The sequence below is a fragment of the Balaenoptera acutorostrata genome, chromosome 13 (genome assembly GCF_949987535.1).
Source record: "Balaenoptera acutorostrata chromosome 13, mBalAcu1.1, whole genome shotgun sequence".
NCBI lineage: Eukaryota > Metazoa > Chordata > Mammalia > Artiodactyla > Balaenopteridae > Balaenoptera > Balaenoptera acutorostrata.
Window position 1 is genome coordinate 45,572,828 of NC_080076.1, and position 144,179 is coordinate 45,717,006.

The following is a 144,179-nucleotide window of genomic DNA, read 5'->3' on the forward strand; positions in this document are numbered from 1 at the left end:
CATATCTTGGGTCACAAATCAAGCCTTGGTAAATTTAAGAAAATTGAAATCGTATCAAGTATCTTTTCCTACCACAACGCTACAAGACTAGATATCAATTACAGGAAAAATTCTGTAAAAAATACATACACATGGAGGCTAAACAATACTCTACTTAATAACCAAGAGATCACTGAAGAAATCAAAGAGGAAATCAAAAAATACCTACACACAAATGACAATGAAAACACGACGACCCAAAACCTATGGGATGCAGCAAAAGCAGTTCTAAGAGGGAAGTTTATAGCAATACAATCCTACCTCAAGAAACAAGAAACATCTCAAATAAACAACCTAACCTTACACCTAAAGCAATTAGAGAAAGAAGAACAAAAAATCCCCAAAGTTAGCAGAAGGAAAGAAATCATTAAGATCAGATCAGAAATAAATGAAAAAGAAATGAAGGAAACAATAGCAAAGATCAATAAAACTAAAAGCTGGTTCTTTGAGAAGATAAACAAAATTGATAAGCCATTAGCCAGATTCATCAAGAAAAAAAGTGAGAAGACTCAAATCAATAGAATCAGAAATGAAAAAAGAGGAGTAACAACTGACACTGCAGAAATACAAAGGATCATGAGAGATTACTACAAGCAACTATATGCCAATAAAATGGACAACTCGGAAGAAATGGACAAATTCTTAGAAATGCACAACCTTCTGAGACTGAACCAGGAAGAAATAGAAAATATGAACAGACCAATCACAAGCACTGAAATTGAAACTGTGATAAAAAAATCTTCCAACAAACAAAAGCCCAGGACCAGATGGCTTCACAGGCGAATTCTAGCAAACATTTAGAGAAGAGCTAACACCTATCCTTCTCAAACTCTTCCAAAATATAGCAGAGGGAGGAACACTCCCAAACTCATTCTATGAGGCCACCATCACCCTGATACCAAAACCAGACAAAGATGTCACAAAGAAAGAAAACTACAAGCCAATATCACTGATGAACATAGATGCAAAAATCCTCAACAAAATACTAGCAAACAGAATCCAACAGCACATTAAAAGGATCATACAGCATGATCAAGTGGGGTTTATCCCAGCAATGCAACGATTCTTCAATATACGCAAATCAATCAACGTGATACATCATATTAACAAACTGAAGGAGAAAAACCATATGATCATCTCAATAGATGCAGAGAAAGCTTTGGACAAAATTCAACACCCATTTATGATAAAAAACCCTCCAGAAAGTAGGCATAGAGGAAACTTACCTCAACATAACAAAGACCATATATGACAAACCCACAGCCAACATAGTCCTCAATGGTGAAAAATTGAAACCATTTCCACTAAGATCAGGAACAAGACAAGGTTGCCCACTCTCACCACTATTATTCAACATAGTTTTGGAAGTTTTAGCCACAGCAATCAGTGAAGAAAAAGAAATAAAACGAATCCAAATCAGAAAAGAAGAAGTAAAGCTGTCACTGTTTGCAGATGACATGATACTATACATAGAGAATCCTAAAGATGCTACCAGAAAACTACTAGAGCTAATGAATGAATCTGGTAGAGCAGCGGGATACAAAATTAATGCACAGAAATCTCTTGCATTCCTATACAGTAATGATGAAAAATCTGAAAGTGAAATTAAGAAAATACTCCCATTTACCATTGCAACAAAAAGAATAAAATATCTAGGAATAAACCTACCTAAGGAGACAAAAGACCGGTATGCAAAAAATTATAAGATACTGATGAAAGAAATTAAAGATGGTACAAACAGATGGAGAGATATACCATGTTCTTGGATTGGAAGAATCAACATTGTGAAAATGATTATACTACCCAAAGCAATCTAAAGATGCAGTGCAATCCCTATCAAACTACCAATGGCATTTTTCACAGAACTAGAACAAAAAATTTCACAATTTATATGGAAACACAAAAGACCCCGAATAGCCAAAGCAACGCTGAGAAAGAAAAACGGAGCTGGAGGAATCAGGCTCCCTGACTTCAGACTATACTACAAAGCTACAGTAATCAAGACAGCATGCTACTGGCACAAAAACAGAAATATAGATCAATGGAACAAGAAGAAAGTGCAGAGATAAACACACGCACATATGGTCACGTTATCTTTGATAAAGGAGGGAAGAATATACAATGGAGAAAAGACACCCTCTTCAATAAGTAGTGCTGGGAAAACTGCACAGCTACATGTAAAAGAATGAAATTAGAAAACTTCCTAACACCATACACAAAAATAAACTCAAAATGGATTAAAGAGCTAAATGTAAGGCCAGACACTATAAAAGTCTTAGAGGGAAACATAGGCAGAACACTCTATGACATAAATCACAGCAAGATCCTTTTTGACCCACCTCCTAAAGAAATGGAAATAAAAACAAAAATAAACAAATGGGACCTAATGAAACTTAAAAGCTTTTGCACAGCAAACAAAATCATAAAGAATATGAAAAGACAACCCTCAGAATGGGAGAAAACACTTGCAAATGAAGCAACTGACAAAGGATTAATCTCCAAAATTTACAAGCAGCTCATGCAGCTCAATATCAAAAAAACAAACAACCCAATCCAAAAATGGGCAGAAGACTTAAATAGACATTTCTCCAAAGAAGATAAACAGATTGCCAACAAACACACGAAAGAATTCTCAACATCATTAGTCATTAGAGAAATGCAAATCAAAACTACAATGAGGTATCATCTCACACTGGTCAGAATGGCCTTCATCAAAAAATCTACAAACAGTAAATGCTGGAGAAGGTGTGGAGAAAAGGGAACCTTCTTGCACTGTTGGTGGGAATGTAAATTGATACAGCCACTATGGAGAACAGTATGGAGGTTCCTTAAAAAGCTAAAAATAGAACTACCATAGAACCTAGCAATCCCACTACTGGGCATATACCCTGAGAAAACCATAATTCAAAAACAGTCATGTACCAAAATGTTCATTGCAGCTCTATTTACAATAGCCAGGACATGGAAGCAACCTAAGTGTCCATCAACAGATGAATGGATAAAGATGTGGCACATATATACAATGGAATATTACTCAGCCATAAAAAGAAACGAAATTGAGTTATTTGTAGTGAGGTGGATGGACCTAGAGTGTGTCATACAGTGAAGTAAGTCAGAAAGAGAAAAACAAATACCGTATGCTAACACATACATATGGCATCTAAAAAACAACAACAAAAAAATGGTCATGAAGAACCTAGGGGCAAGACGGGAATAAAGACGAGATCTACTAGAGAATGGACTTGAGGACATGGGGAGGGGGAAGAGTAAGCTGGCACAATGTGAGAGAGTGGCATGGACATATATACACTACCAAATGTAAAACAGATAGCTAGTGGGAAGTAGCCGCATAGCACAGGGAGATCAGCTCGGTGCTTTGTGACCACCTAGAGGGGTGGGATAGGGAGGGTGGGAGGGAGGGAGATGCAAGAGGGAAGAGACATGGAGCTATATGTATACGTATAACTGATTCACTTTGTTATAAAGCAGAAACTAACACACCGTTGTAAAGCAATTATACTCCAATGAAGATGTTTAAAAAAAAAAAATAGGCAGAGGATCTGAATATATATTTTTTCAAAGAAGACATCCAGACGGCCAAGGGGCACATTAAAAGATGCTCAACATCACTATCAGGGAAATGAGAATAAAAAGACATATGGGGCTTCCCTGGTGGCGCAGTGGTTGAGAATCTGCCTGCTAATGCAGGGGACACGGGTTCGGGCCCTGGCCTGGGAGGATCCCACATGCCGCAGAGCGGCTGGGCCCGTGAGCCACAGCTGCTGAGCCTGCGCGTCTGGAGCCTGTGCTCCGCAACGAGAGAGGCCCGCGCATCGCGATGAAGAGTGGCCCCCGCTTGCCGCAACTGGAGAAAGCCCTCGCACAGAAACGAAGACCCAACACAGCCAAAATCAATCAATCAATCAATCAATCAAACATACGCATCTGATTCAAGATCCTCATTAAAAAAAAAAAAAAAAAAAAAAGACATATGAATTATCACCTCAAAACTGTTAGAATGGCTTTGATCAAAAAGACAAGAAATAACAAGTGTTGGAGAGGATGTGGAGAAAAGGAAATACTTGTTCACTGTTGGTGGGAATGTTAAATTGGTGCAGCCAATCTGGAAGACATTATGGAGGTTCCTCAAAAAGTTAAGAATAGCACTGACAGACTTCCCTGGTGGCACAATGGTTAAGAATCTGCCTGCCAATGCAGGGGACATGGGTTCGAGCCCTGGTCCCGGAAGATTCCACATGCCGCGGAGCAACTAAGCCCGTGCACCACAACTACTGAACCTGTGCTTGTAGAGCCCGTGAGCCACAACTACTGAGCCCACGTGCCACAAGTACTGAAGCCCACGTGCCTGGAGCCCGTGCTCTGCAACAAGAGAACCCACCGCAATGAGAATCCCATGCACCGCAATGAAGAGTAGCCCCCAGTCGCTGCAACTAGAGAAAGCCCACATGCAGTAACGAAGACCCAATGCAGCCAAAAAGAAAGAGAGAGAGAGAGGGATGAGGGAGAGGGAGAGGGAGAGGGGGGGAGAGAGAGAGAGAGAGGAAAGAAAGAGAGAGAAGGAAAGAAAGAAAGAGGAAAGAAAGAAAGAAAGGAAGGAAGGAAGACAGACAGACACTGCCATATGATCCAGCTATTCAACTTCTGGGTATTTACCTGAAGAATATGAAAACAAATTAAAAAGATATATGCAATCCTAGCTGCAAATTCTCTTTCTCGGAATTATATTAGCAGTTTGTTTCACCATCATGATATTCATTTGTGTTATAGCTATTTAAATACATATTTTATTTTCCTTAAGAGGTTCTAGTTCCTTAAATAAAGTGACATGACTTATTCAAAAAAAAAAAGATATATGCACCTCTATGTTCATTTCAGTAAATAATATTCAGCATTATTTACTATAGCCAAGATATCGAAACAACCTAAGTGTCCATCAGTAAGTGAACGGATAAAGAAGATGTGTTACATATATGCAATGGAATACTGGCCATAAAAGACATGGCATCCTAAGACATGGATGGACCTTGAGGGTATTTTGTTAAGTGAAAGACAAATACCACATGTTTTCACTTATACGTGGAATCTAAAAAAAAACAAGCAAAACAAAACAAAAACTCATCGATACAGAGAACAGATTGGTGCTTACCAGAAGACAACGGGATTGGTGGGGGAGGGCAAAATGGGTGAAGGGGATCAACTGTATGGTGATGAATGGTAATTAGACTTATGGTGGTGATTAGTTTTGTAGCATATACAAATATCAGTTTACAACGTTGTACACCTGAGATTTATATGGTGTTATATACCAATCTTACCTCAATAAATAAAAAAGAAAAGTACCATACTTTTTGCAGAAGCTGATGAGTAGATCCTAAAATCTACATGGAAATGCAAAAGACCTATAACAACCAAAACAGTTTTGACAAAGAACAAAGTTGAAGGACTTTCTTATGGATTCCAATACTCACCATAAAGTTACAATTATCAAGACAGTGTAGTATTGGCATAAGGACAGATATAGATGAATAGAACAGAATTCAGAGTCCTAAAATAACTTTTACTATGGTCAACAGATTGTTATCAAAGGTGCCAATGCAATTCTTTGGGGAAAGGCAAGCCAGGTGCTGGATATCTACATGCAAGCGCTATACTTCATACCATACACAAATTAACCTTAAACAGATCATAGACTTAAATGGAAGAGAAAAAACAATAAAACTTAAAATATAGAAAATATGACACCTTAGGTTAGGCAAAGATTTCTTAGACAAGACACCAAAAGCACAGTCCCATGAAAGGAAAAAAAAAAAAAAGATAAAATGGACCTCATCAAAATTCAAAACTTTTGTACTTTACACGACACCATGAAGAAAATGCAAAGAATGTGCTAAAAAAAACATATTCTCTACCAAAAGGGTGGTATATGAACCCTGGGGAAGGGGAAATGGTTTCTGAACATGAACACCTCCAAGGGTCTGTGAGGTCAAAAATATTTTCATAAAAATACTAAGACATTTTTACTTACCTTACCATGTTATTTGCAGTGTTGGTGTCTTAGCATGAATCAAGGCAGTGGCACCAAACATACCAGTATTTATATCATGCACCCAAGTGCCAGAGGGGAGAAAACAGCTTTACCCGTTGATCAGTGAAATCTTTAATTGTATTAAAATTTATTCCTTAAGTACAAGTCTTTTTGATATTCTATATAATGATACGGAAATAACGCACAAAGCACTTACAAGGTGCAATGACTGTCTCAAGGAAATGTACTTGTGCAACTATAAGTTTTGAGCTCAATCGGCTGTTTGCTTTTTATCACACTGCCATTTTTGCTTGAAAGAACAACTGATGAACCATGTTTATTCAGACTTACTTCAAGGAAACAACCAACTATTTGTTGCAATGATAAAATCTGAGGTCTTAAGCAAAAATTAGAATTTTGAAAAAGCTGTGATCTTCTCAATCAATGGTCATATTAACAGATATGATTGATATATTTTTTAAATGTGTCAACATTTGGAACATCTACATAACTCATGCTACCATTTTCCAACTGACCATTAAACAATGTTACAAAATAATGCATGGGTAAAAGATCCATTCAAGGGCTTCCCTGGTGGTGCAGTGGTTGAGAATCTGCCTGCCAATGCAGGGGACACGGGTTCGAGCCCTGGTCTGGGAAGATCCCACATGCCGTGGAGCAACTAGGCCCGTGAGCCACAACTACTGAGCCTGCGCGTCTGGAGCCTGTGCTCCGCAACAAGAGAGGCCACGATAGTGAGAGGCCCGCGCACCGCGATGAAGAGTGGCCCCCGCTTGCCGCAACTAGAGAAAGCCCTCGCACAGAAAGAAAGACCCAACACAGCCAAAAATAAATATATAAAATATATATATATATATATATATATATATATATATATATATATATATATATATATATATATAAAAGATCCATTCAAAGTGGAAGATTGACAAATGGGATTTTACTGTGACAGTGCACAAAAAGTCTGACATGGTTTCAGATTGCAGATTACCATTTGCCGAGTTTGGTGTATTATGAAAGAATATCCACAAATATCTTTTTTTTCTTGAGGTTACTAATATTCCCTTTTCCAACTACACTATCTATGTGAAACTAGATTGCCTTCATATCCTTTAACCAAAACAACCTATCACAACAGATTGAATGCAGATGGTTTTAAGAACCCAGCTGTCATCCATTAAGCCAGATATTAAAGAGATCTGTAAAGATGCCAAACAGTGCCACTAACCTCGCTGAAACATTTATTTTCCACTAAAAATATTATTAATGTAATGAGTTTAATATTCTATCTGGAAACATAAAAAGTTGGTATAGAGTAATACTAAACAAACATTCATGAACTTTTCAAAAAGGTCAGAAAAACGATTTAAAACTTAAAGGTCTTAAAGACTACCAAATAACCTAGGTAATCATATACAAGTTATTCAAGTGATTTGCTAATATTACAAATATTGTAAGTTTTCTTCTAAACAGAAGGATGATCATCAGCTGATTATTCTTTATAAGGATTATTTTAAAAGGTATTTTTAATTTAGAATTTCTCATTGTCTGTAGTATTTGTACTTCTTGGAGACAATGTCTCAGATGTTCCTACAAAAATTGATGCTAGCGAAGACTTAATAACCCTTTAGGTTCTATATTCTAAAAGGAGGGGAAAAAATTATTACAGATTTTCCCGACAAAATTTTATAGAGACTGAAGAGACCTGCCAGATGTAAACATAATTGGTAAGTTTGTACTGAATACACAGTAATAGTAAAGGTAACAGGCTGTCCCAAGCACTTTGTGTATTAATGCTTAATCTTCACAATCCATAGATGAGAGGCTACATAATTTGTCTAAAACCATGTATCAACCTGCAGAATCATCAAAACTAGGCTATCTAGCCCAAGAAACTAGGCTTGGTTGTTTTAAATGCTTTTAGTATCCTAGGAAAGATGCATTTACCCCTTCTTCTGTATCTACTGCAGCAGCCCTTTAAGTTTCTACTGGTAGCATTACACAATATTGCCAGAAAAGATAGTCCTTACATACTTATTAAAATCTTGTTCCTACAAAATGCCCTGAAAACAGAACATCTTATACCTAGTTTATTAGAAAGGTCAGGTTCTTACCTGGTTTCAGTGGAAAACCATTTGGTTACACTCTTCACCTGTTTTTCCTCAGTTATTACGAGGGGAAGACCAGTCAGTTCTCAGGTTTCATCTAGACATGGAACCACTAGGTGTCAACACACATGGAGAAAGAACCACTTGCAATACACTTAACTTCCACACAAATATTTAAAAGTAGCTTTAGAAGCTACTTTTTAGCTTTTCTGTTCTGGACAGAAAAGACAATTTACTGTAGGTAGCTATAGACTAAAAACTGACCTAGATATTTCAAAACAATACTGAGCAAAAGTAGCCAGATATAATTTTTACTGAGTGCTTCCATTTTTTTTTAAAATTTATTTATTTATTTATTCATTCATTTATGGCTGTGTTGGGTCTTCGTTTCTGTGCGAGGGCTTTCTCTAGTTGCGGCAAGTGGGGGCCACTCCTCATCGCGGTGCGCGAGCCTCTCACCTTAGCGGCCTCTCATTGCGGAGCACAGGCTCCAGACGCGCAGGCTCAGCAATTGTGGCTCACGGGCTTAGTTGCTCCGCGGCATGTGGGATCCTCCCAGACCAGGGCTCGAACCCGTGTCCCCTGCATTGGCAGGCAGATTCTCAACCACTGCACCACCAGGGAAGCCCCCCATTTTTAAGAGTATAAAAACAGACAAAACAGTCTGTGGTATTAGAAGTTGGTGGTGGGACTTCCCTGGTGGTCCAGTGGTTAAGACTTTGCGCTTCCAATGCAGGGGGCACGGGTTCAATCCCTGGTAGGGGAACTAAGATCCCACATGCTGCGTGGCATGGCCAGGAAAAAAAAAAAAGTTGGTAATAGTGGCAAGTAGGAACAAGGGGACTTACGGGATTCTAGCAACTTTTCTTGATCTGTGCTCTGATTACTTAGGCTATTGTTCACAATTTCAGTGTCATATACCATTATTTTGCCCATTTAGACAGACATGCCATTTCCTCCCTCACATCTTGTGTATTTTCTTCTTCTCCATAACCTCCTTAGAATGGCTATAATTCATTAATGTCTCCTCCGTATTCACTCCCCTGCCCGTTCATCTTATATTCTGCAATGGTATATCCCTCACCAATCTATTAAGAATTCTTATTACACAGGAAATTGCATGGTATAGTGTAATGCAAGTTTGCCAGTCAAGTACCTAATAAAATACACACATCTATCTTCCTCATTTCGGGGTGAGCGACAGTGCAGTCACTCCCATTTCTCAGCCTCAGGATTGGACAATCGCTGTTGGGGTGATGCAGGCTGTAACACACATTTTCAGGTCTCTGTATCTTCTTTTAGTCTCTTGATATAACTCATTTCCATTCCCCATCTTTTTTCAGAACTGTACTGCCTAATTAGAAAATTATATTGCATATTAAGTGGTTATCGTGGAATGAGTACTTTATTCATATTTCTATTATGTTTTATAGTACATGTATTTACATGTATTCTGGGCCACACCTTTTCTACAAATATCACAACCTCCAGAGAGGGTTTATTCTTTGAGTAGCAGCCCTAAAGGGTTCCTATAAAGTTATAATTCACTGAAGATTGTAATTAATACTTGCTAAGCATGCAACAGGTATGTGACGTATTTGGCAATATATCCTTAAAGCCCTGATACCTTATTTAATTGAGGGTAACTTTTCCATTTAAAAATGTCTGTTAACCAGTTAACTAGCTTTGTGTCTGGTTGCTAGCATGGTGTGAAAATCCTGCTGTGTGAACACTTGATAAAATAGCTTTATAAGTTGATTAACATTTGAAATAAAGATAAAATAGGTTTGTAAAGTTAAACCCAACATATAGGATCACCATCTGGTATCTTTCTCCTATCCACTTTTTTAAGTGCAAAATAATGGGTTATCTCCTACATGTCTTCCAGGGTGTTATGAGAGTTAAATGTTATCATGTTTGCCTCTCGACAAATTTTAATTAGACACACAAGTAGGAGAAAACCACGTTTAATTGAAAAATAAAGCAATACATCTCAAATAAGACTGTTTAACAACATAAACTGTAATTTGTTGACGCCTGTAAGTGGTATTCTGAAATTTAGGTAGAGCATCAATACAGTTTCCTCCCTTATCCTGACTCAGCTATATGCATATTAAAAACAAGGACTGTCTCATGAATTTAAACTGTGTATCTGTAAAGCCAATCCCTATTCCTAATCCACTGACAAAAGGATGGGAGGTTTTAAACAAACATTTCCATACTGAGGAGCTCCCAGATAAAAGCAAATAAAGTCAATATTTTCCTTATGAAAAAAACTTATATGAAAGACACACCAGACTATAAATGATATATAACTAACCCACAAACTTCAAAACACAATTTCAAGATGATCTCTACAATTTTCCTTTAAAGAAGTTCTCAAATCTCAGAATGGTTTAACTTGACATACTGGAAGTACTAAATTTTGAAAGAAAGTACTAAAGTTATTGCTTAAACTGGAAAAACCTATGGTCAAAAGTCTTTTTAAAAAAGAGTTCGTTAAACAGCTATTCTTACAATTACACTCATGTAACCGCAGAGAAATGTTCAAGCACATAGTAAACATCACTCTTTCGAATGACACAACCAAGGCATATGTTAAGATGTATGGCTTTTTTGGTGATTGTTATTACTACCCATAAATTACTGCTTGACTGAAAAAGGTTTTTACAAAACTCCACTTCCAAAATTAACATTTTTAATAAATCAAGTTAAAAAAATGTTCACTGTAGAAAAGTCAACAAGGATTTTAACAAAACCAAAATATACCTTTTTATACAATATATGCATATATTAGCAGCAAACTACTTCTGAGATTTTCTTTTATGTTCTTTTAAGTTATTTATTTTAAAGAAAGCATCAACAATGTATTAGTATGGAATGTCAGCTAATCCACTCTTTATCTTTTATTCTGTGATTTGGGCCTTCTAGTACAAGTTACTTTATGATTCTCATTAATGAATACTAAGAACAAACCCAGTTTTTGACTAAAATGTAATGAAACAGAGTGGCTGGTAGAATCCATCTCACTATTATAGTCCCACATTACCTTTAAGATAACAAATGAGCACCATATAAACAGGTAATTGTGTAGGTGTGTAAACTCATTTTTAAGGTGTAATAGTAGCCAAGTAGATGACTTAGCATTTGACTGTTACTTTAAAAATTTGGTGACATACAAAATTTTAATCAAATCAGATAAATACTTCGATCCCATATTGCTTGTGCATTTTAAAAATCTTAATAGAAGTTCTGTATATAACCTGACAAACTGCATGCATGCATGTGTATATACACATACAAAAGTGTATGTATATATGCATATACATCTTCAGATTTGAACGAATTTCTAAACTGAGATGAAGTCAAACCTCTCATTTAAATATATATATAGAATGTAATATCACCAACTGAAAGTTTCTAATAAAAGTTTCATCTTAGCTAATCATCAATTCTGCTATTGAAAATTCTGAGGCCAAAGAGCTGTAATTCAGCTTACTGTACTTTAGGCTTACAAATTAGTCAGCCAAACAAACAAGATTTGAAATTATCAACTGCCCACCGAAGAAATAAATTTTTCTCTTGATATTTCCTTCTAACAGCAAAAAGGAAGTATCTATAAATGAGCTTTCACTTTTTAAAGAGTCAAAATTAGTAAAGAAATCTCACTAGTCTTCAAAAATACTAAACGTCATATAAATACAATTTTCTTATAATAGTTGAATTCTTCTGCTAGAATCTGTTATTTTAAAAAGTTTCCTTTGGATTGTTTCATTTAGCACTTCAAGTCTCCATTCTGCAACTCAAATAACTGGCTCAGATTTGTTAGGTTTATATCAATCACATCTTTCACAATTTGGTACTGTGTTAACCTGTGTACAATAATGTCAATGGGAGGAACTGCACCAAATTTCAAAAGCAAGGAAAAACTCAATATGTAATATAAAAAAGATAAGTACAACAGGGATTCCCTTTATCACCATTACATTAATGAAATATAATCCTTTTAATGCTTTTAAAGATAATGTCCTAACTTTTATCTTTTAACTTATCAAGAGAATGAAGTTTTTAGATGGCCCACCTTTATTTTTCAATTAAAAACTAAAACAATAGACTGAATTACTTTTATTAATATACACATCAAGTTACTGAAACGGCGAGTTCATGTAGTTTTCTCCTTAAAGATGGCACTTGCAGGTACAAAGATGCAGAGACGTCTACAGCCTTTAGATGTTTACCTGAAAAGATTCTTCAACAGCAGTTTGATATTGGGTTTCCTCATCTAGCTGAAGATTCTAAAAACAGTAACATTAACATGTCAATAGGAAAAACATACTCAATTACTCAATACTTAGTCCAATACATTACACATCTTGATACACATTACACATACTTGAAACAGTTTGTTACACCATATACTTCTTTAAAATATAAGCACTAAATACCTGAACTTTTAATTTTAAAAATTCAGTTATAATTATTTAGGAATAATTGACAAACAACAGAGGATCAGCAGAGAATGAAATTTGAGAGTTACAGTGCTTTATGATAAGTTATTAATTGAAAGTAGTATAGTTAAGGGTAACCCACAATCATAAATTTTCTGTCATCTCTAGAAAAGAATGCCAATGTCGGAAGGTATACTCATTTTAAAGAAAATAAGCACTTATTACATTAAGAGAGTTGAATTAACATCATCTTAATCATAACATAAAGGTAAAAACTACAGTTCACTCAATCTGATTATACTACTACTCCTTAACTTGAAAAATTCTATTTCCTTTCAATTATGGTCCATGGATTTGCTTTAAAATAGGCCTCCATTTGACAATCTCAAAAAATTCAAATTACATGTTCTTCTGTGCCAAGGTAAAACAATCTGACAATTAGATCAAAAGTGGTTCACAAAATAAATTTTTGTTTTTCCAAACACATAGTTCTCCAGATGCAGTAACCTTTCTTACATTGAGAATTTAAGAATAACCTATAATTACTCCATAAAACTGCTAAAATTATCAGAGTACACTTGAATTTTACATATATTTGAAATATTATTACATACATTTTTATACAGTATGACTAAAAAATGCAAATTACACAAAATAAAAAAATATATATATCAAGAATGACATAATTTCAGCACTGGAGGGCAGAAGAAATGGAAATTCTGTTCATGCCATGCTCAGAATTGCACATGTCTGTGCTTATTACATAAACTGGAAAACAAGTATGAACCATTCTTTGTCAGGCTGAATCTTGAATTAGATAAGGTTTTAATTCACTGAAGATGAATAAAATGCAATTTCACAATTAATAAAACAAAAGTCATATGATTTTTTTTTTGTAACTATCAAGACACATTTGGGAAGTAGAAATTAACCTCATGCTTTGCTCTGGGGATCCATTTTTATATTATATAACTTCCCTCATGCACTCTGTTAAAGCAGTGAACTAAGGCCAGAATCTACCATTCAACCTGGCTTTACATAAATAAGCTCCCTCATTTTTAAAAAGAATGTGTCTCACGTGCAGATATAAGAAATCTATTATGAGTTTAACAAGCTACTTACACTACACGAGAAATACATCCTCCACCTGTCATACCAATTTTACTTTTCTAGCAGGTATAATTTTCCTTAAATCTAGACAGTTTACATATATATCATCCTTTTGTTAATCTGGGGTTTGCTCTTCCTCTATTAATTATCTCTCTAATATAGAAGGTGGACAGTAAATTCAACTTTCACCACTTCTACAAACCAAAGTTCACCTATATTATCATAAAAACAACAGAACTTGCTCTATAACTGTCCAGTATGATACATCTTGCCTCAAAACTCAAGTCTAGATTGAAAAAGTTAATTTAACTTCAATATTTAAATGGTATTTTCTTAATCTTGAAAAACTCACTTACCACAAATTCTCCATAATCAAACTGATGTCTTTGATTTAGATGACTAACGAAATTTCTAGTAATCTGGCTAGGATCTCCCCAAGGAAGAGATACACAAATAGGACATGTCTATAAGAAACACAGTATTTCAAATAAAAAATAATGAAAATAACCAAACATCATCATTGAAAGTATTAAAACATGTTACAAAAAAAGCTACATGAAAAGCATTTCTAAGAGCCAAATTTCATGAATAGATTATTTATAGACCAAATTACCTTAGATAAATTACACTAATCTAACACAACACAATAAAAAGAGAGATCTTACATATTCTATTACTTAAATCTCATTATTCTACTGTTTTAACAGAAACACCATATCCAGCCTTAACCAACTGTAATAATAATTACCAATAACCAGTATGTAATCTCATTAGAGCCACACAATAACTGTGATATAATTATTATTATTAGCTTAATTTCATTTATAAGTAAGATGAAAGTAAAGGAAGCTTTAAATTGTATCCTTAAGGTTTCAAATGAAGTAAGTACATCTTAAAAAGTGAATGGATTACAGACTGAAATGAAACAAAGCAGAACTTTAGTTAACTGGACTATAGCCAAAGTTTGTGCTATATTGAATATAATGCAGAAACAAAAATTCACTATTGCAATATAAAACAAATGAAATCTCTTAAATATGAGATTCTTCCTTAGAGACGTCTTTGGCACTGTATCTGTTGACTTAACAGTAACAGACCCTCTCCTAATGAGCAAAGTAGGTGGGGTATCTCCCTTGGCGCTACACGAGACTTTAAGGGCATACTGGGGCATACTCTTCCACAACTTTTTGTAAAATTGCTAAGATGTACCCACAATCCTTATTTTATCTATTGATACATTTTCCTTCTAATTTCTGAAGAAAATATTTACATATCAAAATGGGAGGTATCTCTTCCAGCTCAGTTTCTCCTGTTCGATATACAGTTGAAATTGAAACTCATGTTCCAAATGTGGAGTTGTAGAACCATTAACACTATGTTGGAATCCTGCACTCTGCTCTATCTCCTTCAGTCATCAAAAAAGGTCTCACCACTTTCATACACACCCTCAAAATGGCATCAAAAAGATATGTATGCATCAAAAAGAAAGTATGATTCTTTTCCTTCCTTGCTCTACGCACTCATATACTACATTCTGCAAGGATACAATTTACAATGCTACTCCTTGGTAATGAGTCCTCAGTTCACCTTTCCTTACTCCGCTCTTTTCCAGGCTATTCTCGTACTTTATGCTCACAATTAAGCATACGCCTTTTTATAAGTTAGTTACTGGGATTTTAAATATCTCATTTCGATTCACAGTCATCAATCCTTTGTTGACAAAATATACCTTACTGATAATGCCCCACCAAATTTCAAGTAACCACTTTCCCTTGTACACATGAAGTAAAATAAATGGGACAGCATACCTTAAACAGAAGACTGTCTTAAACATACATACTTACCACAGGAACTATCTGAAATAGGTGATTACTATTACAGTGATCCAGTAAACGCTGTCTGGTAAAATTTGATTCTTGACACAAGGGACACTTAAAGGTGGGATGCCCAGAAGAACTATAAAACAATTTTAAATGCAGCATACTGAATTTGAAATCATAACGTAAAAATGATGAGCTATTTTTTGACCAATAATTATTTCTTTCTTTAAAAGTTATAATTATAGACTAATCAAAGGTTCTCTCATTTTTAAAGAACTATGTTTTCAATAAATAATCTACAATAGATATTCCTAAACAATCTCAGTTTACAGTACCCTTAGTGTCTAGGAAATTTTTTCATGGTGCCTCTACAAGAGGCCTAAACAAAAATAATAACAAACCTAGCTGTCCCATTTATTAAGTAGTTAGATTCAAACAACTTAATTTAGTCATTCCTGTAACCAGTAGATGTCACTGTATGTCCCCCGTAAATTCTAAATATCCCATGGTGTCCCAGTATGGAAACACCATATCTAGGAAATTAAAACTTTTAAAAGACTTACATCCATATGGTTTATCTTTAATTTATCCTAGTTCTAAGACTCTAACATACAAAATTCATAGGAAAAGTGAAAAACAAAAGCATCAGCCATCAGAATGATCAACATTTCAAAATATTTTGAGGATCATGCATCACTGGGTTTTAATATCTCAGTTTCAGCAAGGGACAGTTCAATATTGACAACTCTGCCTAAATTATGCATGGAAGAAACCTGACCACAGTGAAAGAGGAGAGCTACACGCTTCTAATTTAACGTGACCTGTAAAAGCAACTGCATCATTTATTTCTAAACTGCTAACTTATGCATTATGTCTGATGATTTAACTGAATTTAAATTTTTTAATTTAAAAATCCACTATTACAAAGTGATAGGTATTATTTACTAAAATAATAGAAATTCAAAAGCTTACCTTGTATTCTCTTGATAAGTTTCTGTGTTATCAGATGTGGATGTTTCACTCCTATTACTTAAGAGGCATGGGGGGGAGGGGGAAAAGTTAATACTTCAAGTAATAAAGCACAACACAGATTCATTAACTGCTAATGAAGACAACCAGTCTGAATTTGTTTGAGAAGCCTGAACTTCAAACAGTTCTGAACTATGATATAATTATGGCATTAATTACTTTTCAAATAAATTCTGATAAGAAGACTGCTTATGAGGTCCTTTAAAAATTAATTTAGGCATAGTTACAAAAGTATAGAGAATATAGTATTTTGCAGAATTGCCTTAAATCCATAGCATGAACATTTCCCCAGGTCCTTTAGACTTTCAAATTAAGAGACTCCTCTACCTCTACCTGGACTAGTAAGTTTCTGAATGCTGGGGTAGAATCAAGAATTTGTGAACTTCTTGACTTGTAACTAGGATATAGTTTAAGGTTGTAGCATCCAAAATGGAGTAGGTTAAGAAAAAATATTTGAATGTTCATTATGTTTATATTTTCCAAAAAGGAACTAGGCTTTCCAACATTTAATATACAGAATAACTTGATGTCCTCACTGGGACCCCATGCCAGAGTCATGTGTCATACGCAGTATCAGAGAAATCCTGAGAGAAAAGTGGGCATTCCATATGAGGATTGTCAGTCATGCATTATTAGAATTTCATCAATGTAGTCAATTTTATAAAAACAAGGCCTTTCAAGAGCAGAAACATTAGAATAAAAATGAGATAGGCAGTGGACAAAAAAACTGTTGTGAAACTTAGAAAACTGACTTTTCATTTTTCTTTTACAAAAGGACAAGCAATACTATATCATCTACCTAACAGATGTTCTCCAAAGACAGTCATTTCCCTTCTGTGAAAATACTGTTTTGTCTCCACACATATTCTCTGCAAGAAAGCTTCCCTGCCCAAATAGAAGACTATTAAACCACTATTTTGCATCTTCTTAGCAGTTACTAATCTGTCTCTGCAGGTAAAGGTGGTATTTTAACAGTGTGGAGACTAAAAACTGCTTTTCAAAATAAATTCAAACTACGGAGAGTGCATTTGTTAAAGGGATGTTATGACTTTACCAAAAACAGTATGTCACCTATTTTTTAAAAAATCTCATATCTATACATTTAAAGTTGGTAACAGCTTTTTCTAAACTGTTTTTAAATCTTCCAAATAAATATAATCATTGGGTTTTGAACATGCCCTAATAAAATATAAAACTTCCGATTAGGGGGCTTCCCTGGTGGCGCAGTGGTTGAGAATCTGCCTGCTAATGCAGGGGACACGGGTTCGAGCCCTGGCCTGGGAAGATCCCACATGCCGCAGAGCGGCTGGGCCCGTGAGCCACAACTGCTGAGCCTGCGCGTCTGGAGCCTGTGCTCCGCAACGAGAGAGGCCCGCGCATCGCGATGAAGAGTGGCCCCCGCTTGCCACAACTGGAGAAAGCCCTCGCACAGAAACGAAGACCCAACACAGCCAAAATCAATCAATCAATCAATCAATCAAACATACGCATCTGATTCAAGATCCTCATTAAAAAAAAAAAAAAAACAAAAACAAAAAAAAAAACTTCCGATTAGTTTGTAAGACCAACTATAACATCATCAGAGACTATGGAAAATTTCAACAAAAGCCCTTTTAATATTTACCAAATGCGACTGAAAAATATAGGAATCTCAACCTATGACATACTCTTCCATTTGGATCTGTATTGCATGTTGTAGGTATCTTTTCAGCCATGATAGTCATCAAGACCAAGTATCAAAGTAAAGTGAATTTAGATTCAAATCTTTAAATTACTGTCACTGTATTAAACCAAGATTTTAAGAAATTTTAGAAATCATAGTCAACCATATTGTTTTCAATAAAAACAGTAATAAAACTTGAAGAATGAAAATATTTTATACCATTAAATAAAGCAAACTTATTTTTAAAGTAACTTTTTCATCTTTATCTCACTTAAATTTTGCATGTGTTATGCGTAAAGTATTAGTACTATAAAACACATGCATAGTTTTAAAATAAACACACATACTGGGAGTACATGCTCAATTATTTTCACTGGTCGGGTATGCAATCACAAAACTCCTGATTTAAAGCATTTTAATATCAAAGTTAATGCCCTTTTTAAATGTTTTCTCCCTTCCACCTATATTTACAATTCTCTATTTTCCATTATTATTGTTATCATCATTCTAGTCCTTCCTGATCATCCTGTATCATACCCTGAGCTATTACTGGGAGCCTACTCATTTATTCTAGAAATGCATGAATGAGTTCAACAATAGAATATCTATTACTGACAACCATACTATCAATTTAAAAAACATATGATCATTTATTTCATCTGATGTAGAAACCATTCACTAAAATTCAACCTCCATGATGGAAACAAAAACAAAAAAGCCTCTGATCACCCACAATGCTTTCAAAAGTACAAATCCCTAAACTCTAGATAGCAGCGTATCTGGGAATGAAGCCAGATGTATACTTTTTTTTAATTGCATACAAGATTCTGATCTGAGTAAGAACCATTCAATGGAGAAATCTTAACTTCAGGATGATAATAGCATCATAGAACAGATAAAGAATATGTTAAAAAACTGTAGTGAACACCATCCATAACAATAAAATTTTAGATGCATTCCCACTAAAATCAAGAAAAAAAAGGTGCCTTCTATTTAATACTGGATAGAGGCCCTAGTTAATGCAATAAATCAAGTACGAAATGAAGCAGTAAGAGACAAAATTGCACTGACAAACCAAATGATTTTCTACGTAATAAATCCAAAAGAATCTACAGGTAAATTATTTAGAACTATTAGAACTAATAAATCAGCAAAATTGCTAAATGAAAGATTAACATAAAAATCCTTAATATTCCTACTCACTAGTAATAACCACTCAGATTATAAAACAGGAAAAAAGATCCATTTGTACAGCAACAAAAACTATAAGGTTTTACTGGGAAAAGATATACTAGAACATATTTATGTGTGCTCTAAATGGACTTCTTTTACTGCATTTTTTTTTTAATGGAAGAGATAAACAGGTGGGAAACTGGGTGGGAAAAATGAGTATCATATGATGTCAATTCTCTCCAAATTAATCTATGATTTCAATAAATTCAACCTTTATAATGCTTCCGATCAAAATCTCTACAGGAATTTTTGGGAAACTCAAAAGTCTGATCCTAAAAGTCATATGGAATAGCAAAGGGCCAAGAATAACAGAAACAATTTTCTAGGTAAAACAAGAGGGAGTACTTTCCCTACATGATATTAAGACATATTGTTAAAGCCACAGTAATTAAGATAACATGGTATTAGAGGAATAAACGAAGCAACAGAACAGAAGAGATGTGTAGGACCAAAATGGCGTTATAAATCAGTGGGGAAAGAATGGACTCCTCAATGAATGGTACTGGGACAAATGGTTATCACTTGGGGAAAATTTTTCCTACCTCACATTATACATCCAAAATAAATGTGAAAAGCACAGCTTTAAAATGTTAAAGAAGAAAATATCTATAATTTTATGATGTGGGAAAGGATTTCTCAAGCATGACACAAAAAGCAAAAAACATAAAGAAAATAAATATATATAAAAATATAAATATAATACTTATGTATGTCAAAAGACACGATAAGACTAGCCAAAGACTGATCAAAAATATTTGCAATCAGGCAACGAAAGCCAAAACAGACAAGTGGGACTGCATTAAACTGAAAAGCTTCTGCATAGCAAAGGAAACAAAAGAGTGAAAGGCAACATATGTAATGGGAGAAAGTATCTGGAAACCATGTTTCTGACAAAGGGTTAATCTCCAAAATACATAAGGAACTCCTACAACTCAACAGCAAAGAAACTAATGACCCAGTTACAGAATGGGCTAAAAATATGAATAGACGTTTCTCCAAAGATGACATACAAATGGCCAACATGTATATGAAAAGATTCTCAACGTCACTAATCATCAGGGAAATACAAATCAAAACCACAATGAAATATCACCTCATAGCTGTTATGATACCTATTATCAAAAAACAAAAGACAACAAGTGTTGGTGAGGATGTGGAGAAACTGGAACCTTTTGTACACTGTTGGTGAGAATGCAAAATGGTGCAGCTGCTATGGAAAACAGTTATAGTGAAGTTCCTCAAACAAATAAAAAGTAGAACTACCATATGATCCAGCAATCCCACTTCTGGGTATTTATCAAAAAGAAGTGAAATCAGAATCTTGAAGAAACAGCACTCCCAAGTTCACTGCAGCGCTATTCACAATAGCCAAGATATAGAAACAATCTTGTGAATGGATAAAGAAAAAAAGATATGAATGGATAAAGAAAATGTGGCATATACATGCAATGGAATATTATTCAATTTTAAAAGAAAAGAAAGTCCTGCAACTGTGACAACATAAATACACCTTGAGGCCATTATGCTAAGTTAAACAAGCCAGTCACAGGACAAATACTGCATGATTCCACTTATATGAGGTATCTAAAATAGTCAAACTCAAAGAAGCCAAGAATAGAATGGTGGCTAACAGGAGCTACAGGACGGGGAAATGAGTTTCTAATCAACATGTACAAATTTCAGTTATGCAAGGTAAGTTCTAGAGATCTGCTGTACAACACTGTGCCTATACTGTATATAACAATACTATACTGTACACTTAAAAATCTGTTAAGAGAGTAGACATCATGTTAAATATTCTTACCACAATAAAAAAAGGGGTGAGAAAAAAACCCAAAAAACTTATGCATGACTATGCCATTTATGCCATTTTAAATTATGGTATTACCTAAGGCAGTTTTCAAAATACTAGAGTACCTCATTTCCAGTCTTTAAAATGCGAAGAAAAATCTCAAGTTCTATGTTTACACGTTTCAGAAAACAGCAAAAAAAAATTTTTTACTTCTTTGGAAAAAATGTAAATATATTTGTATTGCATGTAATAAAGAATTATTAACCAGAATATATCATGAATGCCTATAAATAAGGAAAAGGACATTTTATCTAATACTTGTACCAGATTCCTTAATAGTTACTTAGCCACTGAAAATGTTCAACACCTTGGAGAGAAATCTGTTAGAAACATAAGATTGTTTGCAAATTTCATTCTTTCAGTCTTTGTGAAGAGTTGTATTTGGACTAAACTGTTATAGGTTTACTGACATCCCGTTATTAATGTTTACAAAGAGTTAAGATGAGTTGGAAAAGCCTGCAAGCAGACCAAATAATTTCCAAGGAAAATAAAACAGAAATGTGTGCTGGTATCTAATGATTACATGCATCCTCCCTCTCTCCTTTCTAGTAGCTAAAGAAAACAGAAAGATACAGTCCTACATGTTAAAATCAGAATTTCATGTTATGAACTAGAAATGGCGTTAGTAAAATAACTAGCACTGCTACATAATTGTTATAAGAAACTACCCCATACGAATGCAATAATTTTGTTAAACATTCACCAACATTTATTAGTTTATGGTAAATAGTTTTACCCTGACTGATCTGATTGAAACTAGTGTTGGTTTATTTTGGATGACTCGACTGGAAGTTATACTGCTTACACAGATGGAAAGGGGGATTATGTCTGTTTTACCCATCCCTGCATATTCAATAACATGTAGTGTGCCCAGTAGTTCAGAAGGTACAATAAATGTATGCTGAATTGATTAAATGATCTAAGGGTTTATTTTGAAAAATTTTTTTAACTATGTTAGTTTCTTCTTTTGAGGACCTATGGGCAAAGCACTTCAGTATAATCTCTTTTATTATCAGGAAAAGCTGTCTTTCTCATTAAGAACTATTTGGTTTACAATATCATAGACTCTTTTTTTAATAAAATCTTCATTTTTTAATTTATTTTTTATACAGCAGGTTCTTATTAGTCATCCATTTTATACACACCAGTGTATACATGTCAATCCCAATCTCCCAATTCATCACACCACCACCACCATCACCCCCGGCTTGCCCCCCTTGGTGTCCATACTTTTGTTCTCTACATCTCTGTCTCAATTTCTGTGATATCAGTGATGTTGGTCTGTAATTTTCTTTTTTTGTAGTATCTTTGTCTGGTTTTGGTATCAGGGTGATGGTGGCCTCATAGAATGAGTTTGGGAGTGTTCCTTCCTCTGCAATTTCTTAGAAGAGTTTGAGAAGGATGGGTGTCAGCTCTTCTCTAAATGTTTGATAGAATTCAGCTGTGAAACCATCTGGTCCTGGACTTTTGTTTGTTGGAAGATTTTTAATCACAGTTTCAATTTCATTACTTGTGATTGGTCTGTTCATATTTTCTGTTTCTTCCTGGTTCAGTCTTGGAAGGTTATACCTTTCTAAGAATTTATCCAATTCTTCCAGGTTGTCCATTTTATTGGCATAGAGTTGCTTGTTGTAGTCTCTCAGGATGCTTTGTATTTCTGTGGTGTCTGTTGTAACTTCTCCTTTCTCATTTCTAATTTTATTGATTTGAGTCCTCTACCTCTTTTTCTTGATGAGTCTGGCTAATGGTTTATCACTTTTGTTCATCTTCTCAAAGAACCAGCTTTTAGTTTTATTGATATTTGCTATTGTTTTGTTTCTATTTCATTTATTTCTGCTCTGATCTTTATGATTTCTTTCCTTCTGCTAACTTTGGGTTCTGTTTGTTCTTCTTTCTCTAGTTCCTTTAGGTGTAAGGTTAGATTGTTTACTTGAGATTTTTCTTGTTTCTTGAGGTAGACTTGTATAGCTATAAACTTCCCTCTTAGAACTGCTTTTGCTGTATCCCATAGGTTTTGGATCGTCATTTCTAAGTATTTTTTGATTTCCTCTTTGATTTCTTCAGGGATCTCTTGGTTATTTAGTAACGTATTGTTTAACCTCCAAATGTTTGTGTTTTTTACGTTTTTTTCCCTGTAACTGATTTCTAATCTCATAGCGCTGTTGTCGGAAAAGATGCTTCATATGATTTCAATTTTCTTAAATTTACTAAGGCTTGATTTGTGACCCAAGATGTGATCTATCCTGGAGAATGTTCCGTGCGCACTTGAGAAGAAAGCGTAATCTTGCTGTTTTTGGATGGAATGTCCTATCAATATCAATTAAATCTATCTGGTCTATTGTATCCTTTAAAGCTTATGTTTCCTTATTAATTTTCTGTTTGGAAGATCTGTCCATTGGTGTAAGTGAGGTGTTAAAGTCCCCCACTATTATTGTCTTACTGTCAATTTCCTCTTTTAGAGCTGTTACCAGTTGCCTTATGTATTGAGGTGCTCCTATGTTGGGTGCATATATAATTGTTATACCTTCTTCTTGGATTGATCCCTTGATCATTATGTAGTGTCCTTCCTTGTCTCTTATAACATTCTTTATTTTAAAGTCTATTTTATCTGATATGAGTATTGCTACTCCAGCTTTCTTTTGATTTCCATTTGCATGGAATATCTTTTTCCATCCCCTCACTCTCAGTCTGTATGTGTCCCTAGGTCTGAAGTGGGTCTCTTGTAGACAGCATATATATATATGCGTCTTGTTCTTGTATCCATTCAGCAAGGCTGTGTCTTTTGGTTGGAACATTTAATCCATTCACGTTTAAGGTAATTATCGATATGTATGTTCCTATGACCATTTTCTTAATTGTTTTGGGTTTGTTTTTGTAAGTCCTTTTCTTCTCCTGTGTTTCCCACTTAGAGAAGTTCCTTTAGCATTTGTTGTAGAGCTGGTTTGGTGGTGCTGAATTCTCTTAGCTTCTGCTTGTCTGTAAAGCTTTTGATTTCTCCATCGAATCTGAATGAGATCCTTGCCAGGTAATCTTGGTTGTAGGTTCTTCCCTTTCACCACTTTAAGTATATCCTGCCACTCCCTTCTGGCTTGTAGAATTTCTGCTGAGAAATCAGCTGTTAACCTTATGGGAGTTCCCTTGTATGTTATTTGTCGTTTTTCCCTTGCTGCTTTCAATAATTTTTCTTTGTCTTTAATTTTTGGCAATTTGATTACTATGTGTCTCGGCGTGTTTCTCCTTGGGTTTATCCTGTATGGGACTCTCTGCGCTTCCTGGACTTGGGTGGCTATTTCCTTTCCCATGTTAGGGAAGTTTTCGACTATAATCTCTTCAAATATTTTCTCGGGTCCTTTCTCTCTCTCTTCTCCTTCTGGGACCCCTACAATGTGAATGTTGTCCCAGAGGTCTCTTAGGCTATCTTCACTTCTTTTCATTCCTTTTTCTTTATTCTGTTCTGCAGAAGTGAATTCCACCATTCTGTCTTCCAGGTCACTTATCTGTTCTTCTGCCTTAGTTATTCTGCTATTGATTCCTTCTAGTGTATTTTTCATTTCAGTTATTGTACTGTTCATCTCTGCTTGTTCTTTAATTCTTCTAGATCTTTGTTAAACATTTCTTGCATCTTCTCGATATTTGCCTCCATTCTTTTTCCGAGGTCCTGTATCATCTTTACTATCATTATTCTGAATTCTTTTTCTGGAAGGTTGCCTATCTCCACTTCATTTAGTTGTTTTTCTGGGGTTTTATCTTGTTCCTTCATCTGGTACATAGCCCTCTGCCTTTTCATCTTGTCTATCTTTCTGTGAATGTCTACAATATCAAAGATACTGTTAATAACATAGTGGATGTTTTCTTCTTTGTACTACTTGGAAGCTGTGAAGCACAGTGTACAGAGTATTACAATATATTCGGCTACTAACTGAAATCCTATGTGCTGGGTATATTTTTTGCCCCTCTAGATCTTCTCTTCTCTATTTTTCACCATGCTCTTTGTACTGAGAAACTAACCTGCATTAGCAGGTTCCCTTCTCTGCTTCCCAAATGGGTTCAGCCCAGCAGGAGATTTGGAGGAAGAAACAAGAGGAAGGTTAGGATACCTATTTCTCAGACTCCTTCCCAGCAAAACTGCCTTGACTGGTTGCATCCCTCTCCAACTGCCCTCTCCACATAGCCTTCTTTCTCCAATTCTGTCTACTTTCTCCCCTCCCCTGCTTTCAATAGACCCAGAGTACATGACCCAGAGTTCCTTGTGACTTCCTATACCCTGCTTACATAGTGCACCCAATACTCTACTCCTTAAAAATAGTCACGTCACACAAAAAAATTTAAAAATAAAAAAATAGTCCTTCACTAAATTCTCCTCAAATTATCTGATTTGAGTATAATTATCTGTTTCCTCCCAGGACCCTGACTATACACTCTGGCTTCTTATATTTCCTATCATTTTTTAAAAAATCTTTTCCTTCCTTCAACAATTTCCTTACTAGAAATTCACATACAAACTGAATTTTTCCATTGCAACTAGAATTTTGCATAGGATATAAACATGAATAAGACTAGGAAGCCCATTCTACTAGATAAAAAAAAAACAGACAAGTAAATAGGAAATACTTCAGAGTATCTAACACTTGGTCTAAGTCTTCAAAGAGAAGAAAAAGTCCACTGGCTGGCAAAGTGTGGGTTAGAATGGTGGGGAAAGTATGGAGGTGAGGGAGTGATGGTGATGATGATGATAATTAAAAACATTTAGGAAATTCCCTGGCGGTCCAGCGGTTAGGACTCCGTGCTTTCACTGCCGAGGGCACGGGCTCAGTCCCTGGTCAGGCAACTAAGATTCCATTCCGCAAGCTGCGCTGCACAGCCGAAAAAATAAAAACCAAAAAAACAAACAAAAAACCCCCGAACATTCACCAAGTAAGGTACTATTCAATATGTTTTACTTGTATTAACCTACTTATTGACTCCCACCAATGAGGTGTTCAATAGTATCACCACTACCTTTTTAAACAGATGAGAAAACTGAGGTACAGTTTCTTGCCAAAGTCATACAAATAGTAAATGACAGAGCCTGGTACCCAGGCAGTCTGGCTCCAAGCCTTCCTGTTTAATGACTAAGTTATATCGCTTCTCAAGGATGGCAAGGATACAGTGGGAATAATTCAACATGGCTAAGGCATATTATGCAATATGGGTAGCCAAGAAAGACAAAGGCTAAATGGAAAGGTAAGTGCCAGATCAGAAAGGGCTTTAGAATAAAGGATTTTGTCTTATTAAGCTAGTTGTTGAATTAGATCATGGAACCCCTTGAGAATCTTGACATTCTCTCTCCAGAAAAATGCACACATAGTACACAAAAAAAAATTGGAAGTTTAAGCAGTTCACAGAGCCCTGACTGGCCTGTGGAACCCAGGAGGAGAAACACAGCTATGGGGCCACAGAAAGTCACTGACAAGGGACAGAAGAGAAGGTGCGAGGACAAGGAGAAAGAGGTCAGAGTTGCACTTCTGAAATATCACTTTGGCAATCGTATACAGGACAGATTAAAGGAGGATCACCAACTAAAAGAATACTGCAACAGTTCAAGTGAGAGATGATGGGGACTTGAGCTAGGGAAGTGACAACAGGGGCAGAAGAAAAGAACAGATGAGGAATACTGCTATTAGAAATCAATAGTACCTATGACCAATTAGATATGGGGGGTAAGAGGGAAGAAGGCATGTCTCATGAGAAGAAAACTGAGTCATTTAACAAGCAGTGACTGCCCAAATCATATATACTAGGAACTTTGCTAAAAACTAGAGACATTGTTGAATGAGATAAACACCATCCCTGCACTTAAGAATAATCTACTGGGTTAATAACAAATTGTTGAGTAATTTCAAAACAGCAGAAGTACAGAAATAAAAAACCGAAAGGGATGAACCTAAGGGGATTTTTAAAAAATCACAAAATAAGAGTGACCAATTTCATCCAATGACACTGAGTCAAGTAAAATGAGAACCTAAAAAAGCAGGCAATCAGAAAATCACTGAAGACCTTTACCACAACAGTTTCAACTAAGGAGTTGAGAAGAAGCCTTACTACAGTATGAGTGCTTTTAAGAGTGGTTAAATTACTGCAAATTAGCAACCTGTGAAATGAAATGCTACTAAAATAAAATCTTAAAGACTCTGCTTAACATATCGCCTCCTGGGAGTCTTTCTATAATGTCAATACTGCCTTTCTTTACACAATTGTGTGTGTTTGCTACTGAGTTTTTAAAAATTAAGCACTTCATTGTTTAGAGATACATGCGTGGGTGGTAATACTATAAAGAAAAGCAAAAGAATGAACAACCCAAAAAAGAGGATAGTGGTTACCTCTGGGAGTACAGGGTTCAAATGGGCATGGGCTCACAAGGAGATCTAAGGTCCTGAAAGGGGCTTCCCTGGTGGTACAGTGGTTGAGAATCCGCCTGACAATGCAGGGGACATGGGTTTGATCCCTGGTCTGGGAAGATCCCACAGGCTGCAGAGCAACTAAGCCTGTGTGCCACAACTACTGAGCCTGTGCTCTAGAGCCTATGAACCACAACTACTGAGCCCGTGTGCCACAACTACTGAAGCCCACGCACCTAGAGCCCATGCTCCACAACGAGAGAAGCCACCGCAATGAGAACCCTGCGCACTGCAACGAAGAGTAGCCCCCGCTCGCCGCAACTAGAGAAAGCCTGCATGCAGCAACGAAGACCCAACACAGCCAAAAATAATTAAATAAATAAAATTAATTTATTTAAAAAAAATAAGGTCCTGAAAAATGTTATAATTTTTGACCCGATTTAGTGGGCAACTGGGTATTTGTTTTGTCACTATTTTTTAAGCCACACATGTGCATTCTGGCCATTCTTATGCATAAAATACATTTCATAAAAATGTTTAATGTACATAAACCTGAGCCAATAAGATACAAATCAAGCCAAAACCTAGCTTTAAAAGAATTGAGACTAAAATAGAACTACAAATTTAATCGTACCAAATCTCACTTTTACATGACATTTTATCAAAATAAAAATTTCAAACAATTCTATTCTTAGAGAGTAAAAGGATCCTAGTTTGCAAATACATTACTGAAAGGGATTTTCTCTAGCTTTCAAGTAATTTCAGTTGCAAAAGAAAATACGTTCAATTCACAGATCTACTTTTTATTCAGACATGTGAAGTTTCTTAGAATGATTTTCAAATAAGCTTAAGTCTAGCATAAAGTCAATCTCCCAGATGTCATTTTACATGCGTCAAACAAACTTATGAGGACAAAGGCAATTTACTTTAAAAACACAAACACCCACACACACACAAAAACAAACACAAACAAAACAGAAAACACTTTATATAGTCTCTGAAAAATTTCCATTTTAACTATAAAAATAAAAACTATAAGAATAAATATTGCTTACCTGTTCCCTACTGAATCTTGAGAGATCTGAAAGTTTGGAATGATAGAAGAAACACCATATTCATCTTGGTACTTCTTACAAGATTTGTAATGATGTCTCATGCGATAGAATTTAATCTGTAAATTATTGATTAAATGTAATGTGACTTTCTAAAGAACAAATATAACATGATTCCATTTACATGAGGTAGAACAGAATTCAGAGATAAAGTAGAATACAGGTCACTAGAGGGGTCGGGCTGGTGCGGGGTGGGAACAGCAAGTTACAATTTAACAGGTACAGGGTTTCTGTTTGGGATGATGAAAAAATTCTGGAAATAGATAGTGGTGATTGTTATACAATGTTATGAATGTACTTAATACCACTGTATTATACACTTAAAAATGGTACGTTTTCTACCTTACCATTCATAATACTGCACTCTAATTGTTCATTTGATGCCTCGTACAGATTGTGTGTGTGTATATATATTATATATATGATATATATATCATATACATATGTTTTCTTACCAAATGGACATTTATTGTATAAAAAAAGTTTACCACAATCTTTCACTTATAAAAAAATAAAACTAAAAAAAAAGGTACGTTTTACATTATATTTTACCATAATAAAAAATAAATTTAAAAAAATTTTTAATGTAATGTGACTTTTAATATAAAAATGAACTCATAAGACTTGAGATATTGCCAACAAGAAGGGAAAAAACGAGGCAGAAATAGATAACTAAATATTCCATTTAAACTAGAGGCCTTTTTTTTTTTTTAAGTAAATGATTTAATTCTTAAGTAGGAGCTGAAAATAAGCAGTAAGTTTCTGTCCATTAGATGCAGGGACAATGGAGATGAGTCCAACTGTCCGTAAACTCACCATAAAAATTAACAAATAATTTTACACCTGAAAAAAAAATACCACTAATAGACAAAAAATAATTTTAAAAGTATTAAGAGGTTGCCTCATAGCACTGGGCATCTTTTTATTTCTTTAACTACTGCAACTTGGCAGAGTTAGAAAGTGCTTTAAAAAACTAAGTTCCCAAGTTAACACTTGGAACATTTTTCAGTTTCTCTCTGGGGAGCAGAGCCAGAAATCTCTCAAGTGTATTTTCCAGCTTCACTTCATTGCCCTGTCAGTTAACACCTCCCTCAAAAAGATGGAAAAGCAGATATGTCTTGTGTGAATGCATGAAACAGCAACAGGTTTTTTTGCTCACTGACTTTATTAGCTGTTTGAAAAAGTGGCTGTGATAAATCCATAATAAACGAATATACTCAAAGCCTAACCACCTCTCACCATTTCATTCCCTCTCCAAACGGTAGAATAAAATCCAGATTGGAGAATTAATGCCAGTTATTTGCCAATACCTGATTTTTCCCACCTGTTCCTTAAAAAGCAAAGTCTTCTGCCAAGTATTTTGTGATTTCTTAAGATAAATACATAAACATACAAGTACAGCGGGCAGCTAGAGAGCTCCCCCTTGACTACATAAATCCATTTGGCCCATTTCTACCTGCAAAGTTGCAATAATGATACTACCACCAGAAAAACTATTCAAGGGCTGAGTCTGTACCAGAATGGGGCTTCAATGAGTTAAATGCCAGTTTGTTCATTCAGTTCATTTAGCAGGTAATTGATGAGTGATTATTTTGAAAAAAATGCCACGCTAAAAATTATGGCAAATTCAGAGACTGTATCTATCTTTTGGTCTCTGTTCTCAGTAAGTTTATAATCTAGTAAGATCTATAGCCACAGCTTTTCTGGCCTTTTCTACCCAATTCCCAACCTAAATAATTTCTCTTCAAAACAGTACCCACCAAGACAAGTCAAACAGAAATTTCAGAGTAGAAACTTAACTTCCAAAGAACTATGTCACATTTACTCTACCTGTTTTGCACAGCATCTGCAGCTACCAGAAAACCTCCTCATGATATTTTCAAGGTCTAAGGCCCGTTCAGGACATGCTCTCTCTCTTCTAGTCACATTTCCACGACACAGGGGACAATGTATTCCGCTTTCTCTCATTGCAGTCAGGAAACATTTTCTACAGAAACTAAACCAAACATTTGTGACACATTAACTACAGAAAAAAGTACTCTTTTCATTTCAATGATTAAACACAGCAGTTATGGGTATATAATCATGCTAGGCTATTTGTATGTACATACATCTAGAATTTAAAAAAACTGTACATGAATTTCTCAGTGTAAGATTAATGTCTGGACTAGATGGGAATACAAAAGAAACTACTTTTAACATAATACAGGAAAAATAAATATTATATAACATTATCAAGGGAAGCATGGTACAAAAGGAATGACTGGATCCTATCCTGTGTTGTTTAGCAGCTGTGTGATTTTCAGGCAACACACTTAACCACAATGGATCTCCATTTCCTCCCCTTACAAAATGAGAGAATGGACCACACATCAGCTTTGTCTCAAACTGATGTACTTCAAGATGTTGTTCTACAAGATATGAATAGGCCTCCTACAGAAACTGATTTCGGAAATTCAAGAATTATTCAAAGTTATTAAGGTTTCTCTGCTAAGGAAACCAAGTGTTGCCCAAACTTCTGTGGTCGGGATATATGAAAATTCCCACAACAGTGTGCAATGGAACATAATTTGAGAAATACTTAACAATCCTTCCAGCTCTAAATATCTATCATCGACATTCTTATTGCAACCAAACTCACCAAAATCTTCTCCCCTAACCCAAACAAATATGAAACTTGATCATCTTGCTTTTAGAAAAACCAGATTAAAAATCACAGCCATCTGTACCTGGGCTCTAGAATAATTATACATTTAATTCAACCCCCTATAAATACAAATATACTAATCTTCCACATCTATACTAACAAAAAAGTTGCGAGGTAATAGTGTGATAACAGATCACACTGAATTTACTAACCATGTAGCACTGAACAAGTCACTCTTCTTTAAAATCAGTTTCCTCACACATACAATAAGCATCTACACTTGATAGGGTTGTTCAGAGGATTAAGATAGGTAATGTAATAAAATGTTCATTACAGTTATTTTTGAGTCAGGAAAGTGTTTGATAAATAGTAGCTAATATCACTAAGGTAGCATTAGAAGTGCTCACCAATACTTTAAAACATGGAGAATATTCATCATAACCAGGAGTCAAAGAAATGCAAAGTAAACAAGACAGAAACTTTTTTTCAGTTGTCAAAAAACTAGTTTTAAAAAATAATAATAATATCCAGTGTTAAAGGAGATATAAAGAAATGAGTGCTCTACATTTCTGAATAACAATTTGTCAATACTTAACAAAATCCTTAGCGAGGGTGTCCCAAAACTCTGAATGTCATTTTGAGCTTTAATAACTTCACAAGTATAAATACCACAAAGTTACAAAAACCATCATTTTTAAGTTTAATTGTTTAAATTAAAAACTGAAATTCTGTTTATATGTTTTCTAAATTTTGAGTAATACATTTTTAATTTAACTTCTTTGTTTCACTCAGTGTTTGCATTCTTTACTCAGAGGGACTGTGAAAAGGAAAATAAAATGAAAGGGAGAGTCAGACAAAAAACCCCACAAGACTAACTGGAACAATAGTCTAGATCATGATACGGTCTACATTAAGGCAGGAGTAGGAAGGAGGGACAGAGGATCTCTATTTCAGAGACATAGTTCTCAATGTCTATGATTGTGTATGAAGGGGCATCCTAGGTTAAAAAATAGAATATAATTTTTTGACAATTACTTGTGAGAGAATGAGAAAGAAAAGCATTTCTAATTTAGAAGACTGAGTAGAAGGTGACTGTATTAACCAAACTGAGAAATATTGGAAGAGTTGGTTTGACAGAAAAACGCAAGTTTAAAGTTTAAGAATCCGCCTGCCAATGCAGGGGACACAGGTTCGAGCCCTGGTCCGGGAGGATCCCACATGCCGAGGAGCAGCTAGGCCCATGTGCCACAACTACTGAAGCCCGCGCGCCTAGAGCCTGTGCTCCGCAACGGGGCCACAATGAGAAGCCCGCGCACCGCAACAAGGAGTGGCCCCCACTCGCCGCAACTAGGGAAAGCCCAAGCGCAGCAACGAAGACCCAACACAGCCATCAATCAATCAATCAATCAATAAATGTATTTAAAAAATAAAGTACCTACAAACAGCTCAATGCGTGTTATCCAGTAAACAAGTGGAAAAATGGATCTGAAAATTGGGCGGAAGAATATGGGGAGCAGATAAGGTAAGAAGAACACTAAAGGGCTTCCCTGGTGGCACAGTGGTTAAGAATCCGCCTGCCAGTGCAGGGGACACGGGTTTGTGCCCTGGTCCGGTAAGATCCCACAGGCCGCGGAGCAACTAAGCCCACGTGCCACAACTACTGAGCCTGTGCTCTAGAGCCCTCGAGCCACAACTACTAAGCCCACGTGCCACAAATACTGAAGTCCGCACGCCTAGAGCCCGTGCTCCACAAGAGAAGCCACTGCAATGAGAAGCCTGTGCACTGCAACGAAGAGTAGCCCCTGCTCACCACAACTCAAGGAAAGCCCACGCGCAGCAATGAAGACCCAACACAGCCAAAAATAAATAAAATAAATTTTTAAAAAATTAAAAAAAAAAAGAACACTAAAGAAACAATCTAGAGAGATATAAACATTAAAGGAAGGTTCAAAGAAACAGAAGAACCAAGAGTAAGTAATGTTATAGAAGCCAGGTCTGATAAACTACCAAAGAGAAAACAGTAATTAAAGAGATAAAGGGGGCTTCCCTGGTGGCGCAGTGGTTGAGAGTCTGCCTGCCAATGCAGGGGACACGGGTTCGTGCCCTGGGCTGGGAAGATCCCACATGCCGCAGAGCGGCTGTGCCCGTGAGCCGCAATTACTGAGCCTGCGCGTCTGGAGCCTGTGCTCCGCAACAGGAGGGGCCGCGATAGTGAGGGGCCCGCGCACCGCGATGAGGGGTGGCCGCCGCTTGCCACAACTGGGGAAAGCCCTCGCGCAGAAACGAAGACCCAACACAGTCATAAATTAAAAAAAAAAAAAAAAAAGAGATAAAGGTAAAACTATCACCAAACCATTAAGCTAAACCTTCCTCTTTAAATAAAAATTGAAACTGTCAACAAAGTTCACACCAACAAAATTCATTATACAGAGATAACCATGCATAAAATTGATGGAGCTTGAGTGAACGAAATGAAGCAGGTTAGTAACTATTAGCAGGTAAATTAGTCAAAATGCTGGCTAATTTAACAATTACAAGTAAAATATAAACAGAGAATGTTAAAAGATTTTTTGAAACCTGGGTGTACAAACATAAGCTGTATTTAGGGGGAGTGGATAAACCAAAATTTCAAAGCCCACTTATTCAATACCTAAAATAGTATATGATAACACTACATACCTATCAGAATGACCAAAATGAAAAAGGTGGAAAATACCAAGTGTTGAGGAGGATGTGAAACCAACCTAAACTTGCATTCAATGCTGTAAAAGTGTAAACTGATACAACCATTTTGAAAATTAATACAACCATTTGGCAGTAGCTAATATAGCCCAGTAATTCCACTCCAAAGTATACCCAACTGACTTGCATACCTCATCATAAGAAATTTCCCAGAAAGTTCATTGCCACACTATTTGTAATAGCCAAAAGCTGAAAACCATACAAATGTCCATCAACAGAAAAATGCATAAACAATTACAGCATATCCACAAAATTAAAACTATAGTATACCGTAATAAGAATGGATTTGGATGTATAATGTTGAGCTTTGGAAGCCAAATGCAAAAGACTACAAGCTGCATGATTCTATTTTTATAAAGATCAAAGAGTAGGTAAAACTATACTGTTAAAAGTCAAAATAGTGATGTCCTGGAAGAAGTGGGATACACTCCTCGGAGAAGTGAGGAGTTTCTGAAATGCTGGTAATGGAGTTCTGGAGTTCTGTTGCTTGATATGGGTGTTGAACACACAGGTGTGCTCAGTTTGAAAAAAATTCACTGAGCTGACTTTTGTGATGGGGCACTTTTCTGTTATGAATACTACACTTAAATTTTTTCAATTAGGAGTAAAAACAAGGGTAAATATGTTTAAACTGTTATAAAAATAGCTAAATTAATCTTCTAACTGGGCTTAAAAACAAACCAAAAAAAAAAATTGCTAGAAAATTTCCAGAGCTAAAAAAATACATCTGCAAAATAAGAGACAACCAAATGACCAGTACAATGAATTTCTGAAAGATCTTCATCCAGATCACTAGAAAATCTTAATTATTTTTTTCAACTTCTAACAGCTTCCAGAGAGGGAATAAAAAACAGATCGCGTACTAAGGAAAGAGAATCAGATTAGCATCAAACTCATCAGCAATAACAAACAGATGACAAAACAACAGAATGATGTGTTCAAAGTTCTGAGGGAAAGTGACTTATAACCTAGAATTTCATCTTCTGGATACTAAACTATTTGCTTTTTGAACCCTAGGCATTTCTGATAATGCAATAAATACAATACTGAGAAACGACACATTCTGCAAAACCGCACACTAAAACTTACAGGGCTTGTGGGGAAAAAATGGTTGGGGTAGACTAACTACCCGTAGAACACTGTGACCAGAGGACTAACAAAAACCCAAACAATCCTAATAAAAATACTAACACATTTTAAAAGACATTTAAGTTCTTAATAAACACTTTACTCTAAAGCTTAAAAAAAAGAGGTGAGGGGTTAGAAAGGAGTGATTAAAGCTGATAAATTCCAGAGAGCTCTCATGGCCAAACCGAACCAAGGAAAAAATGTAGGTTGTGCATTTCATACAGTAGTGTACAATTCTGTGGCTTGTTATATTCAACTGAGTTTTAGTGTACTTCTCTTCAGCTAATGTAACCATTTGCTAATGGCTCAAAACATCAATGTGCAGGGGAAACAAACACGTATAAACCAATCCGTTCTGATATAATCTTGTATAACAACAGAATGTTATCACTGTTGAGTCTGTTACCACTTGTCTCTAACCTTGTTTGTGGTCTTTTGATATGGAAAATTTTTAATTTTTAATACAGTCTAAATTCATCACCTTTTCCTAAAATTACGGTTTGTGCACAGTCTTAAGCCTTCCCCTTCTCAAGATCAGGGATATTTCCCTACATTGCCTTCTAAGAAGTTTAAGTTTTGCTCATCACATTTAAGTTTTTAATTCACCTAAAAAATACCTTTATGTATAGTAAACAATAGAGATTTCATATGCAAAGCCATTATCCAAATACCATTCTACTGGATAAGCCATCTTCTCCCCATTGATTTGCCATGTCATATCTATCAAAGTTCTAATACATGTATGGAACTATTTCTGGGCTCTCTAGTATATGTCCTACTGATCATTTATCTACTGCTGAATTAATACCATACCATTTTAATTACTATAACTTCATAATACTACGTCATGGTAACTAGCAGGGTTGGTTCTATCTCTATGTTCTACTTTTTCCAAATTTTCTCAGTTATTCATGGTCATTAACACATCATTACGACTTTTTAATCAGTTTTTCAAGTTCTACCAAAACAATAATGTTGAGACTTTATTGGAATTGCATTAGTTTTAGAATCATCTGAGGGAGAACTGGCATCTTAATTTTATTGAATGGTGGTGCTACCCATAAACATGTCATGTCTCTCCACCTATTCAGATTTCTTATGCTTTTCAGTAGTTTTTCAACTTTCCCTACAGAAGTCTTGACATTTTTACTAGATTATAATAAATAGTCTAATTATTTATAAACTATTTATAGTTTTTGTTGCATTATAAATAGGATTTTTTCTATTAATTTTTTATCTGATGACTGTTGGTATAAAAAATGTTATTGATTTTTGTCTGTTGTTCTTATGTCCAGAAACCTCTCTGTACATTCTTATTAGTTCTAATCATTTGCTAGTTGTTTCTCTTAGGTTTTAGATGTAGTTTTATCACCTACAAATTATGACAATTTTATCTCTTCTTTTTCCATCTTTGTATATCTTATTTCTTCTTTTCTCATTGAATTGCCTAAAGTCTGAAATACAATGTTAAATGGTAGGGGGAATACAAATATCCTTGTCTATTTCTTGACTAGAAAAGCACATAGGGTCTACTATTCAGTACATTTACTATAGATTTTAGGGACGCTACCCTTAATTAGAATAAAAGTAATCCATCCTATTCCTAATTTCGTTTTATAATGAAATGCTCAACTCTATTAAATGCTTTTAGCATCTATTGAAATGATCATATGCTTTCAACATCCAAATTCTCTTCCTATTTTGAAGGTGTTCTTCATTATGTGATTTTCAGTGAAAATTAGTTCCTTCTGAAAGGATAAAAACTGTGGGTCAATTCCTCCCAACAATTCTGTCAGTTTTCATCTAAAGTTATGCTGGTAGCTGCAAAAAAGTTCATGATTATTCCTTTTATCCATATGAAATGACTTTCTTTCTTGTAATGCTATCTGAATTAAATGGTCTGATATTAATATTTCTATACCAGCTTTCTTTTAGCTGACATAGAAATATAAGGACTCAGAAAAGCTCTCTGAAAGACTCAGTTCTGCTGTAAAGTGTCACACACATTCCTAGAAGTCACTGCACTATGCAAAATCATCCAATAAAAACCACAGAGCTCATGGGAAAAACAGGGTTGGGCACAACACTCAAATGTACACATCCAAAAGAATACTCTCTGTAGGTTACAGATGCATTCACGTTTAAAAGTTTTAACTTAGCCTGAAAAAAATACACACTACTCATTACAATAACTGTTAAAGAATATTTTAGCTTTATTTATGTTTTATATTCCCTAAGCAATACTGTAAGCAGTATCATATCTGCGTATGTATACATAAAATGTCTGAAAGGATACCAAATAAATCAATAGCGATATATATACCGGGGAATTATGGGGCAGAGGACGATGCAAGGAGTGACAACAGGTATAAGGAAATTTGAGGGAGTTCCCTGGTGGCCTAGTGGTTAGGATTCCAGGCTTTGACTACTGTGGCCTGCGTTAAATCCCCGGTCAGGGAACTGAGATCCCGCAAACCATGTGGCGCAGTCAAAAAAAGAAAAAAAAAAAATCCTAAGTCAAATCTTAGCAACTAAGCACAGCTATCCTTTAAATAGATACTAAAACTACTTCTTGAAGACTGGCAAAAATATATCTTAGAAAGCAAAAATGATTTACAAAGGTGCAAAAGCAATTTAATGGAGGAAGGATAGACTTTTTAATAAATGATGCTGGAGCAACTGGAAATTCATAGGCAAAAAAAATGAACCCCATTGAAGTCTGCCCCTTTATATAAAAATTAACTCAAAACAGATCATAGACTATAGTAAACTGGGCAATGGCCATCCAAAGATACATTCACTTCCTAATTCCCAGAACAAGTTAATATCACCTTATACTGTAACAGATCTGATTATTGTTAAAGATTTGGGGATGAGGAAATTAGCTGGGATTGTCCAGGTGGGTCCTAAATGTCACCACAAGTGTCTTTATAAGAGAGGCAAAGGGAGATCTGACACAAACACACAGGAGAAGCCATATTGAGATGGAGGCAAAGACTGGAGTGACGAGCCCCCAGCTCCTCGAGGCCCTGCCAACACCCTGATTTTGGCCCACTGAAACGGATTTCAAACTTCTAGCCTCTATAACTGTGAAAAAATTAATTTATGTTGTTTTAAGCCACCAAGTTTGTGGTAATGTTACAGTGGCCCTAGGAAACCAATACGCAGAGTTAAATGTGAAACATTAAACTATAAAACTTTGAGAAAAAAATAGAAAATATTCACAATACAGAGCTACACAGAGTTCTTAGACTTAATGTTAAAAACACATTCCATAAAAGGAAAAACTGACAAAGTGGACTTCATAAAAATTTAAAATGTATGCTGGGTAAAAGATTGTTAAGTAGATAAAAAGACAATCCAAAGACTGGAAAAAAATATTTGTAAATCATATATCTAACAAAGGAGTAGTATCTGGAATACATAAAGAAGTCTCAAAGCTCAAAAGTTAGAAAGCAAATGACCCAATTAAAACATAGGCAAAAGACACTGAAGAGACATGATTTTAACCTAAGATATACAGGTAGTAAACATGCACATGAAAAGATGTTCAACATCATTAGCCATTAGTAAAATACAAATTAAAATCAGGAGGTATCACTACACAGATTGAAATGGCTTAAAATTTAAAACAATGACAGGGACTTCCCTGGTGGCGCAGTGGTTAAGAATCTGCCTGCCAAAAAAAAAAAAAAAAAAAAAGAATCTGCCTGCCAATGCAGGAGACATGGGTTGGAGTCCTCGTCTGGGAAGATCCCACACGCTGTGGAGCAACTAAGCCCGTGTGCCACAACTACTGAGCCCACACGTCACAATTACTGAAGCCCATGTGCCTAGAGCCCATGCTCCGCAACAAGAGAAGCCACAGCAATGAGAACCCCATGCACCCCAACGAAAAGTAGCTCCCACTCGCCGCAACTAGGGAAAGCCCACGCACAGCAATGAAAACCCAAAGCAGCCAAAAATAAATAAATAAATTTATAAAAAAATAATAAAAAATAAAACAATGACAACATGAAACACTGGCGAGGATGCAAAGAAACTGGATCACTCATACACTGCTGGTGGGAATACAAAATGGTATAGATACTGTGGAAAATAGCTTGGCATTTTCTTAAAAGACAAAACATGCAACCACCATATGACCCAATAATTGCATCCTTGGGCATTTATCCTAGAGGAATGAAGGCTTACGTTCACACAAAAACCTGTACATGAATATTTATAGCAGCTCTATCTGTAATAGTCAAAAACTGGCTATTCCAGATTTCCTTCAGTGAATGAATGTTTAACCAAAATGTGGTACATCCATACCACGTATGGATGCATATTCACCAATAAAAGGAACTAATGATAACACACAACAATCTGAATCTCCAGAGAATTATGCTGTGTGAAAAAAGAAATTCCAAAAAGTTACATATTGTTTCATTCCATTTATATAACATTACTTAACATTCTTTTTTTCCTAACAGCTCTACTGAGATATAAGTCACATACCATACCCCATTCACCCGTTTAAAGTGTACATTTCAGCGGGTTTTTTACTGTTATTTACACAATTGTGCAATATTTAAGATTCTTGAAATGTCAAAATTATGGAAATAGAGAACATGGGACTTCTTCGGCAATCCAGTGGTAACAAATCCGCCTTTCAATGCAGGGGACACAGGTTTGATCCCTGGTCGGGGAACTAAGATCCCACTTGCTGTGGGGCAACTAAGCCGGTGCGACTCAACTACTGAGCCCACGCACCTCAACTAGAGAGCCTTCGTGTCGCAAACTACAGAGCCCAAGCCCCACAAGAGAGAAAACCCACATGCCGCAATGAGATCCTGCGTGCCGCAACGAAGATCCTGCGTGCCGCAACGAAGACCCAATGCAGCCAAAAATAAATAAAACTAAATTAAAAAGAAATACAGAACATGTGAACATTAGTGCTTGCCAAGGGTTAAGGAGGCACAGGGTGGGATCAAGAGGAAAGTGGGTGTGCCTATAAATGAGCTCTGTGAAAGATCTTTGTGGTGATGGAAACGTTCTTTATCTTTACTCTATTAAGAAGGAAGATATCCTGGTTTTATTTACAAAACATTACCATTAGAGGAAATTGGGCCAGGGTACACAATTTCTGTATTATTTTACAACTACATGTGAATCTACAATGGTCTCAAAATAAATAGTTTAACTTATCCATATAGTCATATGGATATTCATGCATATTCATAGTTTAACTTATCCATATATTCATATGGATATTCATGCATATTCACTTAATAAATACGTATTAAATACTTACTACATAACTCGGGACATATCAGGGAACAAAAGTGATGAAAATCCCTACCCTGATGGGACTTACAGCATTGTGTGCATGCAGGTACTTGTGGCAAGTTTGAGTATATATACTATATCCAAAAACATTTAACAAGTCATATTATACTGTGCTAAAAATAGTAAAAGTAATTAATGAAAGTGAAGAATTCCAAAGAATCAAATTATTTTAAGAATTCAAATATACTAAAAAGATTTTTAAAAGAATGGAAAAGGAATGCCCTCTAAGAAATACTGAGGTCAACTAAATAAGACAGGCAAATTAATAAAGATTCAAAAGCACACATGATATATCTTAGTAGATTCCAGGTAAGTCCAAAAATGGACAATTTTTTTAAAAGATTCAAGAAACAGAAAAAATGGAATAGCATTATAACTTTAAAGAGAATCAAGTATCTTAAATGTGAATGTATAAGAAAATGTAATAATATACCAAAAACAAAGCAACTGACAGGAAAATAATGTAAAATAAGTAATAAATTATAATAGATTATTATTAAATCATAGTTATAGAAATGATCACAAATGTACCTACACACTCTGAACAGTAAAATTATAAATTAGTATATAAAAATTTAATATGGAAAAATGCACACAGCCATATGTTGCTAGCAACTAAAGAAACATTTTAAAGCGACTTCTAGACACCATTATGAACTGTATTAAACTAACAAAATACTGCTTAAAAAAAATGCTCAACGTAGCGAATATCCTGCTCGGGCTGCGCGCTGGGCCACTGCGCGAGCACCGGAAGGTGGGGCCGCCGGCCCGTCCGCCCGGCGCCCGGCGCCCCAGGTCCCCGCCCGCCGGCCGCCCCGGGTGTCCCCGCGAGGCCCCGGAGCCGGAGCCGAGGGCCAAGCGGCCGCGGACGGCGTAGAAGGCGCGAGGTAGAGATGATCTTCAAAATGAAGTCTCTGGAAAATGTTCGGTTCTCTTCAGGAACTACAAAAATGGAAGGAAAGTACATTTTCAAAACGAAATTGTTGCCACCGCAAGAGGAGCCCCCGCTCGCCGCAATTAGAGAAAGCCCGTGCGCAGCAACGAAGACCCAACAAAGCCAAAATAAATAAATAAAATAAAATAAATTTATTTTTTAAAAAAAGCTCTTTCTAAAAAAAAAACGAAATTGTTGTGAAAGTGTGTTTACAACTAACTGATACTATTGACAGTTTTTTTTTTCTTTTTAGCTAATAAAAGTTTAAGAAGATTGTATTTATAGTCAAAGGAAACTGGGCTAACCATGCGGCAGAAGACTTTTCCCGCCACGATCTACTCTGGGAACAGCCCGCGGCGACTGCAGGATCGGCTGCAGGAGATCCGGCTGCAGGAGATCCGCGAGGGCCTGAAGCAGCCGCCCAAGACCCCCGCCCCGGGCCGCCCGTGGGGCCGAGCAGTGCCGCCGCCCTGGACGCCAAGGCCCTCGGGGGCCAGGCAGCAGCAGCAGCAGCAGACGAGGACAGCCCCGAAGTTCGGGCCTTACCAGAAAGCCCTGAGAGAAATCAGATACTCCTTGCTGCCCTTTGCTAATGAATTGGGCCCTTCAGCCGCCGCAGAAGTAAACCAACAAATGCTGCAGTAACTGGTGGACGTGGGCTGTGACCAGATGGGTGGACGCTCCCAGGAAGCTGCCCATCTGGGGTGCAAAGGAGACCAGCAGAGGTCCCTGGAGAGGGGTTTCTAGGCTACAAACCCAAGGCCCTTTCTCTGTCCCACTGCACTGTTTTCCACCTCCTCTCCAAAACCATCTTGTTAGCTGCTTTCCTTTTCAGGCAACATCCAGAGATTTCTCAACTCTCCTGAAATTGTGTCAGGTGCACTTTCTGTCCTGTCCCTGTGATGATGGGAAGGCTTTCCCACGTGGCCCTTTCCTTGGGGTTTATTTGTCTTATTCTGAGCTGTCTTGGGGAAGAGACTGGCTTCCTTGAACTTGTGTTTGGTTTGTGCATTTTTTAACTCAGCTAAGGGTAAGGTTGGTTAACATGAGTTGGCTCTTTGCCTCTGTTTTCTCCTGTTTTAAAAGACAGCATCTATGCTGTTAGAGGAGACATAACTATATTAAGGGAATGAGAAAAACTAGAAAATAAAAAGCTTGAGAAATTAAAAAAAAAATGCTGGCAAAGATGATGGAATACAGATATACTTTAATAGTCTTTTTTTTTTTTAAACATCTTTATTGGAGTATAACTGCTTTACAATGGTGTAATAGTATTAATGGCATTGTGTAAATTAGCCCAGTTTTGTGGAAAGCAACATGACATCTATACAAACAGCAGTAACTATTTATTGAGCACTTGGGCAGGGTTCCAGAAACTTTACATAATCTTGAATTCTTAAGAATAAATAAATGTTTCAAAAGTTCCTTTATTTTACAAACAAGGAAACTAAGACTTTCAAAATAAATAAACCTATATGAGACTGAAGGCAAGATGCTACTTCATTGAAAACAAGGCCCTGCACGTTCCTTCTACCTCAGGGTCTTTACCCAGAATGTTCCCTCACCCCAAAATACTCTATACACAAACACAGCCCTCCATAAATTAACACCTACACATAACAAATCTCAGCAACAATTTCACTTCCTCAAGAAAGGTCTTTGAGTACGTACCCATCCACCCACCAACCCACCTAGATCTGGTCCCCTTCTTATACTCTCTCTTTAAACCTATGAGTTTGTAACTGCACATTTATCTGAGTGTTTATTTGAATTAAAATGCGTCTCACCAATGCCAGTTCTGAAGGCAGGGATCATATCTAACCATATACCACTGTAGGTATAACACAGAGCTGGGCACCTAGTACGCATTCATTAATATTTGTTAAAGCAATGAATGCTAATTTACCTTAATCTAATCCAAAAATTTACTTAACCCAAGATATAATCCACAGTCCTCAAATCAAAACCGTAAGCACCTTCCATGTACAAAACACTTCAACAGAGCTATAATCATCCTGTGTGACACAGCTGACAAATTCCCTTGTATTTACCCTCTGACCCAGCAATTCCACTTGTGAAAATTTATCTTACAGGAAAAACTCTCACATGTGAAATGGTATTCATACAAGTTTAATCAATGTGCCATTATTTGTAACAGCAAAAGATTGGAAACAACCTAAGTGTCCATAGATAAGACATCAGATAAATAAATAAATAAATTTAATAATTTAAAAAAATAATCAAACAATGGAACACTAGAACACTAAATATGTTCCATGGGGTCAGGAATTTTTGTCTGGTTTGTTGAACCCCAGAATCTACATTAGTATTGTTGGCACATAATGGACACTCAGTGTTGGCTTACTGAATGAATGAAAACTCTACAACCTCCCCCCACCAAAAAAAAAAAAAAAGAATAAGAAGGCCCTTTATGTACTGATATAGAATGACCTCCAATACAGTAACATAAAAATAGCAAGGTACAAAAGAATGCACACAGTATGCTATTTTCTGGAAGAAGAGATAAGGTAACAGTGATTGTGAGAGACAATCATATTATTTCCTTTTGTACCTTTAAAGCTGTGAATTACAATATTCTCCATTCACAATAATACCTTCAATATTAAATATCTGGACCAAAAAACTTGAAACAGCCTCCTTTCTGTTTACAATAATACTCCAGCTTTTTGTGTTAGATGTTGTAGTTATTAAACTAAACATAATTTTATATTTTTATGGGTTTTGAAAACTATAAAACACACATACAAGATTATTATCATTCACAAACATTATCTCATTTGGCCCCCTTGCAACAACCCTGTGAAACAGGTTGTTTCTACCCGTTTTATGGAGAAGAACAGGCTGAAAGGAGTTAAATGTCTTGACCAAGTGATACAGCTAGTAAGCTGTGGTCTCCCAACACAAACCCATTCATACGCTTATTCAATACCAAATACATACAGTAGGCTCAGGTAAGTACAAGTAGACCTGGGTTGCTGCCTTTTAAGAGCTTACAGTCTAGGGGCTTCCCTGGTGGTCCAGTGGTTAGGAGTCTGCCTTCAATGCAGGGGACATGGGTTCGATCCCTGATCGGGGAACTAAGATCCCACATGCCGCAGGGCAACTAAGCCTGTGCGCCACAACTACTAAGCCCGCGCCACAACTAGAGAGAAGCCCACGTGCTGCAATGAAGAGCCCACGCACTGCAACGAAAGATCCCATGTGCCGCAGCTAAGACCCGATGCAGCCAAAAATAAATAGATAAATAAATATTTTTAAAAATTGTTAAAAAGAGCTTCTAGTCTAACTGGTGAGAATGGCATCAGTCAAATCATCTGATCCCAAAAATATTATGATTATGAACTGTGATAAGTAGTACAAAGAGGGATTTCCCTGGTGGCGCAGAGGTTAAGAATCCGCCTGCCAATGTAGGGGACATGGGTTCGAGCCCTGGTCCGGGAAGATCTCACATGCCTCGGAGCAATTAAGCCCATGTGCCACAACTACTGAGCCTGCACTCTAGAGCCCACGAGCCACAACTACTGAGCCTGTGTGCCACGACTACTGAAGCCCGCAAGCCTAGAGTCTGTGCTCCGCAACAAGAAAAGCCACCTCAATGAGAAGCCCGAGCACCTCAACGAAGAGTAGCCCCCGCTCGCCACAACTAGAGAAAGACCACGTGCAGCAACGAAGACCCAACACTGCCAAAAATAAATAAATAAATTTATTAAAAAAAAAAAAAAAAGATGGCCTAGAGCAGCAATTATTGTATCGGCAAGAAACCATATAAGCCTTGCTTTCAGATTTATAACAAGTACATAGGAAAGAAGATATTTTGAAAATATGTATTTAGAGCATGACTGCCCAAACAGGATACCAATAAAGTTGTTCAAATTGTAAGAAATATTAAGTGAAAATTCAGGAACTGGATAATCCAAAGCAGGTCAATAAAGAATCATACAAATCTGTGCTTAATGAGAAGTGGAGGCCGATTTATATTAGCTCATTTTAAAAGATGCTTCCTGGGACTTCCCTGGTGGTCCAGTGGTTAAGACCCTGCACTCCCAATGCAGGGAGCACAGGTTCCATCCCTGGTTGGGGAACTAAGATCCCGCACGCTACCCGGCGTGGCCAAAAAATAAAATAAAAATAAAAGATACTCCCTTACATATAGGCCCCGAAGCAAACAGATTAGATTTCCATTTTTAAGAATCTGGCAAGGCATCAACTTGTCATTATATGTAATTTTCATTGTGATACAGCTTACTTCTAATTGTACAGAGTTATTTCTTGAACCATTCAAAATAGAAAAGGGAGGTTTGGTTCAAAGAGTCTTTGAAGATTACAAAGGGAAAAAAAAACAAGAGATAAATACCTTACCACTATGCCAGTCTGTACCTTCTGAAACATACCTGCTCAACTTTTCAACTTTTAACATCCTTTTTTTTTTTTTTTTTTTTAAATTAATTTACTTCTTTTGGCTGTGTTGGGTCTTCGTTTCTGTGCGAGGGCTTTCTCTAGTTGCGGCAAGCGGGGGCCACTCTTCATCGCGGTGCGCGGGCCTCTCACTATCGCGGCCTCTCCTGCTGCGGAGCACAGGCTCCAGACGCGCAGGCTCAGTAGTTGTGGCTCACGGGCCCAGTTGCTCCGCGGCATGTGGGATCCTCCCAGACCAGGGCTCGAACCCGTGTCCCCTGCATTGGCAGGCAGATTCTCAACCACTGCGCCTCCAGGGAAGCCCTCAACTTTAATATTCTTAATTCATCTTTACATGTTTTTCAAAACATCTGACCACTCTAAGGCATCTGACACTGCTGACTACCTTTCCTTAAAATTCTTCTCGGTTTCCTGTCACACTCTATCCTGGTTTCCTTCCTATTCTTTTTTTTTTTTTTTTTTAAATTTATTTATTTTTCGGCTGTGTTGGGTCTTCGTTTCTGTGCGAGGGCTTTCTCTAGTTGTGACGAGCGGGGGCCACTCTTCATCGTGGTGCGCGGGCCTCTCACTGCTGCGGCCTCTCCTGTTGCGGAGCACAGGCTCCAGATGTGCAGGCTCAGTAGTTGTGGCTCACGGGCCCAGTTGTTCCGCGGCATATGGGATCCTCCCAGACCAGGGCTTGAACCCATGTCCCCTGCATTGGCAAGCAGACTCCCAACCACTGCGCCACCAGGGAAGCCCCTCTTCCTATTCTTGTCCATTCCTTCTCAGGCTGTTCTTTTCTCCACTCCACATTTAAATATATATTCTCCAGCACTTTGTTCTATCTAGATCTCTGTTATCTTTCAATTTATACACCTCCTCCAGGGGCTACATCCATACTCACAGCTTTAGTTCCAGGTATTCCAGACCTACATATATACACTTAACTATTGGACATACAATCATCAAATCTTACACAATCTCCTTAAAATGTCAGAAATCTCTTCTCTCCATTCCCTATATCATTACCTTGGTTCAGGTTCTAATCATTACTCTCTGACAGAGCAATGAATGACCTCTTCACTAGTCTCACCAGTACCAAGCTAGACAAGGCTAGTAATTAGCAAGCATTCTAAAATTTAAATGTGACCATGCTGCTCTCCTGCCAAAATTATTCAGTAGGTCTCCATGGCTTTCAGGAAGAAGTTCAAATTGGCTTACACAGTAAATTCCTGCCAACGTCGCTAAGCTCCATCTCTACCACACTCATCTTTTGGCTAAACTTTGTAATCCGGATACAGTCATCCTCTGTAACCCCTCCTCACCTCTGCATATGCTGTAAACCTCATCAGGGTATTCCCCAACAATCCCTGAATACCAATTCTGACCTAAAGTATGACTTCATCCAGGAAATCTCTCCTATACTCACAGGCTAATTTAGATACCTGCTCTCAAGGCTCACATAAATTTTCCTCCTCAATTCCTTCCACACCAATCACATTCATGTATAGGTCTTCTCCCATTAGACTATTAACATTCTCCAGAGAAAGAGCACTTTGTTTTGTTTTGGCCTCACGACATGTGAGACCTTAGTTCCCCAACCAGGCATTGAACCAGTGCCCCCTGCAGTAGGGGCACGGAGTCCTAACCACTGGACCGCCAGGGAAGTCCCAGAGAAAGAGCACTTTGTATTCCCTGTACCTGACACACAGAAGGCATCTAACAATTGCTGTTTGAAGGAATGAATGAGGATTAAATGGGAATTTATATTTTGGTAAAGTTATTCTAGTGATAATGAACTTGCTCCTTTTACTAGAATGGGTAAATCCTTCACTGCAGTTGAAATGGCACAGGGGCTGAAAGCTCTTATCACCTCATCTCTCACTACTCATGAACAAAAAATTAATTTTGTAGCTAAATATAAATTTGTTTAAAGGCACAGGTTTGTCCTCTGTGAAAAGGGAAAAGCAAATGACATTCTAAACTAGGTTATTTAAAACAGAATTCTATTTCCCCACCAAACTCCTCCCAATCAATACCCTGTTCCACCATTACCACCCTTTCCAAAGAAAACTTTTTCTCCCTCTACCTTAATTTACTGTTTAGCCAGAACCTTAGAACAATTGTGTGTACATTTGAGAGGGAACAATGCTGGTAAAGGAGGGGATGGAGAAGGGTGAGTAGTAAGTGTCCAGTTCTCTTAACAAAACCTACTCCATATTTTCTTTCCACATCCCAGCCCAGGGAGGTGATTTAAGAAAAGCCCTCAACAATCATCTTCACTCTCTTTTCCATAGCCTTGAGGTCAAGCCAAAATTACAGTTTGATTTAATAAAATGTCTCACAAGGGAAATGAACTAGAGCAAACTGCATGGAATTTTGAGGGGAACTAGAGATTACAATGAGTATGAGGTCAATCACCCAACAGGTAATTGAAATTATTCTGTCCAGAAAAGACCTACTTCCTCACTGCGCCCTCCTTCCCTTCCTTTCTTCCACCCACTGCCAGCCCAAGCACAGAAAAGGCATCAAGTTATAATAAACACTAACAGATTAAAGACTAGAAAGTATACATTGTGCCCTAAACATCTCAAGATATATTTCTAACAATCTGCATTTGCTGCACCAAATGATAAAGGAATAACAGATTGTCATTCATCTCCCATGAGCGGCAAAAATATAACTGGCGTACCTTCTATGGTGAAAAGTCACATACTCTTGGGCTCACACAACCACTAGGAATAAGGTAGACAACAGTTCAGGTAAGACTGGGGATCGGAGTGAGAAGAGTGGGTCTCAAGAAACAACTGTAAGGAAGTCTGTGATTAAGAACCCCAAATTCAACAACCCATTCTTTACAAAATTATAGAACCGCCCCCCCCCCAAAAAAAAAAAAAAGGTCGAAGGAGAAATTGATTTAGAAACTTGTTCGACTCTTTTCAGCTATTTGTAAGCACACAGAACTTTCAATCCTGGGTGTACTTTTTCAAATAGAGATTTCCAAGCCTCACCTGCCAGAAATTCTTTATAAGTCTGTAATGGAGCCTGGGAATTGGTATGTTTACTTAAAAAGCTCCCCAGCGACTCTGATTAGCAGCCAGGTGTGTCAGAAATGCTACACACCTTTACAAGAAGGGCTCCTTCTAGCCCTTACGGCCACCCTACGAGTCTGTATTAATTATCGAAGTTCTTCCTAACAGCACCACGCCACCTCACCGAATCCCTCTGTGTTCTCCATTACCCCTAGGATTACTGCCTTAATTTCAGTTCACTCCTCGCAACAGCGGTCTATCTTTCTCATCTCCACCCTTGCAGTAATCAAGTAATAAGCAGAAGGGTAAAACAAAGAGAAACTATCACTTCAATACCCGGAAATCCTGTCAGTTCTAACATATGAGGGAAGCAAACCCATTCTAGGTCATTCCAACCTGCACTGAATTTTGAACGCATCGAAACACTTTCAAGGGTGGTCTGTGAAGCGCGTCTGAAAGGTTAAGTTAGATGAGAGCTCCTCGATCTGGAAAGGATGGGCCAAGGTCCTGAAAGGAAAAGGGAGACTTAAAAGCGGGGCGGGGTCGCGGAGCCGGGCAAGCGGGCCGTGCGGGCACCTCCGGCCGGTTCTGACACTCGACACCCCAGCCTTCACTCAGGTTGCTAGGAAACAAAAAGGCTCCACGTTCCCTGCAATTCCTCCCGGGCCTGCAGGAGAAGACAGGGGCCTCGGGGCCCGAGAACGCCACGGGGACGGGCCTGGGCACTGCCCCGGGGGCGCGGCAACGAGGCAGCTCCGGGGCCGGGGAGCTCCGGCTGAGGGGCCAGGCGCAGGGAGCGGGCCGGGAGTTCGGGGGGAGGGCGGCCTGGCCTCCGACCGGCCGCGAACGGGCCCTCGGCGCCGAGCGGCGCCCGGGGAGGCCGTGGCGGGCTCGGCTCCCGCCAGGCCGCAGCCCAGGGTCCGGGGCGGGGTGCGGGGCCTAAACGACCACCCGGCTCCGCGCGGGGGAGGGGGCGTCTACTCACACGTGCTGACAAGCCGCGGTCCGTACGGGCGTTTTGAGCACCTCCTGACAGACGGGGCAGTAGAAATCATCTTCGGTGTAGGACGTGGCCGCGGAGAGCTCCTCAGCCATGGCGGGAGATGGGGGAATCGAGGTTATGGCGGCGGCAGCGGCCCAGGTGGCGGCGTCGGCCCGGGGCCCGACTCCCTGCGTGAACCAGGAGGGGGCGGGGAATCGCGTCAGGAAGCGGCTCGCGCCAGGAAGGAGGCGGGGCCCGGCCGTGCCCGGCGGGACGGGGCGGAGCGGGACAGAAGGCCGAGAAGCTACGGCCGCACGCGCCGGGCGAGGGTAGATCCCCGGGCTGCTGCTCTTGCCGGGGCAGGAGGGAGAGGCGGCGCTGGGCGGGAGGCGGCGGCCGAAAGCCCGGCGATTGGCCTCACTGACGTTTCCACGAGCGCCCGCGAAGGGCGACCCCGCCCGAGGCCACTCCCTTACCTGGCTGCGCGAGGCAGCTGCGACTCAGCCGTCTTCTGCGCCTCCGGCGTCCTTTTCCGTGGCCTTTCGGCTCCTTTCCCCCACCCCCTCCCCGAGCCCCCCACCCGCGCAGCCGGCTTTCGGCCGCAACCTACACTTTTCCGCTGCTCCCCGCCCCGCCCTTACACTCCGCTTGCGTAGACACTCACTTAGGTGAGCCAGCTTCCCGGGCTAGCGTTGGTCTCCATAGCAAACGGTGTGTGGCGTATGCAGCAGCTTGTGACGTCAACAGCTGGGTGCTCACTGTACCCCCCAGCTTCCCTACAGCAGGGGTCCCCTTTCGAGCCACTCCTATCAAATATATTGGGGTTTTAAGGAATTTTTGCTCAAAAAATAGCATTACCTGATATTAAATATTTGGTCCTTACTGTTGCCCTTGTCAGAATGTTTGGTTCATGTCAGGGTGTGTTACTTAATAATCCGTTATGGGATTTTAATCCTTCGGAGAGGAAAAATTAAAGATAAGCCCCCTTGAGGGGGTTTCACCTTTAGACCTTAACACAGTGTGAGTGACGAGTTACAGCCGCAGATGCGGTTTTCCACCAACACCTTTGTTTTGTTGATAGCTTTGAAGAAAAATGAGGTGGAAGCGTGAACCTAGGCATTTCACTGTTATTCAGTAATTTAAATGTTTTTTTGTTTGTTTGTTTTGTTTTGTTTTTGGCCATGGTGCATGTGGGAATCTTAGTTCCGGACCAGGGATTGAACCTGTGCCCCCTGCAGTGGAAGTGCGGAGTCTTAACCACTGGACTGCCAGGGAAGTCCCAAATGTTTCTTTTCTTTTCTTTTTTTTTTAAATGGGCCCTTAATTCCGAGATATAGCCACACAATTGATAGATCTATAAGGTGAGGTCACAACCACATGAATGGAGCTAAAGAAATCTAGAACATCATAAAGCATCCTCAGTTTGCTTCAGAAAAGAAAAAGATTTCATTACCATGCTTTGTTAAAGCTTTCCACTATGAACAAAATGAATCATAAATAGAAACCATTGAAAGGCCTAGTCATTTATTGTCTATGGTGTCCTTGGCACTGTGTTAGATGTTATGCAGGTGTCATGAGCTTTGCTCTCAATTCATTTACACTCTTGGATATCTATCAAAATGAAAGGACAAAAAATGGTATTTGCCAAAGTATTAAATTTTTCATTAACTGACTATAATGAGGATAGGAAGAAGAACGATTGGATTTGTATGGACTTAGAGAAAACCTCATGGAGGAAATGGGTCTTAATGTTCATCTTTAAATGACAATTCCTAGAGTAATACTCACTGAATTATTGGTCCAATGAACAGCGAATTCCCTCCACCACCAACCTACATTTTGTATTTTTTTTCTCCCTTTCCTCCATAACAAAGCGGAGCAAGAAGGCTAATTTTAGCTTCAGATTTCTTGGGAGGAAGAAGAGTGCTTGATGGGGGTGGGGTACTTAATAGCAGTAGTCCAGGTGCTTTTCAAATTCTCTTATAAAATGGTTCTTGGATCCCAAATTTCACATTTTCAATAATATATTCCCAATCATATTTTACTTATTTTGACCACTTTAGGAAGTGGTATTTTCTGCTTACTAGAATGTTTCCCTTTACTCATTAAAAATCCTTAACCAGAACATTAATTTTGTGACTTATAATTTTACTTGCTTCATTCTTTCTCTGTCACAGCAGCCTTACTCATGCCCTAATCCAAACATGTTTGTATTACTTCTCATATACTCTGAGACTCAAATAAGCAATTGCCATACATGTAAGCATATAGTTGGCCATATGTGGAAATACATCAAAAATGTGGGTATAAGGAAAATGTAGTTACCCACTGAGAGTTAAGCTTAGAAAAATAAACTATAAATGCCAAAAGACACAATCTTCTGTCTTGGCAGCATTTCATACAAAAAACTACTTGATATTTTTATGGCAGCATCACAGATTTACTCCAAATACGTTCAGCTGTGTAAATAAAACGTCCTCAGTTTTGGGGCGTAGGGGGAAAACCCTAAATGTTAGACCAGCTTTATAAACTTAGTCTGTTGAAATAATTTAAACATTTCCTTTAAGTTTAGGTTAAAACACTCTATCTGTTAATAGTCCATCTCTCTCAGTCGGCTCCCCTCAAAATGGCATCTGGAATAAGAGGAAGGACAAAGGGCAGCTGACATGAATTTGAGACACTACTGGGGAATCTTGGTCCTGCCGGTCTCCTTTGAATTCTCGCTGGACTTTTCTGCGGAGAGGATAATTTTGGCTGCTCTCTAAAATGCAATGAGTCCTGGGCATTCTACTGCTGGTACCTGCTGGTGAGGGCTACTCTGACCTGTCTTGCCTGGGTCAAGGCCTTGTCCCCAGCGCTCATCTCTCCTCTCAACCTAACATACCTTTCTTCAGCTCTCTGTTCCAACCATAATCCTGTTGATGAAAATCAGTCGATCTAAGAAAGAAATGGAAAATTTTATTCGAGCCAAATTTGACGATTATGACCTGGGAAGAGTATCTCAGAAAGCTCTGAGAACTGTTCTGCCTATTAGAAGTCAAGGCACAGTTTTATAAGTTTTTTGAGACAGAGGACAGTACATTAAATGACATATTACTGACAGTTTACATAATCCAGATCTAAGTGTCGTCATCATGGTGGGTCACGTGACCCCCTTACAAGCTCAAGGAGGAACGTTATCTTTTAAGGAGTGGTCTTGTTGATGCTAAGGAGAACGTTACTCTTTATGGTTCAGCAGGTATTCCTGCTGGTGGGGGAGGTTTGGTCGATGCATAATGCACATAGATGATGCACAGTGGTGGAAGAGAGGAAGCCAAAGGGCAGAGAAGAATTTTTTATGTTTACATTTTTGTCTTGCCATAAAATATGAATTTTATTTCACAATCCCTTGGACTGGAAAGAATGGACCTTTCCCCTTGCTGTTTATGGCTGATTGGGCTGATTGGGTGCTCCCATATGTAAAACTCTTCAGTCAGGTCTACTGAGCCAGGTAATTAACATACTAAAGGGGGAGATAAGTGAATTTAGAAAATTAATTACTTTCTTGACAAAGCCTGGCTTTGTCTTGTTACAAAACCTTCAAAGTTTTGCTGGTAAAAGTGACTGCCTTTGAAGAAGTGAACGGGGAAGCTGGGAGATGGAATAGAAGAGAGGCTCATCTTTCACTGTCTACCCTTATGTATCTTTTTAAATTAGTACCATGTGCGGTGCTGACCTTCAGCTGCTTGGCAGCCGTGCAGCTCTACTAGTCCTTTTCAGCCTGGCCCCTGATTGGTCAATAGTCTATTCTGAATGGCCAGTGCCCATTTGGTTCCTTTCCAGCTGTTAAATATTTTCTTTTTCTTTAAATTGTTTTTTTTTAATTTTATTTATTTATTTATTTTTGGCTGTGTTGGGTCTTCGTTGCTGTGCGCGGGCTTTCTCTAGTTGCAGCGAGTGGGGGCTACTCTTCGTTGCGGTGCGCGGGCTTCTCATTGTGGTGGCTTCTCTTGTGGAGTACAGGCTCTAGGCGCGTAGGAGTCAGTAGTTGTGGCACACGGACTTCAGTAGCTGTGGCTTGCAGGCTCTAGAGTGCAGGCTCAGTAGTTGTGGCTCGTGGACTCAGTAGTTGTGGCGCACAGGCTTAGTTGCTCCGTGGCATGTGGGATCTTCCTGGACCAGGGCTCAAACCCGTGTCCCCTGCACTGGCAGGCAGATTCTTAACCACTGCACCACCAGGGAAGTCCAAATATTTTCAATATTACTCCTGATCATGTACATAAATAACCTATTCACTGAAGGCATATAATTTAATTGTTTAAGCTTGTTTTGGAAATGTTCTTTTTTTTTTTTTTTCAAAGTGAAGGGGATGAGATTTTTTTTTATATGTATATATATTTTTTAATTTTATTTATTTATTTATTTATTTTTGGCTGTGTTGGGTCTTTGTTTCTGTGCGAGGACTTTCTCTAGTTGCGGCAAGCGGGGGCCACTCTTCATCGCGGTGCGCGGGCCTCTCACTATCGCGGCCTCTCTTGTTGTGGAGCACAGGCTCCAGACGCGCAGGCTCAGTAGTTGTGGCTCACGGGCCCACTTGCTCCGCGGCATGTGGGATCCTCCCAGACCAGGGCTTGAACCCGTGTCCCCTGCATTAGCAGGCAGATTCTCAACCCCTGCGCCACCAGGGAAGCCCGGAAATGTTCTTTTTTTCCAAAAAAAAAAAAAGCAAAGTTCTTTACATTCCTGTTAAATTAATACTAATTTCTTCCTTTCCCCTCTTCACCCCAGCACGCGCGCGCGCGCGCGCACACACACACAGACAGATGGATGCCTCAGGCTAAGTAAGAAGGAGTTCAAGTGAATAAAAATGTGAAAGGGAAACCGCAATAGGCACCATGTTCCTATCAACAAGCATTCTTTTTTTTTGGCCGCACTGCACAGCTTGCAGGATCTTAGTTCCCCGACCAGGGATTGAACCCACACCCTCAACAGTGAAAGCACGGAGTCCCAACCACTGGACCACCAGGGAATTCCCAACAAGCATTCATAAATCCTACTTCCATCCCCCACTCTAACAAATCATGATTTTTGTTTAGGTAGCTTCTATTTTTCTCCCAGCTCTATCTTTTAGGAGGTAACCCTTATTCTCAGCTCAAGGGGGAAACCCATGATTGAGATGAGCCCATCTGGATGGGTTATTTCTTCTTACACATTTAGGCCTGGGCCTGTGACTCAATTATGATCAAGGAGGTGTGACAGGAATTCTTCTGAGGGGCTTCAGCAAGTGCTTTTCTCTGCTGATGAAAAAACAAATAGGAATAAACAATTCCATGCTACTTCTGGATGTATTTCTGTCTATCTACGCTGCCTGAAACTCTGCAACCATCATGAAACCATGAAAAGAACAAGCCAGAGGATAAGCCAAAGGACTGAAGATGTCAGAGCTGAAAGATTGAAGAATGGAGGTCCTTGATGTAATTGAGCATTAATCTCATCAACCCTGAAACCGCCCTACAGTGAAGTCCTAACCACTGGACTGCCAGGGAATTCCCTACCCGACCTCCTGTTAAACCTTTCTAATAGTTTAAGCCATTCTCAGTTGGCTCTTTTGTTATTTGTAGCTCAGAGTATCTGAGCTAGGTATTTGCTTAATGACTACCAGATCTGTTCCTCCCGCCCTGCCCCACCATTCCTCTATTCTGCTCTGTATTGCTGGAGTTAACCCTTGCAAACTGTATCCCATTTTCCCTTACCAACTGACTTCTTGCTATATTCAGCCAGTGGGAGGCATTGAAGAGAAACTGGAAGGAAGAAGGAAGGAAGAAGTCAAGGTATTTCTCCCTCTGTGATATTGTGATTTATAATAAGAAATATATATTTGGTCTTTGTCCCTGTTTTGGGCACAGAGCTCTCCTAAAAACCTGTTGAGTTTCCTAATTGATAAGAACAGTAAAGGTATCTTTTTTTATGTTACTAAGGTGACTTTGGGAAAGCCCCAGAGGTTGGAGGCTGGTCTCCAGAGGAACCAACCAAGTGCTTAAAGGGTTGGAACTTTTAGTACCACACCCAGACCTCCAGCGAGGGAGGGGCTGGAGTTTGAGTTCCCTCACCAATGGTTAATGATTTACTCAACGATGCCTCTGTAATGAAGCCTACATAACAACCCCAAAGGACAGGGTTTAGAGAGCTTCTGACTTGGTGAACACATGGAAACTGAGGAAAGTGGCCTGGTTAGAGAGCATGGAAGCTCCGCATCCTTTCCCCCATCCTTTGCCCTACACATCGCTTCATCTGGTTGTTCCTGAGTTGTATATATCCTTTTATAATAAACCAGTAATCTAGTGAGTAAACTGCTTTCCTGAGTTCTGTAAGCCACTCTAGCAAATTAATCAAACCCAAGTAAGGAGTAGTGGGAACCTCTGATTTATAGTTAATGGGTCAGAAGCACAGGTGACAACCTGGACTTTTGATTTGGTGTCTGAAGTGGGCAGGGGGATGGGCAGTCTTGTAGGACTGAGCCCTTAACCTGTGGGATCTGGCACTATATTCAGGTAGGTATCAGAATTGAGTTGAATTGTAGGACTCTCAGCTGATATCTGAGAATTGTTTAGCATATGGGAAACATCCCCCTACACACACACACATTGCAATTGGGTGACAGAATTTTACCCTCTCTTTGCTTCTGGCAGTGGCCTCATTTCTTCCATGTTTCTGAAACTGTGGACCTCGGATTGGGACTTGAACCCACCATCTTTTAATTGAGATCACACACCTGGTCTCAGGACTTAATGAAGTTCAGGTTCTTTTTCGTTTTAAATTCATTAATTTATTATTTATTTATTTATTTGTTTAGGCTGCTCTGCGTCTTAGTTGCAGCGTGCAGGGTCTTCGTTGCAGCATGGGGACTTCTTAGTTGTGGCATGCAGGCTTCTTAGTTGCGGCATGCATGTGGGATCTAGTTCCCCGACCAGGGATGAATCTGGACCCCCTGCATTGGGAGTGAGCAGTCTTAACCACTGGACCTCTAGGGAGTCCAAAGCTCAGGTTCTTGATGTCTCATCACAGAAAGAATTCAGTGAGAGACAAAGTGATAGGTAAGAAGTAGATTTATTTAGAGAGAAACACGCTCCACAGTGTAGGCCATCTCAGAAGGCGAGAGGCACAGAAATCTGGCATGGTTAGTTTTTATGGGCTGGATAATTTCATAGGCTAATGAGGGGGAGGATTATTCCAACTATTTTGGGGGAAGGGGTGGAGATTTCCAGGAATTGGGCCACCTCCCACTTTTTTTTTTTTTAAGTTTTTTTAATTTATTTTATTTATTTATTTTTGGCTGTGTTGGGTCTTCGTTTCTGTGCGAGGGCTTTCTCTAGTTGTGGCAAGCGGGGGCCACTCTTCATCGCGATGCGCAGGCCTCTCACTGTCGCGGCCTCTCCCGTTGCGGAGCACAGGCTCCAGACGCACAGGCTCAGTAGGTGTGGCTCACGGGCCCAGTTGCTCCGCGGCATGTGGGATCCCAGTTGCTCCGCGGCATGTGGGATCTTCCCGGTCCAGGGCTCGAACCCGTGTCCCCTGCATTGGCAGGCAGACTCTTAACCACTGCGCCACCAGGGAAGCCCTACCTCCCACTTTTTGATCTTTGATGGTTGGCCTCAGAACTGTCATGGTGCTGGTGGGTGTGTCACTTAGCTTATGCTAATGTATTACAATAAGCATATAATGAGGCTCAAAGTCCAATGGAAGTCAAATCTTCTGCCATCTTGGATCTAGTTAGTTCTAACCAGTTTTTGTCATGTCCTATGGCTATATCATTCTTTTAAAGGTTGTGCCCTGCCTCCTTCCCTCCTGTTTCAGTTCCAGCTTCTGGGAGACCACCCTTCCCTCTATGGTCCCAGTTCCTGTTGGACAGTCCCTGCCTTTTCTCAGTGGTTTCTGTGTTTGCCTTGCTATCACACTTGGTCTTTCAGCAATTTTGACATCTTTGTAATTAATTTTCCGTTTTAAACATTTTCTTTTGAACTACTTATTGAGAGCTTTCTTTCCTGATTGAACCCTGACCCATTTTCCTAACTGAATCAACACTTTAGAAGGACAAGGGGAAGGTAAAGGAGAAAAAAAACACTGCAAAAGTGGTTCTGCTTCCCAGAAGAGAAGGAACTGAGTTACTTTCCATTGCAATTTTAAATTCCCTCCTCACATCTCTGCAAATTAGCACAAATGGAAACTCAAAAGTGAGATCTAATTAAACATAGAAAATAAAGGAATTCACCTTTTTAGTCTACCCCGGTTTGGGACAGTTAAATTTCAACTCCTTCATAAATGTCATTATAAATATGCATTTTCATGCTATTTACCTTACATTTAATTCCATATCAGCAGCATTTTTGTGTACTATTATACAGCTGTTGTTTTAAATAATATTCCTATTAGTAACCCCATTGGGCCTATGTATCCTGTGAAGTAAAACCTCCACGTTACAAATCGATTAGCATAGAGGTGTGTATCGTCCCAACTGGAGACTGTCACAGTTTCAAGAATATGGAATCGAGATCCCTATATTCTAGTCAGTCTCCATTAAGTGCATTAATGTTGCCCGAAAACTGGGTTCGCCTCTTGGTGGGTATCTAGCCAATAGACACAACCAAGCCAAAGGTTGGGAGAAGGAAGGCCTTATTACTTGCAACAAGTAAGGAGAACACCAGGGATCTCTCCTAAAGCACTGTCTACCTGAACAGCAAAATTGGACGAGTTTTAAGCTAAGGGTACATGCATATTCGTGAAGGGGCTTGAGCAGAGGATAATTCAGCATAGAATTGGGGCAAAGGTTGACAGAGTCCACGATTTAGTTGATTGAAGTCAGGAGGGTCAACATCACATTTCTTCCATCCTGCACCTGGTCAGGGCGGGGCAGGGGGAGGCGGGTTGCTTAGTTCCTGCAGCACTGAAAGATATATTATTATGTATATCCCTTGAGGAGGAACTAAGACTCTGCTTTATCACTGCACTTTTCTCTCTTCCTGAATTCCTTTGTTCCCTTATGATCATTAATACTGAGACCTGTTCAAGGGCAAGCATTGTGGCCAGGCTCAGATCACAAAATGTCTGAGACCAAAATGGCTTCTCTTATGTCAAGAAAGCCGTTCCTGGTTCTCTTTCTCCGGGGACCCCCTCATTTATCTGCTTACGTTAACTTGGAAGATATGTTAACAGGAGCTGTGGGGCAGCTACCTCCTTCCTTCTCCAAGCAGAGAAAGCCAATCTGCAGAGAGCAAACCAGCAGAGAAAAAGATATTCTGAATGCAGCTAAAGTTGTTTCGCTGGATAAACTATGCTGTCCTCAGAGGCAGAGCTATAGATTAGACCAGAAATGGCAAGAGATTTCAACAAATCAACTCACATTCCAAATTTTCTTTGATGATGTTTGAGAGAAATTTATAGAAGAAAAAAATCCCTCTCCCCGTCCTTTGTCCTACCCACCTTCTCCCTTCCTCCTCCTCCCTTTTTCTTTTTCCTTTTTTTCTTTCATTTACTTCAAACATTTATTGACATCTTCTGGGCATTGTTCGGTCCTGGGCTCACAGCCAGGAGAAAGGCAACTACTACAAGATTAGTTCCAGTATAACAGTGGAGGCAAAAGCTTGACACCAGTTTTTAAAAGCAAACAAAGCCTAATTTTTAGGGAAATAGAAGAACAGTCCAGAACATAAACACTCTTCTTTCTGTTCTTAAAGTTAATTATTCCAGCCATTTCCCCCTCAATACATATGCATTTGTACTTCCTCAAAAGGAGACAATCCAAAGCCCCTTCCAGCTGTGCTTCTAGAGGCAATGTCACAAGACTACTATTTTTCCAGTGCAATATCTCTTACTTCTTCCTTTAGTTGAGTCTTAATCTAGTCCAGTTCTGTTTGTTTGCTTTTGTTTGTTTGTTTTGGCCGTGCCCCATGGCTTGTGGGATTTTAGTTCCTCCACCAGGGATTGAACTCATGCCCTTGGCAGTGAAAGCGCGGAGTCCCAACCACTGGATGGCCACGGAAGTCCCAACCACTGGATGGCCACGGAATTCCCCTGGTCCAGTTTTAATATCTCATCATCCTGCAGTGTTTTTTTTTTAATCAATATTTTGCCACATTTGCTTTCTCACTCTCTGCATATGGTAATGATTTTTAAAAAATATTTAGTTATTTATTTATTTAGGTTGTGCCAGGTCTTAGTTGCGGCATGTGAACTCTTAGTTGAGGCACGCACGTGGTATCTAGTTCCCCAACCAGGGATCGAACCTGGGTCCCCTGCATTGGGAGTTTGGAGTCTTACCCACTGGATCACCAGGGAAGTCCCATCCTGCAGTCTTAGGCTAAATCATAAATGTAATCCCTATCAACCACCTCTCATGTGCCACAATGCAAAACAAATACAACTACAATAAGAATTTCCATTTAGAACATGGAGAAAGGAGAAGGAACCATAGAGTGTGTACTGTCTGCTGTTGGACAGAGTTAATGAAGCAAAGCAGAGAACCACTGAGTCTCATGGTCGACTTGAGAGTGGTGCGAATCCCGTTGTCAATGAATCTGGCTCTCTGATATTACCTGCTGGGATCATTACTGTTGCCAGGGGAACACCTAAAAAGACGTTAGCATAGACTAGCCTGTCTAAGGAGAAGGAAGGGATCTATCTCATTTGTAATTCATTTTTTGTTAAAGGTATTGGGGTACCAAAATGAGACTCTTCTTGAGACTCTAAGGAATTAGGACATTCTGCCCTATTGATTTTATTTTTACTTTTTATTTATTTTTAAAAATCAACTTTATTGAAGTATTATTTATGTATGATAAAATGCACCTACTTTGATCACCTAGTTTGATGAATTTTGGTAAATTCTGCCCCGTTGATTTTAATGAATCACAGGCCTGTCACAGGTTGGGTTTCTGCTGGTGCTACATTTCTGATAAAACCATAGTCATCTGTTTATCAGTTTCATTTTAGGGGAACTTCCTCACAGTAAACACCAAAAAATGTGTCAGGTCATGGGGCTGCTAAATTGAAGAGACAAGGCTAGGAGACCCTCAGATTTTCTGTTTGTTAGCAGCAACTCTGGGGATAACACATATCCAGGGTGCTCTGTTTGACAAACTTTGTCTCAGGACAGTGTAGATGAAGAAACTGGCTGGGCTGGCAGAGAACTCTTGCTCTCTATCTTCTAGAATATCACTCTACCCCCCAGACTGAATTCCAGTCCAATATACTTTGCCATGGCATTGCCATCCTGTTTGTCAGGAGGGGAGCCAGTGTGTGGCACTGTGGTACAGCTCAGCGAGGCAGGGTACCCCAAATCCTCCATTCATTCCTCCCCAGTGGCCAGGATCTCACCCTTTCTCAGTCAACGCTGTAATCTTACACACACAAAGGGAAGTGAATCAGGGAACTTGAGCTCTTCACTTCGGTCCAGCAGATGATTACTTTCTTGATTTGGACCTCAGCATTCTCACTTTCCAATTCTTCTTTTTCTCTACCTGCATCCAGGAAAATCTCAATGAGAGCATGCAAATTTCTTGTTGTACTTCATTGAAGGTACTCAGGAAAATTTAACAGTATCTGATTTTCAGTCTGGGTCCAATCAGGAAAGAGATTTGAACTGACAATTATTTGAACAGAGAAAGTTTAATATGAAGAATTTTTTTTTTTAAGAATTTTTAACTCTACTAGGGGATTAACGTGAGAAGTAAAGAGGGAGGGGATAAATTGGGAGATCAGGATTGACATATACACACTACTATAGGTAAAATAGAAAACTAATAAGGACCTACTGTATAGCACAGGGAACTCTACTCAGTACTCTGTAATGGTCTATATGGGAAAAGAAGCTGAAAAAGAGTGGACATATGTATATGTATAACTGATTCACTTTACTGTACACCTGAAACTAACACCACATGCTAAATCAACTATACTCCAACAAAAATTAAAGTAAAAAAAGAGAACTCTAAAGAATATAGAGTTGAGTGCTTGCTTCAGCAGCACATGTACTAAAATCAGAACAATACAGAGAAGATTAGCATGGCCCCTGTGCAAGGATGACACCCGAATTCATGATGCATTCCATATTTAAAAGAAAAAAAATAATAATACAGGGTTGAGATAGAACACCCAAAGAAGGACTCTACCTCCACCTCCAGACCTTTGTCCAGACCATGCTGGAGAGGGCCCAGCTGTGGCTCACAGGATGGCAGAGAAGTCACTGTGGTGCCGTGCTGTTGGAACTTGCTGGAAGTCTGTCCTCTAGTTTGCTTCAGGCAAACCCTTCCCTCCTGGTGGTCCCCAAATGCGAAATTATTTAAGCTCAGGACATTTAGTGTGAAAAACAACAACAGTGTTGTCGAACCCAAATTCCTGTGCCTGGTACACAGTGAGACCAAACAAGCAAAAACATCAGAGTTTGGAGCAGAAGAAGGTTTATTGCAGAGCCAAGCAAGGAGGCGGACAGCTCAGGCTCAAAAAGCCCAAACTCCCTTATGGTTTTTGGGGAAGACTTTTTATTGGCAAAATTTGGGAGGAGGGCTGCAGGGTGTGTGACTTTCTTCTGATTGGTTGGTGGTAAGGTAACAGGGTGGCGTTCCAGGAATCCCAATTATCAGCCTTCTGGCTCCAATCATTCTGGTGTCCACATGCTTGTGCCCAGCCTGAGGTTACCATCCTCCACACTGAATGGGGGCCTTAGTTTCTGCAGAAGAACTCAGAGATATATACCAGATTGCTATGCATATCTCCTCCTAGGAGGAACCAGAACCCTGCCCCATTGCTGCACTATTGTTTCTTGACTGCCTTTCCTTTGTTTCTGCATTCCCTCATTTCCCTGATTAGTAACAGTTTGAATCTGCCCTTTGGAACTCCAAGAATGTCTAAGAGGCTGAAGTCTTTTTCCTACAAACAAGAAATGGGGAGACACAGAAAGGCTATTGTACCTGGGAGGGTCCCACAGGATCCTGCTCGGTTTCAACAGTACCCGTAACAAAAACAAGAACTGCCTTCTTGTCCTAAGAGTTCCATCAAAAATCCTATAAAGAAGTGATGCTAACTCAGACTGGCAACTCAAATCAGTAAATATCTAAGAGAATGTGCAACTGCAAATGGGGAAAGAAACAAGCAAACAAAGCTGTGTGCTCTAAGTTTCATCAGAAGTCTGGAGAGAGACCTGGGGGTGGGGGGGAAAAAAGCAACAGGGAGAAGCATTGTTCAGTCTCTATATTTAAATACTTTATTTTTGAAACCTCAAGGGCTTCACCAGTGACATGATATTTCTTTCCTAAATTTCACCAACAATTGTAATTTCCCAAACTGAGTGGCATGAAACTATATATTCGGTATATAAATTGGTATTTGGTTTACCCACATACCAATTTTGTTTGTTTGTTTGTTCATTGTGGTTAAAAAAAAAAGCATAAAATTTTCCATCTTGGGCTTCCCTGGTGGCACAGTGGTTAAGAATCCGCCTGCCAATGCAGGGGACACAGGTTTGAGACCTGCTCCGGGAAGATCCCACATGCTATGGAACAACTAAGCCCGTGCGCCACAGCTACTGAGCCTGTGTGCTACAACTACCGAAACCCACGCGCCTAGAGCCCGTGCTCTGCAACAAGAGAAGCCACCGCAATGAGAAGACTGTGCAATGCAACGAAGAGTAGCCCCCACTTGCCGCAACTAGAGAAAGCCCGCGTGCAGCCAAAAATAAATAAATAAAATAATTTCAAAAATAAATAAATTTTAAAAAAACTCCATTTTAACCATTTTTAGCTGTATGGTTCAGTAGTGTTAACTATATGTACCTTGTTATGCAACAGGTCTCTAGAACTTTTTCATCTTGCAAAACTGAAACTCTATATCCATTGAATAACTCCTCTTTTCGCCCTCCTTCTGCCCCCTGGCAACAACCATTCTATTTTCTGTTTCTAAGAGTTTGACTACTTTAGGAAAAAAAATTTCGTTACAAATTTTTGGCCATGCCACGTGGCTTGCAGTTTCTTAGTTCCCCAACCAGGAATTGAACCTGTGCCCCCTGCAATGGAAGTGCAGAGTCTTAACCACTGAACCGCTAGGGAATCCCCCTAAGGTAGTTTTAAAATCAAAAACCTCGAGACTGAAATTTCTGGAGAACACACTCTTGAAATACTGTCAAAGCATAGTATGATTTTATATATAAGACTTTGACCTTTTTGCATGTATTAAGGATGTGTCAAGGGGACAAGGTGAAATACATTTAGAGGCATATCAAAATATAGTAGATATAAGAACTAAACATTTCCTTCATTTTATCTGATTACCTGGGTTTTATTTAGTTGTCTACAGTAACTCTGCAGCAAATTACTACACTGTATAATCTGGAGCAAGTTAAACTCAGCAACTGTAAAATACAATGTACAGTTGTCCTTCAGAATTAGTGCAATACCTCTAATATCACTGAATGAAGGTGAAATAATACTGCTTGTCCTGTAGGAGCTATGTTACTGGACTGCTCACTGCTTTAAAACTCTGTCTAGGAGAGAAGCTGCCTAGTAGTTTGGCTCACTTGACAAGTGTATCTCTAAGAAGAAGAGCTGTATCTGGCTTGAAGACTTTATTCGTTAAGAACATCTTGCCTATGCTTCTCAAACTACAATTTATTCACTAATTTATTCATCAGATATTTATTGAATGCCCATAGATGCACTGTGCTAAGTTCTGGGGAAATAGTAATGAGCAAATTCAGACATAAAGTTGCTCTTTTCACTATAATTTTACTCCCCATATAGACTTTATTAGTGAGGAAAGGATATACTGAGGAGCTAACATGAGTATTCTGAACCATTTGTCAACCACTCATTTTTCCATTCAACAAACATATTGTTATGGCCTGATTTTCTGTCCCCCTCAGATGCATATGTTGAAACCCTAATCCCCAATGTAATGGTATTTGTAGACAGGACATTTGGGAGGTAATGAGGGTTAGATGAGGTCATGAGGGTGGCGCTCTCATGACGGGATTAGTGCCTTTATAAGAAGAGACACTAGAATGCTTGATCTCTTGCTCACTCTGCCATGTGAGGACACAGTGAGAATGTGATTGTCTGTAAGCCAGGAAGAGAACCCTCAACAGAAACTGAACCCTGAAGGTCCTTGATGGCAGACTTTCCAGCCTCCAGAGCTGTGAGAAAATAAATTTCTGTCTAAGCCACCCGGTGTATGGTGTTATGTTATGACAGCCCTAGCAAACTAAGACACATGTATTGAGTTTCTAGTAAGGCCCTGTGAATGTAACCCTCGCCCTTAAGGAATGCCCAATCTCATGAGTATCAGTCATATAAACAAAGAAATATAATATGGTATCTATAGCAATGGAGGTGTGGTCCAGAGATAATGTGGTCTAGTGATATAAAGGATGGTGTGATTGACTCTGCTTGGATGGCTCAAAGAAGTCTTCTCAGAGAAATTATGAAATTTATTATAAGGAGAGGTAAGATGCCACTACCAAATTGCTTTGTAATGTGTAAATTCTACCACTACCACCACCCCAGTGTGCCATTTCCTCCACATCTTCTTTGCATGGGGGACCATCAGTTGAGAAATTTGCTAATAGACTGATTCAAAAAATATTTACTGAGAGCTTACACTATGCCAGACATTGTGTTAAGATAGAAAAATAATTAATATGTCACTATAGAGTTCAAATTAATATCTTTAATTACTGTATTTGCATGTTTTGTATGTGTTTTACTAGCTATTTCTCTCTATTCTTATTTATATTTATATTATTGCATACTTATTGTTATGGGCTGAATGTTTGTGTCCCCCAAAATTCATGTTGAAGCCCTAACTCCTTATGTGATGGTATTTGGAGGTGGATCTTTGAGGGTAATTAGGTTTAGATGGGGTCCTGAGCAGATTAGTACTCTTATAAGAAGATGAAGAGACCAGAGCTCACTGTCTCTGCCATGTGAGGGTTCAGCAAGAAGGTGGCCATCAACAAGCCAGAAAGAGGGCCCTCACCAATAACCAGATCTGCTGACACCTAGATCTTGGACTTCCCTGCCTCCAGAACTGTGAGAAATAAATGTCTATTGTTTAAGCCACCCAGCCTATGGTATTTTTTTTTTTTTTCTTTTCTTTTTTGGCCACATCCTGTGGCTTGTGGGATCTTAGTTCCCTGAGCAGGGATTGAACCCAAACCCTCAGCAGTGAAAGCTTGGAGTCCTAGCCACTGGACCACCAGGGAATTCCCATACGGTATTTTTTTTTTAATTGAAGTATAGTTGATTTACAATGTTGTTAGTTTCTGGTGTATAGCAAACTGATTCAGTTATACATATATATATTCTTTTCCATTATGGCTTATTATAGGATATTGAATGTATTTCCCTGTGCTATACAGTAGGACCTTGTTGTTTTTCTATTTTATATATAATAGTTTGTATCTGCTAATCCCGAACTCCAAATTTATCCCTCCCCCACCCCCTTTCCCCTATGGCAACTTTAAGTTTGTTTTCTATGTCTGTGAATCTGTTTCTGTTTTGTAAATAAGTTCATTTGTACCATATTTTAGATTCCACATATAAGTGATACCATATGGTATTTGTCTTTCTCTGTCTGACTTCACTTAGCGTGATAATCTCTAGGTCCATCCATGTTGCTGCAAATGGCATTATTTCAATCTTTTATCAGCCTATGGTATTTTTTTATAGTCTGCTAAGCTGACTAAGACACTTATCTATTGAGGTATTCTTACTAACGAATTAATTTACACTTCTGCTTGGTTTCATGAAGACTTTGAGCTAGATTACTAGGGTTTTAATATTTTTTATCACTCATGTGAACTTCATGTGATAAAAACATTATGTTTTTACATGTTTTTATATCATCAATAACTATAATGATAGATTAGCAGAAATATTTACTAAGTACTTACCATGTGCCACTGTTTTGGATTTTGTCTTAAGATGCACATTAAGATGTTGGGTAGATTAGTGGTGTATACCTGCACTCAAAGAATTTATATTCTAGAGAGGGGAGACACTCAATTAAAATGAAAATAAACATGTAAGCTAATTTCAAATTCTAATAGCAGTTAAGAAGAAACTATAATAGGATAATAGACAAAAGGGGGAAATGACTTTGGCTAGAATTATGAGAAAAATCCTTTATGAGAAGATGACATTTGATCTGGGAGTTAAAGATTAGAAAGCAGCCATGTCAAACTCTGGGAAAGGGCTTTTCAAACAGAAGGAATAGAAAGTGCCAAGGTGCAGGAACCACTAATCTTGGTGTGCTTAACCTAAAGACCAGTGTGGCTGAAATGTAGGGATTAAGGGAGAGAGTAGAGATGAAATTGGAAAAATAGGCAGAGGCCAGATCATGAGGAACTTTGGAAGGGAATGAAAAGGCATTTAAATTTTATTCAAGTAACAATGAGAAGCCCTTGGTGCATTTTAAGCAGTGGGAAGCGGGTGGGGGCATGATCAGATTTGTGCTTTTGAAGATCTCTCTGACTGCTCTATGGATAATGGTCCATACTGTCATAAGTGGAGGGAGGCCAATTAGATGTTTACTACAGGGATCCAGGAAAGAGATGATGATAGTTTAGATTAAAATTGTAATCGTGGAGACAATGAGAAATTGATAGAGCTGAATGTATTTTGATGACTTGCTGATGAATCCATCAGAATTTCAGACATTCTAATTCTGTACATCTGGGGAGGGCTGAGAAAAATGCAGTTATACCAAGTAACCCAAGTGGTTCTGATGAAGATACACAAGAAGTATACTGAGAAAATACAGTGGTAAAGACTGAGAATGCACTTGGTGTTTCTTTTAATAAGTAAGAAAAATGATTCAAAAAAAGAAATTATTGTCTTATGTTTGAGAAACGGACAGGTTTTTCATTTGGTAAACTGATCCCAAATCGTGAATAAAATTAATGAAAAAATACCATGGCAAAAAAGAATATTATTTCCTGTTTTTAAAAACCCAGTCTCATTTTGACTTTCACCCCTCCTTTTCAAAGATGTTTTTAAGACCTTTCCCCTATGGACCTCTGCTTCTCTGTCAGCTCTTCTCAGCTTGTACCTCCATGGTTGGCATTAATATTATATCCCAATATCCAGTTCTCTTCTACCTGAAATTGCACTTCTCCAATGCCTTGAAATTACGTGCAGCCATGACTTTCCTTAGCAAATGAAATGTGAGTGGAGATGACCTCTGTAACCAATTCTCCAGTCCGTTGTGGTGAGGGGTGGCTGGAGAGGCACATGGTCATATACAAAAGCTATGAGATCAAAGTAAGGCGGAATTCTGAGGCTGGAGAACAGCTGCCTGGAGAAGAGCCAAGATCCACAGTAGACCTTGGGTGAGTACTGAGATTTGGGGGTTGTTTGTAATCGAAGCATGACCTAATCTATCTTGACCAATCTCTGTGTTTCACCTTCACTGGGCCTTTTTTTTTTTTGGCCGTACCACATGGCATGCAGGATCTTAGTTCCCCGACCAGGGATCGAACCCGTGCCTCCTGCAATGGAAGCATGGAGTCTTAACCACTGGACAACCAGGGAAGTCCCCATTGGGCCTTTTATTTTTATTTATTTATTTAAACATTTTATTTATTTATTTATTTTATTTTTTGGCTGTGCTGTGTGTTAGTTAGTTGCAGCAGCACACGGGATCTTCGCTGAGGCATGCAGGATCTTTCGTTGAGGCATGCGGGCTCTTCGTTGCCTCGCGCGGGCTTCTCTCTAGTTGTGGCATGCGGGTTTTCTCTCTCTAGTTGCAGTGCTGGGCTACAGAGCGAGTGGGCTATATAGTTGCAGCCCGTGGGCTCTCTCATTGAGGCTCACGAGCTCAGGAGTTTTGGCGCACGGGCTTAGTTGCCCCACGGCATGGGGGATCTTGGTTTCCTGATGAGGGATGGAACCGATGTCCCCTGCATTGGAAGGCAGATTCTTTACCACTGGACCACCAGGGAAGTTCCATGGGCCTTTTAAATGGCTGCTTTGGGGCAATGATTAGCCCTAATCAAGACCCGTGTATGGTCTTCTCTGAAGCCTGCAGGATTAAAGTACCAGATGATTTTTCTAGACGTAAGATAAAAGCTTAAATATTTCTTAGCCTCAAGGATCTCAGACATAGGTGTCCCTCTGTTATATATTTACCTTATTTATTTTTATTTGTTTGCGTGAGGTCTTAGTTGTGGCTCGCTGGCTCCTTAGTTGCAGCACTCGGGCTCCTTAGTTGTGGCATGCGAACTCTTAGTTGTGGCATGCGTGTGGGACCTAGTTCCCTGACCAGGGATCAAACCTGGGTCCCCTGCATTGGGAGCACGGAGTCTTATCCACTGTGCCACCGGGGAAGTCCCATTTTACCTTATTTACTTCAATAACTCTAACCTAAGTGATAAAAGTAAGTCTTCCCAAACCATTCTGGGTTCCTGGTATCTTTTCGGATGTCACTCAGCAAACAGTCACCAGAGGTCATGTCATTAAGACCTGTGCTCTGGCCTGTTCCTCTTCTTGTGAAAAAATCCAAAAAAAACTTTCCTATGTTTTAGTACATTCTGAACTGGGGTACATATGACAGCTATAGCCACCCCAAACTTAGTATGTATTTAGCAGGGAGTAAGAGATACAAAATTCATCTTCATCTTGCCTTTTAAATTTCAATGGAGTCCCTTGGAAGCAGAGCCAATAATAACTCCATGATGCTCAGCTTTACCTTGACTCAAACCAGGGTTTCTAAACCTCATCACGATTGACAGGAAGGGCAATCCTTTGCTGTGAGGGGCTGTCCTGTGCATTGTAGAATGTTGAGTGGCATCCCTGGCTTTGATCCACATCCTGGGCAATAGCACATCACAGTTGTGACAACCCCAAATGTCTTGACATTGTCAAATGTCCCCTGGGAGGCAAAATTGCTCCCGATTGAGAACTACTGGCCTAAATGAAAGTATATTTTCATGATAGATATTGCTGAAAGATGACAATTTAAAAAACATATGAGGTTTGGGGCTTCCCTGGTGGCGCAGTGGTTAAGAATCCGCCTGCCAATGGAGGGGACACGGGTTCGAGCCCTGGTCTGGGAAGATCCCACATGCCACGGAGCAAATGGGCCCGTGAACCACAATTACTGAGCCTGCGCATCTGGAGCCTGTGCTCCGCAACAAGAGAGGCCGCGATAGTGAGAGGCCCGCGCACCGCGATGAAGAGTGGCCCCCGCTAGCCACAGCTTGAGAAAGCCCGCGCACAGAAATGAAGACCCAACACAGCCATAAAAATAAATAAATAAATAAATATTTTAAAAAAATAAATAAATAAAAAAAATAAAAAACATATGAGGTTTAAAAGCATGAAAGGGTATTAGATGTAAAAAATTATCAAGATCCATGTTTAAGAACAGACACAGCAGATATTTTAATGAAAGCAATGGTCCTGCCATTCTTTATTTCTCACAATAATACATATTTACAGAAGAAAAGGAATTGTACATTTTAATTTCTGATCATTATACAGATTTATTTTTTGCAGTTGAATAATAAAAGGATGAATCTCTTAGTGACTTTTTAAAATAACTTCAATGTTACTTGAAGGTACCAATTATATGTTAAACGTGTTCAGTAACTGTTGTAAGCTCATTTGAAAACAAAGGACACTTAGCACCCAGTAAAAGTAATAAAGTAACATCATTAGAGCCAGGATCTTTTAGAAGATCTGACCTGGAACTATCTTCACTGTAGATTCCCAATCCAATTTCTCAATATACGTTTTAGAAACTTGGGTGAAAAAAATATGTAAAAGGAAAATCTCCATAGGTTTTTGTAGGATTAGAAGAATTTAGCTTTTAAAGAATAACATGTGAATCAGTTTTTCCCTCATAAGGCCTTGAAAAATTGGCATCTTGAGGTGCTATTAAAAAAAAGGAGTGAAATTTTTTGCTTAGTCAACAGCTTCAAATATTGGTTTTCATTTTTTAAGACAATGAATTATAAATTCCTTTTTTTAAAAAATTCCTTTTAATAAAAGTTTAAAGGCACAGTGAAACAATGAATAATAGTTGCACTTCACTATTTTAGAACTCAAAATAATTCAAAAGGCAAAATAATTCAGGTGGCCAGCACCTGGTTTGTCCCGTAGGGGGCAAAATTATCATAAGAGATATCCAGGGACAGGATGTAGAATTGCTGCACTGAGGTTTAACAGTGGCAGGTGACTTAAAGCTTTACTCAAAATACAGTTTTTAAGTTTTGAAGTTTTTTTCAAGTTTTACAGATTTAAAGATGCCTTTTGTATTGCTCTGAATTAACAAAAATTTATTTTCTGGATAGTGAGTACTAATACTCAGAAATATATTTTTTTATTTTTCCAGGACTATATTTTCAATCTAATGATTACCTCTTAAAAGTTCCTCTCCTTTTGCCCTTGTTGTCCAATAGGTTTTGCTTTATTGGTTGAGCCATCCAAACGGTAGGAAGAGAGGTGGTGAAACTAAAAATCTGTTCTTACTTGTTAGCAGCTGTGAAAAGCAAGCTTGAAACCAGTATCTAAAAGGGAGGAAATATGGCCCTCTAGATTTCACCCAGCTTTACGTTTTTCTAATTACCTTGCGATGGATGGCAGAATGGTAAGCAAGGCTTTTAAGAAGTAATGGATAATTTACTATAGAAAATTTTGGGGAACATGACTATGACTACATTTATGTGTAAGGAACAAAGAAGTTTATAGACGATTACAATTAAGAAGCTAACCACAACCGAGTAACATTTTATGCTCAGGAGTTGAAATCAAGCGTCTTCGTAGCTTCTTTGCTTGCCTTCAAGATGCAAATATTATTCTCAAGATGGAAATATTATTCTATGTCCTGGATTTGTCATTAGAGAGCCAAATATGAAAAACAGAGCCATCAGATAAGGAGTGGTAGCAAGCACTAAATATACAGGTATTTGAAGAACTTAGCTAAATGGGGGATAGAAGGGAGTATTGTATGTTACACCAATAGGTTCTCAAAAAAAGTTTTTTTTTGTTCTGGCCGCTCCATGCAGCTTGTGCAGGATCTTAGTTCCCCCCGTTCAGGGGTCAGACCCGGGCCCTGGGCAGTGAGAACACAGAGTCCTAACCACTGGACCGCCAGGGAATTCCTTAAAAATGTTGATATAGTACAACTTTAAAAAATAGGAGATTAGGGAGAACAAATGAAAAACATTTTTAATTGTACCAGCTATCATACTGGTGATGGTTTATTAGTATTATTATTCTGAGACTGTTGCATGCATAAAGTAGACGAAGGAAATGAATAATTGTGGGATATTCCCGTGTCCTTGAAGACCAGGATTCTCAGTAGAGAAAAGCAAAAGACACAAATGTAATAGAAAAGATTAGGCAAAAACCCTGTAGTACTTAATTTGATTTGCAAGTATCAAAATAAACTCATGAATGAAGTGTTTTATCTTAAAAAAAAGGATATTTCCTAGCTCTCTCCTAGAAACAAAGACCAGTATAGCCGCAATGAACTTAACAGTCACAATTACAGTTTTGAAGCACTATTTCTCACTGAAAGTAACCAGGCTCATTAAGAGAAATGGCGGATACCAGGTCTGGGGCAGGAAACATACAAGTTGAGCCTGGAATAGCCTGTCATATGAGACTACAAGGAAGCCATTAAAGACTGCTAGAGTAGTGTCAAAAGCACTCAGAGTCAACTTGATAAGGTTCCCAATGACCAAAGATAGGACAATTTGAGCTTTAATAAGGCAATATGTAAAATGGATTAAAGCCTATCAAATACATTTGAATCCATGAGTTCACAACACTTAAAAAAAGTGATCTACAGAGGATGATAGAAAACAAGTTTATTATCTTAAAAATTGGTAAATAAAGGGGAAAATTCAAGTTTATTTTCCCTTTCCTATATGAACTTGACCACTGGTTAACCAAATAGTAGATATGGGGAAACATCTCTTTATAAAAATGTTCCAACTAATAAATGAAAAAGAAATGATAGAATATTCTCCAACCCACAACAAATTAATGGATCTAGGCATTGAGTATCAATTTCAGCTGACATCACAAAAGAGAGAACCAGACATTCTGTGCCCTCTGTTGAAAGAATACACCATGATCTATGGTCTGGCCAAAAGGTTGAACCTGAGTCTGCTCAGATCTCTGGATCCATGTGTCAATATCCAGAAGATAGAAGAACATGCTGAATTGTGCCATGAGTATGCAATTAACAAAATATAGACAGTGGGAAATTTATAAAACCAGGTTCTTCAATAGGTAAATTTTAAGGAAAAGAAAGAAGGAGAAACCCAGAAATTAAAAACAGACATTAAGAGATATATTTAATAAAGTAATTTTAAATGGGTACGATTAAAAGCTAGTGTGTAGAGACACACACTTGGGGGATAAACTAAGAAAGAAATGCAAGGAAGTGAGTACTATTAAAATCAATGTCGTGTTTACTTTTGTGGGGTTGAGGAAGAGGTTTGTTAACTGTGACAGGACACATAGAAGACATCCAAGGTGACTGGCAGAGTTCTAAAAGAATGTTTCCTTATGAGAATGTAATAAGCTATACATTTTCTGTTTGGTTTTCAGTATTTCTGTTTATTTTATAATATTCCTAAAAGATAAAATTAAAAAAAAATCAAAGCCCTTAGGATTTTCCACTAAAAATTATGGATGTGACTACTTCTACTGTGAATATCAGCTGATGGTTCTTAAGAAGTTGCCTGTATTATAGAAATATTTCTAAATAATAAGCTACAAATATTTGAAAAATATAATATTAAATTCTTATGTGTGCAGTTATAAAAAGTCAAAGCATTAAGTATACATTCCTAACATGAAATTTATTTTATTACAGTATTATGTTATACAATTTGATTAAATGGACGTTGTCAACTGCCAAAACTTTCCTTTCCTACTCCATACAAGGTTATTCCTGTTATTCTATTAGCAGTTAGAACGTGAACTCTAGAAGAGATTTCACATTTCCTTGAATGACCACACTTTGTTTCACTCTCCATAGAACAAAGATTAGTTATTTTGACCAACCATGAGGAAAGTTATCAATATGTAGCATTACACACAGTGTCATCCGATTAGCAAATAAAGATCCCTCACCCACATACTCAGCCTTATGTTCTCTTCCATATATTAATGGCTGATGGAGACTTTTTTTGCTGTTAAGTGTCTGAGAAACTCAAGAATGTAAAACAGGCCTAAACCACCAAAATGAAAGCAGTTTTAAAATGCAGTATAACAATAAACATGGACAAACATACAACTGGGTTGTACACTTTTTTGCCCATCAAACATTGACAGTTTCCCTCCAATTCTTCAAGCAGCATCTTGAAAAAAATGGTGCAATTGTACGGTCTCCTTCCCTTTTCTTTTAATACAATTATGTGGTGTTCGAGTGATTCACATATTCCAGAAGTGACCGGTCTAAAACCCTTTGAATAAGAGCTTCCTCAATTATATTAAAATCCTACAATAAAGAAAAATAATTAGAAAAATAATTAGAAACATACAGAGATGACAGTTTTCAGAAATTGGAGGATGAGAGTTAAGACAATGCCTCATTTTGCAAAGTGAAGCCCTGAATTTAGTCCAAGTTTCTACAAAAACTCATAGAACCCAGGACTTTTGCTTTGGGGCTTGTACATTTTCTATTTCATTTTTACTGCCTATCAATCAACTAGCTACAGTCATAGTAAAATAGTTTTGATCTGGAATTTAAAGTTTTTATCTGATCTAACTAGTAGTTTTTAGTCAACAGTACAAATCCTGTCAGAGTGCTATGCTCCACGTAAACATGTAACAGTTAAGACATTCCCATAGATAAGACATGTAATAGTTAAGACACGTAAAGTTAAGACATTCCCATAGGACTCACCAATCCCAGCTGTACTACTGAATATCTAGTTTTGAAAAAAAAAAGGTTGAAAACAAAACGCTCTTTCTCCTTGCTTCCCTATGGTCAAAATGGAATTCAAAACTTTAGGTCAGCACATTCTATAAATAAAGCAAAAAGTATTAAGAGCCTCATCCTCTGCAGTCCATCTCCTCTTCGCCAATAAACTAAAAAAATGAAATAAAATCTTTACTGGAAGTCCACTCTAAAACATAAGAGCAAATAAATAAAATCCAAAGGAAAGCTATAAAGCACAGCAGAGCACAAGATTTGGACTCAATGCCAGGTTGTTCTGAGGCAATTTATTAACCTTTGAGCATCAGATATTTCATAGCTAAGTAAGGATAATGATATAGCACTCACTTCACAGAAGTTGCTGCAAGGAATAAAATGAGATAATTTGCATAAAATGCCTAGCATAATACTTGGTAGTTTAGGAAACAAAAAATCAAAACAAAGAACACTGTTTCAACCTCACTTCCACATCCAAGAATACGGTTTTGAGTGGGTGGAAAGTATTCTCATCAAAGTGGCTTCTTCCTGACCAGCCCTGGGTCATACTTTGAATGATCTTGAGAAGAATGGACTGAACATGAACAGCCAAGACAGGCGTGGAATCAACTTGGCTTTTAGAATGTCTTATGGAGCTAAGATAAAGAGGAACCCCTACGTGTTATGAAAAATGAGAACACATGGCTCTGTTGAGGGCTTGTGTGCCTTGGTGGCCAGAAAAGACATTATTTGAGAGACGGAGGAAAGAATACGAAGCCTCTGTAGTGTGGTTTGTTTGATTCTTCAAGTGGTCCTGATATTCCCATTTACCCTCTCCCCATCTCCAGTTTGCCTAACATCCGTGCCCTAACTGTGCAAATCACTCTACATGCGTTATCTCATTTAATTCCCACAAGAGCTTCTGGAAGCAGTATGTACTTTGCTCTCCTCACTTAACAAATGAACAAACAGAGGCTCCAATGTTAAATACCTTGCCTAAGGTCACACAGCTGTGACAGGGCTGTTACTGAAACCCAGGTCAGAATCCAGGTTCCCTGTGTTGAATCTGGATAATCATAGTGGGCAGATCAGAAAGCACGGAGAAAAATTTCCAATGACAGTCTTCAACAATTATTAAATTCCATCTTGAGATTGCATAAAAATAGTCAAAATCATGTGAAAATTATATGCAAATTCAAATTTAACCCTTAACATTTCATGTATTTAGATAAACGTGACACTAAAATGTACTGTTTCAGAGCATGGCTATGAGTGATTTTCCCGCCCGTGACAGGCAATACCCCTTTGCTGAAAGGGACTCTGGGGACAAAGCATCACTCTCACATGACAACACATAGAAAAAAGGTTATGTTAACCTTTTGCTTGTTATTACCATTTCTGATAACAGAAACTACGGTCGTAAGTATTAGAACTATTCATACTATACCAGATTTTTCTTTCATCTTAAAAAAAATCCTTAATATAATGAGATTGGCCATGAGTTGGTAGTTATTGACGGGTAGCTGATGGGTATACAGGGGTTCATTATATTATCCTGTCTACTTCTGTGTATGTTTAAAATTTTTTCATAATAAATTTTTTTAAAGTTTAAAAAAGTTCAATAAACACGAGAGTTGTGTTTTATAGAATTTAAATTAAAAATAGAGCCCGTGTGTCTCGCTACACTGATAATGTCATGTCTGTTACTAGCCATTCAGTGTATTATAAAATGAACGCAAATTCTCTGAGCCATTTCCTTACTGATATGATTTCCTCTCAGCTATATAAGTTTTTTACTTCATAAAAATTATAACTATTAACATATATTGGGAGGCACTAGAGTAGAAATTAAAATAATGTGAAAGTGAAATCTAGGTCTTTATACAATGGCTAATTATTTACATCACAAAGAAAATGATTTTGTCTAAGGCAGGTAACTACTTTACTATTAACAGTCAGTTTATAAAACAGCATGTTTTTATGATTTCCTACTTAATGCTAATACTTAACATTTTAGCTATACACACATTTTTTCCTCTACAATCTTACTCACTTGGATTAAGAAAGGTAAGCTAAACACAGCATAAAAACATAATGTAAAAGTAAGAAAATATACTTACTATGAAATCATCATAAAACAAAGTGTGACTGACTTGCAAATGTCTTATTAAGCTGCCATTGAAGTTGCTTGGATTCTCATTAGGTACTAAACGGCAAAGTGGACAGAACTGGAAATAAACAAGATCAAGAGTTCAAGGAAGAATTTTAAATAATCATTATTGTCAGAATTAAAAAATTAAATAACCACTCAACAAAATGAATTTTAGATTGGCCATACCTTGGTATTGTTTTAGAATTGTATAAATATTAAAGCAACATAAAGAAATAAAATTGCACTTATTTCTTCATATGCACATCTTGTATATAAAAGTGTATGTTTATCACTTTAAAAAAAATTAATTTATTTATTTTTGGCTGCATTGGGTCTTTATTGCTGAGCGCGGGGCTTTCTCTAGTTGTGGCGAGCAGGGGCTACTCTTTGTTGCGATGCGTGGGCTTCTCATTGCGGTGGCTTCTCTTGTTGCAGAGCACGGGCTCTAGGCACATGGGCTTCAGTAGTTGTGGCACGCAGGCTCAGTAGTTGTGGCTCACAGGCTCTAGAGCGCAGGCTCAGTAGTTGTGGCGCACGGGCTTAGTTGCTACGCGGCACGTGGGATCTTCCCGGACCAGGGCTCGAACGCGTGTCCCCTGCATTACCAGTCGGATTCTTAACCACCGCGCCACCAGGGAAGTCCCTATCACTTTATCATTTAAACAATATTACAGTCAGTAGGTGTGCCATAATTTAATTAGTTACCTACCTCTTGGAATACTGACGTTTTCTTGGTATGTGGCTATTCTATTATTACAAATTACAGTATCTATATTGTTTACTTTCGGGGGGATTATTTTCTTAGGATACATGACCATAAATGGAGATTAGAAGGTCAAAGTTATGAACTTCACAGTTCATAATATATATTACTCTATAGTTTTATACTGCCACCAGCAATACAGATTATAATACACCAGCATCAAATACTAATACCAGCATCAGGTATTAGTATTTATACATATTTTCCTAATTTAATAGCCATTAATGGCTCTCTAATAAAACTTTTTCATTTTGAAATATTTATAAGCTCACAAGAAATTGCAAAAATAATGCAGAGAGGTACCATGTCACAATCACCCAGCTTCCCCAAATGGTAACTTCTTACATAACTGTGGTACATTACCAAAACCAGGAAATTGGCAATTAACTAGACAACATCTGACTTAGATTTCACCATTTTTTGCATGAACTCATCTTTTGGGGGTGTGTACGTATAGTTCTATGAAATTTTATCACACATATAGAAATGCATGTAACTACCAACACAATCAGGATACAGAACTGTTCTCTCACTACAAAGAACTCCCTTGTGCTGCTCCTTAACTTCCTCTTCTCTCCCAAACCCTGGCAACCACCGATCTCTTCTCCAGAACTTTTGAGACTGGGTTTTTTTCACTAAGCATAATGGCCTTGGGATTCATCCAAATTGTTGTGTGCATCAATATAGTTCCTTCCTTTTTACTGCTGCATAGTATTCCATGGTATGGATGTACCACAGTTTATCCATTTACCTTTGAAGGACATTTGTTGTTTTGGGCTGCTACAAATAGATCTGCAATGAACATTTGTGCATAGATGTTTTGCGTAAACATATTTTCATTTTTCTAGGATTAATTTCTAGGAGTGTGATTGCTGGGTTAGTGTTACAGTTAACTTTGTAAAAAACTGCCAAACTACTTTGTTTGTAAATGGCTGGACCATTTTACATTCCCACAAGCAATGAGTGAATTATCTAGTTTTTCCTCATTCTCATCACCATTAGTTACTGTCAACATTTTTCTATTTTAGTTGTTTTCATAGGCATGTAGTGGTATCTCATCATGGTTTTAATTTGTAATTCTCAAATGGCTAATATAAGTGACTCTTTCTTTTAATATATACCACTTTATTACGTCTTAACATAGGTTTTTTTAAAATTGTATTTCTTCGTGTATTCATTTTTAAAAATGAGATGCAGAATCATTACTGACTGCCAAGTATATGTTAGGCAATAAATGAGGTGGTATTCTCATTTGATTCTCACAGAAACCCAGTGAACTATCATCTTTATTTTGTTGATGAACCCAATTTCAGAGAGGAAAAAAATTAGCTTAAATTTACACCACTTCAAGTATCAGAGCTGGAATCTAGGCCTCTACTAGACAATCCAATGTCCTTTTCATATTATAACAGTGTCTAATTTATCAGCTTGGATGATATTTTTCTCTAAATTTAAATGAGATCTTTACATAATTCTTTTCTTTCTTATTATTTTATGTGGGGGTGGGTCCCAGTTTCAATATGCTCAACTTCTATAAATAAGGTCCATTTTAAAATTTTGCTCTACTCGATTAATCTTAATGTCTTATTTTAAATAAAATTACATCATTTAAATTATTATTGCTTTATAATAATTAATGATTTCCTTATGTTCTAGCTATCTTGGTTAATTGACAACATGGCTATCCCAAAATAGCACTCAATCTACCCTGAGACCCCTACATAGTGAGAACAGAGCTAAGACCAAGAAATATTTTAATAATAGAAACAACCTAAGTGTCCATCAACAGATGAAGGGATAAAGAAGATATGGTATATATATATATATACACAGTGGAATACTATTCAGCCATAAAAAAGGAAATCTTGCCATTTGCAGCAACATGGATGGACTTGGAGGGTATTATGCTAAGGGAAATAAGTCAGTCAGAGAAAGACACATTCTGTATGATATCACTTATATGTGGAATCTAAAAAAATTACAACAGACTAGTGAATATAACAAAAAAGAAGCAGACTCACAGATATAGAGAACAAACTAGTGGTTACCAGTAGGGGAAGGGGAGGGGTAACATAGGGGTAGAGGATTAAGAGGTAGGGGATTAAGGGGTACAAACTATTATATATAAAATAAGCTACAAGGATATATTATACAACATATATCCCATATATTGGGATTATGGTCAATATTTTATAATAATTATAAATGGAGTATAACCTTTAAAACTTGTGGATCACTATATTGTATACCTACACCTGTAACTTATATAATATTGTACATCATCTGTACTTCAATTGAAAAAAAAAAGGATGTTGGCCTCACCTCGGCATGGACCTTATATGACAGTGAACGCAATGGGTAAATAACAGCCACCATATTAGAAGCTACCACTAACCTCAATCCTTTGGAGCATCTATTACAATGGACACCCAGCTCTATCTGCGGTTTCAATTAACTCTCACAGCAACTCAGCCAATTACAGGGCACTTTCTATATAATGGTAAATACCATTTGGGGAAGAAATTAAAGATAACGGAATCCAATGCCAAAAGAGACATGCACTGAAAATAATTATAGACAAATATGCAACCAAACTTAAGGTACCAGATGGCACATGTAATTTAATAGGAGCTTGGAAGCATATCTAAGGAAGATTTTCTCCTTCTAACACGTTTATGCACATACGCTCCCACTGCCCAGTCCAGCCACAGATATTCTGAATCCCCACGGAAATAAACTGCTGTGGAGTTGAGGGCTCAGGCTCTTGTCACTACAGCTTTTAATTCCAAACCAACTGAAGTCCTGTCCCCTTCCCATAAGGAATGAACCTCAGGATCAAGGCAGAAAATAAGACTACCTTTGAACCTGTGTGAATGGAAATATGATTTTTTAAATATCCTATTTTTCATATCACTACATCCTACTATGTGCTAGGTTCTCTGCCAAGAGCTGGGCATGCAGGGCTGAACAAAGAAATTAAGTTCTATGGCTTCATGAACCTAATAATTTGGAGGGAGAGACAGACACAAATACACAATTAACGAATTGTGATAAATGAGAAAAAAGAGGGGAGAAAAGCAAGAGCGGAAATTAATTTGGGTGTCAGAGAAGTGAATTTTAAGTTGAGTTCTAAAGGATAAATAAGAACCAACCAGTGGGGACTTCCTTAGCGGTCCAGTGGTTAAGACTCCACGCTTCCACTGCAGGGGGCGCAGGTTCAATCCCTGGTTGGGGAACTAAGATCCCACATGCCGGGCAGAGTGGGGAGGGGCAGGAAGCACACACAAAAAAGAACCAACCAGTGAAAGAAAACACTGGAAAGACAGAAGAGCCAGAAAGTGTGGTTCTTGCTGAAACGTCTTCCCTTTATAAGATAAAATATTAACTTTCTCTCAAGAGTGGTCTCATAATTCAATCTGAAGCATGCTATGTGTGTCATTTGCCTTTTTTGAGTCCAATATTCCATAGATATAATTTTTCAAAAAAAGAAAAAGAAAACATGGCAGAATATAATTACTGTGTGACAAAAAGGAGCTGTTCTGAAGATTGCACATGAGAAGAGTCAAAATTCCTTGATGTTCATAACCTACTACCCCTGTTTGCTTGAGCAACTCAGAAAGAAAATATTAGTTGCTTGTGGTTTCATCTCTGAATTATCTAATTCTATCTGGAAGGCAGAATCGTTAGCCCAAATCTCTAACTGCCCTGAAACTTCTTATACCTGGTAAGTCAGATGATGTCACTGATCTTATCTGAAGGCAAACCCAGCAATTCAGTCCTTTAGAGCAATAATTCCTTGTTAACTTCCACACCAATCCAGAAGCAGCCTTGGACTCAGCCCTCCTCATCCAAGGATTCCACCGGGTGTTTTCACCTACGTGCCCCCAGAGGATCCCTAAGCACGTGACCCCAGCCCTGCCACAGTATCTGCATCCAGCCTTTTCCTAACCACAGGGTTTTTCCGGACTTCTAGTGGCACTAGATGCTTCAGAGTGCATGTGTCTTAAGCTTTTACACTTAAGCACGGAACACTAACACAGGAAACCTGAAGGTTTTCTGTTCCAGAGACCGCTTTTACACAGCCCTGGTGTATTACAGAACCATGGCTTTTCTGAGCAATCTGTTTCTGCCTGAAGGCCTTGATAGCATCCTGGTCTTGTGGTAAAATTTACTTCACCTCCTCCACCTCTCCCAGCTTGGGTTCCCCAACTGTGAGAGTACATGGCTTCCTCTGAGAAATCTGCCCTAGCCTTCATTTGATATAGCTGCAAAAATGGTAGTAACCCGGCATCATCACCTGACTCATTTACCCTGTGAAAAAGGCATCATCCTTATCATCATCTCCATTTTACAAATGATGAAACAGAGGCAAAGAGGTTAATGGGATTTTCTGCGATTTGCACGAAAGCTTATCTCCTCCGAAGCCTAGGCTTTCCTCCCCCCGCCCCAGGGCATTGCTGTTCAATAGAAATGTAACAGAAGCCACACACATAATTTTATTTTTTGAGTAGCCACATTACAAAAACTAAAAGGAAACAGGTGGGATTAATTTTAATAATATGTTGTATATAACTCCAGATATACAAATTATTATTATTATTTTTAATAGAACTTTATTGGAGTATAATCGCTTCACAATACCGTGTGAGTTTCTGTTGCACAACAAAGTGAATCAGCCATATGCATACACGTGTCCCCATATCCCCTCCCTCTTGAGCCTCTCTCCACCCTCCCTATCGCACCCCTCTAGGTCATGGCAAAGCACTGAGCCGATCTTCCTGTGCTATGCTGCTGCTTCCCAACTGCCAACTATTTTACATTCGGAAGTGTATATATGTTGATGCTACTCTCAATTTGCCCCAGCAAAGCCTAGGCATTTTAACTACTAACTTCCACGATTCCTGGTTTATCTCTGTCCTTATGTCGGCTTTCTTCAGTGACCTCTATGACCTCTGAATCATAGAAGACCCAGCTTCCATGGGCCGCCTTCAATCTGATGGCCAAACTGAGCGGCACGTGGACTGGATTTCTGCGGAGCAGGTACACAGTACCAATGGATGGACAAATATGGGGCCTGCCCTGGAGGGGTGCTGTAATGCAGCCCATGGTCCAGAGTGCCTAGTGTTCCTCCAGCCAGAGCAGCACCCCGGCACTACTGGTCAGGGCTCAGACTGTGTCGATGATACCTCCTTCATAGGGTTGCTAGGAGAAGGCAAAGAGGCACCCAGAACTCAGTAAATGGTAGTCACTATTATGCCATCCTAATGCTTTCTTCAAGCTTCCTCTAGGACGGTTCCCCAGGGACCTATCATAAAACACCTCCTTAGCCCAGTTCCTCCCACAGAGCAAGTTGAGCAGGAAAAGCCCATGACACCCTCCTCTGCTGCCCCAACACATATCAAGCTCTTAGCTAGCCATTCCAAGAACCAAACCTCTGGGCCATTAGGATGAATAACAAATTCCTTTGACTGTGCTGTGGGAGAACTTTTATCTTGAATTTGCTAGTGGAGCACAGTGTTTATGCCCTGGAGCTAGACTACTGGGTTCAAACTGTAGCTCTGCTTATTTACCAGCTATGAGACTTACCTCGTAAGACTTAACCTCTCTGAGCCTCAGTGTATCATTTGTAAAATGGGTATAAGAATCATATCTAGGGCTTCCCTGGTGGCGCAGTGGTTGAGAATCTGCCTGCCAGTGCAGGGGACACGGGTTCGAGCCCTGGTCTGGGAAGATCCCACATGCCGCGGAGCAACTGGGCCCGTGAGCCACAATTACTGAGCCTGCGCGTCTGGAGCCTGTGCTCCGCAACAAGAGAGGCCGCAATAGTGAGAGGCCCGCGCACCGCGATGAAGAGTGGCCCCCACTCGCCACAGCTGGAGAGAGCCCTCGCACAGAAACGAAGACCCAACACAGCCGAAAATAAATAAATAAATAAATACTTAAAAAAAAAAATCATATCTACCTCATAGGATTGTCGTAAGGGCTATCTAGCTATCTCTCCATCAATCACCTATCTAATATACTTACATTTCAACTTCATCCACTTTCCAAAAGGATTTTATGGAAAAAAAAAAATAAACCTTAAAACAAATGAAAAAAACCCCAAACTCATATATATGAAAAACACACATACACATATATACACATGTACACATATACAACATAAAACTAAAATAAAATTCAAAAAACTCTTCAAGGTATCATTTTACATCTGTTAAGCCTGGATAATTTAAAAATAAGTGTATGCATAATTTATCCCTTATAAGTACAACGTTCAAAAGTCCATACATTTGTGTTCATACCATCATTTTATAATTTCTTTCCATATAAGAATAGTCTCTACTCTGATTCTGTTGATCATATTTTGTCCTTTTTCTCTGAGTTAGAAATACGCTACAGGATATTACTGTGTAAAAAACTCTCTTATTGGGTAATTCAAGACACTCTCCTAAATCAAAAAAAAAATTTTTTTTTTTAAATAAATAAATGTACCCAATCTTGGCCAGGTTAAGGTGAAAGTGGTTTACTCATAAATTGCTGACACAAATAAAAATTGACTCAAACTTTTTAGAACACATTTCAAGAGTTAATAAAAACTTGCACTCTTGGTCTCAGAAATATCAATCTAAGGAATCTCCTCTTAGGAAAAAAGTGCTGTAGAAGGAAAAGTTTAAATGTACAAGAATGTGAATTCAAATCCTAAAAATCGTCACCAATGCAAATGTTCTAAAATAGTAAAATGGCTAAGTAAATGATGATGTATCCATCACCACCCTGCCTTACCTCTCAACTATACAAAAATGAAAATTATAAGGGGAACTCCCTGGCGGTCCAGTGGTTAAGACTCCACGTTTTCTAATGTGTACCAAATTTAGAGAGTGCAGAAATGTATAGTAACACAAATCCTCACCACAGGTCTCCTTTCTGATCTGTGATGAGTAATGCAATGATCCAGCAAGCTGTCTTCATCCAATTCCTTCTGACAAAATGGACATACACACCTGGAAATTACATAGAATACAAACATTACTGAAATTGTTGATAATTAGACAGTAGTCACTTAACTAGAGGTAAAAAACAGAATGTAAGTGGATCTAGTTTCTAGTCCTCATTCTTTCTGAGTTGATGTTCTTTTTCCAATCCTGATAATAATCTTGGTGCCTAAATTTCTTCTCATGAGAAATGTAAATGTGTAACCTCACAGGGGCAGGATAGAGAATCAGTTATAGTGCACTTGAAGCACTTTATTTGCTTTGGAAGAGAAGTACAATCTGAGCACCTCATTAACTGAGAAACAGAGGAACAAACCACCCAGCTGTGCCTAGGTTACTTCTTCTGTCCCTTTTACTTCCTCCCTTTCCTAAATCAGGTAACATCTGAATGGGGTGTTACTTTGTTCTCCAACTAGCATATGTAACAACACTGGCATATATAACTACAGGTGTCAACTCACAGTATTAGCATCCAGTGAAGAATGGAAAACGGCCTGCAACTACCTTGTTACATCCTTATGCACACCTAGGCGTATCTGTCCCTCACATCTGTGCTGTCCAACGGACTAGTCATTCGGTATGTGTCTACTGGGCTAGTCCAAACTGAGATATGCTGGAAGTATAAAACACACACTCAATTTTGAAGGCTCTATATATACATAAAAAAGTAAAATATCACAATAATTTATATATTGATTACATGTTCAAAGAATAAGACTTTGGCTATATTCAGTTAAATAAAATATATTACAAATTAATTTCATTTGTTTCTTTTTACATTTTTGAGTATGGCTATTAGAGAATTTAAAATTACATATGTGCTCTGCATTATATTTCCATTGCACAGTGCTGCCTTAAATTCTTAGGGACAATATGGAGGCTTGGAATTTTTTGCTCACTTTCCATTGTAGATAGAACTTCCTGTTCCCCAAGACTTGTATTCTGGACAAGCTCCCTGCATAAGAATTTTTAAAATTTGAATTATGTAGTAAGTTCTTCCATAAAGCAAAGATTTCTATCTTAAATGCAAATATTAATCTATCCTGTAATACTGATTAATCAACAACCCTTCTCATATTATGTTATTTCAATTCTTTATTATTTCATTCTAACTAGCAGGAGAAATTAGTATTTAAATTAGGTTTAGTATATTTTAAAATTTTCATAAAGCCTATTAACCTTACAATCAAACCACACAGAATTCATACTCTGCCTAGAGCTAAAATACTCACAATTTAACAGAATGGTATAATCCTATAATAAAAGGTACATTTGCAAAGTAATCTCTAGTAAAACGAGAGGAATGGGGTGATCGTTTAGACTTTTGGGTTAGGAAATTTAAGTTATATTTTGAGTAGTATATTTTCTTTTTTTAAACATTTTTATTTAAGTACAGTTGATTTACAATGTTGTATTAGTTTCAGGTGCACAGCACAGTGATTCAGTTATATATATATATATATATATATATATATATATATATATATATATACATACATACATACATATATATCTCATACATATATATTCTTTTTCAGATTCTTTTCCCTTATAGGTTATTACAAAATATTGGGTATCTATCCCTGGGCTATACATGCGTTTTCTTAAAATAAGCAGAACTAACATTTATCTTCAGGAGAAAAGAAGAAATTATACTGAATACCTCTTTGGATAGCTGCGTTCATAAGAAGATTTAATGGTTTCAAAACCATCATCCCTATGCAGGAGAACACAAATCATTTCTTTATTTCTTTAGCAGAGGCAGATGCCAAACTTTTTAATTCCTCTGCCCATCAGGAGAGTAATAACCCAGATTTCTTTCTTTCTTTTTTTTTTTAAGAAAAAATAATTAATGATCAATATCCTCCATTACACCTACTAGCCACCTCCATCCTTCCTCCAGCCCCATATAAGATTACCCAGCAAAGAGGTATAGGATTCAGAATGCCTGCCCCACGCCTGTTCTTTCTTTTTAGAATACATACTGAGATGTCACTTCGTCCCTTCTAAAGAGAAACCAGCAAAATGAGAGAGAATGAGCTTGGGAACTGAGAGGAGGTGATGGAAAAGTAAAGACAACAACCTCTAAACCATCATCTACTTCAGGACTCTATTAGTCACAAAATAAATCCTAGCAGAAATTGAACAGTTCTGCTTTCTATTTTTGTATCTTCTTCCATATAAACTTGTCTGAGGAAGTTTCCACAATCTCTCCAGTGTTCAGTTGGTTCTCCCCATACAAAGTTTTGAAAGCAGAGAGAACAAAATTCTTTTGTAATTATTCCCATTAACAAATGATTACCAATAATAGGTATTATGATTAGAAGCCAAAACGTAACTACATACATACTTTCAGCACAAAAATGTTAAGCTTTCTGGCTCATTAAGTTCTTTATAAGCATATCAAATTTAGCATTAAACTAAATTGTACTGAAACAAACCTTGTTGCTGTCTCTCCAAGTTCTTGTAGTGGTCCATACTTATCTATGTACTTCTGACATGTTCTTATGTGTGCCCTCATTTCACTGAGGCAAACCTATATAAAAGCAGATTAAAATAAGCTCACTGTTGAAAAGGGGCTCATTTCAGTCAATGAAGTCTTTTGTGACCCAGCTTTATTGCTTTCCTTATTTCAAATAAGGTCATAGTGTGGGGTCAGTTGATTAAAAGGATGCAATCATGATAATAGTACAACCAATTTAAGGCATTATCAAGAATAACACTATTTTAAGTAGTTTTTTTTTTTGGCCACGTCGTGAGGCATGTGGGATCTTTGTTCCCCGACCAGGGATTGAACCCGCACCCCCTGCATTGGGAGCGCGGAGTCTTAAACACTGGACTGGCAGGGAAGTCCCCAAAAAAACCACTATTTTAAAATTTTCTTACAACTAGAAGACCCAAAAGCTGAGTTCTTGAATTTGGTTCTTCTAGAAAGTATATGTTTTTTAAAGTGGAAAGATGTATATTAAATCAAATTTACTTTTTTGGGATACTATTACCTAAATCAGTGATGGAAAGAAGGAAGTAAGGAAGAAAAAGGGGAGGGGAAAAAGAGCAAAAGGAAGGAAAGGAAAAAAAGTAAAAAGAGAGATAGAAAGAAAGAAAAACAAAGAGAGGTAAAAAGAATAAATAGATGGATTTTAGAGATGTCCAGAGTAAGTAAAAAGAAACCCTGTGCTTCAGGGAAAGATATAAATACCATGGCTTTAGAATACATCCAGTAGTATTACATGAATTCACAATATACAGTATACTTAATGGCCCCATTAAGAGCAAACATAAAGGACAGCTACTGCAGTCCATTTTTATCAAGGCAGAATAAAGAGCCCTTGTCCTTCCAGACATACATTCAGATTTCCTAACCATGAGGGATCTGTTGCTAAATAACACATACTCTACTAAATGTGTCATTAGAAACTCTGATAAGATCTTGTGCTAAAGGAAGCTCTGTACAGCTGTAAGGTGGCCGACCCACCCTGCTTCATTTTGCCCAAGCTACGGAAGTTAAACCTCAGACATGAAATCTACCATGTCAAGAAAACAGTTATAACTGTCACAAAAGACAAAAATAAAAGCAAATGGGGGGCTTCCCTGGTTGCACAGTGGTTAAGAATCCACCTGCCAATTCAGGGGACACGGGTTCGATCCCTGGTCTGGGAAGATCCCACATGCCGCGGAGCATCTAAGCCCATGTGCCACAACTACTGAGCCTGCACTCTAGAGCCTGCGAGCCACAACTACTGAGCCCGCACACCGCAACAAAGAGTAGCCCCCGCTCGCCGCAACTAGAGAAAGCCCGCACACAGCAATGAAGACCCAATGCAGCCAAAAATAAATAAATAAAATAAATAAATTAAAAAAAAAAAGCAAATGGAAAAGAAAGAACAAATCCTTGCTTTATAACTATCCATCTAAAAAGATGTAAAAGCTAGGACCGATCTAGACATCTGTCTTAAAACAAACTGTTTGGGACTTCCCTGGTGGTGCAGTGGTTAAGAATCCGCCTGCCAAGGCAGGGAACACAGGTCTGGGAAGATCCCGTGTGCCACGGAGCAGCTAAGCCCGTGCACCACAACTGTTGAGCCTGCACCCTAGAGCCCATGTGCCACAACTACTGAAGCCCGCGTGCCTAGAGCCCTTGTCCCACAACAAGAGAAGCCACTGCAATGAGAAGCCCATGCACCGCAACGAAGAGTAGCCCCCACTCGCCGCAACTAGAGAAAGCCCACGCACAGCAACGAAGACCCAACGCAGCCAAAAACAAATAATTAATTAAAAAAAAAAAAAAAAAACGACAGATTGTTTTACAACTTTTAACATCCAACTTTGCACATCAGTGCTCTCTCATCTCCTTATGACTTTTGTTAAAAGTTTCTTTCTTCTTCTTTATATTCCTTGATCAACAAAGAGACACGTTCCTCACATAAATTAGCAATCTGGGGACTATGCCCTGACAGATGAATTGATAAATTCATAGAGCGTCTACCCCAGACACAAAACTGTGAAAGCCATGGTCAGAGGTGGCAGAAGGAGCACAAGCCACTGAGCTTGCACTAAAGGTGCTTATCATCTAATGGAGGAAAAACAAACAAACAAAAGATGTGAAGACAAGCAGACAGGAAACCATTTGATACTGGGGACTGGAATACTAAAGCCAGGCTCGTGGAAGGGAGGTAGGGAGGACTCTGAACAGTAAGAAGAGTTGAAAATGTCTGTAGAAGGAATGGCGGTATTCCTGACAAGAGGAACAGATACAAGAAATACCTCAAAGGAAAGATCAAAATACTTGTGAATAATCAGAAATGCAGCGGGGTGAGAAAAGGAAGGGGATCTCCACCCAGGATAACTGAGAGAATGCTCTTGCTTCTGACAGGTACCAAAGATGGGATAAAGAACTGGAAGACAAAATAATACGCGGAGTTTGATTTTGTGCATGTTGAATTTTAAATGATGGCAAAATATCAAAGTAAAAATAATCAGTAATGATATTAAGAATGTGAAAAGCTATTGATTTTGAGCACTTACTATGTTCCACAGTGCTAAAAGCCACTTACGTTTTGTTGTTTACCTTTACAACCACCCTGTGACACGAGCATTACCTTTTCCCTCAATTTAAAAGAGTCAAACAAAAACTTAGATTAATAACTTGCCCCAAATCACAAAGAGTAAGGGAGAGAATTAGTGTTTAATCCCAGCATGTCTGACTCCAAAGACCATGCATGGATTCCGTAATCAGGCAGCCACGAATAGATTTTTGAGTCTTACAAAAATATTCAAAAATGCATTGAGCATTTATTATGTGCCAGTCACTCTTCAAAGTGCTGGGTATACAGCTGTCAATAAAACAGTCATGGTCCTTACCCTCATGGAATCTTGTGGGGATAATGGATAATGGACATTAAATTTAAAAAAATCACAAAAGCATAATTACAAATGGTGATAAGTGCTACGAAGAGAAAGCACAGACTGCTAAGAGAAAGTGTAACAGGCTATATTTTAGATGAACAATCAAGAAAGGTTCTCCAGAGAAATTCAGATCTTCAGTACACGATCTCTCTTTTGATCTCTAGACAGGTAATACCTAAATATCCTTCCGTTAGCAGTTCAAATTTAATGTATCTAAGACTTAACTTTGTGGATTCTTCTCTAAATTTGCTTGCCACATTAGCACCTTCACCTACTCATCTCAGAAACTTGGGGAACATTTTGATACCTCACTGTCACTCACCTCCACATCCAGTTAATTATCAATTTCCTTCAATCCCTCTCCAGAATACACCTTGAAACAACTTCTTATTCCATACCTAATGCTATTACCCTAACCCAGCTTCCTTAACACCTACCCTAAAATCCACTAAATTGGCTTCACCAATCCTGCTTTTGCCCCCTCCAAACCATTTTCCACTCACATGCTAGAGTGATATCTTAAAAATATAAACCTGATCAAAAGCTTATACTTTTTCTATGACTCACTACTGCATTTAAGATAAAATCTAGAATCTTTGTCACAGCTTCTAAGACCTCACATGATCTAACCAGGCTAGCATAGTAACAACAGAGGAAAACTGCAACAAGGAGGAAGTGGTCAACAGAGATAAATACTGCAAAGCCCAGAACAGTAGAGGTGGAATTATGCCACTGGAATTGAAAATAAAGCTATTCATTGGGTGGGCTGCAACAGCATAGCAGGAATGGAGGCCACATAATAGGGGGTCATGGGAGTAATGGGAAGAGAGGAAATGGAGGTGGTCAATGAAAGCATTTGTTTGAAAAATTAAGTGATGGTGGGCATCAGTGACTGCTGTCCAGCAGCCCATACATAGGAAACCAGAGGAAAGGAAGAGGAGAGGCTGAGACAATAAACTTTGGAAAGTCGGGGTAGGATGAGGTCAAAGGCATAGGTGAAATGACTGGCTGCAAAACAATTTTCTCAGAGTTCTAAGCCAGTAACTATGAGCAAAGGCAGGCTCACATACCAGGGTGTCACACTCGGTGCAATTCTGGAACTCGGATTTCATTTTCTTGGCTACATCAGTTGCTGGAACTCCTTCAGAAGGAAGATATGCCCGGCAGTAAGGACAGGTCCACTTATTGTTCTTGAGACTGGTAGCAATGCAAGAACGGCAGAAGCTACAGGACACAAACCAAGAATACATCACTTTCCTTAACAGTATAAAGGAGCCACCACTAGGTGTTCATTTATGGAAACTGTATTTTAATGACACCTTGTACACTAAGAGCTGTTCTGCCAAACGAAAGCTCCATCTGCATCCTACAGCTGCTGGGGAGTCTCTGACCTTCCCTGCAAGACCTCCCTGGGGCCACACGTTCTCACCACGTGTGCTGCACGCATTTAAACAGAAGATGACAGACAAAGCGGTGAAACAGTCTTCCTATAAACAGAATGAAAACTATAACTCAAATATTGCCAGCCATAAAAAAAGAATGAAATAATGCCATTTCAGCAACATGGATGGACCTAGAGATGATCATACTAAGTGAAGTAAGTCAGAGAAAGACAAATATCACATGGTATCACTTATATGTAGAATCTAAAAAAATGATACAAATAAATTATTTACAAAACAGAAACAGACTCACAGACATAGAAAATAAACTTATGATTACCAAAGGGGAAAGGGGGAGGGAGGGACAAATTAGGAGTTTGGGATTAGCAGATACATACTACTATATATAAAATACATAAACAACAAGGACCAACTGTATAACACAGGGAACTATATTCAATATCTTAATAACCTATAATGGAAAAGAATCTGAAAAAGAATATATCTATATCTATATCTAAGTGTGTGTATAAATGAGTCACTTTCCTGGATACTTGAAACTAACACAACACTGTATATCAGCTACACTTCAAAAAACCCCCTATAACTCAAAGGATATCTAACGTGTTCTTTCTTTTCTTTAATCCTATTTTATCTTAAAATCTGTGGGGCTGGGGGGAATAGGTCTTTGCTCTGTGAGATTCTATGTGTTAGATAAGAAAATAGCAGCAAGTTGAGGAGGTAAAAATACGAAACACGTTAAAGTCTTCATAAAATAATTTTAAACTCATCCTCAGATGCAGGAAATTATCTAATCAAAACTACCACTTTAGGAATGTCCTCCACGTCAATAGATATATTCTCTGTTTACTTAAAGATGATCATGATAAAATCTTAACACAGTCAACGGAATTCACAGAAAATCTTGACCTATCTATGGGAGCTGCTGAAGGCTACACGTGCACAGAAGTAAAAGTGAGCATTTCAATAGGTTATACACATTAGCATGAGCTGACAGCTCTTAACTCAGCATGTAATATATATTTGCGAATATTTACACACAGCAAAAGTTAAACTGTTTAAGTAAACTATACATACTGAAAAGTTCATATATTATAGGTATACATACAGCTGAATGAAGTTTCACAAACAAAATTCCTAGTATATTAGCCATTACTGATTCTTTTTTTTTTTTTTTTTTTAAAGGATTTTCTTATTTATTTATTTATTTATTTATTTATTTATTTTTGGCTGTGTTGGGTCTTCGGTTCGTGCGAGGGCTTTCTCCAGTTGCGGCAAGCGGGGGCCACTCTTCATCGCGGTGCGGGGACCGCTCTTCATCGCGGTGCGCGGGCCTTTCTCTATCGCGGCCCCTCCCGTCGCGGGGCACAGGCTCCAGACGCGCAGGCTCAGCAATTGTGGCTCACGGGCCCAGCTGCTCCGCGGCATGTGGGATCTTCCCAGACCAGGGCTCGAACCCGTGTCCCCTGCATTAGCAGGCAGACTCTCAACCACTGCGCCACCAGGGAAGCCCTCTTTTTTTTTTTAAAATTAATTTATTTTCGTTTCTAGCTGCGTTGGGTCTTCGTTGCTGCACGCGGATTTTTCTCTAGTTGCGGCGAGCAGGGGCTACTCTTCTTTGCGGTGCGAGGGCTTCTCATTGGGTGGCTTCTCTTGTTGCAGAGCACGGGCCCTAAGCACGCGGGCTTCAGTAGTTGTGGCACGCGGGCTCTAGAGCGCAGGCTCAGTAGTTGTGGCACACGGGCTTAGTTGCTCCGCGGCATGTGGGATTCTTCCCGGACCAGGGCTCAAACCCGTGTCCCCTGCATTGGCAGGTGGATTCTTAACCACTGCGCCACCAGGGAAGCCCAGCCATTACTGATTCTTAAAAGTACTCTCTTCTGCCTCTGTTATAAAATTCTTATATGCACACAGAGGATGCTTACGTCTTCATTGTTCTTGAGGCAGATGCCTCAAGAATGCATCAAGAATGCCTTCTTGATGTTGATGCCTGCCCAGCACCCATTTCCCCTTTTTCTTGCCATAGCATCCTGGTTTTGCTCTGCAGGAACTACACCTCTTATATGAGATACAATTTGGTGGGACCTCAATCCAGGTGCCCATAATCCTCTGCTGAAGGCAGAGCACCTAATGTCGGCCACACTAAGTAAACCCTCTCTCTGGGAGATGAATACTAAACAGAGTGACATAAAGACTGATTCAGCAACAACTTGATAGGACTATCCTGCTCTTTATTTAGAACCCCAGATCTGCCTGGGTTCCTACCCTTTTCTTCCTGGGTGTTTTTGTTATTAATGTCATTTGGTAACTTTATATTTTGATATAATTTCAAATTTGATGCACTGCTTTTTTTATTTACAAAATTTTAAAACACTTCCACATACCTCACATACCTTAATTCATTTAACCTTAATAAACCCCTAAGAAAGATCATTATTTCCTTTATAGATGAGGAAACTGAGGTATGTAGAGGTTAAGTTACTTCAGCAAGGTCACAGCTACAGAAAGTGCCTGAACTTTGTTGACCTTAAGCTGGGGTTTCCTGACTCAGAATTCAGTGACCTATCTTTCCACAACCGCAGCTACCCCAGTTGTAAAGAGCAATACTTTCAGAATCAAAAGACCTAAGTCCTCTGCTGTATTTTACTTCTGTCTCAGGTGATTAATTGTAAGTTCTAAGGCACATTTGTCCTTGCATTTCTTTTAGTCCCTAAGAATTGGTTCTCAAAGTGTAAGCTTTGAAGGGTATTTATTACAAATGGTCCAAATGCTCAACTCATAATTAACACTTCTAATACAACACCTGTGGTTCTGACAGGAATTCTTTGTTTACATAATTTAGGAGCAAGCAGATAACACTGTGTTTCTTGTCAACTAAAAGTCTTCCCCCCTTTCTCACAGTTTGTTTGAGTTTTATGCTAATACAAACAGAAGATGAATATTGGTGCCAAGGGACTTCCCTGGTGGCACAGTGGTTAAGAATCTGCCTGCCAATGCAGGGGACATGCAAAACAAACAAACAAAATATACTGGTGCCAAGCCCCGTGGTGGGCACTGATACACATCAGCTCATTTTACCTCATTTCGCTCTCACAGGAATCCTAAATGCTGCTTTCTCCTTACCATGACTGATAGCAAACTGAAGTTCAGAGAGGTGTAACAACTTGCCGAAGTCACAGAACCAGAAGACAGTAGTATTTTTATCCTCAAACTGTTTTGGGAGAGGCTCAAAGTTTTTAGTTTTTTGTTTTTTTTTAAAAATACATTTATTTATTTATTTATTTATGGCTGCGTTGGGTCTTTGTTGCTGTGTGCGGGCTTTCTCTAGTTGCGGCGAGCGGGGGGCTACTCTTTGTTGCGGTGCGCAGGCTTCTCATTGCGGTGGCTTCTCTTACTGTGGAGCACGGGCTCTAGGAGCGCAGGCTTCAGTAGTTGTGACTTGCGGGCTCAGTAGTTGTGGCTCTAGAGTGCAGGCTCAGTAGTTGTGGCACACGGGCTTAGTTGCTCCGTGACATGTGGGATCCTCCCGGACCAGGGCTCGAACCCGTGTCCCCTGCATTGGCAGGCAGATTCTTAACCACTGCATCACCAGGGAAGTCCCTGTAGTCTTCTTAAAGACACTAATTCCTCCCAGTGACAAGCAGAGGCAGCAAAGGTTTGAGATCACTGATGTAGCTGTATAAGCCAGTGGGCTTTACCTAGGGTACATTTCTGCTATTATTTTATAAATACTTCATACATGTTTTTGTAACTATGATTGATAACCACAACAATGGAAATTCCTAGTAGATATTCATGAAAAGTAGCACACTTGAGGCGTTAAAATAATTTTTTTTATTGGCATATAGTTGCTTTACACTGTTGTGTTAGTTTCTGCTGTACAGCAAAGTGTATCAGTCACACGTATAAACATATCCCCTCTTCCTTGGACTCCTTCCCATTTAGGTCACCACAGACCACTGAGTAGAGTTCCCTGTGCTATACAGTCTGTTCTCATTAGTTATCTATTTTACATGTAGTAGTGAATATATGTCAGTCCCAATCTCCCAATCCATCCCACCCCACCCTTACACCCTTGGTATCCATACGTTTGTTCTCTACGTCTGTGTCTCTATTTCTGCTTTGCAAATAAGTTCATCTATACCATTTTTCTAGATTCCACATATATGGTTTAATATACGATATTTGTTTTTCTCTTTCTGACTCACTTCACTCTGTATGACAATCTCTAGGTCCATCCAAGTCTCTGCAAATGGCACAATTTTGTTCTTTTTTATGGCTGAGTAATATTCCATTGTATATATGTACCACATCTTCTTTATCTATTCCTCTGTTGATGGACATTTCAGTTGCTTCCGTGTCCTGGCTATTGTAAATAGTGCTGCAGTGAACACTGGGGTACATGTATCTTTTTGAATTATGGTTTTCTCTGGGTATATGCCCAGTAGTGGGATTGCTGGGTCATATGGTAGTTCTATTTCTAGTTTTTAAAGGAACCTCCATACTGTTCCCCATAGTGGCTATATCAATTTATTGAGGCATTTTAAAAATCAGGTCCCTCCCTATAACCACCCCCACTAAGTCTGTACAGTGGTGTTATCTGTGGCATGAAACTCTCACATGAGCATTATATAGATGTCGTTGCATTATGTGAGAATATTAGTTGCCAATCCGGTAGATTAGTCAATTAACTGTACTTTTAATAGAAGTGATTATGAACTGGAGAAAACACATCAAGATTAAGGTGTTTGGAACAGATTGAACTTACTGATTATGAGTATATAAAAACCACAACTTTTAGGGGCTTCCCTGGTGGCGCAGTGGTTGAGAATCTGCCTGCTAATGCAGGGGACACGGGTTCGGGCCCTGGTCTGGGAGGATCCCACATGCCGCGGAGCGGCTGGGCCCGTGAGCCACGGCTGCTGAGCCTGCGCTTCTGGAGCCTGTGCCCCGCGACGGGAGGGGCCGCGATAGTGAAAGGCCCGCGCACCGCGATGAAGAGCGGTCCCCGCACCGCGATGAAGAGTGGCCCCCACTTGCCGCAACTGGAGAAAGCCCTCGCACGAACCAAAGACCCAGCACAGCCAAAAATAAATAAATAAATAAATAAATAAATAAATAAAATTTAAAAAAAAAAAAAGTATCCAATTTAAAAAAAAAAAAAAAAAAAACCACAACTTTTAGAAGTGTTACCATGGAAAGGTACTGGATGCTGCTGCACCTCAAGTCACTTTCTGGGGTGCAGAAGCAAGACTGCAGAACTGCTTAGTTCAAAAGATCTGAGGGGAACATTCTCTCCTTAAAGGTACAGTTATCAAATTCAAGTCATGAGAGCTGAAGCATCTACCATCCTTACCCTAGCACTTTGGCATGAAAAGTATACAAGTGATCATTTTTTGAATTGTCTAATCAGAATCCTCACAGGGCTATTCAGCTTTAGGTAGTATATATTATATAACAGGGCACAGAGACAAGATAACTCTAAACTAAAACCTCTTAGAAAGCAAAGTGCAGAAGTGTATATAGAGTGTGAGCTTCTTACAGGTTTGTAGATGTGTAAAAACATCTAGGGTAAAGAAAATAAGAACATTTATCTACCTGTTGGAGAAATGGGAACTGGAAAGAAAGGGGTATATGGTAGAAGAAGGGTATTTTCACTGTCGAATTTTAAGTGTGCACCATATAACCTTATTACCTACATAATAAACAATTCTTTTAAAAAGTTAATTACCTACAACCACTTGGGATAAATGGTCTGGTAGTGTCTGATAAAACAAAACTTACAGGCACCCCTTGACCCTGCAGTACCAAGCCCATGTTTTACTCGAGAAGTTAAAAAATATATCCATTTGTATTCAGAAGGAATGTTTTCACAGTAGACCCAACCTGGAAATAACCCAGATATTTATCAACAAGAAAATGAATAAACAACCCATGGCACATTCCTACAATGGAATACTACACAGCAATAAAAAAAGAACAAATTACTGATACAAGCCATAACATGGATGACTCTCAGAGACATACTAAGAAGCCAGACACATGAACTTATCTACGAAACAGAAACAGACTCACAGACATAGAGAACAGACTTGTGGTTGCCAAGGGGGATGGGATGTGGGGGAGGGAAGGACTGGGAGTTTGGGATTAGCAGATGCTAACTGTTATATATAGAATGGATAAGCAACAAGGTCCTACTGTATAGCACAGGGAACTGTATTCAATATCCTGTAATAAACCATAATGGAAAAGAATATGAAAAAGAATATATATAAATATAAATATATGTAACTGAATCACTTTGCTGTACACCAGAAACTAACACAACATTGTAAATCAACTATACCTCAATAAAATAAATTTTAAAAAAAGAAGCCAGACACAAGAAAGTACATCTTGTGTAATTCCACTTATTTGAAATTTTTGAATAGGCAAAACTGATCTATGATAGGGAAAAAAATAACACAACAGTGATTGCCTATGGGGGTACACGGATGGGGATGGCTGGGAAGGGGCATAAGGGAACCATACGAGGGGTAATGAGACTATTCTATATCTTGATAGGGGTTTGGGCTAAACATTGGTCAAAGCTCTGCAAATGTTATACCTAGGATGTATGCATTTCACTCTGTGTAATTTACCTTTAAAAAATCCCATAAACAAATTGTGAACTCTGGTTAATATTATGCATGCTGATATGAGAAGGGGTAGAGTATGCTGATGTTTGTAACCTACTCTAAAATGCATCAAAAAAATAAGATGGATTGATGGATGGATAGGTATGTGATAAAGTGAGAGGTAAAAGCAAATACGGCAAAATTAACAATTGTAGAAATAGGTATGGATATATGGTTGTTCACTGTACAATTCTTTCAACTTAACTGTATGTTTGACATTTTTCATAATAAAATGTTAGGGAAAATTAACCACCTTACTATGACTTAAATTTTTTTTACTTTTCAGAAAAATTTAGTTGGAAAACAGGGAAGGGAAATGCTTGGAGGATGAGAGACCTGAAATATTTAACAGAATGTGATTTGAAGAGAAAAACATTTTTAAAAATGATATCAGTGTGAGGAAAAGATTACTTTGCATTTATGATTATTTAAATAAGTTTAAAGAGCACAGAACAATTTGAAAGATAATAAAAGGCTGAAGGGAGAGAAAACAAAACTTTAAAAAAATGAATTCATGTGGCTTTTAGCAAGAACAGTTATTGCATGGTTATAATGAAGATTTATAAAACATGCACAAGTCTCCCCAGACCCAACCATACAAGCATGCATTCACTAACGAAATTTTCACTAATAGCTTATGATTGCCAATGTTTGACATGCCAGAGATGAAACCATGGCAGTGCCCAAGGTCCCTGCTCTCAAGAGTTCTAGAAGGAGGAGAGAGGAAATGAGCAGGTAAACAAAAAGACTGGCAAACAATAAATGCTCTGAGAAAAATAAAACAGTTGACAACAAAAATTGAGTGGGTGGGGCAGAGGGTGCAGTGAGATGGGTGGTCCCTGAGATGACATTTGAAGGCATCAGTCTTGGGAAGATCTGGGAATGGTTTTCCCAGCTGAAAACAGGGACCATTTTGCTGAGGTACAGAAAGCCAGCGTGGTTGAAATGCAGGGGGCCCAAGGGAGGGTAATTGGCAATATGTGGGACAGTAAGGTAGGTAGGAGACCAACCATAAAGCCGGAGCTAAGCGTGATGGGAAGGCACTGGAGGGTTTTAAGTGGGAGAGTGATACGACTTGATTTACATTACATAGATCACTGGCTCCTGTGTGAAGAATGGATTACAGAGGTACGAGAGTCACGGCTCAGAGCCCGTGTTAATTCCATTGTAAGGGTTGGTTCAAGAGAGGATGGTGGCTTAGCCCAGCAAAGGAGCAGTAGACAGTGTAAGTGGACAGACAGATTTAGTATTGATTTGGGAAGCAGAGGCAAAAGGGCTTACAATATACCAAATGACAACAAATATATGCCCCATTATGCTAAGTGAAAGAAGTCAAATACAAGACTATTTACTGTATGACTCCAAAGCTCAGTGACAGAAAGCTGATGGGGTTGCCTGGGGCCCAGAGTTTGGGGAGTGGATTGATTGTAAAGGATTCGAGGGAACTTCTTAGGGTAATGTAACTAACTGTTCTAGATCTTGTTTGTCGTGGTGGTTATAGGATTGTATACAATTATGTACTGTATCACCTCAAGAAAGCTGAAAAACGCAACCCAACTAAACAAAAAATGCCCCAGTGACAACAGGTCAGTAACAACAACACTGCATGAGAATCACAGAAATTCACACAGCACAGAACCATCCAGAATCCTGTAGGGGTCCCTCCCACACAGCCCCAGGTACAGAGTAACTACTCAGTAAATGGTCAGTAGATTGAAATAACTAAATCAGTTATGAGCAATGGGCCAAAGGGGAATTTTCTGGGCAGGGCCCAATGTTCCCATTAATAAATAAGTGTTGTGTCCTTCTGGAAGAACCCAAGGGGTAAAAATGAACACAAACCCCAGAGATAAGAAATTCCTATTTGTCCATCCCCCTCTCCCCCTCCATAAGGCGGCTGAGAATGACGAATCACAACAGACATGATCAGAATTAGGAGAATGTAGGGGAAAGATAGAAGTCAACTGCATTTTTTTAAAAGACAGATTTAATGTTTTCAAAAATTCTGAATGAGTTGTCATTGCCTTTTTTTTTTTTTTTTGGCTGTGCCTTGTGGCATGCGGGATCTTAGTTCACTGACCAGGGATAGAACCCGTGCCCCCGGCAGTGGAAGCACAAGTTGTCATAGCTTTAAAATCAGATTTCACACACAAATTCAAATTTCTGGCTTCTCTTGAAAAGCTAAGTCTCCTGCAACTCTGGACTCATTTCCCACGTGGCCACATGGCTCGGTGCCCCTTCCTGTAGACACCCATCCTCCTCGCTCACTCACACCCCTTGCCTCCCCCCTGCTGAGTCTGCAGCTCCTGATGATGACATCAATCAGGAACCAGATAATGACTCTTAGAAATTTAAAGCCAGCTGGGAACTTAATTATCCCACCCCCATTGTTTATTTTATTAACCCCTTTCTGTTTCTCTAATTAAGTGATTAGCAATAAAGCTCATATAAGGAAAGGGCAGCAAGGTATTGGAGGAAAATGGGGAAAGGGTTGCTAAGGACACTGGGTAAAGTTATGCACGCAATCTTAAGGGGGAAAACTGCACCCTAAGTATAGGAGAATTAAAGAGGAAAGGGCTGTATTAGGGACTCCATGGGGCCTAGGGCTAGACAGGCAAAATAAGTAGCCAGAGGTGGTCCCTAAATGTGGTTCTGGAAGAAGCCCTTGGCAACATGTGGTTGGTCTAACATTTTCATTATGTTCTCGACACTGGGCTGCCTCACTGTGGGTAGGCCAATATGAAGCTGAATGAAAATCTTGGGCTCCCTTGGGGAGCTGGAACATATAAATAGAATAAGGGGAGTTGCAACTGTTATTCAAAGGGAGGATGAGTCTCAGGCTAAAATACTCCAATATAGGACAATACACACACACACACACACACACACACACACACACAGTCTCCCTCTTCAGTGATCCAATGATGGATCGATCAGCCTGGACAGTCCCAAGCGCAGCTATTCTTAGAGCACAGGCCTTCAGCCACTGTCCCTCAAGATTTCCTTGGAGGTGTTTATGTATTCAATTAGGTTACGCTAAAAGTCCATCCTGGGAATCATTCAGCCTCCAAAAATTGACTCTGCATATCTCTACACTCCTTTACGTGTTGATTTTTATATTTAGCCCCCTGAGGAAAATTTTATTTCCTTTAATCTACAGTCTTACAGGGGTTCCTCTCTATAACCCTCAAACACTGTCCTCAACTTGCAGTATCTTATGTCAATTAAATAGGGTTATCTGAGGCTGTACTTCTCAAATCTTAAAATGCATATAAATCACATGGGCATCTTGTGAAAATGCAGATTGCGATTCAGCAGATTTGAGTTGGGGGCTGAGATTCTGCAATGCTGCTGGTCCTAGGACCAGTAGTCAGGTGCTAAAGAGAATCCTGGTATAAAAACTCAGTCTGCTACATTATTTAGGTTCTGTTCGTTGGAGAATATGTAATTTAATAGATCACTAATATTTAATGTGCCTACGACAACACTAATGTTGCTAAGTAACACAGAGCAGTCCAACCACCAGATGAGGCAAATTTCAGGCCAGCTTATTACATCTTTCTAAAATTCTCGGTAATACAGGCACAGATGAGTAACCCTGTAAAAGAAAGGGAGTTCAAAAACTATCATGGACTCCTCTCTATGACTCAAACTCCATAGCACCAGCTGGCTGGCACTATGAAATGGTTGTCCAAAGTTGTGCTCACCAAAGTATCCAAATTTTGTCTTTTTTTAAAAAATAAATTTATTTTTTATTTATTTTTGGCTGCGTTGAGTCTTCATTGCTGCACGTGGGCTTTCTCTAGCTGTGGCGAGCAGGGGCTGCTCTTTGTTTTGGTGCACGGGTTTCTCATTGCAGTGGCTTCTCTTGTTGCGGAGCACGGGCTCTAGGCACACGGGCTTCAGTAGTTGTGGTATGCGGGCTCAGTAGTTGTGGTGCACGGGCTTAGTTGCTGCACGGCATGTGGGATCTTCCCAGACCAGGGCTCGAACCCGTCCGTGTCCCCTGCATTGGCAGGCGGATTCTTAACCACTGCACCACCAGGGAAGCCCCAAATTTTGTCTTATTATTATTATTTTTAAATTAATTAATTTATTTATTTTTGGCTGCATCGGGTCTTAGTTGCGGCACGAATCATTCATTGCAGTGCACAGGCTCTTGGTTGCAGCACTTGGGCTTCCCTCCAGTAGTGGCACCCGGGCTCCAGAGCACGTGGCCTCTGTAGTTGCAGTGCACGGGCTCAGTAGTTGCAGCACGCACATGGGATCTTAGTTCCCCGACCAGGGATCAAACTGCGTCCCGTGCATTGGAAGGTGGATTCTTAACCACTGGACCACCAGGGAAGTCCCCCAAATTTTGTCTCAGAGTCATTCATTAATTCAAAATACTTAACACCTACTAAGCGCCAGACCTTAAAGGAGTGGCAATGCGGAAAGTAGCATTCCTTTATTAGAGCAACGGCTCTCAAGAGTTTTGGGTCTTGATGGTACAAAAGACTCCAATCATCCTATTTTAAGTGATGCTTACCCAAGTACATTAGAAGGAGGAAGCATTCTATATACATTTGTTTTAGCATCAGGGGCCTGGATGATTTCATCTTAAAATCAAATCACAGGTCAACAGGCACATGAAAGGATGCTCAAGATTGCTAATCATCAGGGAAATGCAAATCAAAACCACAATATCACCTCACACCTGTCAGAATGGCTATCATCAAAAAGAACACAAATAACAAATGTTGGAGAGGATGTGGAGAAAAGGGAACCCTCGTACACTGTTGGTGAGAATGTAGATTGGTGCAGCCACTGTAAGAAAACGGTATGAAAGTTTCTCAAAAAACTAAAAATAGATCTACCCTATGACCCAGCAATTCCACTCCTGGGTATATATCTGAAAAAAACGAAAACACTAATTTGAAAAGATACACGCACCCCAACATTCATAACAGCATTATTTACAATAGCTAAGATATGGAAGCAACCTAAGTGTCCATCAACAGATGAATGGATGAAGAAAACGAATGGACTACTACTGAGCCATAGTAAAGGAACGAAATTTTGCCATTTGCAGCAACATGGATGGACTTGGAGAGCATTATGCTAAGTGAAATAAGTCAGACAGAAAAAGACAGATACTGTATGATATCACATGTGGAATCTAAAAAATACAACAAACTAGAGAATATAACAAAAAAAAAAGCAGACTCACAGAGAACAAACTAGTGGTTATCAGTGGGGAGAGGGAAGGGGGAGGGGCACTTTACAGGTAGGGGATTAAGAGGTACAAACTATTAGGTGTAAAATAAGCTACAAGGATATATTGTACAAAACGGGGAATATATAGCCAATATTTTATAACTAAATGGAGTATAACCTTTAAAAATTATGAATTACTATATTGTACACCTGTAACATATAATATTGTACAGCGGCTATACTTCAAAAAAAAATCAAATCACAGGTCAAATATTATGTCAACATAAGTTGCAATCAGATGGGAACCTTCCACGAACTCCCACTACTTCAATTCAACTACTTGCATCTGTGCCTATTTAATATTCTACATCCTCTTAAATGGATGAACTGTCCATTCTCCTGCCTAAGGCCAAGCCCCCCACTGTAAATCCTAGCTCCACAATTCTCTTCTCTCCTGTGCATCAAAATTTCCCTCACTATTGGTTCATTTCCATCAGCATACAAAATATTCCATTCTTCTTTTAAAAGAAAATTCTCTTGATCCCACTTCTTTTTCCAGCTATTGCCCAATTTCTCTCTTCCCTTTGCCTCTAAACTTCACGAAAGGGCTTTCTCTACTCTCCATCTCTATCACGTACTCGACCTTTAAAGCAGCACTGGATTCAGCGGGACCCTCTTCCCTGGAAAATACTTCTTGTACTCATTCAGCCTCCAGGACACCTGGGGGTTTCCTTCCTCTCCTTTGGCTGCTGCTTTTCTGGCTTCCATGTCCCAGCTTCTTCTTCTTCTTCTTTTTAAAATAATTTATTTATTTATTTGGTTGCACCGGGTCTTAGTTGTGGCAGGCGGCCTCCTTAAGAGTTGCGGCCTGCGAACTCTTAGCTGCGGCCTGCATGTGGGATCTAGTTCCCTGGCCAGGGATCGAACCCGGGCCCCCCGCATTGGGAGTGCGGAGTCAACCACTGCGCCACTGGGGAAGTTCCCATGTCCCAGCTTCTAAATATCGGTGGGCACCGCTGCTCAGTCGTTGGACATCTATTCTTTTCTAACTATACTTAACTCCTTGATGAGCTCATCCAGTCCCATGGATTTATATCGAATATATGTTTATGATTCCCAAGTTTATAATCTACAGCCCAGCTCCTCCTCTGAACTCCAAGCTCACATATCCAATTGTCCACTCAACAGCTCCACTCGGTTGTCTCAAACTTGGCTTGTCAGTGACTGAACTCTTGACTTAACCGTGATCTTCATCCCCTCCTCTTAGTCTCTCCCATCTCAGTTAGAGCGGCTCCAGCCTTCGCTCAGGCCAAGCACTTTGCAGCCATCCTTGATTCTTCACTTTCTTCCACACTCCGCATCAAATCCATCGTGTTACCGGCACCTTCAAAGACATCTCTATAGTCCTACTATTCTCACCACCCCCACGGTCTCCATGCTGGCCCCGTCCTCTCCCACCTGGATTACTACGGCGGCCTCTGAACTCAATCTCTTCAGCTTGCTCCTCCCTCTACAGACTATTCTCAGCAGCCCGAGAGATGCTTTTAAATCAGCTCAAGCCATGAATCTGCTCAAAATCCTCAGAGGAAAAGGCAAACTTCTTATAAATGTCCCCACACCAGTCAAACTAGCTTCCTCACCTCCTGCTTTCCTCTGGACCAACACTGTACAAAATAAGGCCCTGTTTATTAAGAGTCCATGCTTAATTAAGAATAGAAATTGAGAGAAGTAATATTTAGAAAATTGTATAGGAATCTGACAGAGTAATATTATGCTGTTGAATCTAATAACAATTTTTCAAATGACGGCTTGTATTTTATATATCTTTTTTTTTTTTTTATTGGCCATACTTCATGGCTTGTGGGATCTTAGTTCCCCAACCAGGGATGGAACCCGGGCCACAGCACTGAAAGCACCGAGCCCTAACCACTGGACTGCCAGGGAACTCCCTATCTTTGGTATTTTTAAATTTCATTTTTCCACAATACATTTTTTTTTAAATTAATTTATTTTATTTTTTGTTTATTTATGGCTGTGTTGGGTCTTCGTTTCTGTGCGAGGGCTTTCTCTAGTTGCGGCGAGCGGGGGCCACTCTTCATCGCGGTGCGCGGGCCTCTCACTATCGTGGCCTCTCCTGTTGCGGAGCACAAGCTCCAGACGCGCAGGCTCAGTAGTTGTGGCTCACGGGCTTAGTTGCTCCGCGGCATGTGGGATCTTCCCAGACCAGGGCTCGAACCCGTGTCCCCTGCATTGGCAGGCAGATTCTTAACCACTGCGCCACAAGGGAAGCCCTCCACAATACATTTTTTATTTTATAAAATTATTGGTCTATGATGGGCTGGAAATTAAAACAAAACACTTCAGAGGTTCTTTACAAAGGATAATTTAAGATGCACTGCTCTAAATATCCTAATATTGCAACCCCCACATACTTCCTATCTCACTTTTTTGTCTTATTTTTTTAATCCTTAACACTATATAACAAACTACATACTTAACACCTGTATCTTGTTTATTGTCCATCTTCCTCATAAGAATGCAAACTCCAAAAGGATAAGCCTTTGTGTCTGTGTGCTCAGCACAGAGCAGGCCACGTTGGCTGGATCAAAAAACGAATGCACCCCATGCAACAGTAGGTCTAACCAAACAACCCACAGCAAACTAAAATGATAATGATGAAGCTAAATAAACAATGACTTTAATTTTAAGAAAACTGTGGATTCCTACTGTCTGCTTGAGCAACATGTAGGTGTGTGCATGGCTGCCCGATAGTCAGGCTTCTTAAGAGAATTCTGAAGTGTCTTCTAGTAAAGCCTGATAATGATCTAATTTTTGGTTTTGATCACCAGATTTTAATAACCCTTAAAAGCCTGTTGAAAAGATGTGATGGTTAGTCTTATGTATCAACTTAGCCAGCCTATAGTACTCAGTTTAATTCAACACTTAAGCAAATGTTGCTGTGAAGGTATGTTGTAGATGTGGTTAACATCTATAATCAGTTGACTTCAAGTAGAGCGATTATCCTCAATAATGTAAATCAATTCCTTAAAATCAATCTCTCTTTCTCTCTCTCTCCATATATTTATATATAACCTATTGGTTGTTTCTCTGGAGAATCCTCACTGATAGAAAATATGTATAAATATCTATAATAAATAATAGGATAAGTAGCTTTAATCTTAGGTTAAAAAGAAGTCTTTGGGATTGCGTATCTCCTGTAAGAATGAAAGCACTGTGGGCTTTGGAAGTGAAAAGGGTAAAGGGAGTCAAAAGGTACAAACTTTGAGTTATAAAATAAGTAACTCATGGGATGTAATATACAGCATGGTGACTATAGTTAATAATACTGTATTGCTTATTTGAAAGATGCTAAGAGAGTAGATCTTGGGACTTCGCTGGTGGCGCAGTGGTTAAGAATCCGCCTGTCAATGCAGAGGACACCGGTTCTATCCCTGGTCTGGGAAGATCCCACATGCCGCAGAGCAACTAAGCCCATGCACCACAACTACTGAGTCCGTGTGCCACAACTACTGAAGCTCGTGTGCCTAGAGCCCGTGCTCTGCAACAAGAGAAGCCACTGCAATGAGAAGCCTGTGCACTGCAACGAGGAGTAGCCCCCGCTCACCCCAATTACAGAAAGCCCATGTGCAGCAACAAAGACCCAATGCAGCCAAAAATAAATACATAAATAAATAAATAAATAAATAAATTAGGAAAAAAAGAGAGTAGATATTAAGTTATCATCACAAGAAAGAAAAATTTTATAACCATGTATTCTGACAGATGTTAACTAGACTTCTGGTGGTGATCATTTTGCAATATTTACAAAAATTTAATCATTATGCCATACACCTGAAACTAATATAATGTTATATGTCAATTTTACCTCAATAAAAATTTTAATATAAAATAAAATATACTAAAATTAAAAAAAAAAAAAGAATGAAAGCACTGATGTCTATTTCTGGGTCAGTTTAAAACACATCAGGAAACCTTCAGACTCTACTTAGAGAACCATGAATTTGATGATCATACTTGACCACAAATGGAACGTTTTAATCCATTTACCAGAAAGCACTTCAGAACTATCCTCAACAGTTTCATTTAAAAAAATTAGGCAAATTCTGTGACTTGGAGCAACTCAACCCAACTCAGGTCTATGACGATGTGGCTCTTTGTACTGTATTGTCTGCTCTGGTTTGTATTTAGCTCTCTTAGGCCCATTCTCAACCTCTTGACCCTTTTTGGTAACTCCCTTAGCTCCAGCCTTGAGCTCTGTCCCTAAACCCACTTTCCCAGTGCCTTTGGGACATTTCCATTTAGATGTCTCCCTATCAGACTACTGTACATTCAACAGGCCTAATTGTGAGTTCATTAACTTCCTCCTGAGCTAAACTCTGTCCCCCTATATCTCTGTCTTCGACCTTTGTCTCCCTCGGTATCTACCATACCAAATTTCTTGAATATTTCTTTTAAATGTAAATCAGATTCCGTTTTCATTTCCCTTATGCAGTTTCAACTCATCTACTCCCTCTTTCCCCAGCTCACTGATAATAGAACAAAGGCAGAGGTAGGAAGTCTTTTCCCCAGCTCACTGATAATAGAAAAAAGGCAGAGGTAGGAAGTCTTTTCCCCCAAACCTACTTTTACAACTGATACGGAGATATGAATAACGTCCGTTTTAAATGACAGACATTAAAACAGAACTTCTTAAATTAAAGTCCACCAAATGAAAAAAGAACTAAGCTAAAAGTAAGGCTATCTGGGACATCTTGGAAATGTCACAGACTTATCTTTTGTGGCCCAGTTTTATTCCAAAAGAAACACAGAGATAAGAAATAAAACCTGGAGGCTTCCCTGGTGGCACAGTGGTTAAGAATACATCTGCCACCGCAAGGGACACGGGTTCGAGCCCTGGTCCAGGAAGATCCCACATGCCGCGGAGCAACTAAGCCCGTGCGCCACAACTACTGAGCCTGCGCTCTAGAGCCCGAGTGCCACAACTGCCTAACTCCGAGCGCCTAGAGCTTGAGCTCCGCAATGACCAGAACAGAATGAGAAGCCCGCGCACCACAACAAAGAGTAGCCCCCGCTCGCCGCAACTAGGGAAAGCCGGCGCACAGCAACGAAGACCCAGCACAGCCAAAAGTAAATCAATTAATTAATTATTTTTAAAAAAGAAATAAAACCTGTTCATGGGTTTTTGCTTGCTTTACGGAATGACTTTGATGGAAATAGAAACTATGTTTTGACACCTGAAACTAACACAACATTGTAAATCAACTATACTCCAATAAAAGTTAAACAACAACAAAAAAAGAAACGTTTTGAGCCTATATTATGGGCTACTTTTACACTTTAAATACTCAAAAATTCCATTACTCACCTTATTTTACAAATGAAGAAGCTGAGATTCAAAAAGATTAACCAAAGTGGTGATTACACAGCTGGTTAGTGGCTATGAAGCTCTCACTGTTTTACTGCATCACAATACATATATACATATTCATTCAAGGTATTGTTGCCATATTATACTTGCTTGACTTGAAACTAGTTTATAAACAGAAATTAGCATAAACAACCCAGTTCAGCAAGTTTGGAAATTAGCTTAAGTATGGGATAATGTAGAGGTTTCATTTGCACTTCCTCATTTTCCAAATTAAGTTCAATGGAAGAGAGTAATTCATTTAGGAAGTACAAACAGTGTTAGGAAGGCTCACCATCCCCAGAGCAGAAGGGACTCTAGTTAACATTTACAAAGTGGAAGAGGCCCAAGTAAATTTGCCAAAAGTAGGAATATGGAAATTCTGCCCCTGGCCAGAACAATGGACATAGATTTGTCAAAACAAAGAACAGTAAAGTGAGGGAAGGCAATTTGTCCAGCCCTTATTGTGCTACTTCATGACTATTTTTCCAGTTGCTGGTTTCCTATTCACTCTAACAAAGAAAAAGATTAAACAAAGGATTCAACATTTTGCAAATTTATATTACTCTTTAGCAGAAGCAAAACACTGCACACACTAAGTTATAGCATTCAAAATCCAAACCAGGGAAAACAATAAGATAATCTCCAATAGCAAAGCTGCCCAGTTCAGTTCTACAAAAGAAAATCTTCCAAGACTTGAGGCCCACTGTGTGTCTTCGGTGCAACCTAAAAGTTTTAATGCTAATACAGACTAAATTTAAAGGTAGGTATCCTGAGGTTATTACTGCTCTGAACTAATCAAGGTATTTCATATAACGCAATAACATCTTGGCTTCCATCTTGGCCTTGGGGAATTATGTCAATGAGCTACATCTGGACAGCTGGGAAACAACGTCAGTAATCAGACAGGAGGTAAACTAGCCTTGAGTTTAAAGTACAGAGCTGAAACAACAGGCCCTGAAAATATGGCCACAAAAGAAGGCCCAGGGACTCTCTTTCTTTAAACATTGTGTGGGCTGCAGATTTTTCTCCCTGGCTCTCTGCTGGGCTTTTCGGTGTTGAAAACTGCTTCTCAGATACTAGGCTATAGGTGTCAAGGACCACCTAAGTCCTTTTAAAGACGGTTTGTGCACTTGCATTCATGATTTATGATACTTCTTTTTTCCTGGTAAGCCAGAAAGCACTTACTGCCTCGGGGCTTCATCAAACTAGTTAGTCGGCGGTCCAGAGAAGACATTAAGTGGGTTTCCACTCATGCTCTATGAAATCCCCTCCCCCACCCGCCCTCCACCAATCTCACCCACACACAGTCACACACCCACGCATCCACGGGAAGACAGCTTTTAAGCAAATAGAACACAAACTCATAGATCCAACCCCTATTACTAATTACTCAGGCACACGTTAAGGACGTGCCAATTGTATAAAGGGATTTTGTTTTAAAACTCTTCCTAGAAACTACCACGGCTGTGCGCTAACAGCGAGTTTTAGTTGGTGTATACCTGGTTTCTAAGACAGTTATTTTTATCTCTACTTCCTACCGCGGTGGGGAGGCGGTGCGTAAGGCAGGTAGTCTGCGACCTCCTTCACTCGGTTGGCTGTATTTTAAACTGCTGCATTCACGGGCTTGGGGGGTAACGTTCAAGCCGCAGACCCCGCCCTGGCGGCTTGTTCAACTCTAACGACTACAGAAAGTCACTTGGACGTTCCCGTTTGATTGACCTTTGAGGGGTTTGGGTGTCTGTGTTGGGAAAGGGAGGTGGGGATGGAAAGACAGTTTGCACAGATCCTTGTTTGCTTAAGAGACCAGCCTCGCGGGCGTTCTAGAACACGTGCACAGAGCCAGCAAAACAAAACCGACCCGGGTTCCGGGCGGAGAAGGAAGCACCGCCCGATTAACCGAGTGGAGCGGGAACTGCGCTCGGCGGGAGCCCCTGCCTTGGGCCCAGGCGGGTGCTGCTTCTCCAGCCAAGCGCACCCTCCTCAGCCGGCAAGCCCTTGCTCCCCGCGGCTCTCGCGCCCGGAATTCCCGTCCCAGGGACTCCGCACTTCGGCTGCGGGAGGAGGCGGCTCTACGGGGGCTGCAGGGCCCGCTTGTTGCTGTTTTCTCCTCCTGAAATCCTGTGTCACCTTCCGACTGGGCACTTTCCCCGTGGTCCGCACTCGATGGGTCCAGGTCTCTCCCTGTAGCAGTTTCCTTCAAGCGCCGGCTTCTGAACCCCCAGATCCCCAACGGCTCCGCTAACATCGCCCTCCCCAGGGGGTGGGCGGGCAAACCCAGCTCCCCTGGCACTTACACGTGGCCACAGCGGGTCCGGACGGGGTGGTGCAACACCTCGAGGCAGACGGAGCAGTCGAAGGACGTGACGGGCAGCTCGGGGTCCCCCCTGCGCTCCAGGGCCCGCGGGGTGGCCGAGGCGGGCGCGGACTTTCCGCTATCGCTGCTCAGCACGGAGCCCATCGCTGCGCCTCCGGCCCAAACCGTTGCCAAGAGCCCGGTGCCTGCAGCCGGCTTGTTTTGTTGTCCCGCGGTGGAGGAAGGAAGTCCCGGCCCAGCCGCGATCGCCGCCTCCCAGAGCGCGCAGCCAGCACAGCCCCGAAGCAGCCTCCGCCGCGGGGCCCAGCCTCGGTCTGCGGCAGGCCGAGTGCGCGGCCGCGCGTCTGAAGTGAGCCTTCGCTCGCTGCCTAAGTCTAGGCTTGGAGGCGGAGGCGGCCGCCGCACCGTGCACGCCGCGACGTCCAGTGGCCCTGGGAGGATTGAAACCTGACACCTCAACTGCAGAGCAGAGGACCTGGGCGGGCAGTGAGCCTTCCAAGCAATCGCCCGCCTCCTCCTTCCGAACCACTGTAGCAAGTGAATGAAAGTGCGGGCGTGGTCCTGTTTGAAGGCAATCAGAGAACACCCACTTGTAAGGTGGTGGTCCTATGGGTCCTGCACTGTTGTAATCATAATAGGCCACAAAGATGATCTACGAGCGTCTCCTAAGAAAGTGCTAATCACCACTTCCGTCATGTAATCAACACTGCATAAATGGAGAGGTAGCATGCAGTAGTGGAAAGAGTTCTGGGACCTGGATTCGAATCCTAACGCTAGGACAGGGATTCTAGTGCTAAATCCTAGGACCCTCCCGACCCCCACCCCGTCCAGGTTCGTCGCCTTAGAATCTCCTGCTGTTGTTTGTATTCCCCTCTCCATCCTCTTTTGAATATTTATGACCAAATATAGCATTTATTAATTCACGCGTTTAATAAGGCTTTAAAGCCCACTGCATGCCAGACTCCTTTCTGGTGATGGGGACACAGTGCCCAACAAGCAAACAAAATCCCAGTTCTCGCAGAACTTACTTAAAAAACTTTTTTTTTTTTTTTGGAGATATAAATTCACGCTCTTTTTATTTAAAAAAATCCATGGTAATACATAATATGCATATGCAATACACACGAACGATAATACATAATAATCCTATAAACTTCACCCAGTTTTCCCCAGACTTTACTTTTAATGAGAAGCTATAAGTAATCAACAATAAATAAATAAATGAACAAGTTTATTTCAGCTGAGAAGAGCCAAAAAGAAGGTAAAACAGGGAGTGAGGATGGGGGCGGGGAGGGTAAGAAGGTCAGAGAAGACTTCTTGGATGCGGTGACATTTGAGCAGAGTCATGAATAATGAAAAGGAGTCAGCCATTCAGAGATTTAGGAAGACGCTCTGGGAACAGTGAGCGAGGCAAGAACAACAACAACAACAAAAACCAGAATCAAGAGTGTGGAGCTGGAGCATGAGGGACCAGGGGTGTAAATGCGATGAGATGAGGTAGGAGACGGTCCTGATCATACCCAGTCTTACAGGGCAAGACCAAGAGTTTGGGTTTGATTCCAGGTGCCATGTTTGATTTACTTCCACTGCTGTGTGGTTTGGAAAAGACAGGAACAAAATAAGAATGGAAGCAGAGAAACCAGTTAGGAGGCTACTGAATGAATCCAAGTGAGGATAATAATGGCCCGAACCAGGGAGTCATCTGGGTAGTAGGTGAGAGATGGACAGGTTTGTGATATATTTTAGACAAAGACCTAAATGGGCTTGCTCATGAATTGGATATAGGAGTGAAGGAAAGATAGCTATTGCTACCTGTAAAAGATAAACAAAAACCTTCCCTTGATCCCACATTTCCCTCAGCTCCTACACTATGTCTTCTTTAAGGCCAAATTTCTTGACCTGATTCTCTACTTTTTAGGTCTTCATTTCTTAATTACTCCATCCTTACGCCATCTAACCTGGGTTCTGAACTGACCACTTTATCTGTCCAAAAACTGCTTCGTCATCAGTGTTACTGGTGGGTGGCTTTTATGCGGATAAATCTAATAGACTCCTTTTAGTCCTTTTCTTGCTCACCTCTCAACTGCATTTGTCAGTGTTGACTGCTCCCTCCTTGTAGAAACACGCTTTGGCTTTCCTTCTTTCTTTCTGGCTGTTCTTTCTCAGTCTCCTTCACTGGACTCCCCTGCTCCATGGAAAAGCTAAGTGCTAGGGATCGTAGGATTCTGTCTTGGGACCTTTTCCTTTCTGATCACTCATTCCCTACCTAAGAATCTCAAAAATCACATAGATTCTGTTACCATCTAGATTCCAAACTCTTTATCTTTCCTCTAGGCACTCAAATGCCCAACTGCTTGCTTGATATAATCACCTGGTTGCTTCAGGCACCTTCAACTCAACACCACCAACAATGAACTCATTATTGTGACTTCCCACCTGTTCTACCTCCAGTTGTTTATTCCTCTCTTAGTAAATGGCATCATAATCTACCTAGTAGCTCAGTCCAGACACCTGGGAGCCATCTTTGATTTCTTCCTCTTCTTCACTCACATTGAATCAACCCCAATCACAGTTCTGCCTCCAATATATCTCTCAACAGTTCTTGAATTGTTTCATTTTTCTCTATTCCCATGGCCAGCCACCACTTACTTTAAACCACTGTGTTCTCTTGTGTGACCTGTTGCAATAGTTCCTATCTTCTCCACCTGCATCCACAATTGCCACTGTCCAATCTATTATCCACATCGCAACTAAAGTGACCTTTTGAAAAGATATCCTATCTTGTGTCACTCCATGCTCAAAAGACTTAAATGGCTCTCCATAACCCTTAGGATTACATTTCAAATCCTTAGCATGATCTATGAAGCTCTCCATGATCTTACTCCTTCCATAACTATAATCAGTAGAATACCTTCAGCAGCAGGGAATAGAAATTCAACTGAACGCGCCTTAATCAATGAGGATATTTGTTATCTAATATGTAAATTAGTCCAGAGCGAAGCAGTTCCAGAGTTGGCTCAGCAGTTAAAGATGTCCTTAAGGTCTCAGCCCTTTGCCATCCCCAGTGTATCAGTAGTGTCTTCCTCATGGCAGAAAGATGGCAGGAAACGCTCCAATAATCACATCTACACACAACCATCTCCAAAAACAGAAAGGAAAGATAGAGTTTCCTTCTATTAGCTCCTTCTCCTTTTAAGTGGGAGGAAAACATTTCCTAGGGGCCTTCCTCTGCAGACTTCCCCTTATATCCTATTTGTCTAAACTGGGCCCCGTGATGGTTCTTTAATCAGTCACCAGCAGAGGATAATGAGGGTACTCCAACTGGCTTAAACTCATAATATACTCCATCGGGCTTGGCACTTCAGTTGTCTGAGCAATACAATTAGGGGTTCTTTACTGGGAAAGAAGAAGATAAGGAAATTGGATAGGCCAACAATAGGGCCTCCCAAAATACCATTTTGGGCCCCATCTGCTATCACTCTCTCCCTTATTCTGCATGGTCCTAAATTTCTCTACTTCTTATAATTCCTTGACTGTACTAAGCTCTTTCTGACCTCAGCGGCTTTATACATGCTTTTTTGCTCTGTTTGAACACTTCCTACCAACACCCACAACTCTCAGCTCCCTCTAATTCAAATCTCAGGCCTTAGTTTGGTGACTTTCTACACCACATCCATCTCATACTATCATCTCCTTGATTTTCTCATAGTCTGTGGTATTGGCCTTCCTATTTCTCCTGTGGCGGCTACTCTAAGAGTAGACGTAATGAATGTGACGTGTAGGAGGAGCCTTGCGTGTAGGAGCTGATACATGTATTTATCTTTATATACGTAATTCAATACTAATTTCACAAGATAGATATTATATGTTCCCATTTTATAGGCTCAGAGAATGTAACTTAGCAAAGGTCACATAGCAAATATGTGGCAGATCCATACTTCAATACCAGATCTTTTGTTTTAAAATCCATGTGCTTTTCACTAAGGCACTTGTGTAGAGATGAGAAGTACTGAGAATATTAGAAAAGAATAAGACAAACATTAGATAAATTAAGGCAGGAAACTGGGACCTGGGAGGATAGATGAAAATTAAACATCTGATATTATTTATAAGGCTCTTAATAAACTTATAAAATTGACAGTAATGATGATGATAATGATGATGATGATGATGGAGGAATCAGCCAGAGAATAAATTTACAATCCAGACTCTAGGCCCTGAAAGGCATCAGAAGTATAGGTTAGTACAAAAGAAATTTGGAAGCCCTATAATCAACATCTCTGGTATCAAGAAGGCTGATGGGGCTTCCCTGGTGGCGCAGTGGTTGAGAGTCTGCCTGCCAATGCAGGGGACACGGGTTTGAGCCCTGGTCTGGGAAGATCCCACATGCCGCTGAGCAACTAGGCCCGTGAGCCACAATTACTGAGCCTGCGCGTCTGGAGCCTGTGCTCCGCAACAAGAGAGGCCGCGATAATGAGAGGCCCGCGCACTGTGATGAAGAGTGGCCCCACTTGCCGCAACTGGAGAAAGCCCTTGCACAGAAACGAAGACCCAACACAGCCATAAATAAATAAATAAGTAAATAAAATTAAAAAAAAAAAAAGAAGGCTGATGAATCTCTCAGTAAATCAAAAGGAGAATAAAATTGCCAGAAAAAATACATACTTTCCTTACTTAGTTCCTTCCAGGAGTAATGAAAAGAAATGAATTTACAATTTTACGTAGTGTTGAAGTTATGAGAAAGACGTCTCTATATTCTTTGAAGTTTATTGTTCATACCAGAAACTTAGAGGAAATCTAAATGTCCATAATAGGAAAATGTTTTTGTAAAGTATGGTAAATTTACTTAACAAACAGATAAAGCACCATTAAAAATGTGCAGCTTGGACTTCCCTGGTGGCGCAGTGGTTAAGAATCCGCCTGCCAATGCAGGGGACACGGCCTTGAGCCCTGGTCCGCGAAGATCCCACATGCTGCGGAGCAACTAAGCCCAGACGCCACAACTACTGAGCCTGCGCTCTAGAGCCCTCCAGCCGCGACTACTGAAGCCCGCACGCGTGGAGCCCGTGCTCCGCAACAAGAGAAGCCACCGCAATGAGAAGCTCGCGCACAAGGAAGAGTAGCCCCTGCTCACCGCAACTGGAGAAAGCCCGCCCACAGCAACAAAAACCCAACGCAGCCATCTCCCCCCCTCCAAAAAATGTGCAGCTTGCCATTTTTAGGCCCGTTTGTAGTGTTTCATTTTAAAAATGCACGTGGGTGAAAAGACAGGGATGTTTATTATAGTATTGTTTGTAATAGCAAAATATTGGAAATACTTTGAATGTCTACCAATACAAGAGTGATTAAATACATTATGGTACATCTTTACAATGGACTACTATGCAGTCTTTTTTTTTTTTTTTTTTAATTAATTAATTTATTTATGGCTGTGCTGGGTCTTCGTTTCTGTGCGAGGACTTTCTCCAGTTGTGGCAAGTGGAGGCCACTCTTCATCGCGGTGCGCGGGCCTCTCACCGTCGCGGCCTCTCGTTGCGGAGCACAGGCTCCAGACGCGCAGGCTCAGCAATGGTGGCTCACGGGCCCAGCTGCTATGCGGCATGTGGGATCTTCCCAGACCAGGGCCCGAACCCGTGTCCCCTGCACCAGCAGGCAGATCCTCAACCACTGCGCCACCAGGGAAGCCCATACTATGCAGTCTTTAAAAAAGAAGAGCAACTCTGTAACTCTCCTCCAAGGAAGCTCTCCAACATATATTGTTGTGAAAAAGGCTTTAGGAGCACAACTGTATGTATTGAATACTATCATTTATATTTTTTAAAAGCCCATATGCATGCATCCACACATACACACACACACACATATTTGTACTGGCATATGCATATTAATATCCTTAAAAATATACACAAGGAATGAATAAGTGTGACTGCCTCAAGGGAGGGGAACTAATTGGTTGCTGGGGAGCAAGAATGGGAAGAAGTAATTTTATTGCATGATCTTTTGCATATTTTGATATTTGTGCTGTGTATGCACTGTAATAGATAAAAATTAATTTTAACATACATATACCCTTTAACGCAATAATTCTAATCCTTGAACTAATGTGTAGACAAACATATAACAAGGAGATATAAACAGAAATGTTCTTTGAAGCATTGTCTGTAATATCAAAAATACGCAGCTAACAAAATTTCCATGGGGAATGATTAAATATATTATGATACACACATTCTATGGAAGGCAATGCAGTAATAAAAAGAACAAGCAAAATTTTATGGCACTTAACTATATATCAGGTATTAAGCTAAGTGCTTTATATATAGTAACTAATTTAATCCTCGTGGTAACCCTATGACATAGGTAACTAATTTTGTCCTCCTGATTTTCTAGAGAAACAGAGGTGCAGATAGGTTACAAACTTGCCTCAGATCACATTCATGGTAAAAAGCAGAGCTGGGAGTCCAACCCAGGAAATCTCTCTCAATACCTATGAATTTAACCACTATGCAATACTGGCCTTCCCTGGGATAACATGGGAGGTATCTCTAAGACACTGTTAACTAAACAGGGAAATTGTTGAAAAAAGAGATGTTACACTTCTTATGGAGAAAAAGCATTATATATTTCTCACTGGGGGACGGCAGTGCAGTACATGTTCAAGATCCTAGCTCTTTCTCTTGCTGAGTGACCTTGGCAAGTTACTTCTTTGGTTTCGTTTCCTCATTTTCAAAACACAGATAATGTTTACTTGTAGAACTGTTGTGAGAGGTCAAATGCAATAATGTTGAAACCCTTGCTCATTGCCTGACAGGTAGTATTAAATAAATGTTAGTTATCTCTGGCTTTGTTTATTCAGCAAACATCCAAGGAGAGCCTACCGGGTGTCACACTCCTCACTAGACTCTGGGGACACAAGCAGGAGCAAGACTCAATGGAGGGACTTCCCTGGTGGCGCAGTGGTTAAGAATCTGCCTGCCAATGCAGGGGACACGGCTTCGAGCCCTGGTCCAGGAAGATCCCACATACCACGGAGCAACTAAGCCCATGCGTCACAACTACTAAGCCTGTGCTCTAGAGCCCACGAGCCACAACTACTGAGCTCACGTGCCACAACTACTGAAGCCTGCGCGCCTAGAGCCTGTGCTCCACAACAAGAGAAGTCACTGCAATGAGAAGCCTGCGCACTGCAACGAAGAGTAGCCCCCACTCGCCACAGCTAGAGAAAGCCCATGCACAGCAACAAAGACCCAACACAGCCAAAAATAAATAAATAAATAAATAAATACACTTATTAAAAAAAACAAAAAAGACTCAATGGAGTGGAATTTGTTGTTTTTGTCTGCCCAGTATCTCCTAACCTTTTTCAGTAACAGCACCACATCCTCTTCCTTTGGAGGAATTGACTTTTCGTCATCTCACACGACCTCAGTGGGGCCACCAATCATGTGTCTGCTTTGTAGCCCTCATTGCCCTCCCCTGTCTTGAGTAGGAGTTCCTGTTGCTGGGATCTGCAGCTTCCCTGGTGTCTGTCCTTCCTAAGTACAGTTGACACACTTCCTATTTATCTCCCGGCTATGCAGTATCTTACCAGTGCTTCCTCTTTTTTCTTGATTAATTTATTGAGTTGAGTTCTGTTGCTTGCCACCGAACTCACTTACATATTTATTCTGCATTCTCAAGGCCTTTCATGGCCAAGTAGGTAAGATGGACAGAAAAATAGCATTACTTTTGTTATTCAATATGATAAGACCAATCTATACAGAGAAAGATCATTATTGGTGCTGACTTAGCCCAGGTGGAATGTAATGAAGGGGAGGAGAAAGAAAGAGCATTCCAAATAGAGGGAATCTGGAATGAAAGATAGAAGGGCAGAGCATTCCAGATAGAGGACCTGGTGAGCACAGATAAGGAGGCAAGCAGCAGCATGCTCTGTCCGAGTCTACAAGCAGTTCTCTGTTGCTGCAATTTTAAGCACACAGCAGGTGGTAAGGAAAGAAAAAACCCAGAGACCTAGGCAGAGGTTATATCATGAAAGCTGTATTTGACAGGTGAAAAAATTTCAACTCGCTTCTGTGGCTTAGCGGAGCCAGTTAGGAGGTTAGGTAGAAGAGTGAAATGGCCATACTGCGATTTTGACAAGTCACTCTGTTCATGTCAAGGGTTCTCAAACTTTATGTAGCATCAGAATCACCTGAGGAGTTTATTAAAATGGCCTCATTCCAAGATATTTCAATTCAGGGAGCCAGGAGTGAGCTATGGGAGCTGCATTTTTAACAGTCCCCCAGCTGGTTCTGATGCAGGGGGTCAGTGGACCATTCCTTGAGAAATATGGTTCCACATGATGGGCAAGCAGCAGATCCTTCGGGTTACTTTGACAACAGCAGAGATGTCAGTTTCCAGGACAGAGTTATTTACATGCGTTGCTAATGTAATCTGTCCACCACCTTGACCCTGCCTCCTCAATACTGGATGAGATTACACTGGTAAATACCATGGCACCGAAACATACATATCTCTGTATTTACAAAGACAATTTAAAAATTCCTACCTATAAACCTATCGAGAGTAATAAAGATTCATAGTGTTCGTCAGAAATACGGGCATCCGACGTGTGATCCTGAATGGTGTTAGCACACCTCCACAATCTGAAGTGTCATTTGATGGTACAATGAGGCACGATTCTCTTCTTAAAGGGAGAAGAACATCATCACAAATGAAGTTTTGCTGATGAAAGACTTATGAGTTCCCCCCCAGGTGAGGTCCTAAAGCTTCGTCTCTGCTTTCAGCATAATTGGTTTTTCACACTTGAATACTGTCCTCAGTTTTCCTGCTAAGCAATCTCACTGCTGTTTGTTGCTAGGTTTCCCAGGTAGCATGTTAGTAGTAGCTGTCCCCGTGCCTTTCTGACCATTGCCATTTTCTGCAACCATGGACAGTCACATTACAGCATATTCTCAAAACGTGCTGTCTGACTCCAGGAATAACTCGGTGAAATATTTCTGTAACTTTCAGTGGACAGCACAACTGAGTAATGTTTGAACCAAATCCACATTTGGGGTGTTCTACTTCAATGAACATGAAATCATGGCATGCCTAGAATGGGAAAGGACCACAGAGGGTTTCAGACCCAGTTCTCTCATTTTGCAGATTAGTTAACTGATTTCCAGTGAAGTGAAAGCAGTTACACTGCATCGTTCAACATTTCAAATAGACACATTTGAAAGAAAAATTAAGGCATTAAGTACTCGGAAAGCATTGGCATATTTATAAGCGACATAGTCTATTTGGGGAGGCAAGATCACAAATGATGAAAAGATAAGTAACAATAAATGATTTAAATAGTAGTTTAAAACAAAATTAGAAGCAATATTAACAAAGTAGTTCATGATTAATTGCATACAAATATAAGATCTCTTTGTGATTTTGCACAACACCAACAACTTGCCATTGAATATTCTTCTGTTACCTACACAACTATCCATCTTTTATCACAGAATAATGTCAATGCTTCAGGCTTTAATTCCAAACAAATGTGATTGCTTTCTGTGCTGCCATTATAAGCAAATAATATAGATAAATTATGTCTTTTCACCTGGGGAAGGCAAAAATATACTTTATTGGTACACATGAGTGTATATATATGCTCCCATAATGGAAGTCTTCTTTAAGCTAGCAGATAATAAAGATAACAACAGATACTATTTTGATTGATTACTACAAATCATGCACAATGTTTAATGCCAAGTACATATATGGATGTGTGTATATGTCAGTATTATAACAATTAAGCCATGTATACATTCATATACATACACGTGCGTTTATATACATATGTGTGTGTATAGTTGAATGTTTACAATGACACATTTCTTTCTGATCCCCTTTTCAAAATTTAGGCTAAGAGAGTAACTTCTCCAAAGTCGAACAATCCCCATGTGGCAGAGCCAGAGTTTGGCACCACATAGCCTCCTAAGTCTTTGTGGTCACTACGCGAGGTTACAGGTGTCAGGTTTTTCCCATTATAGCATCAGATATATAGGTAGGACTGAGTCTGTTTTATTTATGCTGTTTGTTTCCTTAGGTTGACACTCTGAGTTCCCAAATCCAGAAAATAATATAGGATATGGTGAAAACAGACAGACTTGATTTTTTTTAAGGCATAACATAGGTAACTGAAAATATCTTACAGTATTAAAGATGTCCCTAGAATAAAGCAGGTGTAAACTTTGTTATTCCCACTTTACAAATGGACAACTCAAACATACAAATAGGCCTAACACACCATTTATTTCTAGCCTGTGCCCTCACAATTTGAAAGGTACGTCAGTTGAAAAAGAGACACAGAAATTACGGTAGAGGTTAAATTCCAATGATCTGGAGTAGCAACAACAGCTACTGTATGAATTTTATGAAGAAATTTCTGGGGGGCTTCCCTGGTGGCGCAGTGGTTGAGAATCCGCCTGCCAATGCAGGGGACACGGGTTCGAGCCCTGGTCTGGGAAGATCCCACATGCCGCGGAGCAGCTGGGCCCATGAGCCACAACTACTGAGCCTGCGCGTCTGGAGCCTGTGCTCCGCAACAAGAGAGGCCGCGATAGTGAGAGGCCCGCGCACCGCGATGAAGAGTGGCCCCCGCTCGCCACAGCCGGAGAAAGCCCTCGCACAGAAACGACGACCCAACACAGCCAAAATTTTATAAATAAATAAATAAATTTATTTTTTTAAAAAAAGAAATTTCTGGGAAAATTAATGGTAAGAGCTCTTTTTCTGTGCCTCAAACTGAAGAACAACTTCTCCTCTTAAAAAATAGCATAGCAGTAAGGGTTGTGGGTGTCATTTTTTTGACATTATATCCAAATCCATATCAGTTGCACCACGTGAAAGACCAGTGGTGTCCTCAGATGTTGAAGTAAACAACTACTGTCTATAAGAAAGTTCTAGAATAAATACGTTCTATGCAGTGCTTGTGTTCCTCTTTTTCCTCCTCTGTTTGTATTTGGTCTTCTGATCTTTTGCACAAGCAATAGGAAAAGTGGGACAGGGTGGAGAGACACGGTCCACCTGGGAATTAGGTGCATACCCCTGGGCCAGGATGAAGACATGCTGTGAAGCAGCCCTCCAGGTGCCGTGCTAGATACACAGAGCCTTTTTCCAGATGGTGCCCGGACAGGTTAGGTGAGGTGCTGGCTGAGTGGGGTCACTTTGTGTCCCTTTACAGTTAGCAGCACATGTTGAAAGAAGAGGTGTTGTGGACCAATGGACACTGGAGTAAGTTTATTAATTTTAAGACTTCAACTGGGATTATTAAAAGTGTAGCAGTTCTCCAACTTCAGTTGGAGTATACCAAAATAACATATCATCACTGTAAATGGAAATTTATTAAAAGCACAATATCCAAGATTTATATAAAAGATCATACAAAGAGAATTAACTTAAATCCATAAGTCCTTCTTCAGGGCACCAGGCAATTCGATCCAGCATGTTAAGAATGTGCCACAGGGCTTCCCTGGTGGCGCAGTGGTTGGGAGTCTGCCTGCCAATGCAGGGGACACGGGTTCGAGCCCTGGTCTGGGAAGATCCCGCATGCCGCGGAGCAACTAAGCCCGTGAGCCACAACTACTGAGCCTGCGCGTCTGGAGCCTGTGCTCCGCAGCAAGAGAGGCCGCGATAGTGAGAGGCCCGCGCATCGCGATGAAGAGTGGCCCCCACTTGCCACAACTAGAGAAAGCCCTCGTACAGAAACGAAGACCCAACACAGCCATAAATAAAATAAATAAATAAAATTTGAAAAAAGAAAATGCTCCCTATTAAAAAAAAAAAAAAAGTTTGAAAAAAAAAAAAAGAATGTGCCACAGGGGGAAAAAAAAAAAAAAAGAATGTGCCACAATTGTTTTGTAGTGTATGTATATACCTCTAATGAATTGTATTGGCCTATTTTCTTCTCTTATTGGTCCCAGTATAAAACTGGCTTCCCATCCAATATGTAAAACCAGTCACTATTAAAATGCCAACGAGGGTCTACTGAGCATTTTTTTTTTTTAGCAAGCAATTTTGTGATCAGAAGCATATCAATCATATGATATCGCTTATATGTGGAATCTTAAAAGATGGTACAAGTGAACCTATTTACAAAACAGAAATAGAGTCACAGATGTAGAAAACAAACTTATGGAGGGAAATGGGGGAGGGGACTGGGATTGACACATACACACTACTATATATAAAATAGATAATAAGGACCTACTGTATAGCACAGGGAACTCTACTCAATACTCTGTAATGACCTATATGGGAATAGAATCTAAAAAAGAGTGGATATATGTATATGTATCACTGATTCACTTTGCTGTACACCTGAAACTAACACAACGTTGTAAATCAACTATACTCCAATAAAAATTAATTTAAAAAAGAAACACACCAATACAGTTTGTCATTTTTTAAAATAAACTTTAAAATTTACATATGAGTCTAATCAAAGATGATTCCACTCAAAAAAAGAGAAATAAGCAGCTCTATATTCACCTTATATTTAACCTTTGTATTTACAACTGCTAACTGTAATACATAAACTAACACACTCAAAAGATTTAATGGGGGCTTCCCTGGTGGCACAGTGGTTGAGAATCTGCCTGCTGATGCAGGGGACACCGGTTCGAGCCCTGGTCTGGGAAGATCCCACATGCCACGGAGCAACTAGGCCCGTGAGCCACAACTACTGAGCCTGCGCGTCTGGGGCCTGTGCTCCGCAACGAGAGAGGCCACGATAGTGAGAGGCCCGCGCACCGCGATGAAGAGTGGCCCCCGCTTGCCGCAACTAGAGAAAGCCCTCGCACAGAAACGAAGACCCAACACAGCCAAAAAAAGTAAATAGATAAATAAATTAAGAAATCACCCCCATGTTTAAAAAAAAAAAAAAAAGATTTAATGGAAATACTGCTTTATTAGATTTGCTTCAGAGAATCATCTGGAACTCCATTGCCAGATAAGAATGAGTAGCCAAAAGGTTGGTCAAAAACTGAAGTTATCAATAGTGATGGTAGAGTAGCAGTAATGCAAAGGACAAGCAAAATTTAAATGGAAAATTTTTATGTTAGAATAATATAAAATTAACATTAATTATGAGTTAATTCTATCCTAAACATAAAACTTACAGGAATAAAAACTAAACACGAATTGTAAACTGAACCACTGTGCCCCTGGCCTAACTCAGAAATAATGGCCTTTTCTATGGCATAGCGGTGGCCTCCTTCTAGCTTGTCTTTGTGTCAAAGAGAATACAGAAAAATTGGGATTTTAGGTCAGCAGTTGCAGAGGTAAGAGAAGGATCAGTGTTTCCTTCACTTTCAGGCTCTGGAGAGTACTCCTTCAGGCAACAGTGGAAAAATCAATGCCAGATGGCTCTCAAGGAGATACTGCTAATAGTTCTGTTATTGTCAAATCCCCTGTGGAAAAATTCCGATACAGCAGGGAGGGGCTGCAGACTTCATATCTCGTGAACCTCTGACCTCCAAGGTAGAGGAAGCCGCCGGCGCGGTCTCACCCACAGGCCCTAGCAAAGAGTTTTTCCCAGTACCAATGAGTTATGACTTGGTTTTCAGACAAACAGCAGAAATTTCCTCCCTTTTCCACTTTTGATTTGTGTTGAAATGGTATTTTAATCAGTTAAAGAAAATTCATAAATAACGTTAGCTACTACTTATAAGGCACTTACCATGTGCCGTTAAAGTGTGAAGTACATTACATAGCTTAGCTCATTTCATCCTTCACTCTTAAACCGGTATTACTACCTCCATGTGAACTTAAATAACTGGCATAAGACCATGCAGCTTGTAAGTGGTGGAGCTGGAAGGTAGACACGGGTCTGTATGACAATGAAGTTTCAGTTTAATTGCTGCTCTGTGTTTTCTGTTCTAAAGTATAGAATTTAAGAGAATAACTTCATAAATAATCCCATAGCCCTGGTAAAACTGCTTTCATTTTCTTGCATTCCCTTTCATTATTCATAGGAATATCGCTGGCAACTTCTTTTCCGTTTATTGTTCTCTCCACCTACCCTATCCTTTCGGTTTAGCAAGAGTAACCACTTTCCTAGAAATGACCTTGCACCCAACACCCCGCCCCCAGCCACCCTCCACTGGTTTTGTTTTTGTTTTTGACTTTATTTTTATTTATTTATTTGGCTGCATTTGAGTCTTCGTTGCTGTCTGCGGGCTTTCTCTAATTGTGGCAAGTGGGGGCTACCCTTTGTTGCGATGCGCGGGCTTCTCATTGTGGTGCCTTCTCTTGTTGCAGAGCACCAGCTCTAGGTGCAAAGGCTTCAGTAGTTGTGGCGCGTGGGCTCAGTAGTTGTGGCTCACAGGCTCTAGAGAGCAGGCTCAGTAGCTGTGGCGCATGGACTTAGTTGCTCCGCAGCATGTGGGATCTTCCTGGACCAGGGCTCGAACCCGTGTCCCCTGCATTGGCAGGCGGATTCTTAACCACTGCGCCACCAGGGAAGCCCCCCGCCACTGTTTATTAGTTCAGGGATGGTTACCTGACCCAAGCTGGGCTGAGAATTCTGTTCCATAGGCATTTCAAAATTCGGGCAGAGAGATTTCAAAATATAGAGAAGGGAGGGAGGGAGGGAGAGAAAATGAATCAGTTCCTCTCTGCATTGGCTGTAACTTGTAAAATTCTGAAGCTTTGTGTCATTATGTTCTTCATTGTGGACTGCAGAATAGAGAAAGCCTTTGGCAGTAAGAAAAATGCAGAAGCACTGGGGAGACATGGAGAATGAGGAAGACCTTGGATTCTCTACAGTGCTTCAGGCTTTAGTTTATTCCTGATGCCCAGTGGGGGCTCAGTCCTTGGATTCTGTGATGTGTCCTGATTTTCCAGAAAGTTCTTTCTTTTGTGTAAGATAGCTAAAATTCACTCTTGTCACTTGCAACCAAAAGAGTTCTGAACTAATACTCTATAAAAAAAATAAATGCATTAAGCAGTTTCCCAATTGTCTGTCTCATAAGAACATCGATAGGTCTGGAGGAGCGGTGGTGTGAGTGAAATCTGGAGATGCCCCTTCTATCATATCACATGCAGGCAAAGACAGTCCAACTCACACCGACTTAACCAGCAAGGAAGACTTACTGGCTTCTGCAGCTACAAGTGCGGTGGAAACGCAAGCTTCTGGGCTGACTTAACCCGGGGACACCAGCACCATTTCCTTTTATCTTGTCACCTCCATGCCCACATCCTTCTTAGGCAAGTGGTGAGATAACCGACTATGAGTTCAAGGAAACTTTCCTAATGTCCCTAACACATTTCACATTAATTCTTGCTACAATCCTTGTGGCCAGGGCAATGTCATGTGCTAAGGTGAGGCCCGAGTTCCTGAACTAACATCTGGAAAGCAGGATGGAGATTCAACAAGGTTATCTTCCTGAAGAACATGGTTGCATATGATCCTGCAATCCCACTCCTGGGCGTATATCCGGAGAAAACCATGGTTCGAAAGGATACATGCACCCCCATGTTCATTGCAGCGCTGTTTACAATAGCCAGGACATGGAAGCAACCTAAATGTCCATCGACAGATGAATGGATACAGAAGATGTGGTACATATATACAATGGAATATTACTCAGCCATGAAAAAGAATGAAATAATGCCATTTGCAGCAACATGGATGGACCTGGAGATTATCATACTAAGTGAAGTAAGTCAGACAGAGAAAGACAAATATCATATGATATGGCTTATATGCAGAATCTAAAAAATGATACAAATGAACTTATTTTCAAAACAGAAACACAGACTCAGAGAACGAATTTATGGTTACCAGGGGGAAAGTGTGGGGTGGGGAGGGATAGATTGGGAGTTTGGGATTGACATGTACCCACTACTATATTTAAAATAGATAACCAACAAGGACCTACAGTATAGCAGTCAGAACTAGGCTCAGTATTCTGTAATAACCTAAATGCGAAAAGAATTTGAAAAAGAATGGGTACTTGTATGGGTATAACTGAATCACTTTGCTGTACACCTGTAACTAACACATCATTGTTAATCAACTATACTCCAATATAAAATAAAAATTAAAAAAAAAAGAATATGGTTGCTACTGTAGGGCGGGGGTAGAAGAGATATTGGAGTCCACTCGAGCCCCGCTTTGGGCTCGTTAGCATCCTTACAGGTGCCCCTTCTTCCTCCTTGCTGAGAAACAATGGGTATAGTATGAACAGCACTGGCTGTGGAGCCAGACTGCCTGAGATTTTTCAGAATCTTGGCTTCCCTCTGAGTCTTCTTCTTGCCCTCAGCATCCACTGGCCCTGTCATATTCTTTGCTTAAAGAAGGCACCAGAGTCTTTAATCTGCACTGAGGAGTCTTTGCTCTCTGGTGCCCTCAGTATGGCTGATGACTGCTCCTTCTGAGACAGCCCAGGAGGCCAGGGATGATCCAGGGATCTCTGAGAGTGGGTGAGCCCACCACCAAACTTTATCTGGACTGTGGCTGCTTCTTGTGGCAACGTGATATTTTTCTTGGCCCTGAATGTCTCAACAGTGGTACTGGATGTGGAAGTGGTCAGCACATAGTAAGTTCTATCCCAATTGTTTAAGAGGCAGCACAGTTGAGAGCACAGAAATCTCAAAACAGAGTGCCTGGGCTGGGACTTCCCTAGTGGCGCAGTGGTCCTACTGCTAACACAGGGGACGTGGTTTCGATTCCTGGTTTGGGAAGATCCCTCATGCCGCAGAGCAACTAAGCCCGTGTGCCACAAGTACTGAGCCCACATGCCACAACTACTGAAGTCTGCGCACCTAGAGCCCATGCTCTGAGACAAGAGAAGCCACCGCAATGAGAAGCCCACACACCGCAACGAAGAGTAGCCCCCGCTCGCCGCAACTAGAGAAAGCCCGCGCAACTCAGGTCATTGCTAGAGAAAGCAATGAAGACCCAACGCAGCCAAAAATAAATACATAAATAAATAAATTTTAAAAATACATATGTATTAAAAAAAAAAAAAAAGAGTGCCTAGGCTTAGATCTCAGCTTTGGCACTTAACAGCTGGCCGTGTGACCTTGGAGAGCTTGCTTAACCTCTCTGTGCTTCATTTTGCTTCATTGATAAAACAAGGTTAGTAATAGCACCTATGACATGGGCTTGTGAGAATTAAGTGAGTTGATACATGTGAAACACTTTGAAGAGTGGCTGGTACATGATAAGTCCTCGCTAAGTATTCCCCAAAGTTATTATCAGTATCATTTATTATCTTAGTTCGAATTTCCAGGAAATAGACTCTGAGATAGGAATTTTGGTGTAGGAAAGTTATTGGGTAGTACTCTTGAGATTAACCACTGTGAGTGAGGTTAGGATTGGGCAGAGGGAGAACTTGATTTGGGATGCTGTTTAACAGAGCCTGTGGGGCGAGGTGGGCAGGGAGCTGTCCTTCATTGAGGCCTTTGCTCCACCCCTCATTCCGCACCCCTGCCCCCATGTGAGTAATGCTGGATGCAGGCTTCCCCTGAGGATAGGTCTAACTCAGAGATAGGACAATTTCTAGGGTGGGACTTGGTGGTGAGGCACTAGCAGATGTCACTCACGGAAGCTGGTGCGGGAAGAGTGGCTTGGTCATGGAGGGGAGGTCTGGGTGGTGCACGGTGACATCCAGTACATACACCTTCCTGCACCACCCCTTACATGAGATGCATTCACTCAGGAGTCAACCCAAAGATGTCCAACTGTGGTCTTAGCACCAACTTCAGCAATCTGGGTGTTATGTCATCATCTTTACCAATTCTAGCCTAGCTCCTCAGGGGGCCTATGTCTGAATAATAAATAACCTCCAATACCCCAGTAATCAAAGAACAAGATAACTGATTAAAGAGTTGGAAAATGGGAGGCTGGGCAACAACATACAGTTCCAAACACATATCATATCCTGTTAGACAGGAATAGCGAGCCCTCTATGCCGTGCAGAGGCGTCAGGTCTTTGGTTAACCACACTGGTAGTCAGAGTTGTGTCCCTGAGAGGATCACCCTTTCTCTTGCCCTCATTGAGCCCTAGTTCTGTCCTCTGGGATGATGTCTTTTATCCAATGTCCTCTTTGGCCATATCTGGGGTGAGCATCAGCACAGAATCCTCTCCTAAGGGCTACATCTATTTCACAACCTATTTCTTTTTATTTTTAATTAATTATTTTTGGCTGTGTTGGGTCTTCGTTGTTGCAAACAGGCTTTCTCTAGTTGCTTTGAGCGGGGGCTACTCTTCGTTGCAGTGTGCGGGCTTCTCATTGCAGTGGCTTCTCTTGTTGCAGAGCACAGGCTCTAGGTGCGTGGACTTCAGGCGTTGTGGTACACGGGCTTAGCTGCTCCGCGGCATGTGGGATCTCCTGGACCAGGACTCAAATCCGTGTTCCCTGCATTGGCAGGTGGATTCTTAACCACTGTACCACCAGGGAAGTCCTACGCAACCAATTTCCTGATGGTAGGCTTTCCAGCTCATGGGGATTATGTAGGGATTGAATGGTCATCAGATGTTCAAAGTGAGGGCATTTCCAAAAAGTCCTTAAGAAACTTCCCTTATTGGCCTGAATTAAGTCATAACCATTCTCAAAATAACAATGGTTTCAATAACTTAGGCCTGGGCTTCCCTGGTGGCGCAGTGGTTGAGAATCTGCCTGCCAATGCAGGGGACACGGGTTCGAGCCCTGGTCTGGGAAGATCCCACATGCCACGGAGCAACTAGGCCCGTGAGCCACAACTACTGAGCCTGCGCATCTGGAGCCTGTGCTCCACAACAAGAGAGGCCGCGATAGTGAGAGGCCTGCGCACCGCGATGAAGAGTGGCCCCCACTTGCCGCAACAAGAGAAAGCCCTCACACAGAAACGAAGACCCAATGCAGCCATAAATAAATAAATAAATAAAATAAAAAATTTAAAAAATAAATAAATAAATAACTTAGGCCTGGGATCCTGCAGTAATACTTGGGGAAGGGGGTGATTTTATCAGGTTGGGGAATACCCCTATAGCTGTCATCAGTTTATCAACCATTTGGAGGGTACACAATGGGAAGTGAAGTAATTGATGTTGGGAAGTGATCCATATATTGCCCTGTCAGTAATTCAACTGGATCGACTGGTTGAGTAGGCAGGATATATACAGCACTAATGAATACTGATAATTTTGCAAGCTAATCTCCTCCAATCACACTCAAGGATCCCCAACTATACTTTCAGCCTAATGAATTGCCTAAGAAAGATGATCTATTCTAGAATATAATTGAGGTAAAAACTTAACAGGGGGCCTCTCGCCTTCTGAGATGGCCCACACTCTGTCTGCGGAGTGCGTTTCTCTGAATAAATCCACTTCTTAACTATCATTTTGTCTCTCACTGAATTCTTTCTGCTGTGAGACATCAAGAACCTGAGCTTCATTAAGTCCTGAGACCAGGTTTGTGATCTCAGTTAAAAGACCATGGGTTCAAGGCCCAATCTGGGTTTTGTCTGGGTTTGTGTCCCGGCACCTGGGTTCAAGTCCATCAGAGGTGCACAGTTTCAGCTGGCGAGCGAACTGAGGGACAGTGATAAGCTAGACCAACTCCTGCTCATCGTCAACACCGTGGGGGACACCTTCTGTACCATTCCTTGGCGACAACTTTTCAGGCACTAACACCTGCTTGGGAGACTACCTTGGAAGGGATAACATTTAAAATCATTTACTGAAGTTCAAGTTTATGTTATTCCTGTTACAGAGTTTGTCAGCAGGAAGAGAAATACTAAATTAACTAGGATTATTTGGCTCTAATGGGACTCTTGCCCAGATGTGAGTCCCTTGGGATATACATGCTTCGTGCTCACAGTTTTGCGCTACATCCTTGGAAGGCTTGGGGGATGGTGAGGAGAGAACGGCTGGCTCCGTGGAGTGTGTGAAGGTGTTCACACCTTGTCCGCAGGTCATTTCAGTCACATCTTCTTAATCAGAATATATAATCTTACTACTTTACTCAATTTCATAGAGAAATCAAAAGAAGCATACAATACCATGAGCTTTTTTGCATGGTCTACTCAAGATAATTCAGCAGCCACTATTTTTGACTGAGTATTGGTGTCTGGGGAAACGAAAAAACGCTGGATGGATTTAGAAGTACTTGCCTGTCTCATCCCAGATGTTTGTGATCCAGTCTCCAGGTGTACTTTGCGTGTCCTCGTCTCCACCATGACCAAACTCTTTTTGGCATGTCGTGCAGCATGCTCTGCTTTGGTTATTTATTCCCTGATTCGGTGGTATGCATCCTTCTGTCTTTCATTAAAATAACATGGCTGTCAAAAACAAAACAAAACAAAACAAACGCAACAGGGGACTATGTCAGCAACAGAGAAGAACAATGAGCAACTTAATTTATTTGACCTTACTTGTATTGCTATTATGATGGTGGTTCATTGTTTATTTTACATCAGATGTTCTGGTTTTGAAATTATTAATGTCAAGGGTTATCTAAAAACACAGTAATCAGTGGTTTTGTCTGCCTCCCCAGATAGGGATCTCATTCAACCTTATGGACCTAATATCTAGCATAAGGTCTTAAACATGGTAGGAACATGATGAAAGTTTGTTAAATGCCAAGTGAAATTCCTTGTAACTAGCCACTCACAGTCACTCTACATTTACTGATAATTTTAAAATGAGCTCTCCTTGGAATGAAACTTTTACTTCTCTCATCTATCTACATGCTTAGCATAAAATATAGGAATATAGGGAGTTCTTGAGAAATTGAATTGTTAATGTTAACATCAACATAACTTTATAAGCAAACCAAGTCTTCTAAATTATTTGAAAGTAGTTGAAAACCATTTGCTTAAGGTATATAAATGTGTCATTTTTATATATGTAGTGGAAACTATTCTTTATGTGAAAAAAAATGAGCCAGTTTACCAAGGCTTTATCCATTTGTAGAACACATGGAAGTATATTAACAATCATCATTTAAATGTCAGTGATCCTCAGCCCCACAATCACTGAAGCAGGACCTCTACTTTCTTTCAGTTTGACCACAAGTATTTCTGGGGCTTATCAAGAGGTATCTCACATATGCTTGCAAAAGAGTCCTTTCGCATTGGGCGTTGTCACTGCTCTATGGTAACTCCTTCATCAGATTCCATCACCCTTTGCTGGGCGCTGCTGCAGACCCTTGCGGGGCTGCCCTGATTCTCTGCCTAACACAGGGTTGTTTGCCTGCTCCCCCTACAATTTTGACAGGCACCACTGTCTCTGTTGGTTACTACCACTGATAGGAGTACCTTTCCATAATAATAAGTATAAGTATATGAAGTATTTTTGTTGACTCACATTGTTATTTATTTGTACACATCAGAATTTATATAATTTACCATATATTTTAACGGCATTTTATGCACTGTACCATAATTGATTTAACCAATCCCCAATTATTGGACATTTGGTTATTTTGTTTTTTACTATTATAAATAATGCTGCAATGAACATCCTTGCAGTCAAAACTTGCACATTTCCTTAATCTTTGCTTTAGGATCATAATAGCTAATTTGATGTTTTACATGCTTCTTAAAAGCAAGGAAATGATTTCATAAGTAGTTCAAGGGCTGAAGAGTTTGCAGGATTTAGAAGAGCAACTGATAAAAATAGAAAACTCTAACAATTATACCATGTATACCAGCTTAATTACCAGCTACAACAATTCAAGGAAGAGCTGTCCACTGGCCTAGAGCAACTATCTTCCTGGCTACGTTGGTTTTGTTTAGAAACTGCTCACCATCAAGTAAACACGTGGTTTTGGAATAATTTTGCAGACATTTTTATTGTTTTTCTTTAAATATGTAATTAAGTCATTTGAATCCAAAGAAGAGTCCAGCAAAATGAGAACTAAATGAGCTCGTTTAATTTTACTATTTTTTACCTGTTTAAGTAGTATAAGCATTTAAACAGGAGAAGTAGACTTTATGTAAGAGCACATTCCAGAGTAATTAATAATGGGAGCTCAAATGAGGGCAAGGAAAGGACTTAAGGAAGTCTCTAAAGCAGAGCTGGCTGGCTGATAAGCTAGGATCATAGGAAAATTCCTAGCTGAAAAATGGAAATTAGGAAGGAGACTGCAGTTCTCAACATTTAGATCAGTTCTGCTTTATTTCTTCTGCTGGTTTCTTCGCTGTCAACCAGAATCTAAATCTGGTTTGCCAGGGGCAAATCCCAGGTCAATTCTGTACATCTTATTCTACTCTTTCTTTCTCAGAGACTGGTTCTGCTCATCGTAACCCTTACTCACTGACAGGAAATTTCTCTATATCCAGATAGATCACCCAGTCATGATCACTGCACTGAGTGACTTACAAATCAGTTGCCTGCCTGAAATAATAATAGCTATCATTTATATGTACCACAAACTGGAGTAAGGTCATTACTTTCATTATTTGATTTTATCCTCCAATAACCCTAGGTTGCTGCAATCTGCAAGGAACAGAAACCGGACTCAAGACTGCTTAAACAGTAAGAACTTGCACCGGCTTATAGAACAGGAAGAGCAAACATAGTGTTGGTTTCAGGCAAGGTTTCACCAGGATTCTGACTCTATTTTCTTACAATTCTGTTCAATTCTATATGTCAGCTGTGTTCTGAAGCTGATTTCCCTGGTGGTGTGGAATGGGTGCTGGTAGCATTTGGGGCTACTTGTGTGCTTTTTGATGTATGGAATGAGAAAGAGATTTCCTGTCCTTTCACTAGCAGAGCAAGGAAAACCTTTCCCAGAAGCCTCCATTAATTCCTTTGTATTAGTCAGAGTGGGCTGCCATAACTAAATATCACAGACTGAGTGGCTGAAAGAAAAGAAATTTATTTTCTCACAGTCTGGAGGCTGGAAGTCTAAGATCAGAGGGCCACCAGAGTCAGGTTCTGGTGAGTACTTTCTTTCTGGCTTGTAGACTGCTACCTTCTCTCTGTGTCCTCACACGGCAGTGAGAGAAAGAGAGAGAAAATGAGAAAGAGAGAGAGAGAGTGTGCAAGAGAGAGTGTGCAAGAGTGCTGTCCGGTGTTTCTTCTAATAAAAGCACTAATTCCATCTTGAGGTCCAACCCTCATGGACCTCATCTAACCGTAATTACCTTCCAAAGGCCCCACCTCCAAATACAAATACAAACACCATAGCATTGAGGGCTTCAACATATGAATTTTGTGGGAACACAATTCAGTCCATAGTGTCCTTCTTCATATCTCCTTAGCCATCCTGGCCCAATCATTTGCATTGAGAATGAGATTCTCATGATTGGCTTAGATGGATCAGCTGAGGTGAAGAATCTGGGGGAGTCAACCACAGAGCCTATGGTTAAGTAGGTACATTTCACAAATCAGAAGACTGTATCTGAAAGATGTTAAGTGAGCAGCCAAGATCATGCATATAATGAGTGGGAGAGCCAAGATTCAAACAGCTATTTAGAGGTATAATTTACATACCATAGCATTCACCATTTTTTTTTTTTTTTTAGGAGAAGGGTTTTTTGTTTTTTTTGTTTTTTAAATTTTTTTAAAATTAATTAATTAATTTATTTTTGGCTGTGTTGGGTCTTCGTTTCTGTGCGAGGGCTTTCTCTAGTTGTGGCAAGCGGGGGCCACTCTTCATCGCGGTGCACGGGCCTCTCACTATCGTGGCCTCTCTTGTTGCGGAGCACAGGCTCCAGACGCGCAGGCTCAGTAGTTGTGGCTCACAGGCCCAGTTGCTCCGCGGCACGTGGGATCTTCCCAGACCAGGGCTCGAACCCGTGTCCCCTGCATTGGCAGGCGGATTCTCAACCACTGCGCCACCAGGGAAGCCCAGAATTCACAATTTTAAAGTATACAATTCAGGGACTTCCCTGGTGGTCCAGTGGTAAAGTAATCCACCTTCCAATGCAGGGGATGAGGGTTCGATCTCTGGTCGGGGGACAAAGATCCCACATGCCATGGGGCAACTAAGCCCGCGCACCGCAACTACTAAGCTTGAGGGCCTCAAAGAGAGAGCCCACGTGCCGCAAACTACAGAGCCCACATGCCCTGGAGCCCATGCGCCACAACTAGAGAGAAGCCCAAACGCCACAACGAAGAGCCCGCGCCTCAACGAAAAGATCCCGCATGCCTCAACTAAGTCACGTGCCCCACGTGCCGCAACTAAGACCCGATGCAGCCTAAATAAATAAATAAATAAAATTATTAATTAATTAAAGAAAAAAGACAATCTATTAAAAAAAATAAAGTATACAATTCAATGGGTTTTTTAGTAAATTTATACAGTTGTGCAACCATTACCAGAACATTTCCGTCACTGCAAAAAGTTCCCTTGAGCTCACATGCAGTCAATCCTCACTCCCACCTCCAGTCCTAGGCAACCACTGATTTGCTTTTGGTCTCTACAGGCTTACAATTTCTGAAAATTTCATATAAATGGAATCATGTGGTCTTTTGCATCTGGAAAGCCAAGATTTAAACTCAGCTGATGCCAAAGCCCTTGTGCTTTACACTACATGATGTGTCACTTGTTTGCTTTTCTAGTTTGCAGCTTATCTGTCCCTTCTAGTTTTAGAGTGTTTTCTCTTTATAGCAGATACCTTGCCCTGGCCCTTGCAGCCTGCGTGGACAATCCAGGACCCCGAGTGTCGTGCCCCATCTTGGGCTCCAGGCATGGAGGGCCAGGCCCCAAATTAAATAGTTCCCCACTGCTCTTTGGACTTCGACTTAAGGCCTTTTTACAAAGTCCTTACTTTTTAAAGGTCTTTAAAAAGCCTTACTTTACTCCTTACTTCTTTGGTAGAATGCCACCCTTCCACTTCCTGAAATCTCCACTCCTGTCAAATCCAGCTGCTTGCAGAATTCCAAACAGACCTTCCATTATTAGATCTCCCTGCACTTGTTCATGCTGTTCAAGCTGACTGGAGGCCTCTGATTGGATTTCGTGACCTTCCTGGTGGAAAAAATAGAAACTTTGAAGTAAGACACTGTGATTTATAATAAGAAATATATATTTGGTCTTTATCCCTGCTTCTGCTTCATAGAGCTCCAAAAACTCTCAGAATTTCCTAAGTGATAAGAACACTAGGAGCATCTTCTGTTATAGAATTTGGTCTTTTATCTTTGGCTCCTGAAATAGCTCCAGAGCCATAAAGGTGAAAGAAATGTCTTATTATTCATAACTAGTCCCTTTCAACCACACCTGAATTTATTACTTTTGGAAAGCCTCTCAGGATGAGGGCTGGTTGCCAGGGGAACTAACCATGATTAGAGGGTTGGAACTTTCAGTCTCATTCCCCCAACCTTTAGGAAGGGGAGAGGGGCTGGAGGTTGAGTCAATCACCAACTGGAAATGATTTAATCAACCGTGCCTATGTAATGAAGTCTCCACAAAACCCCAAAATGATGGGGTTCAGAGAACTTCCGGGTTGGTCAACATGTGGAGTTGCTGGGAGAGTGACACACCCAAAATGGGCATGGAAACACGGAGCCCCTTCCCACATACCTTGCCTTATGCATCTCTTCTGTCTGGCTGTTCCTGAGTTATACTCTTTTATGATAAACTGGTAATTTAACAGGTAAAGGGTTTTCCTGAGTTCTATGAGCCACTCTGGCAAATTAATCAAACCTGAGGAGGGGGTTGTGGGAACCTCCAAGTTATAGCCGGTCAGTTAGCAGCACAGGTGACAACCTGGACTCTCCATTGGTGCATGAAGCAGGGGGGTCGCGGTGGGGCAGTCTTGTGGAACTGAGCCCTGTTGAAATAAATTTCTAGGACCAAGATGGAGCCGCTCCTGCCCAAGGTACCACATCAGCAGAAGTTAGATAACTTTCATGTCCCTGTAAATTTTCTGCTTGATCACGGTTGCAGTATATCCAGCCAGCCAATCTCCAACTGCCAAGAATCCGTAATGATTTCATTGTTCTAAATAAAGTCAGATATGCAATCTCAGCCAATCAGTTTAAGCCAAATACTTTTTCCTTATTCCCTGATTGACCTGCTAGCCTTAAAAGGAAATCCCTAAGTTCCTAGCCAATCATGCCGTGTTTCCATGTTGCCTCTTCTAACATTCTATAAAACTCGCTCTTGTCCATACACCCCTCGGGAAGAGCGCTCCACTGCTTGTGAGGCACTGTACTCTCTCATCCATGAATTGTCTTCCCTTGAATAAAGGACATCCTACTCGTTACTAAATTGTTTCGTCATTTGACAGCACTTAACTTGTGGGATCTGGTGCTATCTCCAGGTAGATAGTGTCAGAATTGGGTAAAACTGTAGGACACCCAGCGGGTGTCCCAGAATCCACTGGTGTGTAGAAAACCCACCCATTTGGTGTCAGAAATGAGGTAGTATTGTCATAGAGTATTGAGAGGAGAGGAGACACAAAAAGGAGTATGGTTTTTCCTTTACAGATCCATTAAGGGTTTAAGCCCTTTTGCTGGCCGAGTGACTTAAAACAAGTTGCTAAAACCTTCTGAACCTCTGTCTCCTCCTTAGAGGACCATGGATACTAATAATTATTTCATAGGTTTATTCTGAGAGATCAGAATCTGCATGTGCAAACGTCTGACAAGTAACAAGTATTTAATAAATGTGAAGTCCTTCAGGACCAGAAGTCCTACTTCCTTCATGAATTTTCTTTCATCTTCCCAACCTAAACTGGTTACTCTTTCTCTGAACTGTCATAAAAATCACAGCTAACACAACTGGTTTCATGATTAACCAGGCCTATGTTGTGATAACTCTTCTGGTGCTGTCTTGGATTACTATTTAAAAGTCGTAACTATTTAACTTTCCAATTAGATTATAAGCAACTTGCAGTCTCTGCATTATATAGCACAGTGTCTTTCCCAAGTATTTGGAAAGAATACCCAGTACAGAACTTTCTCTTCTTCAGGCATACTTAACACCACTTTAGTATGCTCAGTAAATAGCAGTCATTCTCAACCAGGAAGCTGACAACAGAAACATGACAGAGGAAGACTATATCCCCCTGCATTTGGAAGGATTGCAGGAGTCATTGTGACTAAGGACACAGATCTTTATTGACATTCTGATGTGGATTTGGCTGTGCTCACTCTGAGATTTCCAGTAACTGCAGGGGGCAGCTTGCTTACCGTCCTCCTCCCACAAGTGGTCCTGGGTCACAGTTCCTATTTCAAGCCCCTCTTGCCCCCATTTATAAAGATGGCTTCTGCCTCGGTTCCTAGTTCAAAAGTTGCTTTTCTGGTATTCCAAGCATCCCATACCAAGAATGACATGATCGTTAGTCCTAAGCAGGACCTTGCTGAGGATGCAAGGGGATGCTATTTATACTCATGTTAAGACAACAGGTATCACTCAGCACTGTCCAGGCCAGTTATCCATACTTCTCCTGGTACTGGATCTCTACCCTGCATTTCTCTGTCCTCTCCTTGAGGACCAAGAGGCTGTCCCTGAAACCCAGCAACAGATCTCCCAGACACAGATTGCCTTAACCTGAGGACACTGTCCTTTGCCCTCCTGGCTGGACTTCTGTTGTTAGCTGAGTCAGACCCTCCCACCCTCTTCCTAGGGGAGTGAGTTTGGCCAAGTCCCAAGATTAATGCCTGTTTTACTCTGAGAAAAGAGTTGTGCTTCCTGTGATTGGGCAAGTGCTGCTGTTAATCCAGTTACCTGGTTAAAGTACAAAAAGTCCTCAGATAATGGCACATAGACACAAGGAGTTTTGCACTGACAGGCCCCTGCCAATTCCACTTGTGCTGGAATCTACAGCACTCCCAGCCCTCCTAAAGTAGGTCATTGGGTCAGAATGCTTTGGTGAGTTCCAGCAGACCACAGTGTCACCTTGGCTATGACTCCCAAGCAGATTCCCTCCACCCCAGCTTTTCTCCTGGGGGTCTCTCCATCTCTCTGCCAAGTCACAGACTTGGGTTTCTCTGACTCCTAGTTTTAGGCACCACTTGACACTAAAATACTTCCCAAGACACCTCTGTCTATCATAGTAATTTCTCCTTTAATTAGAAGCATTTTCCTTGGAAAGCCATGTTAAAAATGCACATTGACTTGAGGGGAAAGAATGCCAAATATGACACATTGCTTTGGGTTTATTAGAATACTGATACTTCAACATACAGATGGCCAACAAACACATGAAAAGATGCTCAACATCACTAATTATTAGAGAAATGTAAATCAAAACTACAATGAGGTATCACCTCACGGTGGTTAGAATGGCCTTCATCAAAAAATCTACAAACAATAAATGCTGGAGAGGGTGTGGAGAAAAGGGAACCCTCCTACACTGTTGGTGGGAATGTAAACTGGTACAGCCACTATGGAGAACAGAATGGAGGTTCCTTAAAAAACTAAAAATAGAGCTACCATATGACGCAGGAATTCCACTCCTGGACATATATCTGGAGAAAACCAGAATTCGAAATAATGCACGCACCTGGATGTTCATTGCAGCTCTATTTACAGTAGCCAGGACATGGAAGCAACCTAAATGCCCATCAACAGAAGAATAGATAAAGAAGATGTGGTACATATATACAATGGAATATTACTCAGCCATAAAAAGGAACGAAATTGTGCCATTTGCAGAGACGCGGATGGACCTAGAGATTGTCATACAGAGTGAAGTAAGTCAGAAAGAGAAAAACAAATATCACATAATATCGCTTATATGTGGAATCTAGAAAAATGGTACAGATGAACTTATTTGCAAAGCAGAAATAGAGTCACAGATGTAGAGAACAAACTTATGGTTACCAAGGGGAGGGGGTGGGATGAACTGGGAGATTGGGATTGACATATATACACTACTATGTATAAAATAGATAATTAATGAGAACTTACTGTATAGCACAGGGAACTCTACTCAATGCTCTGTGGTGACCTAAATGGGAAGAAAATCTAAAAAAGAGTGGAAACATGTATACGTATATCTGATTCACTTTGCTGCACAGCAGAAATGAACACAGCATTGTAAAGTAACTATAAAATAAAAAAAAATAAAAAAAAGAGGGGACTTCCCTGGTGGTGCAGTGGGTAATACTCTGCGCTCCCAATGCAGGGGGTTCGATCCCTGGTCAGAGAACTAGATCCCACATGCATGCCGCAACTAGGAGTTCACATGTCGCAACTAATAAGTCCACCTGCCGCAACTAAAAGATCCCGCATGCCGCAGCGAAGATCCCGCGTGCCGCAACTAAGACCTGGTGCAGCCAAAATAAATAAATTAATAAATATTAAAAAATAAAAAAGCATACTGATACTTCAAAAGACAAAGCTTTTAAGGTGGGGAGGGGGTCTCTACACACAATTTGCCAAAGAGTTATCAGTATAATTTCATCTCCTTGAGGGTGTTTTGGGGAGTAAAAGGACAAGATTATAAAAGTCCAGTTAAAATAATCTTCCTTGAAGTAATTTCAGTCCCCTTTTACTGGTCTGTATCTCTCTTTGGTGATCTCTCCACTTCTGGAAATTCAGGTAAATTCAATTCAACAAGTATTTATTGAGGTCAACTTCGTGCATGCTATTATACTAGGCACTGGTGATATCAAGAAGAGCAAGAGAGTCCTGGCCTTCAAGAAACTCGGGAAAGAATTCCATATTCCCTATTCACAGAACGTGTTATCTGCCCCCGCCCAGTCAAAATTTCAGCCCCTCAATGTTTTTATTTCATTTCAAAGTTATATAACTTATATACACACACATTGTTAGAAAAGCAAAAGAATCACACTAAAGATGATCCACCACCCAAGCATACCTACTGAAAAAGAATAAACTATACATGCCTCTTTCAGGGAGAATTTCCTGCTAGGTTGCAAATGCATTCTAATCCCTATGTCTTCTAGAGATTTTTTTGGTTGTTGAGTCTCTATGTATAAAGTAAGCTTAAATACAACTAGATTCACATTTATAGTAAATCCAAATGCATAATTCCCTCCCACCTCTTTCAGGAGCCAGAGAAAAGACAAAGAGAGCAGGAGAGACTATCACAGATGTTTTGATAAAGCTGAAAAGCCGTCACTTGCATGAGAGATGAAGTCATTCCACTTTTTTTCAAAGGGCACATGAGTTTGGGTAAACACCAGTGGGCATATTTAGAAGGAACAGAAGCAAAAGCCTTCTAATTATCAAGTTTCTTAAAAATAGAATGGGCTGCCTTGACAGATGGTGAGTTCTTTACAAGCTTTAAACAAAGCCAAAGCTAGACAACCTCTAGAAAGTGGTGCTGTAAAGATAAAGATGTCTATATGTTTTCACAAGGCATCTATGGCCCAGAGTCAAGAAAAGGAGGGACCCTTGAAAGATGCTGGGCCAGTTGAATGGCACTGAATGTTTTAAAGGTCTCCTTTTTTGCTGGCCTCTAAAATACCAAGTATGGAATATTTATTGAATGAACCTCGTTCTCTTGGGAGTGGCGGGAACTTGATAAGACATGATGTTATCTATGTGATTACCCAGGTTTGGAAACTCCCAAGGAGGTGTTAACACTGGGATTGCAGATCAGGTTAACGGGCTCTGCTAACAGGAAAACTCACATCTGGAGGAGTGATTCACGTTAGGCTGAAAGGCTGTTGCTTTAAAAAAGGAGACAGAATCTGGGACATTATTCAAGCATTTAGAACAAAGTTTAAACCCACACTGGGACCAGTGCTTGGGTATTCATCAACTTTGCAAAGGAAAACAAAATAAAATTGAAAACAATCTGGCGAGATGAAGTAAGGAAAAGAGTCAATGGTATATTTACATGTTTGTGAAGTTGTACTTTTAATAATGTTGTTGCTTGCAATGTGCCATTGAAGACAATTTATATACAAGTTTTTTTTTTTTTTTTTTTTTAATTTTTGGCTGTGTTGGGTCTTCGGTTCGTGCGAGGGCTTTCTCCAGTTGCGGCAAGCGGGGGCCACTCTTCATCGCGGTGCGCGGGCCTTTCTCTATCGCGGCCCCTCCCGTTGCGGGGCACAGGCTCCAGACACGCAGGCTCAGCAATTGTGGCTCACGGGCCCAGCTGCTCCGTGGCATGTGGGATCTTCCCAGACCAGGGCTCGAACCCGTGTCCCCTGCATTAGCAGGCAGACTCTCAACCACTGCGCCACCAGGGAAGCCCTATATACAAGTTTTAAACAAATTGGACAGACTCTATCATTACTTTCAGACACTGTTTGGATACCGTACAGACCCTCAAGCATTTACGTGACTCATTGTCTGGAAAACTAACATTCTCAGACCCAGAACTCTAAGTTATAGAGAAATATTTCTCATAATATGAGATCTCGCAACCCATCCCTGCATCACCTATAGAGTCGGTTCATCTACATAACAACTGTACATATGATCTTTTACATATCCTTAAAAAAGATCATAATAATAGCTTATACCTTAAACTCATATCCAGTGTCAGGCATTGTTCTTTACATGTACATATGACTATCTTAAGAAAATCTGCTTTAGAGGTTAAAAACAGGTATTTTTCTTATATAAGCAGTCCTTGTGTTGGTGATATACATAGCAAAAATGATCTTTGATTTTTGTTTTGTCTTGTTTTATGTGCCTGTGTTTCTTTCTCACAGGATTTTCACACTTCACTTTACGTAAGCCTTATCACAGAAGCTTCAGAAAAGAGAATTTATCCATTCCAAGACTCCTAAGACCAACCCTGTACCAGAATCTCTGGGAGCGGGACTCAGGAGGCTAAATTTTTTTTTTGGCTGCGTCGGGTCTTAGTTGTGGCATGCAGGATCTTTCGTTGCGGTGTGTGGGCTCAGTAGTTGCGGTGCGGGCTTAGTTGCCCCAAGGCATGTGGGATCTTAGTTCCCCGACCAGGGATCTAACCCAAGTCCCTTGCATTGGAAGGCGGATTCTTAACCACTGGACCACCAGGGAAGTCCCAGGAGGCTAAATTTTTAATGAGCATCCCTAGTGATTCTTGTGGATGTTAAACTTTGAAAACCACCGCTGCTATCCCTCTTGAATTACCCAAAGTACTGGTAGCCCCCTTTAGCTTTCTCCTCTTGAAGCCCTGCCCCTCTCAGGACATTCCTCTTGTTCAGTTTCTTCTTTTTTTTCCTCTGCCTCTGGCGTTTCTACCCCTCTGTAGGTAAAGCAGAAGAACCTGCACCATCCTGAGAAAACATACTTGGACCCCTTTTCCTGTATTTAAAAAACCCTGTATATTGGGGAAAAGCTGGAATAAAGAACACACACCCTAAACAGAGATCGTTCTTATTAATAAGGTCTAGAGTACAGTGAATGAAGCGGAATGTCTAACAGTCACTATAGTACCTACATACATCTTCAAGACTTGGACCTAGAGCTTTCCTTTTATTTCTCAGAGATATCATTGCTAGCAGTGACGTACAAAAGCAAACACTGGAAGTCCTTTCATTTTTCAGATTTTCCCAGCTCTCACGAAATATGCTTATTTATCCACCTAATAATATATTATTATTTTTGAAAAAGTAATCCATATTAAAACAATATAAAAGGAAACGCAGTGAAAAAAAAAAGTCCCTCCTACAGTAACCCCAGCCAATGACACACCACTGTGGCCAGTTTATCCTCCAGAGATACTCTATACATACCAACCATATAAATATATAACCCCCCTTTTTTACACAAATAAAAGCGTATTGTATACAACATTGTACACCTTGCTTAATTCATTGAACAAAACATCTTATTGATTGTTGCAAATCAGTACCTCATTCTTGTCAACAACATATCCACTATGTTAAAATATAATGTAGTTGTGGTTCCCCTTCTTTCACTACATGGGTCAAAAAGTGTCTTGCAAAGATACTGAGATCTCTTTGATGATCGTGATCACTCTGTTTCCAGGCTTTTTCCACTATGCTTCCTTCAAGGTATGCTCCAATATAACTGCAGTGAAATA

General features: G+C 39.8%; 2 protein-coding genes and 1 non-coding gene across 12 annotated transcripts; 1 reads left to right on the forward strand and 2 right to left on the reverse strand.

Annotated features, from left to right (window-relative positions):
* Positions 1–10,165: 10,165 nt before the first annotated feature.
* On the reverse strand, positions 10,166–50,659 carry RNF138 (ring finger protein 138). 4 transcript variants are annotated; one of them, XM_057526780.1, is made up of 8 exons: positions 50,550–50,659; positions 50,077–50,261; positions 30,689–30,854; positions 28,802–28,917; positions 16,565–16,621; positions 15,617–15,728; positions 14,129–14,236; positions 10,166–12,509 (listed from the first exon to the last, which is right to left on the reverse strand). In XM_057526780.1, exons 2-8 carry the CDS (start codon positions 50,184–50,186, stop codon positions 12,441–12,443), a joined length of 738 nt encoding a protein of 245 aa, XP_057382763.1. In that variant the 5' UTR covers positions 50,187–50,261; positions 50,550–50,659; the 3' UTR covers positions 10,166–12,440. The 4 variants fall into 4 exon arrangements, with proteins under 4 accessions (XP_057382763.1, XP_057382765.1, XP_057382764.1 ...); XM_057526782.1 differs by lacking the exon at positions 50,550–50,659 and adding an exon at positions 41,407–41,648 and having other exon boundaries at positions 50,077–50,209; XM_057526781.1 differs by lacking the exon at positions 50,550–50,659 and adding an exon at positions 49,488–49,598 and having other exon boundaries at positions 50,077–50,209.
* An 8,011-nt stretch (positions 50,660–58,670) lies between these two features.
* Positions 58,671–111,732, reverse strand: RNF125 (ring finger protein 125). Of its 7 annotated transcripts, XR_449740.2 has the most exons (7): positions 111,282–111,732; positions 91,354–91,507; positions 87,319–87,413; positions 84,796–84,886; positions 77,091–77,198; positions 61,423–61,565; positions 58,671–58,945 (listed from the first exon to the last, which is right to left on the reverse strand). XR_449740.2 is itself a non-coding variant. In XM_007167043.2 (6 exons), the coding sequence occupies exons 1-6, from the start codon at positions 111,443–111,445 to the stop codon at positions 61,509–61,511; spliced, it is 669 nt and encodes a 222-aa protein (XP_007167105.2). In that variant the 5' UTR covers positions 111,446–111,732; the 3' UTR covers positions 60,912–61,508. The 7 variants fall into 7 exon arrangements, 6 of the variants coding, with proteins under 6 accessions (XP_007167105.2, XP_007167104.2, XP_007167106.2 ...); XM_007167043.2 differs by lacking the exon at positions 58,671–58,945 and having other exon boundaries at positions 60,912–61,565; XM_007167042.3 differs by lacking the exons at positions 58,671–58,945; positions 61,423–61,565 and adding an exon at positions 62,273–62,773.
* On the forward strand, positions 62,055–62,161 carry LOC114235736 (U6 spliceosomal RNA). The gene has a single exon (XR_003621843.1). It is a non-coding gene; the product is annotated as a U6 spliceosomal RNA (small nuclear RNA).
* Positions 111,733–144,179: the final 32,447 nt, after the last annotated feature.

What these genes read in the sequence shown, in the direction of transcription:
- RNF125 (XM_007167041.3), bottom strand. Translation starts at nt 111,445, where the DNA reads ATGGGCTCCGTGCTGAGCAGCGATAGCGGAAAGTCCGCGCCCGCCTCG. An exon ending in GATCAGAAAGGAGACCTGTG is followed by an intron (nt 77,199 to 84,795) that starts GTGAGGATTTGT and finishes GTTTATTTCCAG; the next exon opens with TTCTGTCCACTTTGCCGTTT. An exon ending in TGTTTTATGATGATTTCATA is followed by an intron (nt 74,554 to 77,090) that starts GTAAGTATATTT and finishes TCTTTATTGTAG; the next exon opens with GATTTTAATATAATTGAGGA.
- RNF138 (XM_057526780.1), bottom strand. Translation starts at nt 50,186, where the DNA reads ATGGCTGAGGAGCTCTCCGCGGCCACGTCCTACACCGAAGATGATTTC. An exon ending in ACTTATCAAGAGAATACAAG is followed by an intron (nt 15,729 to 16,564) that starts GTAAGCTTTTGA and finishes ATTGTTTTATAG; the next exon opens with TTCTTCTGGGCATCCCACCT. An exon ending in TATTTCAGATAGTTCCTGTG is followed by an intron (nt 14,237 to 15,616) that starts GTAAGTATGTAT and finishes TGTTTCTTATAG; the next exon opens with ACATGTCCTATTTGTGTATC.